This window comes from Ptychodera flava, chromosome 14 (genome assembly GCF_041260155.1).
Source record: "Ptychodera flava strain L36383 chromosome 14, AS_Pfla_20210202, whole genome shotgun sequence".
NCBI classification, from domain to species: domain Eukaryota; kingdom Metazoa; phylum Hemichordata; class Enteropneusta; family Ptychoderidae; genus Ptychodera; species Ptychodera flava.
Genome location: NC_091941.1, coordinates 35240058 through 35346552, shown reverse-complemented (window position 1 = coordinate 35346552; position 106495 = coordinate 35240058). Strand labels below are relative to the sequence as shown.

The window sequence follows — 106495 nt, the reverse complement described above, 5'->3', positions numbered from 1 at the left end:
CATCGGTGAATACTTCGGCTTGGAAAATAATTTTATTATTTATCTTAATCAAGCATCATAAAATACCTGAGCTGAATAAAACTTGTTGCATAATTTGCAATATCTGCCATGACTTCACGGAGATATCAAGGACATCTTTTACTACACAGTGACAGTTCAGGAGATGCACAAATCCACTGTGCAAACTAGTGTGCATTCTTGGACAATTTTTCAATGATTGTAACAGTAGGGGTGACCTACTGACCTGAGTAAAACTTGTTTCATGGAATAAAATCTTTCTGAATTTACCATTTAGTCAACATGTGGAATATAATCAAAATTTTTCTTTGATAAAAAGTACATGATGCATTCAATGGTGACTAGTAGATCAATAAAAGCCCCTTTTGCTAAAATATCTATCACTTTGCACCCCAAAACCAAAGAGTTATTTTCGTCTTCCATTTTTCACCCTAAGGCTCTCTTCTTATATGACCTTAGTTTTTATGATTTCCTGATCCCAAATAAAAGTTTCTGATCATGAAATTTCTTGATTTTGAAAACTATTACATGGACTCAAAGCTCATGTACCCCCCCCCCCCCACCAACTTCACTTGCCCTGTATGTTTTCATGGTTCTGAACTTAATCTACTATGATAGCAGATTATGCAATGATCTGGCATATCCATTCTGCACACAGCCAAAATTATGTGACACAAATTTTATTTTTTATGAAAAAATTCAAATAAAATGTAAATTCTGAGGCTTAACTCAAGTTATCGCAATGGTAATATACACTGTAAATATAAGTAATCCGATAATCTCAAGATTAACAACCCTGTTGATATGGTACTGGTAGAGGTGACCTTAGCTTTGATATCACATTGTGGGTCATGTCATGTTTATGTTCGAGAAACACTAAAGGTCATGAACGTTGTTACCTGTGCAGGAAGATGATTGCAAAATAGTACTATACAATTTTCAATGAAAATAACACGATATAACCATAGAAACTTCATGGGACATTCAATGGGTACATATACAGATGGTGGAAGCTTCTTGTCTGCAAAATTACCACATTTGTTGCTGTAATTTACATAAAAATAGTGAAGTCAATGGCGTAATTAGGCATTGCATCATATGTCCCCTGCCCTCCCTCTTATCATATATATTTGAATATTCACTGATGCAGCTATTGCCGTAAGAGCAACATCACTAGAAGTAGTGCCAAAATAACATGGTATGGCAATATGCATGCACTATCAATATCACTATCAATATCTGTGATTGAGAATAAACTCAACAGCACAGCCAGCCAGCCTCATTACATGATAAAGTGACAGAAAACACTGCAAACATTATTTCAAACCATGTAAGATTGTGTTTACAAAAATGAAGGTTTGGTTCAAAGAAATTCAGTAACCTCTAGGCCTCCTCTCCTTTATATGGTTTTTGCCACCTCAGTGTGGGTCAAAGTTCAATGTATTGAAAAGTTGACTTTCATTCCAGAAAGAGTACCAGACTGCTTCTTGTCATAGAGATTTTGAAATACTCACAAAGTATAAAGTGCAACTTCCAAGATGTTCACAATGCAAATAAAATGCAGTAGATCCAGTTTCATGAATAAAATATTTTGAAGGTTTCACTTCCGATTACCGTTTTCATTTATTCATCATTTATGAATTGCAATACTTGGTATTATCAAGCATTTTTGGATAGTTTGAATTTATATTAAGGTGTAATCCATGGTTTCATTGGATTATTTTCAACAAATAAAAACACTTTCATATAAATAACATTTGTTGGTGATGAGATCTAATGTTTTCTATACAATTCTGACCAAGGAACAAAACCTTTGAAAACAGAATTCAATTCAGAAAAAAGACTTTGTTTTGTGTGTAATAAAATGATTTGAAAACATCACTAGTTATGGCAGTGATGTCAGAGAGTTTTGCTTTTCTATTTTATCTTCAAATACTTCATGTGAATATGAAATTATTTTATATAAAATGACAGTATAGATGAGAGCCAGTTTGAGGCTGGTCTGTTTGTTTTCTAATTTCTTTACATAATTACATCATTCATAGACCCTCCTATAGTCTATCTTATATCCAGGTAACATTCAACTTGGTTGCAGACAATCCATACTGTGGTTGTTCTTCAGTAAATGTTTTGAGGAAGAAAAAAGAAAAGGGTAGTTGATACAGTCAAACCTGACTACAGTGGTCACCCAAGGATTCAAGAAAAAGTGACCACCATATGGCGAGGTGGCCTTTCTATAAAGGGTAGGTGTGGCATTACTTTCAGAGTAGGTGATGTGCTGAGTGGAGAATTTACAACTAGATAGCAGCAGTAATATTAATTTCAATATCATAGATCTTTCAAAAGTCATGATACATACATGTAACTACTGAAAGAATCAATTTGCGACTATAAAATCAGTTTAAATAGATGCATTTCTTAATTGCTTTCCATTCAAATTTAAGCATTTTTTGAAAAAGGTTATTCAAAGTCAGATATGTTGACCATATATAAACAGGTTTTGTTCCAATTTGGAGCAATTCCATATGGTCATTGATCAAACAAGAGAGGTAACTGTTTTGTAGATGGCCTTTACAATGCCTCAGAACCGCTGAAAGGTGACCACTATGACTACTCTTTAAGGGTGACCTGGGTAAGACATGATTACTGTACATGAAAACAGAATGCTCAAAGTATACATTGTACTATTGTTGTTAAAACTTTGAAGCTGATCCAATTTGTCCCTGGTGTTGGGTATTATTGCCCAAGTTACTAATGTCAATGCTGAACAGATTTAACCTTTTGATAACACCACTACCCAGTGACATGTCATGTAACATTTAATTTAGTCTAAGGCAAAGTGTAATTTTGCAGATAATTACCAAATTGTCCACAAATAGTCATATTTTACAAAACTAAAAAATTATGGTACATCATTAATATGATAGCATAGAGTGACATCTTATCTTAGAAAAGTTTTATTTCACAAACTTTATTATATATGAGTAAGATTAATATTATGGAAAAAAGTCACAGCTGCAATGTTAGTTTCATTTACATTGACATGTGGTGGTCTGAAACAAATAAATACTCTTACTATCACCAACAATAATGTCCAATTTCACTGACAGATTTTGCATTGGTGAACACTCATGAAAACCAATAATGTTGAATGTGAATTTCTGGTTTATTTGAAGCATGAGTTTCAAAGCTTAGACACTAATGCTCATAGCTTTATGAATAATTCTTGATCATAATTTTGTCATTAATGTATCATAGCGTAAGTCTCTGAAGAAGAGATAAACGATTTTGAAAATATGATTTCAGTGAAATTTCGGTGAAATTCCAAAATCAAATTTCTTGTTTAAATGGTAATGACAAAGTCCAAAGATCTTTGCAAATTTACTGAATATACTATACATTTATTTTAAAAATTCAAGCTATTTGTCCCAGTATTCAAAGTATTATACACTTATATCATGAACATGATGACATTATTTCTCTTGGTCAACTTCAAAATTTTATTTTTGTGAACAAAAGTGCTCTTCTCTGCTTGTTATCACCTTTTCAGACAGAAAAAGCCACGTTCATATTCTGTTTTTATATTTTTTGGTCAATTCTATTGTTTTTTTTTTGCCATAACTCCATGCATGTTCCCTCCATTATACACTTTCGTAAATTTTGACACCCCCCCCCAAAAAAAATGGTTTTGTAAAAGTCAACCCCCTTATGTGAACAAATCTAATAACTTTCCTGTTTATCAATGAACTGACATAAAGTGCACCAAAAGTTCATATTGGCAATATTACCAGCAACTGTAGAATGGTAACTCCTGATCACTCGCTATGGTTGTCGCGGGTGCTTGACCAAGGCAAAAGTATAGCTAGTAATGGTGCACAGCAGAGAAATTGACTCAAACACCTGAAGTACTCCACGCGCCTGTGCCGTAGTTAGATCAGAGCGGACGCCTGTCCGGCGTATACCTCACCACAAATGGAAGTGCTACCAGAAATTTTGCGCTGCGCTGTGCGGACGGTCATGGAAACGTCACGTGTAGCGCGCGTGTAAACTGACCTGAGATGAACCGTCCACGCGACTCATCGAGTACAACCTGGGACTAGTATACCAAACCGGGATCGGAAACGACGCGAATGGAACGAATATGTGCTTCTCGGGTATTGTTATGTAAATAGCACGCAAATTTCAGAAATATTGCGCTTGCGTAGTCATCGGTGTCATGTCTTTTGAATAATTATCCATATTAGGAAATCATTTACATAAAATTAACATTTAGAATGATGTTAACCAATGGGCGGTCGTCATCAAAAATGGGCCTTGCCTCATTCTTTGACGCAAGGTGCCTAGCTTTTGACATGTAGATCATGAAAGGACCAAACTTTCCTCACAAAATCAAAATAAGTGGGCGGTCTTTCTTCACTCATGTTATTCATTGACAATATTCGAATAAGATTTCTGGACGATTACTGAAATATTCGCCATGTTCTTCTTAATAAAATCACTTTTTAGATATATCACGAGAAAAAATAGTCCCACGTCTCGCATGTATTGGCGCGAAATTGCCTGTCGTCAGAATGTTGATAATTATCGAAAATTAGGCGATCGTCTGCGGCGGAACACCTCATGTTATGTTTACAACACAACAGGTGAAGCCGGCTACTTCGTTTTCGTACCGTGGTTTTTGAAAGTTACCAATTGCAATGAGTGACGACTTTTTAGATTGGGACCACCTGGAAATAAACCTTGACGATGTTCTCAGGACTGTCCTGAATATGACGAGGGTGTTTTGGACGACGATGTATACGATGATAACGTGGCGCCTACAGGCTTACCAGCAAGCGAAAACCGACAACCTGCAGAGAAACGGGCCGCAGACGCAGCCAACCAGACGTGCAGGCCGATATTTGTTTGCCCAGTGTGTGGGCGTGAGTATCTGTCTATATCGGGGTTCAGGGGTCACGTCAAGTTGAAGCACGATCGTCCAGAATTGAAAGGTATGACAATAATATTGCGAATCACACGTTAATAAATCGTTCTCCGTGTACGGTGTAGTTGCTGTAAAGCTAAATCCCAGTGCATGCAGTTCATACGATTAAATTAAAATTGTACGGATTCTTAATCTTCACTGTTCATATGCTATGTGTCCTGGAAAATTGATTTAAACTTGTTTTACAGTCACTTGGTAGTTGATTCATCAATGATTTGCAAATAGGACGGATGAACAAATGTGTATTTCTTTTAATTCTTCAGCATATAACCACAAGAAGGGAAGTGGACAAGCTCCTGTGGCAACTTCCCTAAAAACACAAGGACTTTTCTCGTCTCCGGAAAGTTTTGAAAAAATCGTCGTGTGTGGTGTAACAGAAGTTTTCTCTGCAATGATGAATAGTGAATTCCTTGCTCTTGGTAAACATGGTAGCATTGTAAAAGAACTTTTAACCGAAGCAGAACGTTTGGATCTAAATGAAGTCAGCAAATTTTTGACAGAGGAACTGTATCCATTGTTTCATAAGGTTGGAACAGGTACCAGCTTATCATCAGACTATGAGAAGTTTTTTGCAAATTTTCATGCCAAACGTTGTGACATGTCTTTTATGGACAAAATAGCAAACAAGGTTTTCAGCACTGAGAGTTCAAATGCCCATGTATATTGTCAGGTATTCCTACGAGAATTGATTGATCTTATCATTGGCAAACAATCAGAGTCAATGGCGACAGAGTTGAAGGACCAGGACACATCACTAAGTCAGCATGATCAGAAATTTTGGCTTATATAGCAGGGTACATAATACATGCACTTCAAAACAAATACTGGAAATCAGAAATTGTGTCAAGGGAGTTAAAAAAGCTAACAAAGGAATGTACACAGAGTTTCAAGGGGTATGGTGCATGGTTGGAAATCAGTGATAGGGGAGGGTTAAAATATCCATCAAATGAGTTTTTTCTTTTAATAAGAGTAATTGAAAACAAATTAAGAAAACTGGTTGACCTAGAACGGCTTAGTTCTACATCCATGTTGAATGATAAGCTCCTTGAAGATGTTATGTGTGACACCTTAGTAAAGTATCAAATGGAGAGGGCACTTCAGGGTCCATGTGATGGGGTTGGGTTTTTCATTTTGGAATCCGTTGTCAAATGTTTCTCCAAAATCCGTGGTCATGCTGTCGCCAAACTATGCAGGAAACAAATGTGGAAAAAACGGTCATCATTTAAACAAGCTAAAGCTGACAAAAAGTCTTTGCGTGGTAGCCTAAAAGATAAGAACCATTAATAAAATATCCAATAATCCAATTGTGATAAAGCCAGCATGATACAAGTATCAACAATATTTTCAACTGTTTACGGAATTCATCTTCAGGTTTTGTCATACCTTTTCTCATGTATTCATAAACGATCTGTATGTGTATCGCGAGCAGTTGACAGCATTTGAGTTTAGCAGATAAAATTCGAACTAGTCTTAATGTGATTTTAGAGAGCATGTACTCAAAACTTTGATGGGAGTAACTTTTGGCTATTATTACAATTGCTTGAACTTTTAGTGTAAAGACCATTGTTGTATAGATTTGGCTGCATTTAAGGTCACACGATCTTTATTCCTGAAATGTCAATTTTTGGTCAAAAATCCATTTTAAATAGAATTTTTGATGACTTTGTCCAACTCACTATGGCCTCATGTATTTTGATCCAGTTCTGCTGTCAACTAGTACTCATTTTTGTGTGTATGTAGCATTCAAAATGTGCAAAAACACAATTTTACCAAATTTAATTCATTTTTACCCAAATTTCATACATACTTTGGTCAATTGGTGAAATAGATGGAGTTTTATTAAAGTACATCAAATGTACTTTACAATGACATGTGTGGTTTTATTCAATATCTTGTTTTTAAGTTCTTGTTCAACATAAATTGAAGTATTTTGTGGGTATGAACCAATGGGATCAGTGGACTGAGGGTTATGTTGTGGGGAAACTAGTAATGAAACAGTGATATTCAGTTTGTGACACAAATTTACGATTCTGAAACATATTTATTAAATTGATATGAACAATTGTCACATCCAGTATTAAATCTCTGGTATATATAATGGTTTTTGTCATATAAATTACAATAATTGTTTTATACAAATAAATATGAATAATTATTTTTTCCAGTAACATTGAAGATTTTTATCCAGTTTAAAAATACAAATGTACATCATTCTACTTCACTTGTTTTACATTCAATGTAAATAACAGGAAGGGTAGAGCAGTTATTGTGCAATAATTATGTAAAATCAACAGTTTGTACAAAAAATCATTCCATAATGAAGCCAAAATTTAAAGCAAGTGCAAGCAAGACTGTGGATAATCTACATTACTACAATCAGTTTGTCAATACAGTTAATTTTATTAAAATGTTATTTTTGTCTGTTGTGAATTCACAGTTATGACAATCAGTCTCATTATATCTTTTGTGATAAAAAGATTTGAATGTAAAAACCTGTTAAAAATTTACATATTTATTACAGGTGCACGTTTTCAGTGCACGTTTATTTGCGTTTCTAGGCCTCCGGCCCATATGCAAAGGAGTTACAGAAAATATAATAGTCTGCAAGTAAATGACAGGTATAAAAGGTACAGGTAGCAATGCACAAAATAAACTCAGAGTTGCAATGTAAATACACATAATTGGATACAAACAATATAAAAGTATTATTATGTTTCTTGCTGCAACAGATTTGTTCTGAATTTGAAAGCTTTTTGTACAAAATAACAGAGATTAACAATCACATTAGAACGGCTGGAACTCATAAGCTGCACAAATTTGTTGAAATTTGGTTCTACAATTGAAAAGTTAGGCAAATATAAAATTCTCAAATTGTTGTATGCTGGACATTCCAAAAGGAAATGACACTCATCTTCAATATTCATTTGGCAAACTTTACAAAGTCTGGCTGATGGGTCAATACCACGATGTCTGCCTTCCTCCATTGCTAGAGGGAGCACCGAACATCGAAAACAGGTAAAAATCTGAATAGCTTTATAATTACAATTTGAAAGTAAATGTTTCTCTGGTTCAAGTAAACCCTTGAATTGACTATATACATGTAGTTTCGGTTTTGTTGATAAGTTGCCCTTCCATTGTTGTTTTAAAGTGTCTACAATTCTCAAGTCAAACATAGATAAAAATACTTGTTTATTTCCTATTTCCTGTGAGATCCACGCATATCCAAACCCATATGAAAACATGATATTTTTGATGGAACTCGCCCATGTGTTTCTTCCTAAATTGTCAAGATTGTACAACATTTTATATGCCTGCCTTGGGATTCTATCAGGAGATAACTCAAGCAGATTCACCCAAAAACGAATACAACGTTTTAATGTATGGTAGTATATTGAAAGACGACCACATTCTCCCATGACAGCTTCATTTGTTGTTTGACGTGGTACACCCAGAAACTGGCGACACCACTTTCTCTGGATTTTCTCTAAAACATCATAATACTGGAAGCCCCATATCTCAGATCCATAACTTAAAATTGGTAAAATCATTGAATCGAATAATTTAAAATGAGAATGAAAAGGTAAGTATTCTAGCTTTCGTCGGGAATTGACAACATATTGAGGGCTTTACTGGCTTGACTTGCTAGTGTTTGTACAGCTTTCGACCAGATATTTCTGGAAGATAAAAGCAAGCCAAGGTACTTGTAATATGAGACGACATTGACTGGAGTGCCACCAAACTGCCAATTTTCAAATCTTGCTCGATGACCACCTTTGCGGAAAATCATTACCTTTGTTTTCTCCAGATTCACTTTCATTTGCCACTTCGAGCAGAAATTGTAAAGAATGTCAATAAGATTTTGTAAATTTCTGACTGAATCCGCAAAGATGACAATGTCGTCTGCATAGAGCAAAGCAAAGAGGTCACATAAATCTTGCGTCAATTGAATACCCATGTGACCTGATTCCATAAACATAATATTCAATTCTTCAATGAAAAGACTGAACAGAAGTGGGCTAAGAATGCAGCCTTGTCTCACACCAGCCGGGCAGTCAAAATACTCTGATGTTACATTACCACATCTTACACATGACTTAATGTTGCTATACATAGATTGTAAAATAAAATACATTTTCCCTTTAACTCCAAGTGACATGAGTTTGTACAGTAAAAGAGAATGATTAACTCTGTCAAAAGCTTTGGAAAAATCAACAAAAAGACAGTAAAGTTTCCCACGTCTGATACTCAGGTATTTTTGGATAATAGCATGTAAAACAAAAATATTATCTATGGTACTGTGATTCTTTCGGAAACCGGCTTGACAATCAGAAATTATGTTTGTTTTATCTGACCACTTGGTTAGTCTACTATTTAAAATGGAGGTAAAAATTTTCCCCAGAACATTGAGGAGAGATATACCCCTATAATTATTGACATCAGTTTTTACACCTTTCTTAAATAATGGGATGACAATTGCAACAGTCCACTCAGAAGGAAAGTTTCCCGAATTGAAAATACAGTTGAAAATTTCTACTAAAACAGGTAAAATAACGTCAGCTGCATATTTGTAAAACTCACAGGTAGTCCATATATCACGAAATCAAAAAACTGATTAGACAGCCATCTTGGTTTGGAATTCCCTGTCAGAAAGCAAAACGATTGGTGTATGACAAATTAAGAATTTTCAGACAGACTGGGTCAGCGATTGCATTGGCTGATTATAAAAATGCTAGAAAGAAATTCAAACAAACTTGCAAATTCAGCAAACAGGATTATCAAAACAGAGTTAGAAACCAATTTCGAGTTGCTGCAACAGGGAATTCATCTGAATTTTGGTCAATTTTGAAATCTGTTTTAAGAAGTAAGGGAGGATATACATCCAGTGATATTATTATTCATGCGTGGTATGATTATTTCAGTTCATTGTATCAAGAATGTCATGATGTCACTCAAGGGGATGTAGAGTTTTTGCATTCTGTAGAAGAAGAGATAAACTTGTATTCAGATCTAAGGGAAGAAGACGATGAAAATTTACATATTTATGTTACAATTCAATGTGATTCTTAGTGAAAATACAGCTTGTACATACACTCAATAAATCAAATGAATTCTCTTTGAGTATAATACAAATATTTTATACACAAATATGTCCAGGTGTACCTTTTCTGATAAAATAGTAGTGTAGATAAAAGTAATATTTGTTATAAGTATAAACATTTTAATGTTACTTTTCAATACAATTCATTTATACACTGAATGTATCCTATCTGAATATGCAGTTTTCTGTATCTCATCAGGTAATAAATCATATACCATATGAAAAATTTTTTTGTCGTTATGATACTCTTGCATAAGTAGTTGGATATATAACCTACATATGGTATCTTTGTGAGCAACAAACTTGCACAGACATAACCTGATAACAGTGAAAAGTTTGTTGGAACACTGAGATTGTGCTCTTTAAAGACAAACAGGCTGCAACTTTTCGCATTATTTAAATTTTTACTTAAAATAAAAACTTTATATATAAATGTACTTATTTGAACAGAACTATTGCGTACAAAAAAATTTCTTTCCTTATTTACCAATACAATCTAGGACAAGGTCTACATCAATAACATAAACTGAAATTTGTCACAGTAGGTCAACAGGCAAACCTAATATTTGTATGAAATTTGCAGCAACGCTTTTTATAGTGTAATAAAACGTTAAAAGATATGTTGACAGATGGACATTGACCAGGCCTACAGACAGATTAATACTTAAAGGCATTGTAGCATCATATTGGTAGGGCACTCCTGCATGCCTTTTATAATGCTGTCTTCTACTGAGGTCACATGACATGTTTTTAAAGGTGCATGATGGAAATTTAAGTTGAGGATGAGAACAGTTAAATTTTAGTGACTCAAACCACATCTCTCCCTAGGTGGAGGGCCTGTGACTGTACACTGTAGATAGTTGCACTTGTGACTGTGAAACTGTCGTAATTAATACATTATCATATACCTATGCCCTGTATTGTGTCTGTACTGAGTTCAGTGACATGATTTATCATGTTGATTTGCATGTCAATAAAGTGATACGCCTTGTTGATTTGCATATGAAAGGAATGATCAGCGCGTCTTTCTTTCATTCAATTGAATATTTGCATATGAAAAAGTGATACGACCTGTTGATTTACATAACAAAGCCTGATACGGCCTGTTGATTTGCATACCGGACTACTTACATGGTGGCGCCATGCCCGTCTATGATTTTTGACTTTGACTACGCATATATCATGTCCGATCTCCAAAAGTGGCAGGGTTTTGAAGCATAGGGAAATGCGGGGTAACTAAATAAAACACATGTGTCGATATCGGATTAACCTGCTAGTTGTGCTACCAATTTGAACAAATTAAAGAGCAGAGCATCACACCGTACGGGCACTGACAGATCGATGACAGACCAGCTGTTCCGTCCATGCATAAGCACAGACGCGCAGACGACAAGCAAAAGTGCTATCGGACATGTCGGAGGACCGGCAAATTCAAAAGCACAACTTTCAAAATATCGTGTATTCATGGTAAATGCGTTCTGGAAAATAATACCAAACACAACACTTGCATGTACCGTACGGATTCGGTAGATATCCTACATGTTTGATGACAGAGTTCAAGCATTTCTCTGTTTAACCGTAAAATAATTGTCAATGAGCCAGCTGATAGATTACGTCAGACGCTAGTATATCAATCCGCCGTAGCAAGATGACGCAAACAAATGTAGTCCATCAAGAAAAACCACAGTGAAACGTATAATATTTTAATATACGAGATTTATTCATTCAATAACGTGGGCATAGGTATATGATAAAGAGGTTATCCCTCGATATCACCTCTTGGTAGGGTCGTATTGCTGCTCGTGCGGTTGTGGGCCGCATCACACTCGTCTTCGACTCGTGTGATGCGGCCCACAACCGCACTCGCAGCAATACGACCCCACCAAGAGATGATATCGAGGGATAACCTCATAATATCACACATGTCAGAGTGGCCCATATGGTTTGACTCTCAACACTACAAGTATCAATGTATCACACAATAACAGTTACTTATTTACAGAACGCCTTCTTAATGGCGTATCATCAATATGTGGCGTCATAAGCTGTCCCATCATACCATACATGAAGGTAGTAGCACTTGTGGTTACTGAGTTATGGACAAATATGTATATTTGAGGTCAAAGGTCACCGAGGTCACATGACATTTTGTCAAAAAAATTGTATTGCTAAGTTATCCATATATACCAAAAATCTGACCTCTAGCTCTATTGGCTCGCTCAAAATTAGATATGCGCATAATTAATGAGGTACAATATGTGGCGTCATAAGCTGTCCCATCATACCATATATGAAGGGTGTAGCATTTGTGGTTACCGACTTATGGACATATATATATATATATATTTGAGGTCAAAGGTCACCAAGGTCACGTGACATTTTGTCAAAATATCTGAGATATCTGCGTGAACGGATGGACTCACGGATGGACTCACGGACGGACATGACCCAATCTATAAGCCCCCTGGACTTCATCCGTGGGGACTAAAAACTGTGTCACTGCATCCCTTTTGCAATATGAATACGATGAGAAACTAAATTTTTATTTTTCTTGGCCTTATACATGGGAGTCTATGGACTGCCTTATACATGGGAGTCTATGGAGACTGTCTTATACATGGGAGTCTATGGAGGTGAAAACTAAAAAGTCCTCTAACACGGCCAAATTTGATCGCATTGTGAAACAAATTGACGTGCATCTGTATGGGGTAGGGTACTATCCTTGTGCAAAGTTTGAAAGAAATTGACCAGGGCATGTCTGAGATATCTGCGTGAACGGACGGACGCACGCACGCACGCAGGCACGCACGGACATGACCAAACCTATAAGTCCCCCCCAGACGGTGTCCGTGGGGACTAAAAAATCAAGTCTTTACCTGATACAGTGTGATGAGTTCCCACACCACCTTTGTTGTCCTGTAACTGGGTCTGCTGATGTTTAGGATTTCTGTTAACATCAATCAGAAAGACAACTCAAACTAGCACATAATCATCATAAGATCTGCTGGCCTTTAATTTAAAACTATTCTACATTACAGCTGGACCAATTTACTAATACAGGCCCATATGTATGCCAGCAATAGAAAAAAATATCTGAAGCTCACAAACATATAGTAAAACTGATATAATAGAGTTAGTACCACCTGGAAATATTACCGGTAAATACCATTTTTACTGAACAGGGACAAGACAAAAAAGGACCAGTATGGACCCGAGAATTTGTCACTTCAACCTTTTTTCAGAGCCACAGCTTCCTTGCTACACTATGGGAAAACACTGCAACATTCTGAACAGTAAATTTTAGATTACAATATTGCTGACAATATATGCAAATACTCACAATTAAAATTGGTAGTGTAACATCAGTTCTGCCCTGCCTGTCACAAAGCAATCAGCCTACCACCCAGTTGGGGTTAACCTGGAAGAAGAATCAAACCAAGTTTAAAGAATGTTTCAGTGTAAAGTTACATACAAGATGGGTAAGGCATAATCACAATGCTGAGAATTTTTTCCTTTTACAACTTCACAATCAATCATGGGCACTGAAAATCCACTTCACAGTTAAAGGATGAACTCCGGTATAAAAAAGACAGAGCTAATTGGAACTATTAATTTGTGTTGCTGACTTGAAGGGGTGGATCATACTATTCATAGACAGTTATTGCATTGAAAATCACTGTACATGTTTATAAAGACCTTTGGATAAGCTTCATTCACATACACATGTAATTTTGCATTTAGAACTCTGCAAATATGATCAAACCATTAAGGTAGACAGGAGCATTGCTTACAAAAGCTCACTATCAATTCAAACACTAATGCAAACTATCTCCAGATTCTATTTCTTGTGATTAAAATTTCCCCTTTTAAGAGTATATTGACAATTAGGTCATTTGTATGGAGAAACCCTCTTGTGCTATTTTTCATATGGTGGAGCATTAGGTTGAACAGACTTCTGTAAAGGTACATGTTTTCTGCCAGTAGCTTGGTACTTATCAAATAAAACATAAATTTGATCTTTATTACTTGGGTGGCATCATTCTTTGGAACTTCAACATGTAAAAATGTTCCAACTTTTGTACTTAATGGCTTAAAGAAATAGGAAAATACAGATTGAAACATGTTGCACACATTCTGCAAGAAATATGAACTTCAGCATGCATAATTCATGGACCAATTTGCTTGTATTATTGAAAAGGGTCAGTTCTACAGAAAAGTAAATGCTGAGAACTATAATTACTCACTTACCATCTGTGTTAGAGTCTGATCCCATGCCTTGGCTGTACAGTTTTGCTAACTTGGGAAACAACCCAGCATTCTATGATGAAATAGCTTCAACATAAACAAGACAATGTACTATTAATGTCTCTAGTACAAAGCAAGCCAACCCTAACAATCCCCCAAATGCTAAAATGAAACAAAATTATAAGAAAATTTGCATTAAATTTTTTGAAAATGCTAAAAAGTCAAGGGTCAACATGTTTTCTAGGGTCAAATAACACACAATGCATCTTATTTTGGGGCTCCTAACATGATATTGATTAAACACATAAATTGTGCTCAGGAACAACATACTGAAAATGTCACTTGTGTAACGGGTAAGATAATGCTGACATACCCTCATTACAGAAATTTTATACCAATTCTAAGTTAGATACCAATACTTTTTTGCAATAAAACATAACAAAACCTGCAATTTGGTGCACAATTTGCTCTCCTAGCACAATTTTTGACAAAATAATAAGAAAAATGCTGAAATACTATGTCATCAACAGATCTCCTTGGTGGAATTGTGATTCCATTCTGACATCCACTTTACCAAAGTGCACATTACTTTTACAAAGAAAACAATACTTTCCTGCAATCAAGCATAACAAAACCTCCATTTAGGCACATAAACTGGCCCATATGGCACAGTTTTTGACAAAGTTTAAAGAAAAATGTTGTAGTATTATGGTGTCAACAGTTTTTCTTTATGGAACTATGATGCTATTCTGAATCCTAGCTAACAAAATTGTACACCATTTTTACACAAAAAGCAACACTTTCTTGCAATCAAGCATAACAAAACCTACAATTTGGTGCATAATTTTCTCTCCTGATACAATTTTTGACAAAATAATAAAAAAAATGCTGTGACATTATGTTACCTACAGATTTTCATAGTGAAATTGTGATTTCATTCTAACATCCACCTTACCAAAGTACACATAAGTTTTACAAAGAAATGACACTTTCTTGCAATCACACACAACAAAACCTGCATCATGGTGCATAATGTACTCATATAGCATGATTTTTGACCAAATTATTATAAAAATGCTCTTTTGTCTAGTTGTCAGCAGACTTTCAGAGTGGAATGTAAGGATTGAAAGTGCCATTTTTGACATTCAACCTACCAAACAGTACACAAATTACACAGGGAAAAAAATACTTTCATGCAATGGTACATGACCAAACCTACATTTTCATATACTAATTGTCCCTGTAAGATATATTTTTACCAAATTATAGTAAAAATCCTGTGAAATGCATTTTTTGGTGAGATTTTAGGGATTTAATGAGGAATTTCTTGCAGATGGCACAACAAAAAGTACACCGTTTTTTCAAGAAAATCAATGTTTTCTTGCAATCCAGGGTAGCTAGCCCAACATTTTGGTACTAAATTTGTCCGTATAAAATGACGCCAAAAAAAATAATAACAAAAGGCCCGTAAGTCTCATATTTCTTTAGACATATTTAAGGAAATTCTGCAATAATTTTCACTACATAGCACAACAGGTCCAATATTTTATCAAATCTGTAGAAATAAGTTTGGCCTATTTGCACTGCCTTACATGAACAGAATCGAATTTTTGTGGGTCTCGATATTGTTTGCCACTCACCGATTCAAAATTATTTTGTTTACAGGCTCAAAACAAAAATTTGAAGTTAAAGGTGGAAATTTAAAAGCAGATAAAAATAAAACGAGCATTGCCGAGGGTCACGAACAATCTCGATACACATTTCAAACGATCTAATTTTTCGTATTTGGAGACCTTGTTGTCACGAAAATACACAAAAACATGTATTCAATCCCACTTGACACTGTTATTAACGGTTGCAATAACAGATTCTATTGAAATTAGACACTTTGATCGTATGATTTGTGATAAAAAATTTACACACGAACTTCAAGAAGATCGAATTCTATTTTTAACGCCATGATGTTTATGTTCGAATTTGCCGGACTTACACAGCTACGATTTCGCGGATTTTTACCATTCTGGAACCTTTCAAGTGCGATCAGTCTATTTATAGCATACGAAATATGTCATTTGGTGAAACAATTGTGAACAAATGAGATATAATTACCTTTTTTGTCGTAAAATTGACGACCGACGTAGAACACTGAGACACAGCAACTCACTTATAAACAAATCGTGACCCGATCGTCTGCTCCACAGGCGAACTCTCGGGCGCTCTTCCAAATCACGCCGAGAACGTGATGTCACAGCGTGAGCGCGAAGAACAAAGGCGTTTCCGATCCCTGTTAGGTATATTCGTCCCAGGTACAGCCGAGGACACATAATCATCTGGTTTTGTGTCACTTTATACTTGTTATATTAAAATAGTAAAACGAGAATAAATCATCGGAAAATGAAACAGCTGATTAATTCTTGGCAATCAACTGACCAATTTCAGGCAAGGCGGACTGCCCCCCCCCCCCGGAGGCTACACTTTATAATACATACAGCCATAAGCTTACTATATACCGGTATACTGTGTAGAAAGTCCTTGACTTTGAGGTTTCAAAGGTGTTTTGATACCCCGGCGAGCTTGTGGTAAATTATACTGTGTACAAGTAAAATGTGTGTCTCACATGCAAACAACCCTATTCACATTCAGTTGTTGTCTGATTTTGACCAGAAAGCCGGCGGCTGCACACACCGGCATGGCACATCGCTACGTACTATTCCCCTGGGCAGCGAAGTAGCCATGGCAACCGCCGACTAAGCCGCAACTCAATGACTCAGGGCAAGGACCGTCGTATATACTTCCGCCTATGCGCACAGAAAACGTAAATCCTAGCATTAGCCCTTTATGGAAACTACGCGCATGAAAAACTAAGAGCAAATTTATTGCTGTCATTACATTTGCTTTGTTTGTTTTTTGTTTTTGTCACCCTTGACGAAATGAGATAGTGCATTGCCTCAACACAGCGGACTGATTTCAGTTAAGTTACTGTAGCACCTGTAAGCTAAAAATAGACTGCATTTAGCACCAGTTACCATGTTACGCGTGTCGCGCTGTGGGGAAAACTTGACGTCGCTGTATGTAAATTTAATGACAGTAATGTATGTAAAATGTGCTCTTTCGAACAAGATGGTTCAAGAGTACTCGAGTAGTCCTGTTTTTTTTCGCGTCTGGTCTATGCCGTCGTCCGACCCTAAACTACAGACAAAACCTCTAGCTACTGCAGCTGAGGCTAAACGATGCGTGAGATTACCAACCAGCTTCGAGCACCGCCGCGCCATCGAAAAGTTTACGTAAACAGGCATTGATGGGATTATTCAAGTTTTTGAGTGTAAGTTTCAAAAGTTTAAAGAAGAGTACAGTTTCCAAACCATTTTTAAGAGATCATGACATGGACATTTGCTTTCCACCAACTAGCAACAACCGGCCCGGGCCAGCGAGCAGCAGCAACACAGCAGGACAGCACTTGGGCCCCGGCACTTGGGCCTCTCTCGGTACACGGGTAAGGACATAAACTGAGCTCTAGTATATATGTACAAAGGGATATGTGACTCTTGTAATAATCTGTCTTACATGTAATGTCACATAGTTCATGGTCATGTCGAAACCTGAAGTAATAATTACCATGCATAGAAAAACGTTCCGAACCGTTGTCAAGGGTGACAACACTTCCTCAAATTGTTCGGCCAAGATTGATCGGTCTTTGACTTTCGGGATTTTATGAGTGATGTCCACGCTTAGTAAGCTTAGTCCTTCGGTTTTTATCAATAATAATGAAATTTAAATTTACATTCAAAAATTGAGTAGAAATGAGAAGAAAAAACATAGGCTCCTGTTAATGCCTTTGGACAAAATACGACATACTTAGTATATTTATGGAACAATAATTGTAATAATTGTACACTGGTGTAAGCTATAACCGTGATTGATGTGACGACCTGTCGTTCGCTGTCACGACCCTGTCAGTAGTGTACCGGAAGTAACACAGACTCAGTACAAGCACGGTCCCTCCCAGCTGCAGTACTGTAGGGTACGTCAGTAGCTCCAGGTTTCGCCTGTGGTGGTGTACCCAGGCAAATCTCAAGATACAGGACTGCAGCTGCAAGCGTAATCGACTTTTCATAGTGACTTCTAAAGGATGGTTTCTGAGCAAACACATGCGTCATGGGCGCCATCTCACTCTCATCACATCTCATTGAGATAACTTAAAGTCTACTGTCCAGTTGATCCATTGCGCGTATATCACAATGTGAACATCCAATGCAGTCAGTGTTTTATACATCATGAATCAAGTGACATGTTCATTCATTCATTGATTTCAAAGTTAGGACGTGCTTACAAAATGTAACTAGGAAAAATTTCCTTACGAAGTTCCCATTAAATGTCACTTTCATATCTGTCACTTATGTAAGATTGTCAGATGATTTGCAATGCAATAATGGCTTGTCATCACTGTTATCAACAAAAACAACAACATAAACAATGATAATAATAGTAATAATGATAATAATATTTATTGCTTACTTCATGGAGGTAGTAGCTACCTCCATGCTTACTTGTAACATAAAGGACATATATCACATTTTGTCATCATGAAAGTGATCTAAACATGAGTTTAGGCTTTTTCTTACATGATAAAGATAATTGAAAATATGTCATTTGGTATTCGTTGTTTGCCTTGGTTTAAACTTTACAAAGGGTATTTCTCATTTAGAAGTCTAGAATGTTGTTTTGTGCCGTTTGTACCCACATATTTTCATTTATGTGTACTATTACAGATCCTCAATGATCTATTAATGCATGGAAATAATGATTTGGTCATTTTAAATTCTGAACTTTTAACGGTTAGGGGACTCATAGTGGATGATTTTAATCTTATTAGGACTGACAGTCTGTAAATAATGTTCAACATGATAGTTTCAACCCACTGTCATAAGGCCTGGTCAGAATTAACGGGGGGGGGGGGGGGGGGGGGAAGGGCCGGTGCGATTCAAAACCTGGATGCATGAAAAACACTGACCCTCCCCCATTTCTTGCGCAAAAAATGCTGACCCTCCCCGTCACCTTGCGCAAAATCAAGTGACCCTCCCTTCCCTGTTTGCTGTCTTCAGTCCCCCAAAAAACTGTCTTGTTCAGTAGGCTGTTGTCCTCCTTCCGTATCGACTAAGCTGCACAGGCTGTTCAGTTTGTTCTGTGTCTTCTGAAATACCGGTATCATCAATGTCACTGTCTGAGGAATCTCCAATTTCAGCTAGCACCATGGTATCTTCTTTGTCACTATCAATATCGGAATCAGTATCATCATGCGTCTGTGAATCTTCCTCCCCATCTGACTCTTCATCATTCTCAGCTGGCTCTTCATCATTATTAGCTGGATTTTCATCTCTTGTCACAAAACTAGTTTCATCTCCATGCAAAAAAGACTGTGCAATACTGGCATTAATGAGTCTTACTTTCTCCATCTTTTTCATTCTTTTAATGTCTCCAAGATTTTTGGCTAAAATGTACTTGTCAAGCACAGCAACTTTTTGTTTCTGTATTTGGCCACTTTCATACAGGTTTATCCAATCAATATCTGCATAGTTCTTCTGAAGCTCTTCTCTTGTCTGCTTATGTTTTGATTCTTTGGTTTTTCTTTTATTTTCTTCAGATGTTGAAGATGCTCTAAGTATCTCCCAATAAGAGGCTCCTTTACCATGTACTTTTCTGAAAACTCTTTCACTTTTTCATTCTTGTCATTGGAAATTTCTGCTGAATCAATAAAATATAGAAAATAAGGCAATGACATAAGTTAAATGTAATGCAAGTCTAAAATAATGCATGCAAATAAAATTAGCCTGACAAGATGGCCAACCTGATATGGCTTTTGCACTATTCACTCAAGTATAAAAAAACATATTGATAAACTATGGGTGTATTTTGGATCTAACATACCTGCTGCAAATTGCCTTTTAAGCTGTACCCTTGGATAAAAATCAACAATTTCTCAGACATTACCATCTTCATCTGTTAATGGTGTAGCCCAAGGATCTAAATAGTGAAAGTCTGGTAATCTGTGCCTGCAGCTGTCTGACATTGGACGAGGGATTCGTTTGAGATCAGGGTCAACTCCTCCTTTTGCACAATATTCACATACTTTGCCTGAAAAAATACAACACAGTGAGCACAGACTCACACACAAGGGATCATGCCAATATTTTGTGGCATTCACAATCCTCATGCAATGAATAGTATTTGTCTGATGCACAGAAATTGGTGTATGCATACTTTGGCTCTAATTCACACAGGATATTGAATGAACACAGGAAATGTCATTGAGTAACGTTGAATGCAATAAATATTAATGAATTTCACTGTCTGAAATGTGATTCAATATACTGTGAAATGTCATATTTTTCTACTGTACAGGTAATTTCTGTACTGAAGGTTTACTCAGAATGCAAACATACATTCAATTGACAGAAACCTTGTAAAATTTCAGTTAACGCAAAAACATGTTTAATGATTGTTTTTCAAAGGAGTCAAAATTGGCAATATTATTAATTTTTTTTTTAATATGAAATGTAAAATATAAAATACTCTACCAGTAGACTGTAAACAGCTCCCCTTCAAGCACTCTAAGTACATTTCACCAACATGGAAGTGGTCCTGCATAAACTGCTCTAGACAATGAAAATAACCATGACCAGGTAATTCCATTCTTGTTAAACATGAACTAGTAGATGCATAGGTTGACAGATACTTGGTGTTGAAAAAGAACTGGTTCTCTGAAAGAAAATGAACAAGCAGAAATGTCATGTACAGCTGTATTATTTTTGCCACTTTTCTGATTTTTTTTTCAAATATATATCATGTGTGCAATAGCTGTTTCCTAGAAAGTTGAACAAAGTTGAACAAAGCAGAGGTAAACATGGAAGTAGTTTAGTTAATCCCCCAAATGTTCAAGTGAACATTTGATTCTATGGTATGGTGCAGTATTGAAAGACATTTTAGAACTAACAAGAATTAACACTACACCTTTTCTGGCAGTGATGTAGCTCTTCATATAATCACCAGCAGGCCCTGGTTCATCATCTATTCTCATCTGTACATCTTTAGACACATGCCATGCATTTTTCTCCATGCAAGTTTTCTCCAGTTCTTTTGTCTGGTCAATTGTTAGACTATTTTTTTCATCACTTGTCATGTTCTCATAGGATGTTTGTGATAATCCCACTTCAGAGCTGTTCTATCAACAAGAGCTAGCTTCTCCTTATAATGTTTCAGGAGAAAAAAAAGATAATTTAAAGCCTGCTTTGAAATGATGGCGAATAAGGCCAGTAGGTAATTGAAAACTTATAAATGAATACACTACTGAATATTATTCCTCAATAAGTGAAACCGGAATTCAAACACGCCCATACACACCACGATACAAACAAACCCACGTGCGGAAAAACGTCCATAGAAATACATGTACTCCTATGTACACGCTCACACACATGTATTTATTTGTACCACTATCACATGACTTCTTGCACATATGTTTTCAATTGAACACTACAGCTAGTCTGTGCACAACATTTTTATTCTGGAGTAGGCATATTGCTTACCTATTGCAGCATTCGATCTTTCTGCCTCATTTTGACCAGAAACCCCAGGTGCTCTGTGTAGTCGTATCATGCGGTCAGTTCCATGAATTCGTACAAGTTCAGCATCTCTATATCTCACTTCAACATTGCTGACACCAACACCTGGTCCTGCATCAGTCGTCTTGAGAATATTGCCATACATAGGTGCCTGAGCAAAAGAGAGTTTCTGTATGATAATATCACAGATGTCAATCAAGCCAGTCAAACCAACAAAGAGGGCATCTTTGTTAATGGTCCTGAATGTAAAAGATAACAAATAAGATCAGCATTCAAAAGTGCATGACTAAGTGATACTTTCGATTTTCTGAAGAGGAAATCTAGCAGTGATACATTGCTGTGATATTCAAACTCAGGGTTTGATAACTGAGACATATTAACTGAAGTCATTAAATCATTTTACAAATGCACCTTATTTTTCCCAGCAGTGACTCTGTATTTTGGATAACCTGTTTCACTAGCTCTATAATCTGATGAAGGTCTCATCCTGTCTTCCTTTCAGATATTCTTCCAATCTTGTCAATGCTGCTTCAAATGATGATGCAACCAAGCAAGCCTTTCACCTTCATACTTGCGAAACACACATTCTTGATCAGTTAATTGTCACACATTCAACATCTTCTCTTACAGTTGTCCATTCTGTGTCCAGCTGGGTTGACTGTATGAGCGTCGGTCATCTCACAGCGATCAACATTATGTCGCCCGCCCACTAAGTAATTTCATGTCCCAGGCTTTGGTAGTCCGTGTGGGCTACCATTTTATGGGTTTTGGTAGCCCCAGGGAAACGTTGGTAGTCTGTGGACGCGGGACTACCGCTAATTTCGAGCCCTGACCATAATAGCAAACTTTATGTCAGCTCTTGTTAAGTCAGGCAGAACCAATGAAACATTCATCGGCAATGCCAGTATCAGTCTTCCATGAGTTGTTTATGTCATGGCCAGACAATGAAAAACTAAGTATCAAACAATTGCGCTTTAAAGCAGTAACATTGCTTGCATTAACAGTGGGTCTTCGCCCATCAGATGTTGCTCCAAAAGGGCAAACCTTTAACCCAAATACTTGTAGAAAGGAGCAAATTTGTTTTTCAACCAACCGACTGCGATTCAATGAGGACAAAAGTGTCAATATTACGTTTTTTGGTATGAAGAATGAGACTAGTCGTACAGGTTTTGAGGTGTGTTTACCGCCTTCGACTATTGAAAAACTTGACCCTGTTAAGCCTTTATTTGATTATATTCAACGTACAAGTAATGTAAGACCGAGTAATAATGCAGTGTTTATCAGTTTGAATGCGCCTTATCATGCAGTTGAAGCCCCTAGTATAGCTGGGTTTGGAGGAAAATATAATGTGAAGGATTTTCGCCCTACTGCGGCTACATCTGCAATCACAGCTAAAATTGACCCCGAGATTGTTATGGAAATTGGAAGGTGGAAAACGAGGTGGAAAACGAGATCTGTTTTCTTTGACCATTATGTGCACAGCAAAACTCCACCAAATTATACAGACCAAGTGCTTGGTTTGTAACACAGAACATTAACAAAACTTCAACGGTAACTCTCAACATAGGCATATTGTATTAATGTTTAATGTTAAAGTTCATTAAAATTGTTGTTTCCACTCACAGCGGTGCGTGACGTAAGTTTACAAAAATTGTAGTCACCAACACAGAGGGCGCTATCATGTGAGTTGCGTTCCTTGCTTGGTGCGTTTGTTGATATTTAGACTAGTTTTTGGAGACAGGTTAGCGTTATAGAGTGATTGTTGGAAGGAGACGTAATAGCAGGGACATAGGCATATTGTATTAATGTTTAATGTTAAAGTTCATTAAAATTGTTGTTTCCACTCACTGTGTTGCGTGACGTAAGTTTACAAAAACAACCTATATGGTGCAATGATGCATTGGCTTGAAGTAAGGAATTAACTTTGATATACCATAGTTGAGTTGATAACTGCATTGTATACCAGAAATAGGGATCATTGACATTGAATTCTCACCACATTGAAAATTATGACTTGACTGCTTATACAGTGTAAAGTAATGTCATATGCGGAGAGCGCATCAGCGGCACAAAATGTTTGGCCCGCAGTGTCACCTTTACAAGACAAGGTAAATCAAGGCAATTCAGTTGCATTTACTTATCAAAAAAGTCAGAACATTTTCTGTTCAGTTTGTCAGCTAATTTTTATGTTATTCTATGTCTTAGTTTTGCGCCACCGTTTTGATAATATGAGGTGATATTACGTGAGTAGACGATGATAGATGCGTGCGTTTGTATGTGTGGGTGATAGAGAGACATACAGAGAGATAAGGATATCTGAGTCATGAACGGAAGACTCAGCAAATATGGTTCTTTGTAAACGACCTTAATCTTTTGAGAGTAGGCTGAGTCGTGTATTTATTTTAGCGTGCTTCGCTTTTTGCTTTGCTGAGGCGATAATATGTATAGCATTGACCCAATAGGAACGAAATATTTATAAGTAACATTTGTTCGGGTCACTGAACAGGATGGTACGGTAAGTAAAGTAGAGAATGAAGAGTGGCTTCAGTCACGGTCACTCCGCATTTGGCCATCAAGACTTTACGACCCTGATACGGCTTTTTCGGACTGGGGTCGTACGGCGGAAGGGTCCGAGCGTGCGAGGACCCATTCACCGTACAACCAAGGTCCGCAAAAGCCGTATAAGGGTCGTAAAGGTTTTATCATATACCTTGTGGAATGATAAATATGTAGTTTACATAATATTCAGCTCTGTCGCTGATCTCTGCAGATAACGAACCCAGTATTGAGAAGTCAAACAAGTTGTTTTTCAATGTAGTAAGCCAAGAAAACGGTGAGGGATCAAGTCTCCTTGGTCGTGCTAAACGTTCAACTGACTTCACTTCGGATGAGATTAGCACCATGTTAGCACGGCACAACTATCACAGAACAAACGTCAATCCCACAGCAGCCGATATGAAGTAAATGGTAAGAGTGTCCTCTCACTGAAACTATGAATGGTATAAAACAAAAGTGCAAGCTCTTTAGAGCTGATCTACTTGGCAAATATGATTCTTTAAAGTGGCGCAATTATAAAAGGGGAAACATATTGGGGATAGCGTCTCTGACAGATAAACATGAATAAACATGAACAGAAATAGACACTCTGTCAGGATTACTTGTAAATGATGCCGGCACACAATGAACATCCGTGTACTCAATCGACGCAACATTGTAACTCAGCCATAGATAGATGTATATCTCATCAGCCGGGTTGTCACAACACAACTTTATTTTGTGATATTAAATGTAGCTGGGTGTGCCAAGTAGGGCAAAAATGTTTCCCGAGAATAAAAAGCAAGGATTACCGGTATTTTGTCTGGGTGTCATAATTTCATTAATATGTAAGCCACACAAACCAAAATCTAATCAGTTCTTGCAAGTAGCATATATTATGGTACCTACTACCAAATCTGACTTGAGTCTGTTAAGGCGTTTTTGAGTTATAGTGTAAACAGACAGACACACAGACAGACACACACACACACACACAGACAGACAGACAGACATCGCTATGACATTAGCTCACGTGTGTGAACACGTGAGCTAAAAACAGTTCTCAGTTTACCAGAGATTGAGGAAAATCTGTGACCTTCTTGTGTCATTCCTCCAGCTGCCAGCTTCTAATGAAAAGTCTGAAATCAATTAAAATATATGTTTCTGTGATAATAAATGATTAATTCACAACAGTTTAGTTTTGTCCTAGATCTTGTTCTAGTTTTGTCCTAGATCTCGCATCAAAAATTTGAGAAAATTTGAGAAATTGATGTGTGCAATGATGCAGTTTGAGAGACGTTTCAATTTATTTTGCACCAAAATCGAGTAACCCTCTCCTTACTCTCTGCATTGTGAACAACCCACCTTGAAGTTTTCAATTTTTTTAAGAATCCCTTTACATTCCTCCGACCACCAGGCCGTAAATTATGACGTCTCCCTAAACGTTTTTCACAAACCACTTTAAACTTCCGACTACATATTTCACAAATTTATCGTATTTACAGGAATTTCAAATCATACCAATGTCGTACTTCCAAATATTTTGTTTCGGGAGGGTTTGGGGTTGGGTTTGAGACCAAATGCGGGGAATGTCGTTGCCATTTCACTTGATACGCTCCGTATAACATTGAGAAATATTTTCGAAAGCATATATTCTTAAAAGATTGACAGTTTGTGCGTTTCTACGATAAATTATGAATTTAGTTTGAGGAACAATGTCTATCTTCACATGAAGTCAAGAGAATAATTTTGAATTTTTAAAAGGACTTTAAAACTTTGTGACGGCAATGAAATTGGATGTTACATGGAAAAGGTTGTTGTATTCATGGTCACCTGAATTGCTAAAATTCTATCTGAACTCTGTGCAGGATGATTTACAATCTCGTCCCAAGTCGGGGGCTGCTGGAATCTGTTTAAAGTTTGTTCAGGTAGTCAATTATAATCCTAGGCTGATCTTTTATTGCCGTGCATGTCAAATAAAGGCGTTGTTGCAGACCAAGCCAGAAAGCGGCTCTAGACGGCCATGGTGTAAATCTCATCTGGACAGAGCTAAGGTCTGTCCGAAGTTTCACCAAATTTGCTGCAGTATTTCTAACCATATCACCCTAGTTACAAAAATTAATCAAATATGCAAATGAGAAAGTAATGGACACAATTCTGACATATCTCATCGTAGGCTATTAGAACTCTACAAAGTTTCATCAAATTAGGTGTAGTTGCTTCAGTGACAGAGCTTTTTCAAAAATCACTAATTATGCAAATTGGCACCAATTGTGCATGCCGCACCAAAATAAATATATACAAGTATATGTATACCATAGTGTATTATACTTGTACCAAGTTTGAAAGGAATTGGTTCAGGCATGTCTGAGATAACTGCGTGAACGGACGGACTGATAGACACGACCAAACCAATACGTTCCCTGACCTTTGTCCGTTGGGACTAATTAGCTCAAGAACAGATGAAAGAACACCGAACAGGTAGATTATTATGAGGCGACCATGTTAGAGCCTGCTGGATGGTATATTACTGGTATGTCTAAGTATGGGGCTATATGAAACTGAGTGATTCTTTTTACATGCATAATGTCTCTCAAAACCAAACTAGCAAGCAGTTCCACGCAAAGTGTAGGGTATGGTGCAAATCCTTAGAGGGAACAGACCGATTTATGTCAGGTAGTGTTGAATCATTTCGGTTGTTTTCAGAAGTTGATGAACTTTGCATGTTCAAAATTAATGAGGGCAAATAAAGAGAACTGAGTGGAGCAAATGACTTCTTTTAGTCCTTTGTGACAGAAACTTCAAGAAGGATGAAAACCATCACCTTACTAGTACTGGTACTATACCTCCTCCTGCTCATATAGCCTGTCTACGGAATGGAGCAAAAGGGTGACCTTACAAAAATATGTGTGATAGCGAGTATGTAAGTGCGAGTGCTTCGTGAACTCCATAGTATGTGGAGGGGTCGCAGTCAGAAAAAATTTAACAACTTAGCTCGGTTATTGAACCACTCTATTTAAAGGGTGAGGGTTTAGAATAACGGTTTTGACTGTGATGCCTTCGATAGGGGACTGGGTGCTTTACATTGTTAGGGACTGGTCAGTTTCTTCGGCCTGGGGGTGGATTATTTTTTGTCGACGTCAAAAAGTGACTGACCCCCCATTCCAAATTTTGATAACAGAGTGACCCTCCTATTCCAAATTTTGAAAGCAGGGTGACCCCCGCATGACACGGTAAAACAAAAGGTTATATATATATATATATATATATATATATATATATATATATATATATATTATATATATATATATATATATATATATATATATATATATATATATAAGAAGTTACAAAAGTAAGGAATTTTATCTGTGTTCTTAGCTTGTTTTTTCCCTCAACTGTAGGGCCCCTTCATTGTTGGGACCAGCTGGGCATGCAACTTTGAAATTCGGCTGCGGAAGGGGTGGATGTATTTTCAGGGCAGCGTCCCTGAGTGGATTCTCCATGCCTTGGATCTTGCTACCACTCAACCAGAGCTTTTCTTTTCCTCATCACCTGTAGTCGTGCACATGTCCAATTGAGGGAGCGTTGCAATTTCAGTTTTCTGTCTTAGATTTGCAATAGTTTAGCATGTGACCAGCTGTCGTAAGTTTGGAACGGTTTGGTTTATTGTAAACTATTCAGTGGAACTCAGGTAATTTCCTTTTGCTGCCTAGTTTTCCTTTTCTTAGCTCATAGCCATGGCTCGAAGCAAAAAGGTAGCACAGAAGAAGGCAGCTAGCTCCAGTGCCTCAAGTAAAAGAGCAGTTACAGGTATGGTTCCTGCCAATGGTAGTTGTCTTCAGCAGCAGACAGTTAACAGCATCATTGTCATCAGCTTCTACAACAGTGGCAAGGGCTTCAACCTACTTCTTCACAGTCAAAACAGCCTACTTGAGACATCACAGCATCAACAACGGGCACATCTGCAGAACACTATCCATAACACGGTCCTTTTAATCAAAAGGCAGATGTAGAGTCACGCCGACATCACTCTATGTAGGTAACAATTACCTTATCCACAAATAGGGTTAAAGTAGTATATGATATTTGTTTTCACCTACAGGTAAAACCAGTTTGTTAAGGCAAATGACGTATGCACAAAGTGGCGTCAGACTGAAACATGCGAATTACGTATGGCCCTGCTTTTCGCTTCCCATTAAGCTGCTTTTTACTTGGCTTACAGCCCATTACAGGTTCTCAATTTGGGGAATTGCTGTGTTAACAGCATTTTCACTTTTTCCCTTTGTGGAATTTAGTGTTTTTCAGATGGGTTTTCCCCTCATGGTTGGATTCGGCTGTGCTGGTCTACCATGTAGGGTGTTGCTGTACGTACAGCATCTTCCCTTTGTGGAATTTGTTTTATAGCTGTGTTTTTCCCCTCACATTGTTGCAACGGCTGGGTCAGCAGCAGTGTTATTTTATCCGCGTGTCATATGTGGGAGGCTGTGTCAGCAATGGTACTGCCCAGGCTCCTTTAATAAATTTCCCATGTTTGGTCCTGTCTACCACTCAACCTATTGGCTATGTATTATGTAATAGGTATAATGCAACCACTTTATTGAGACTCTGTCGAATTCCTTTTCTGCCTAGTTTTCCCTTTGTTTTCTACAACAGGCATGGCTCATGGATCAAATGGTACAAAAGAAGAAGGCAGCCAACTTCATTGCCTCTTGACACTCAGCATATATAAATGCTGCACCAGACACTTAGGCTACAAGGCAACAATCAACAACATCAACTTTATAAAGTGCCTTCCAATAACCAATCAGAGGTTTCAGATGTTGGAATCTACTTGCCAGTTGAAAACCCAGATTTAGTACAGCAAATGTGCAACGTGCATGGTAAAGAGTCAAATGTTGATAAGTTTGTCCTCTCTAGATCAATATGAAACTGTATTCTTGTTCATAAGACTCCCGAGTTATGGTAATGGCTCATCTATCCTGCTATGTCTTGCACATATATTTACAAAGGCGGGCCTTCCAATAACAAATCAGAGGTTTCAGATGTTGGAAATCAACTTGCCAGTTTAAGACCAAGATTTGGTACAGCATCTGTGCAACGTACATGGTACAGAGTCAAATGTTGTAAGCCAGTTTTCCCTTTTAAGTAGAGTCAATTTATTAGGAAATCAGCTGTGTTTTCTGGTTTGGCAGTGTTACAGTTTTTTTTACCTTTCTTTTTCAATCTCAGTGCATTACTGCTACTTTAAAAACAGTCTCGCCAGCAATCATCCAGAGGTTTGGACGTATGAAGTCTATTTGCCTAAATGACCTTACAATCAGTTAGGTTGTAAACAAAGTATACAAATAGGTCATCAGTTTAAGGCCACGTTTAGCATAGTTACTGTTCGCAGGGCTGCAGTAAGTTGTGCCGTTCTGGCTTATTATCTGATGTCCCTAAAATGTTCAAGTGACAACATATAAGGAGAAAATAATGTTTTGTTGGGTTGGGCTGACGCTGTTTAGAAATATGTTTATGAAGTACAGGAAGTTCGTAGGGTCAAACTATGCGCTTCCCCCAGACTAGCAAATTCCATTTCACATTGCTAACAATTTTTTGCTATCTTTGCATTCCACGCATTGTGATTCCATATGATTGACTATGCTTTTTCAGAGAGAATTTTTCCCTCCAAAAGGGTTTTTAATCTCTGTTTTTTAGAGCAAGTCTCTCTTTGGTTTGTGTTCAGCCACAGCAGGAAATACAGGTTCTCAATTCCAGTTTTGTTCCTTGTTTCCCAAGGTAGTAATAAGAGGGGGGGTCAACAAGACTTGTTTGTAGATATAGTACAAAACGTAGTTTTCAGACTTTACCATAGTTACGGCTTTACTCTATTGCTGCAATAAAACAGAAGGTGGTAGCGTAGCCAAGCACAGTATATAAGTAGGATGGCTAGGTTATTGCTAGATAGACACTGGTACTGTGCTAGTTTAAGTTTAGCATACATCTGAAACATGCATTTGCCAATTTCTCAATACAGCACAAGTCAAGACAAGCCACTGTTCGCAGGGGCTGCAGTGGCATGGACTTTCTTCTTGTGGGGCCGACACAAGGTGTGTCTTGTGGCGTGTTTGGGCCCCACAAGATTGGGGCAAGATTAAATGAGTTACCTATGTAGGTGAATTCTTTGTTAGACTGTTAATTGGTCACCCATTTTGTGGCCCACTTTATGTATTTCACAGTTATGAGCATGTTAATCATTGTAAGGAAATTTGTTTATGTGTCAGTTTATTGGTCACCAATTTTGTGGCCCAATTGATGTATCTCACCTTTACAACTTTAATTTTATCACGTATAAGTAGGTTAGTTATTGTAAGGTCACACGTTTTGTACTATGTGTGTCATCAATTAGTGGCCTGTTTGATGTATTTTACAGTTACAGTTTTTCATTAAATGGTCACCCATTTGGTGGCCCATTTCTCCCACAAAGACATGAGTTGGGTGTTCCTTGATTTTGCCGGTGTTGTAGCTGGCATGGGCACAGCATCACCACCAGTGATGTGGGGCCTTGTCCAGCATTAACAGCGTTTGCAGGGGATAAAAATATATATATATATATATATATATAATATATATATATATATATTATATATATATATATATATTTATTTTTATACAGTCTTTCTGATGAAATGAAATTGTTGACATGTCAATTGTAAGATAGGAATTTCAAAAGTGTAAATCTTAAAGTTTGAATACAGTACATTTTGAATGAGCTGTGAATGTATTTCACACTTTCTATGCTTAACCAGATGTTCTCAACTGTTGTACAGAAATGGATATCAATCATTAATATCAAGGAGGAAAAAGCAGTTAAGTAAAAACTTTGATGGGTGTTAAGACTTGCCAGTCATCCCATGAAATCTCCTGAGGAGCCATAGAGAGCTATTTTAGCCAAATCTGATGTGTGCAGTGTCTGAGATGACCTTTTTGTAACATTGTAACCATAAAAGCACAGCTAATAATGACGAAAACTGCCTTTTTTAACTTTTATTTTGGTCAGCAAAAGCATCTTTCTACAGGAAACCTGAGACACAAAAGAAAATAGTTACATCAATGAGAAGAGAAGATATCTTGTCATTTTTCTATCTCTAAAATAAGTCACTGTATCAAATATTTATTGTGAAATATTTGTGCATGTTGTTTTCTCATACTGAATTTTCATAGAGAGAACAGAACAGTATCAGGAATTTGTCATACTTTTCATATGAACTGCAGATTTCATAATGGTACACTTTCACTTAGCAAACATCTAGATATCTCTGACATATATCTCTGATTTATTAAAGTATGGCGCCCGAAGTGCGGGCCGAAAAATATGAAATATCCTGATATCTCTGATATATGTATGCCTGATCGGTTAAAGTCGGGCGTGCTGAAAAATATGTCTGATTATTAAAGTTACGCGCCCTTTGGGGCGCGCCGAAAAATCAAACTGAATGATGAAATTTGTGGCTGACACGACGCGTTATAGGCAATGATGAGCCTGTGTCAAAATTCAAAAACACACTGACCCCCCGTTGGGCATTTCAAAATCATGGTGACCCCCCTATCACCTAAGTCAAAAACAGGTGACCCCCCATGAAAACACCGCCCCCCCCCCCCCCGAAGAAACAGACAAGTCCCTAACTTCGGATCCGATCAAACATCTACTGAATTTAATAAGCAAACACATCCTGTAAAGTTTTGAAATGTTAGGACATGAACTGATAGTACACGAAGACAGGCTATATCTATAATATCTTGGCACACTACGGGTTTTTATGCTGTTACTATTTCTTTGCCTGCGGCTTTTTAATCACAATTAATTGAGGGCAGCAATGAGCGTGTGCACTTACTAAAACAATTGAGTTGTGAAGATTTCCATCCATTATTTTGTAGTAGTTTCAGGAGAGTGCACATGGTGAACTCGCGATCTTTTGCAGTTTTAGACCAATAAAATGTTGAAGTTTGTCCCCTTCTGCCTACCCATTCGTATATTTTCCATAACAGAATTTTAGACATTCAATCGAAGACTTCTATAAGTGCATTTCAAAACTTTTGGTGAGACCAGAGGGGTAAATTACAACAACTTTGTTAGGACAGTGAAGCTTGGGATAACAAACAACGCAATCTTTAGGGGAGTCATATTACGAAAACTCGTACAACATCGTTTCACCAAAATTAAATTTTGTTTCCTATCAGAGTCCTCATCTGACAGAAAGTTACACTCTCACCCCCCGTACTTTCCTCTCTTCCCGTCCCTCTGCCTGTCTGTTTGTCTGTCTGTCTGTCTGTTTGTCTCTCTGAAACAAATAATAGAGGACGTGTCTGATGGCCGAATTTAAGTCGTGACTTGTTTCAAATAGTTCATTCGTGAGATCAGAATTTCGCCTAAAATTCCTAAACCACCTCATGATAATATAAGTTACATTTGCGCGGGAAATACTCCACATGGCGGGGTTAAATCAATTAATTGACCGATGATTAAGGATATGTATCTTCATTGTTGCAGTGAAACCTCAAGTCAAAATACGTGTCACCTTAAAACCCCGATTGTGTACATTGAATGAATTCACACGCATGACCTGGAAGCGTTTTATCACATTTTCGGTATGCGACAGCCATCAATGCATGTAATCTCAGACAATCTGTAATTAGTTGCCGTCACAGTGCAAACCACCCATTGGATGTACGAGAAGATAATGCTTAGTATATTATGGGATTTCACAAGTACGAATGCGCTCTTTAGTAGGTCCGTATCCCCTTTTTTTCGTAACTGTCAATGTAAAGTTACTTTCAATATGAACTTCAATTGTAGGTCATTCGTAACTGTACAAAGAACTTAGCATTGGTTTGCCGGTCATTGAATATAGATGCTGGGCTTCCTACGAAAAACACCTGCCCCGCCATGGAGACCGCATAACTTGTATGCTGACAAACGCACATCATTTACCAATATACTTTTGATGAGGATCGACGTTACATTTCATCCGATGTGAACTAATCAATGGGACAACCTTAAGTAGCAGACAAGGCGGCGACGTGGACGTTCCTGAGCAACGTGGATATATGTAATTTTGTAAGAATATATTCTCAATATAGATAATTGAATATAAGAAATATTGTAAACATGCAGGACAGTTGAGGGACGGTGTGTTCGTTTTGCTTGAGTGAAATATTTTTACGTGTGTCACGTACGATCCTTCCGGACGATCCTAAGGCAATTGCTGACAATCTGTGCTAGCTATTTCAGATACGAGACTGCGCCTACGGGACAGATATTCGGACTCTCAAATTTTTACATTTCTTTTTCGATCTACCACTTGTGGATTATCATCTTAAGTTCTTTGCTTCAGAAAAAATTTCACTGTCTTAGGTAACGAAAATCGATTTTCATAGTTAACACAGAGATATCGATGGTAGCCATTTTGAATTTCAAATATCGGTAAATGTCGGGTAATTTGTATCTCAAGTGCCACCAAACTTTGCACGTTGACCCAGATTTTATTCTGGATTTGGTCAGAGAATGGTGGAAAGTTTCATTGAGGAAAGCTTAAGCAAAATGCAGTTGAAGTCTTTCATTTTCGAGGCACTTACTACCTTATAGGTTACAAGTGTCTACTTTAACAGCAGCCTTTTACAACAACACCAATATTATTTTTCCTGTTGGACGTCGCACTTTTCATATTGGAGAAACCGCCTAGACACGATCATTTGGCAACAGAATACACACACACACATTCCTCATTTCAGAGAATTGTAATCTAGCAGACTCTTCTTATATTTTCTGGCAGCTTTACAAAACACAACAATGCTGTTTATATCAGATACAAATGACATCAAACAAAGCCCCTATGCATCAAAACTCTACGGTCTATCGTATTTCCGAAATACTAAACTCGGCTTTCCGATTAACGTTAGCGCTTTTTATGGTTGATGGAATGCTTTGCGTCATAATAAAGAACAAACATATTGACATCAGACTGGAACAAAATCAATGAAACAGATAATATTGCACCAAATGTCTTTTATTCATCCCAGTTTATTACAAATGATACATAGCAGAAAATAATAATATTGACAGACCGAAATTCCATCTCGAAAATGCTGATTTTGTAAATCAACTTACCTTTAAGGTTTGTTAGACATTATCTCACATACTAATGTATGAATGCATCAGGCTTTCCGAAATTTTCAAAAAGTGAATTTCAAAACTCTTACCCAAATTTTCAAATAAAATTAGCAAGCCTTACATTTCCAATCCCATTGAAATTGACCTACTATATTTTGCATTTGAAAAGTATTTATAGAGTCTGTTTAAAGTTGATCATTACCATATAGTCACTTGTTCACATTGTGAAAGTGTTCTATATATTTGAAAGTCACACTACTACTTTGTCAAATTGTCTATGATCCGGCAATGTGGCCTCATTTACAGGAAGGAAGAATATTAGGAAAAGACCATTGCCAGAGAAAGTAGAGATAAAACATTTGATGATTATGAACTTGATTAAATCGAAATGTATTGAAATGAAAGATGAAAAAGTAGCCATGTTGTTTTGCCCACTACAGATTCGCATCTACATCACTGCAATTCAACTTTTTGATGAGCATGCTGGGATGTGAGGACACACCTTGCCTTTCACACATACGGGTAACAGAAAAGATGTTGCGGTCTAATAAATGTAAAATACACTTTGTGTCATGAAAACCCTATAATACTTACATCTGTTAAATGTTTCCATATGAAGATACTGTTCATTACAACGGTGGCAAATAGACAAGCTTGTTTACAAGAAAGAGGTGGTGTCACGTTCAACGCAACTGAAACGATACATGTTGTTTATATTGCTGACAGGTCACAAGATATGGTGCTACTATTGCTCGCAATTAAATCAGCAAAGTTTTACCCTTGAAGTCCAGTCTATTCAACACTTGGGTAAACTTCAGGTACTTTTTATTGAAATTAATGTAATCCATCGGCATACCAAATAGGCGTATGTCATATTGAATCAAAGTAATCCCTCACACAAAATAAAGACAGGAATCAAAATACTGCATGTTTTGGAGCAAAGCTGTGTGGAAAGAATGATAACAGTTTTTGAGTATTTTGTAAACTTTATTTTGTGCATTTTCAAAGTAACTGCAGCCCATGTTTTAAATAATATATTCAACAGATACAGTGCAATATTTTTCACTTATAATCCCTTAATTAGCATTATTTCCGACTATCCCCAATACATCCGTATGACTAAAATTTACCTCCAAATTACATAAGAACACATGCATTTCAAGGAGTACATTCAAAATCAAGTAAAATCTCCCCAGCCAGTTGAAAAGAAAAATTCATAAAACACAAATTAACTTTTGTAAAACCTTCATGGAAGACATTGCAGATTCACCATTCATTAGTATGAATTATTTGAATTAGTTTCTGATTATTTCGTACATTACTTAGAGGTTATAAACGGTGTAGAGAAGTAATTTATAATACTTTCGTGATTTGTAATAGTGCAGTAAATTGTAATAAAATTTTGCGGTAATTTGTAAACTGCAGTAAATTGTAATAAACTTTGGAGTAATTTGTAATAATTAAACTAGCGCAATTAGTAATAAAGTTGGGAGTACTTTGTAATAACAATCACTGCAGTGATTTGTAATGAAATTTTGGAGTAAATTGTAATGAAAGCTTTTTTGATGAACTAATCTCTATTTTGCGTTTGTATATGTTCAAATTTTATATGTTCAAATTCCAGAAACAATATACTAGCCTGCAAAACTAATATTAATGACCAATTACTAAAAATTCTGAAGCTGCTAAAGTATATTCAATTGAAAGCTGTAGAACTTAGGTCTTTGGATTTCTTCCCAACATCTTCACTTAACCAGACTATACGTTTCAAAAACGTCAGACACCAAACAAAAGTCATGCAATATAACACGCATACATACGTACGTAAGTACGTATTATGTTCAAAATTTTGATCAAGTTTTTCTGATTTCGAATAGTTGTATACTTTCCCCCGAATTTCTAGTCTTTCTAGACTGAAAGATTGAGTTGCATGGGCGTCTTCTGGGACCACTAGTGGTTGAGTCAGTCGGCCTAGAACACCTTTGCATCACTGAATCTGTAAGTCTACTGCCCTTCACATATAATATTTGCCTTCAAAAGGCAGCATGGCTGAAAATTATTAATCGGAACTTTTTGCTGTGTAAATATATTGCTTTCCACTTTTGGCAACCTCTCTGTATAAATGGTTTCAATTGACCAGTGGGTTCTCAGCAAACAATCAACACATGGCAGTCACGAAGCTAAGAACACAAAATGTGCCAACCCTTGCAGTGATCATTAATACTTAAGGCGCATTTCTTTGACTGATGTCAGTTGCTCCTTATCATCAAATTTATTGCGAGAATGGAAAATGGTTTTCAGATCGAAAGCTGGTTTGTAATTTGTTTTGTACCTAAATTTTCCGTATCAAATTTTCCCACAAAAATATAAGGGTTACAGTGGGTACATCTCAAAAATTGCGCTACACAATCATTTACATGACCTGAAATCATACAGCAAGCACAAATCTGCTTTAGCACACCAGTGAATATAGTAAGATGGTGAACGTAATTCACTTGCACATGGCCACATGTGACAAAAATATCTGAGACTTGTAAGTCCTCGCAATTTTCTACCAACAGGACTTAATGAGAAAAGTCTTCATTGCCAACTTCATCGACATTTAAACAACTCTGGACATGGTTTGTAAGTAGTACATATCATTTCTGACAGTAAATCTTCAGATCGTTTACAAGGAGATGGAGATGAATTGAATAAGAATTCTTTACGTTCTGCACTGTCGATGTCGGGTTGAATGAAAAATCTTATTTTTAAAGAGCTCATACAGACATTCAAGGCCATATTTTCATTTTTAGGACTTTCCAAAAATATCAGTCTGTGCTATGAATTAATGCTATTTCAAAGAAACATACCTGAATCAACTGGGCAGAAAGTTAGATTTCAGATTTACCCAGAACAATAAGATTTCATAAAGTTAGAATTTGCAAATGCCCATGTCTACACTGGAAGACAATCATGACAGAAACTTGACTGTTTTGGAAGTATTTTCATGATTTGGAAAACATGTCAGATGTAGCCATACACTACTCAACATGAGCTGCTGCTCTACGGCAGTATCAGTGATAAACGGTGCGAAAAAGTTTCAAGAACATGCTTATTGTACGGCAAAGTTAAGGGGCCAACTGTGGGCTCCGTTACAACCGATAACGTACTAACTAACCGATAACGTATCAAACCAGATAACTTATAAAATTTACCTATAACGTATCAAATAAACCAATGACGTTGTAACGAACCGATAACGTAGTAATTTTGCTAACCGATGACGTAGTAATTTCTCTTAATCGATAAACATATCAACAAATATGCAGATAACGTATTAATTAACCGATAACGCATTAAATCAACTGAAAACGTTGGAAAATCAACCAATACTGCATCAAGAGAACCAATAGTGTATCAAATAACTGATAACTTATCTGATCAAGTGATTAATGGGGAGCGATAAATCGATCGATTTATAGATAGACAAATAGATAGATAAAGAGAGATTGATCGATCATTCAATCGATCGATCGATCTATCTATCGATGTTCGATAGATGGTGGATAGATCGATCGATCGATCGATAGATAGATCAATATCTCGATTGATAATTGATGGGTAAATCGATATAACAATGGATCTATCAATTCGCTAGAATGATAGATAAGTCAATCGATAGATCGATCGATTCGATAAATTGTTGATAGATCGATCGATGAAATTTCTGCAGCAAATCAATCGTGTTTTCATGGTAGTATGCACGACTAAGTTGATCTAAATGTTGTCCAACTACTGGAATTAGTTTTTTAAGTTGTTTCTAGTTTTGCTGCAGTAGCTATACAGTCTAGTTGTAGCTGGGTAAAATCCAAAGAGATAGTTTAAGTATTGATTATACAAAGGCAGGGTAATGAGCGACTTGTGGTATACACAGAGAACCCTACCGAGAAAGAAAACTATTATATATTGGCTAAAAATTAGACAGAAAGTATGGTTGTAATAGCAAGATTGGAAACAACTTTTCAAACCAATTCCAGCAGTGTACAATATTTAGATCAAGTTAGTCGTTCGTGCTGAAATAAAAGTTATACAGGCGAGTCATGGGAATACTTTGCTTTGCATATAAATGTGATCATCACAAAACATTTGGGTTTTTTAACAACGTAATCGGACCAGCTACAAAACGAAAGTCCTTTTCTCCTTCAGGACTGTTTTCTGGCTCTAACAGACCAGTTGCAATGCCGCAATCACCTACAACCAACATCTCAAATTTCGCAAATATGTTGGATACGTCACCGACAGAAATAACTGCGTATTAGTAATTAATCAAAGAGTGTTAATTATGTATTCGTACAATTGACTATTTTTTATGTTACTGAAAATCTCCATCGGGTGTAATTGAAAAAGGTAAGCATATCAGTGATTTATATATAGGAACCGAATTTAAATGTATGAGTGAACTCTGGTATGCGTTTTTATTCTACTAGCACTATACTATGTTCGTAATCATAATATGTGACTTGTCGTGAATCGCGGCAGAAAGGATAAAAAGGAAGGAAAAAGCAATATGTTGTCTACTAAATCTGTTGACTTGGCTTGCTACAGGAGTAGCTTGCAAAATTAATGAATTTTGATCATGGAAAATTCAACAATGAGTCCAGATTTACCTGTAATTCAGTCCCAGGATTAAGGTTACGTTGTGACTTATTGTCATTTTGATATACTGACGTTGTAATTAACGAAGTTTTGATAATCGGTCATGTCGAAAACTTTTTTCAAAGTCCTCCCAGCTTAGAAAGTGTGTCGATAAAGACATTCACATTTGTGTTGTATCTTCAATTCATCCTGCAGGAATACTTCTCAATTAGTTCGCATTTCCTAAATTGATGAAATTCGATTCCTGATGTCTGAGTAATATCACGAAAGCAGTATACTCCATATATATGTAACTCTGATGGTGTAATTGATTGATCATAAAAAAAAAAATACAACACACATTTATATTCAGGTAGTCTCCATTTGTTAATACTTTATCGGTTGATTGATACATTATTGTTTGACTTGATGCATTATCAGTTGATTGGAATCTTTATTCTTTGACTTGGCTTCGTTACTGGTTGATTTGATACGTCATCGGTTGATTTGGTACGTTATTGTTCATTTGGCTACATTATGGGTTGATTGATACGCTATCGATCGATCTATCTATCTATCCGTCGATAGATCTTTCGATCCATCGATCGACATATATATATAAATATATATACAAACATACATATATATAGATATATATATAAATATATATACAAACATACATATATATAGATCGTTCTATCAATTGATCAATTCATTCCATCATTCAATCGATAGAAAGATCGATTGATAGATCAATGCATCTATTGATCTATCGATTGATCGATGGATTGATCGATTGATCGATGGATTGATCGATTGATCGAGGATAGATCTATCGCCATGAATTTATTCCCATGAATCACTTGATCCAATACGTTATCAGTTGATTTGATACATTATCGGTAAATTTGTTGATACGTTATCGGTAAGGAAAAATTACTACGTTATCGGTAAATTTGTACTACGTTATCGGATTTGTAACGTTATCGTTAGTTACTACGTTATCGGTTGGAACAGGCCCTCCGCCCTATTTCCCTGCAAACAGGTACAGCCATTTCCGGTAGACGGGTAAAACTCTAAAACAAAGTTACTTTAAATTGTCAGAAAAACTAGAGCATCGCTTAGGTAGGATCTCATACCGTAGAATACGGCGAAAATTAGACATTAATTACTTGAACTTCGACTCGAAAGTGGACTTGTAATAACTGTTTATCAATGTAAAGGTAGTTTGCATAATGTTCAGTCTTATTGGTGTCATGCAGGTCTAAATTTTGCTGTCATTTTTCAATCGGTGAAGTGTTCCAGATTGCTTTTGGCAAGAACAGCTACATATGAATTAAATTCGATCATCATGCTTCTCTATTTGACTTCATATGCCTGTGTAGACCTCTGTAGATTGGATTTCATCCGATGCTTTCATTGTATACACACCGTCATGTAGACATTCAAATTCTCACAAACCATGGTGTGAATGTGCCTGATTCTGCTGGTGGAAACTAAAGGAAAAATGAAAAAAAAAAACCCTTTCAGCTTTGAATGCTTTTTGTTTATCAATCTGCACGAAGTCAAGTGATGTGCAGTGAAGTGGAGAAGAGCTGAGTATCTCAAAGGGTATGATCTTCTGGTATGACAGCGAAATTTGAATGTGAAACATATATCAGAGATTGTTTATCCACTTAAAGGCAGTGGCATGTCAAATTTATATGCTAGTACATTTAACTGAGACAAACATGTGTATTGGGGCGAGTAGATCCAGCGCAGTGAAGTCCAGTGCCATTACATATTTTTCTAGAACTGATGCATTGCCATTACCATTTCGAGATGAATTTCAAGCAATGCAGTCTCCATGGGGTCCATGTAAATTGGTCACATTATTTTTATCAAGCCGTGCAGACCTATACTATAGCAAGTACAATACAATACTGGCAATAATCTGATCTATATTGAAATAGGCCCTGACAAGCCTGAGAAGCAGCTGGGAATTTACCTGGACTGCCAGAACGACATGAACACGACATGAAGAAATATGCATACATGTATTAATGGTAGTTAAATGGACTCACTCGACTAGGGTATAATGACCTAATATAAAAATAATTAATCAACACGAAACATAAAACAAATCTCCTTCCACATTTGGACAATTTTTACCTTTTCAGTAAACTGGTCTTTGCAAGCCATGCGGATAGCTTCTGCAGTGGCTGGACTGTCCAGCCTGAATGTCCCTGTGAAGCCAGAATCAGTCCTGGCAGAAGCTATGGCATCCTTGATGGCAAAGAAAACTGATGTCGCCAAGATGAGCGGAGGCTCTCCAACAGCCTGAGTCCAAAACAAAAAACAAATTTTATGTACACCGTAGCAAGATTAATTTTTTGTTTTACATATATTTTTCAAAATCTGTTTTATTGTGAGCATCAAATCAATTAAAATTCATGTCACCTATATGTGATATTAAAGACCATAACAGACACAAAATATTGACACATACTATTGGCAGTCAATGACAAGGAAACCATCTGATGTTCGGAACTCACCTTAGAAGAGTGGATAGCTCTCTCATTGGAAGTGTTACCCAGCAAAGATACATTAAACACTGTTGGTACATCTCCAAATCCTGGAATTTTGTACATACCAGGACCTCTGGTCAGCAAGACACCATTGGGAGTCCAGCGATGATCCTCGGTTGTGAAAAGTCCATAACCTTGCACAAACGCTCCTTCAATCTGGGGATGAAACATCGGGTCATGGAATTGAAACTGAATTCTATAAATGTTTCAACACTTTGTCTTCGGATAGAAATAATAATTTTAAAAAAAATTGTTTCGGAAAAAGTTTCGGAAAAATTAGAATGAGCTTCAGCAAATGAGAAGATTGACAATATGCAGTTCTGTTGTGTGTTCTATCCAAACTAAACACTCTAATGAGTCACTTCTTTTTATCTATTATATTATAAACAGAACTTGTGTGTGCCGCACAAAAATGTTAATGTAAAATATAGGCAACTGTCTTAATTGGATGAACTTCCATGTCCAGTTTTCCCACACTTTTACCTGTCCAATATCGATGGCCGGGTTGAGACTTTCACCAAGGTCCATTACGATATCTGCTCGAAGGATACGATGATCACCTGTGAGGCAATCAATTTCTACTTCAGTGCATGCAGCACCATTTGTGAAATAATTAAATGGATTTCCAGATTTGGTCTCCCAATCGTATCCCAGATCTGGTGTCCTGTAAAAATCCAATATACAATAAAGCTGATGAGGAAGTCTATGTTATACTCAAGCTGTGTGTGATGAAGATGAATTACATGATACATATTTGGTATATGTCCAAAATAAGAAATTGTACATTTTATTAAATATTCAGAAAACTAATTAAAAAGTAATATCAATGACTGTGAAGATTTTTAAATGAAAACATATTCATTTACTTGCATATATTTAGGCTGTATTTAAAAAGAAAAGTCCATTGTACTGTGCTGAATCGTTTGTTTTTGCTCACAATTTGCTGTGCTTAAGGCAGACAAAGAAAAATAACACGATTGGAACTATTTTGGGATAATTGGATCTTCATATTTTTCAAATTTCTTAAAAGTCTTAGGCGCTCTATAGCTGAATGTCTCAATATTACAAATTGCTCATAAAAACAAGTGTGTAAAGTAAAACGAAAAACAGATTAGCTTACATTTGCAGATTTTAAAAACATTACTTCACCATCCAATTATTCTAAATTAGTTCCAATCGTGTAAATTTAACTTGTAAGAAACTTTGGAAAAACGGCAAAAAATTTGCTTTTGGCAAATTTTTTCTATATCAACCAATAGCTAAAGCCTCTGGTATGTAAGACATTGTAGCTGATGCTTCATCATCAGTTTACTGAAACAGCTCTGTACGCCCTGTGCTCGTGAAAAACACAAAGGCAATGCTACATATGGTATACGACCGTTTAATTGTGGATTGATTGATGGCAGTCAACCAAAGTTTTTGCTGAAGTCGTTTAACAGACAGATATGGACTACCTAAAATTGTCTCCCCTATACCGTTGTACTTTAAGGCGATACCGAAGGATTCATAGCGCGCGTTTCTTGCTATCGCTGGCAACGTTCCATATACGCACTTTTGCACGTGCAAAATCTTACCGTTCCGTTGTTTTCTATGGATTTTCGACTCTAGTATTTTGAAAATGCTCAAAATCTTTCAACTCTCTCAATTGTTAACAAATTTAGCTGACTTTTGGTAGGATTATTGAAGTCATACATGAGAAGGTAGATAAGCATGCGTTTCTAACCATTTATGAGATATCGCCATAAACCCTTTAAAATTTCACAAAATGACAGAGTAGATATTTTCCAGTTCAAACATCATTTGTACTTGAACAGATAATCTAATCCATGCTTGGGGCTCTAAACAGGTATCTCATGTGTTACCTTCAGAATTTTTTGGAAAATTTCGTGCAAATTTGTAGGAGCTGAAACGTTTTAAAATATAGCTGTGAAAATTTGTATATGTGTGACGTCACTGACAAATCGCGCGACAAACCTGCGACTTTTGGAATCGTATGGTTCTGTAAATCTTTGTTATGCAAAGAAAACCATGAAAGCTTTGCATTTCGATTGATTTTGGAAATTACTCTTAACAATCGTTGCTTAGCAATATGAATCCTTTGGTATCGCCTTAATGAAGATGAAAATATGAGTTCACATGAAATAAAGAATACTGTATGGACTTATGTCCAAATAAGGACAAAATGGCAGATTAAAGCTCAAAATTTGTCTTTGTGATGATGCATTATGTACTATTTTTGTTTCGTTATAGGAGAGTAAAGACAAAAATATAGTTTTGTACCGGAGGCTCAGACAAATAAAATGACTACATTCACAAATAGTACCATATGTACCAGTGTACAATTTAACAATATGAATTATTGAGGATTGAGATTATACAGTTTGGAATTACTTCAACAGTGATGGGAAAGAAGGGAACTTGAAGATGTCCACAATGTTGGTGTATTTCTGATCTTAAAATGAATTTTAAATCACTTTACTCACTTGTAAAAACCTGTAGATGATAGACTTACTCTATCCACATATGCAGTCATGACCTGAATGTCAATAGATAAGTGTAAGGACATGATAAGGAACCAGTAGTGTCAGATTTATCTCAATAAACTCTTGTGAACATGTGACACTGAACTACATTGTGATTGAAATCACTTTTCCATTTGGTACTATTACTTTAGCTTGTTTACTGTTTTATTTGCAGAGTCTCACCACTGGAAACACAGGTGCCGCCAACTTAGCAGTTCGTGCGAAAAGGTGTTCGTGCAAAGTTTTTCAGCGGGCGGGCAATTTCAAAACTAATCAGCGGGAGGGGAGAAAATATCGATATTTACTGCGGGCGGGGAAGAAATGTCATTACTTTCAGCAGGCGGGGAGAAAATTTTTGACTGTGGGCACCAGAAATACGTAGAGGGAGGGAAAGCGGCGTTCTTGATAGAACTTGAGGAGAAATCAAGCGCCTAACTTAGATGGGAGCAATGTTCTAAGGTATACTGCTAGCTGCTCGTGCGGTTTTGCGTTGTTCTGAGTTGCCTAGTGGGCAACTAGTTGGCAATGGGGAATTTCAGTAGTGGGGAGAGGGCAGCGGGGAGCTTGAATTGTTGTGGGGAGTGGGGAGCGGGCAGACTGTAGATACCGGAGGGCAGTGGGCATCAAAATTCAGTGGGAGGGCACATTTTCAGTGTATACCAGTGGGAGGGCAGTTACGAACAGCTCTCACTTTCCCCTCCAAATTTTAGGTCAGGGTCAAAAATAAGAAAATCGGTATATCAGCCTTCAAAACATGTTTTGTGATGATTTTGCGAAATTCATGAAATTTACCAGTTGGCGGCACCTGGAAACACAATGAAATAGACACACATGAAATGCATTTTGGATAGCAAAAGAACACAAAATGGGTGAGTTGAGTGAAACGGGCTGGTAACATGAGATGATCGGATGTTTTGTCAATGTTTTTCAACAACTAATTATTTCCTCTTGTCAGAATGCAGTTATATATTAGTCAACCATGAATTTGTAGACAAATTTTGAACTGATTTGTCTAGCCTTTAAAATGTGTGCTCGAGTTTGCGTATGATATTATTTGGAAGTGATCTAAGAATTAATTACAGTCTTCTTCAAAATCTGTATTGTACATGTACGACTTTTGCTAACCTGAATTGTTTAGTGTCTTGCGTTTCTATGGTAGACCATAACATCTGCTATCAGGTTCTGATTACTTTTTGTTGTTACTGCATCACGTCTTCCGACATCATCAAATCTCATAAATGTTCAATATCACTAGAATTCATGTAAAACCTGCCAGTCTATGGTATTTCGTTTGAAGCAGGTAGTGCACACACTAGCGTAAATGTGACCTTCTAAGTATAAAGTTTGCATATGACCAGTATCTCTTACTAAGCCAAGTAAAGTTGTGTTTCCTAACTGCCATTCTATGTTTTCAACTGACGTACAGTACATTTAATTATTTCATTGAACATGGCATACCAGTGTGAAACACAACCGCAGCAAAAGGCTTACCCAGTCTTCCCACGATCCTTTTGGGTTGGAAATAGTGTATGGTTCTAGTCTCTCTCTGAGGGTTTCACATGCAATCTGTAGAACAACAAAAACATTCGATGAATTATATTACTGGTCAGCTGAGGTACATTCACTTGTTAAACATTTGCTAAATAAACACCATGCCCGGTCCATAGCGTTTTAATTGGTCGAGCTGAACCACGTGACAGCCCACAAGTTCACTGTAATGGTTTGTCTTCATGCCCGTGAATATGGATAATATCGTAAACACAGTAACTTTACGGCTACAACGAAAATTGAGATTTGTACAAAGATCATAGTCAACCACAAAATAAAATGGAGCATATGTGGGCCAAGCTTAGACGCTTTTTTTTTTCAAAAAATCTCCGGATTTGCAAATTTTTTGCAGAGCGCGCACTACTCACTGACAGGTTCTGGGGCCCCGTTACCGTTCGCACGGGAAATTTTCGTAAATTTTGACGGTTTTTGGGGTTCGTTGATAATATAATTGAAATAACGGACTCCGCGCTGACCATTAACGTTTATTTATGGGCGCGGGCGAGAGGAAAGCCAAATTAACGGGCTCGGCAAGCCTCGCCAGTTAATTTTTGGCTTTCCTCTCGCCCTTGCCCATAAATAAACGTTAATGGTCAGCGCGTCGCCCGTTATTTTTATGATATACATGAATAAAGACTGTAAAAATGTATAACTGTGCACCACATCTTGCAGACATGTTTGTATTCATATGAAGCTCAGTTCATGCAGTCTCTTCATACTTCTGGGTCTGAAGGAGCTGCAAAATGTTTTATAACACAAGAGATATATCGATGATCTGATTGACCTGAATAATCCTGGCATTTTTAATTAGCGCCATTATATCTATCCAGATGAATTAGAAATAAATAAAATAAAAATTCTTGTTATCAATTTTAAATGGTTATAAACACTGTCCTCATTTGGTATACAGCAGTGTAGAAGGAACAACATTATGTGAAAAGCTACTGATATTTTTGTAGTTTTAGGCTGGTAGAGCCAGCTTAACGTTAACAGGTTCCCTGTTGTTCTACCATTGGTATCCGAAATTCTAAATTCATGTATCATGGTACAAATGTTGTTAAAAAATTGTTCTCACTAGGTGAAAGACCTCATTTAAAATACACTTTTTATAAGCAATCTTTGAAAAAACACGCAGAATCTTCATGATGAATTCGAGCAATATATCTGACAAACAATTAATTCCTTTGCTGTGACATAATGTCTTATCAGAGTATATAACTTGTGGATCATGAGAACATCACACAAAAGTATGTCACTCCACAAATCATTAAGTCATACAGCAGTCCATAAAAAATTGTAATTTGTTGATCACTGGGAAAGAACAGTCCAATGTAGCTGTGTAATCTTTTCTCAGAGGTTGTACCATGAATAATTCATCTTTATAACTTTAAACCCAGCTGTGAATAATGTAAGTTTATGCAAACATAAATACGAGCAATCAAGTTGAGTAATAACCTGCATGTACTGTAAGTAGGGAGCTGCTAGCTACATTTATTCAACAGTCTACCCTTGCTTTACACTCTCTTGCTTTAGAGTATGAGTTGTGAACCATGTCAACATGGTCATCAGCTCATGCTGGGACACAAACAATGACAACCTAGATAAATGCAGTCGACCAACAATTTAATTGTTCATTGCGCTCTTCGAGGGCTTGACGTTCTATTTTCTGTAACAATACAGCTCTCTCCTGCATCAGTTATCTTTCTTTTTCCTGCAACCCGGCGAGCTCTGTGGCAACTTTGGGTTGGCATGGCGTTGCTGAACCTGTTGTGCTGTCTTAGCCAATTTGTATGACTGAACCGGTACATTTTGGGCCTGGTTGTAACCCGGATTGACGATGTCCCTTTACAGGGTTGTTTGTAACCGGAGCATATTGGAGTGCAAAGTTCAGATGTTCTGTATCAGAATTTTCGGGGAGCATGTAGCGGAGGCTGTGTCAGGATGTGACATATTAGTTTTTGAGCTAATGTAAGGCAATCTGCCGGATAATGTCCGAAGAAAAGTCTGAACTGTAAAAACTTTACAATGCCATCATCAAAAGTGAAGAACGCCCAACATGATTCCAAGGCACGGGAAAGCAAATATTAGCCAAGTGGGGGCCCAAGTTATACCCAAGCAGTTGAGTTCAAATGTGTAATGAATGGACAAGTATGGCGTGGAGGTAAGTTGCACCATGCCTGTAGATCATAACAGGCTTCACTATTAAGTACATCTGGCACTGCAGTTACCTTTATAGTGAGGTTAAAATAGTTGGGAAGTGCAAAGGTCAGCACCATGGTGACAGCTCATTTTAGACCACCGTACTTGTACACAAACAAATATAACATTAATTGGAGATAAGGAAGTCAGAAACTAATTGGGAAACTAAACAGATTTCCTGATTAATTCACTTTACATCACTTTACTTTGGTCATTCTCTGTAGATTTGATATTTTTAACCATAAGCAAGCATCTCCAGGGGACGTAATTAAGGTGTTTCTACAATTATTATTTGTGAATTCAAAGCGATGGTTACCATCCATATGTTAACTCTACCTGGAAAGCAACAATTTTTTGAATTTCAGAAAAATAAGATGTTGATAACTTAACTGATTGTTGATAAGCTTAAGAATGAGCCCCGACAAGTGGCGCACAAAAAATATCATAAAAGTTGGAGAGTCCGCTTATCTGTCCCCGATGTGCATTCTATGTTCACCAATAAATCATATGAGATATTAAACCCATAATTACCTTGACTGCTTCACCATATAAATCGGATGAGGCACTGGCAGCGGTGGGGGACGTGTTTGGCACAGTGTTGGTGCTGGTCTCACTGATAAAGATCTTACGTGTAGGTATCTTCAGAGCTCTGCTTGCCACCTGGATCATCTTGGTGTGCAGACCCTGGCCCATCTCAGTGCCGCCATGAGTAATTAGTACAGAGCCATCATCATATATGTGAACCAGGGCTCCAGCCTGTTGAGTCAGAGAAAGAGAATGATAACGGACACTCTTCTACTCTCTTATGAAACTGATGCATGCGGTGAAAAAATGTAGAACAATACATTATTTTGTAGGTCATATTTTTGACATCTCTTGTGTAGTGTTAAATAAAAGTCCCATAATCACGTGCACACATTTTTAAGAAGAGTACAATGTAGCTGTAGGTTAATATTGTCATCATGCCATTGTCAATAACCCAGCATCTGTCATCGATTGTCAATGTATATGATGAGAAACCAGTACCATGATCAATATTCCAAACTCTTCGAACTATGGTTATATCTATCTATCTATCTATCTATCTATCTATCTATCTATCTATCTATCTATCTGTCTATGTATCTATCTATCTATCTATGTATCTATGTATCTATCTATCTATCTATCTATCTATCTATCTATATATATATATATATATATATATATATATATAAGTGTCCTAAGATGTAAGTATTGTCCACTGTTTTAAATATCACCTGTTTAAGCTGTATTTTTAGAGTCGGATATTTTGGTACGTCATTTCTATGTGGTGTGCACTATCACCTTTCCTACACTTTAATATGCAAATATTATTGCAAGAATAAATGAGCTTTGACGTTGTTTGAAACAATACACACTTTGACAATTCGTCTTCTGGCTTAAGTGGGATTAGGCCTACTCCCACGAAACGTCGGTGAAAGAAATGTTATCTAAATGAAGAGCTTTGTGTCCTGAGTTGGTGCGTCTTGACCTGCTTTGTTATACACTATAACACCAAAGTGTATATATATATATATATATATATATATATATATATATATATATATATATATATATATATATATATATATATATATATATATATATATATATAATGTAGGGCTGACACAAGGATGTGTCTTAGTTGTCTCTCAGTTCAAAATGAGCTCCATAAGTATTTAAAAGTTACATTTGCTGTTTCTATTATTTTCACTATGATATAGACAAAACTGAACATAATATCCACGGAACCTTCAGAAGCAATTCAAATACAACTTTTTGAGGGGTGTAAAATTACTGTTCGGGTTAGTTTTATGGTAAACATAGTTTAAGGTTTGCTGAAATCAACCCGTACCCTGTTCTGTTGACTAAATAGATTCCGAGGGGAGCAATCGACAGAAATGTAACCTAAAAGTGCGCGCTTGTGTTAATGTTTTGATATTTGTATGTGCTGTCATTTTGCCACACTTTGGCAACGCCCTCAGCGGGGTCATGGTCGATGCGTTGTGACGTCGCAAAGCTGTTCATTTACGTCCAATGCCGTCATTTACCTATGTCCCGTATCTGCTATAACCCATACACGGTAGCTTTCCGTTTCTAACAAATAGACTCTCCCGCTAGCGCTATCTCCCGCAGAGAATTGCTCGACCCAAAGAATTCTGCAAGCGCCGCCTTCTTTGTTAAACTCAAGACTTGTCCTGATTAAAATCCATTCTGGACTTCTACCCCGGGAAGATCTTGCCCATGACATATCCAATGCGTCACTATCACAGTCACTTTTGATTCACTACATAATAGCGGTTGTGTGGTATACATTTATTGTACTTTATGATCACCATCCAAATGGGAATATGATTTCATTAACCAGGCTTACCTGCAAATTTTCAAGCCCCCCCCCCCCCCCCCACCAAACTATTATATTGCCGCATATTATTAGGAATGCATGCAGAGTAAAAATGAACATGGTTTGCGTAGTTCTCCACGTAGATGCCCGACGTCAGCAGATTGTAGAGCCATATACATGCAAGCGACCTTACGGCCGATATAGCTCCGCTGTGTTTATGTAGAGAATAACTATTTTGACACATGTTGATAAAAAAGTGGAAATCTTTGATAGCTCATTTCAGGGGCCAGAAAAACGTTGTTAAAATAGCAGCGAAACTACACAATTGAAGATTTCATCATAATTTGAATATATCACATTGGATCATCCCTCAGAACATGCAACCAAAGCTATCTGACGGGTAGTTTTTTGAGAATGAAATTTTCTGACCAAAAATGGCAAAAATTGCCCCAAAAAATTACTGATTTCACCATAATTTCAATATATAATGTATTAGAATAATCCCTTGGAACCTGTATACCAAATATCAAAGCTATCAGATTTGCGGTTTTTGAGAAACAAATTTTTTGACCAAAAATGGCAAAATTTGCCCTAAAATTCAGGTTGCAGATTTCATCATTATTTCAATATATCACATTGAGTTCATCTGTAGAGACCAGCATATCGAATTTCAAAGCAATCAGATAAGTAGTTTTGAAGAAACACATTTTTAGACCAAAAATGGAAAAAAATTGCCCCTAAAATACAAAACTGCAGATTTCATCATAATTTCAATAAATATCATTTACTTCATCTGTAGGAACCTGTATTCAAAATTCCAAAGCTATCAGATGAGTAGTTTTTGAGAAACACATTATTTGACCAAAAATGGCAAAAATTGCCTTAAAAATGCAAATTTGCATATTTCTGCACAATGTGAACAAATTTGTAATAGATCATCGCTGGGGACCTATGTATCAAATATCAAAGTCATCTGACCGGTAGTTTTGAAGAAGAAGATTTTTAAAGATCTTTTGACCAAAAACCACAAAACTTGCCTTAAAAATACAAATAGGCATATTTCACCATATGTTCTTATTTAGATAATAAGATGTCATGTTCCACACTATTGAATACTTTAGAAAAATCTATAAACATACCAAGAGACGGGTTACCACTATCTACATTATCTAACAAACACTGTACGAGACTTATTAGTGTGTTTCTCCCTAAAACCATACTGATGCTCATACAGAATGTTGTGTTTGTTTAAATAATTTACAATGTACGTGTTTACAATATTTTCTAAGAGTTTACTCAGAACGGGTAAAATATATATAGGCCTATAGTTACCAATGTCATTAACATTTCCTTTTTGTACAAAGGCAATATACGTGCAGCCTTCATGAGGTCTGAAAATTGACAAGTAGTGAAGGAAAGATTAAAAATATGACACAATTGAGTAGAGATGTAAGTGTTCGCTGCTTGTACAAGTGTAGAGGGAATATTATCCCAGTCTGTTGCTTTGCGAACATCTAAGACAGAAATCAAATTCTTAAATTAAATTCTTGACACTGGTTGTAGCAAAAAGTATTTATAGACCTATATTGTTAGAAAAGTGTGAAAAGTAACATTGCTTTGAGGAGAAATTTTACCAGCTAATTTTTCTCCCGCATGAACAAAGAAAGAATAAAATCTCCTGCAATGTTATTGATGTCTGAATGAACCTCTTTTTTACTCCTAATATCAACTTGCACGTGGTCTGGAAGTACCATTCTTTTTGCCTCTACCTTTCCCAAGTAAAGCGTTTATAACTTCCCAGGTCTCTTTCACATTTCCTTTTCATTCTGTGAGTAAATCTTTATAGTAGCCTACTGCTTTTTGGCAGGATATTCCTGTATTATTTGTAATAAGTAAATGCATGCCCATTGAAATAATTTTTGTGCAATTTCTGTGGAAGCCTATGTTTTTTCCTAATCGACATTTTTATTACACTTGTCATCCATGGTTTATCCTGTTTTCTTCTCAAAATTTCTTTTCTCTGTACTAAAGGAGCATGTTTGTTGCAAATGGAGAAAAATATACCGATGAAATGAAAGTTAGCCAACTGAACATCCTGAGAATTTAGCGCTTCTTCCCACCCTTCAACCTTTAACTCATCAATAAAGGCTTATAACTGAAATTTCTTGTAATCATGTACCATGGTGAGGGAGTAAGGATATGAGGGAGAAACTATAGCAGGGAAAAAGAAGAAACTATGTGAATGATCTGAAATATTTGTAAGTACTGTAAGTGCTGTGATTTTCTACCTGCACGATTTGTGTACATCTATAACTGTTGTCAACTAAGACAATTTATAAGTTGTTCAAAATTAAAAAACGAAAATACCTCTAATAATTTGTCTTCTTTTGCAATGGAAGATCAATGTTCAGGTCATCAACAATAAAACTACCATTATACTTATTTGACAATGAATTAATGGTTCTTTCTAAACTGGCTATGAATTCATCTTCCTTTGTGTTTGGAGATCTGTATACAACCCCAACTAAATACACAGTTTTTCCAAATTTCACTTCAACCCAAAATGTTTCTGCATCGCTGATTTCATAATTATGCAATGCATTATATTTAAAGACTCGTGAATATACAGGCCAACCTCAATTCCTCTTCCATGCCTCCTAGAGTTAATTTCAAATGAATAACCTTGTAAATCATAGCAATCCTTATCCACAACACACCAAATTTCAGAAATAGCAATTATTTTAAACTTTGTCTTCAAACACTCCTCGTAAAATATTCTGAGGCTATCATAATCCTTCTTAAAGGGCCTGATGTTCAGGTAAGATATAGAAAAGAAATTTCCATTTTCAAAAAAACTATTATTACAGTTACACACAGAATACTTTGTACAGCTAATTTCATTCGATTGAACCTCAGAGCTATCCGAGAAGACGTCCATACAAAATTTTTGAGCAGAACAACAAACACAAAATCAAGAAACGCCAACAAAATGTAAGCACGTACGTACATGCATGTTCAACTTTACACAATTTTGACGACGTGAAGCTCATCACCGATCGATAATACGGCCGAGCGATCACTTTCCTTCACATGAACTCGGCTATTCCGGGCCCATATAAACTTGTAGTGGGCTGCTTTATGTTTCATGTTTGTCAGTTTTAGAAGTTTACGAGCGTTGGCTGTTAGGTTTTTGTTCACATAAATTCAAGCCCGCGTTTCTCTCTCTTCATGCGAGGGGACCGACCGTTCCAGCCGCTATTGTGAATCTCGATGTGCAATGGTTTCTGGGTAGGGTTCAAATCATGAAGCAGGTCAAATGAAGAGTTCAGATAATAAGTAGGTCAAATCATCATTATCCAAATAATGACAATAATGGCCAAATACTGACATAATTATGACCAAATCACCCAACAACGGAATAATAATGATGGAATGCGTTTAAATAAAGATTTCAAGATCATTTTGGCGGTGTTATCTCACCCCATATGTGTGTTGCCGGCGTTATATGGCCTCCCACCACAGCCCTGATAAGTTCCACATAGACAAAACCAGCATGCGGTCCCAATTTAGACCGTGCATGAAAAAGCATTTTTTGATACTCGGCTGAAATCAACTGCATTGCGATCCATGCCATATCTCACATGAACGTATCTCTAATATCTATGAACCTTATCAGAGCTGTGGTGGCTTAATAGCTAGAGGAGGTGCGAAGGGCATCGGTTATTGCAGAAATACGGCAGTTGAAACTTTATTGCAGAGATCAGAGTAAAGGATTGACATTTTGAAGGGGTTTCCGACCAACTGATGTAATTTTTGGAGGATGGCGTAGTATTCCTTTCTTTATTAAAAATTGTTCTATTTTTTCCAGAGATTTTTTTTTAACATTCAAATAAATCATGTTGTCATTTGTATGTATACAAAAATAATAGTAGTGCTAATTATGTCAGGAGAGCATTATACAAAAACATTATAGCCCAAACCAGGGACCAATACCCTCGAGGCAGGAGCCCATTTGTCCTCCGTAGGTTCAGCAAATGGTCATCTACCCCCGGGCACATGCCACATAGTCTTACTTTTTGCGATATAATATATAATATTTATCATTTGAGTTTAATTATCACACACAATTAAATGCCAAATGTAAGAAGAGAAACAAAGATTGAGGAAAACAATGACCCTTCCTACATATATGGCAACACAACTTTCAAATCGTTAGTTTATTCCAGCCATTCAACTTAAAAACTTATTTTAATCTTATGCGGCATATTTGTCTATACCATTTCATATTTGTCGACTTCCCTTATACATAATGTTGTTAATACTTTTTTGTCATCATGAGACGAAAGGGTTTCTGACAAATGCCTCAGGAAGATCAGATTTACAGCAATACTGTGACTGGAATTGCTACATGTGTCATTACATCAAAATGATGTCATACTATTTCAAATTATATCATATCATATCTAGCTGGCTATCAAGATAAAGCCTAGCCTGACTCTTGAAGCCACTCATGCAACTATGTGCAAAAGTGTATACTTACTTGATTCAAGGTTTTTAATTCGAAACCAATGCCATGTTTGACTGGAGTCAGAGCTATTCCTCTTTTCTTCCACCGATTTTCACTATATCAAAGAGGAAAAATGTTTAACCAAAACCGCAATATGCTGGTGAACATATTTATTAAGAGTCCCCTTAAATCATCATATATTATTCTTTTAAAGGACTCGTTAGTTAATCAATGAATGACAAAATTAACATATGCAATTCAAATACCGCATGATGTGATGTTTACCTAGGCTAATGCAATTTAAAGAAGCAGTATGACCTAGGAATGACAATTTTAGTGAAACTATCATTTTCTTACATTTTGTACAGTAGTGAAAAATGGGTTATGAAAGCTTATGGCATCTACTCCGGTTTGACAAAATCAATAAAAATGGCGACAAAACTTTACAGGCTGTTATCATATGAGCTAGATAAAATAGAAATGAGTTTACCTGTTGAACATATCAACCTGGCGTCTTCTTCTTTGTAGGTCACTTTTTATGATACACTCTTTCCAGCATTTTTGTAGAGTGTTGAAGGCGCTCAGTTGCTGGTTAAAATGGGTGAGGTCGCCCTCCCTGTACATGTTAATTTCACGAACCTGAGACCAAAAAAAAAATGTAAGTTTTGCCATATTCTTAATGAGATATACGATGGCTTATGAATAAAGTTCAAGAGAATCATGTCTTCATTTGCTTCCTTCCCTAAATTTTCAATTGGTTATTTATTTGCATGTCCAATAATCCGATAATCTCCAAGCAATTTTGGTACAAAAATGTACTTTCATTCAGTTGGCATTATATGGTTACCCAATCTGGGTATGTATACGCTACATTCGTGTTTGCATATCAAAAGTACTGACCTAAATGTTAATAACAATACTTGTAATTGCACATCCATGTACATATAATGTGGAGCCTTGGAAGCTGGCTGAGAAAATCAAAAATTATAACAAAATACATGTATCAAAGCGAAGCTGATGGTTCGGAGGAGACCATTTTACCTTTTGTTGAGTTATTCCACACCTTACTGCAATGTCTGTCATCCAGTGCTCAGTGACGAGGATAGCCTGAGGTGCTCCAAAGCCACGGAATGCTGTATTGGAGGGAATATTGGTCTTGCAGGCATAGCCAGTGGCACGTACGTTTGGAAGGCGGTAACAATTGTCAATTTCAAGCAATGCCCTTTCAATGACCTGCCAATTATAAAGAATGAGCTTCTACATGTTGGTGTTACAACTTACATGTTTACTTCGTTCAACTTTCATGAAATTGAATCAGTAAATAAATCAAAGAGGTAGTTTACACTGAGATGATGTTATACACTGTAAAGTTAAGTGTTCAAGGATAGAACACCAATGCAACGCATTTTGTAACACTTTTTGAACGCGTCTAGACGTTCAGAAATTTAACACTACGTGTTCAACCAACGTTGATTTTTTAACATACGTGTGCAGATTTTGAACACTGCGTGTTCATCAGATATTATATTGAACACCATGGTGTTCAATGACTGAACACACGTTGCACATGAAATGTGTTCCAAAATTGAACGCATTTACGCATTCAAAGGACTCTAACATTTGTTTTACGCAAGGACGCCGTTCAACGATAAGTGTGTTAAAGGCTAGAACACATGATGCGCATTTGTTGAACAACTTTAATTGTGGGCGCTCAGGGGGTGTTAAAGCCTTGAAACAACAATACAGACCACTGATATTCAGTAAAATCACTTTATTCTAAAAATACACAGAAAAGTTCTTGAGTAAAATACAATCATTTACTGTAAAATGGGCAAATAAACATTGCCACTTAGTAAAGTTTTTCAGAGGAAAATACCAACGGTGTTAACACCTTCCTATCAAAAACATAAACATAAAAAATCCAAATTTAAATAAACACTGTATAACTTTTTGAAAATATGAACGAAGTATGACAAAACAGGTTTTACTTAAATATTGCGGATTACGTTTTATGTTCATACCTGTCAAAAACGTACAGAAAATCTTTTGAAAAAGCTCAAAATTTGGCTTACTTATTGTGTTGAAACAAGTATATGTATGAAATGCATACTCCATTGTTATGAGATGGTTTCTTAAAGACATTTCCTCTTGTATAGACAATTGTAAATTTTTGAAAAAAGTTAGTCAGGGCGTCTCTGATGCACATGGTACATAGTTGTCGACACTAACGTAAACACAACATGTCAAGTTGTGGAAGTGTCACAGTAAGGCACAACATTAAGAAAGTGGGGAAAGTGGCTCATTGGCAGTGAAAAACCTATTTCCTTGTCCAACAAACTCCTTCATACACAAAAAAGTTTGTGTGTCTGTTTGTAATATCTTAGATAAACCCTGAAATAAATCAGTGACATTTCAAAAATCTACTTCTCAGAAATTACCTAAATTTGACTTTGTCTCATTATTTTTGAGTATCAACAAGCATTTGCTGTTGAACTTGAAAATTTCAGTCCTTACTGAAATTCACTTGTGAAAGGAAACTGCTCCCTGAAACCAATCGCAACAAACTAACTACTAGCCGTTTCCTCACCAATATAGGAATACAATAAGCGACCTACCTAGCGGTCGAAAGAGCTCGCTGTGTTATCTAGAAAAACTTTGTAAGCTCACGTAAGGATGATCTGACCAAAAATGGGAAAATAGCTACAAAAAAACACAATTGAAGATTTTATCATAATTTGAACATATCAAATTAAGATCATCCCTAAGAACGTGTGTACCAAATATCAAAGCTATCAGGCGGGTAATTTTTAGTTACAAATTTTCTGTCACTTTCAGCTTTAATTGTTCATTCCACCCTTGCACCCGATAGGAGAGATTACACGTCTGTGAAAGCTTATCCTCCGGCCACATTTAGTTGATCACAGCATGTTACCAAAACTTAGATTAATTAAGAACAAAAAAAAACCAGAAACTTATCAAAATTCAGTGACTGACCCTTGAAAATTTTTAATCAAAATTAGAGATGATCGGTGGTGCTCAAGCTTGTTTCCAGACAGCTACCTATACACTCATCTTCTTCAATTTGTGTACCAACAGCTTCTGTACCAACTCTTCGGTTTCAAGTTAAATCGAACTTTTCACATCCTGAAATAATGCAACAAAAGGTAATATGGCCAGATGAGACTTTAAATGAATGACAAGGGGCTGATTAAGTTAAGGAAAAGGGGAGACTTCCATACACAGTGCCTCTTTTCAATACTGTTACAAAATATTGGCTTCTTTTTGTCATCAACTGATGAAAAGTGAAAAAAGCCAACTCTCATATACTGAAACAATACAGTGTATACTCTGCGTTGTTTAACTGATGTTTTACATACGATTGTGCCTACTAAAAGACATGTGTTAGCTGTGATTATGCGGTGGTATTTGTGCATGGCGTTTCGATTGCGCTTGGGTCAAGGGTTATCGCCACAGTTCTATGGCGATGACCCTTGACCCAAGTGCGATCGATAAGCCATGGCCCGATGTATACCGCTGCGTATTCACAGCTACTGTTTGATATACCAGCCACTGAAAGAGAAAAGGTTTCTTCACGCATTTTAGCTATTCCAAGGTACAATGCAATTAATTTCAAAGGATAATAATACAGATGCTTCAAAATGTATCACCTTTGACAAGTTTGGAGACAAAACTTACCCTTTCTGGTCTTGCTTCCATACGATCACAACCTCAGTATGCGTTTGCAAGGAAAATGTCGCAACTTACGTTTTGATGCATCATGTGATAAGAAAAGCACCAAAATTGAACACCAAGTGTTTAGAAATAGAACGCCTCTTGCACGCCGATGTTAAAATGAAAACGTCCATGGTCATTTACTGATTTTCTTTTCTAATTTACAAAATTTCAACCAATAGTAAATGTTTAAAATTATTTTTATACTTCTTTTTTTAGAAAAAACATGCTTTCAGCAATTGTAGACCGAAATATTTTTCACTTTGTGGGGAATTCGTTACATCAAAATCCGTGAACGCTTGTCGGACAGCGAGGCAGTAATAAATTTAATATATAAGTCATAGTAAAGTAAAAAACACTTAAGAGTGTTAATTGTTTCACAGTATTGTAAACTTTCTGTTATGCTAAGTATTTGAACACTTGAAGGAGATGGTTTAAGACACCTTGCTCAGGTTCAGAACAATATTGTTAATAATTTGAACACTAGTGTTAACAATGTGAACACTAGTACTTGAACACCGACATCTACATTTTGAACACCTAAAGACGCGTCTTGCGTCTGCTATTTTTACAGTGTAGTTAATGGCAACCTCAGAGTAAGCAAATGAACAACAATGAACAGTAACACATATGCTTTTTGACATACAACATGGATATTTTGGAAAGCCTGTGTAAGATGCAGTACTTATGCTGGTATTGACATACACTGAGTACCACTACAAGCATAGGTGAATTGCTGTCTTTACACTACTCTGGGCAGCATGTACAATCACACTCGCACTCGCATTTAAAAGTCTGCATTTTGTACATAGGCCTATGCTGGATGGCAAAAATATTTTTGGCATCCTTTAAAAAGTTTCGTATTTCATTTTGTGACAATCGATTGACCAGACATTACGGACATGTTAATACAACAATCATAACATGCAGTATGAAAATGTAATCAACTTCGATTTCGATTTTTTTGGATTTCACCTTACTACAATATGTGACAGCGCTGATATTTTCAGAGATACAGTTGCAGTTTCGAATTACAGGCTTATCGGTCAGTCAGAAGCAAAGACGTAAACCATGATAAATAAATAACATGAAGTCTGTTATATCAAATAACTGGTTGTGTTTTTTTTACCAAGCCAGCAATAAATATTAAATATCACGGACAAGTCCCAGCTCCAACAACATAACATCGTCAAACTTTTCGCTAAAATCAGTGATAATGCCATCAAGTTAGACCAGTGAGAACGTTGGCCTTGTATGATACAAGATGTATGTAAGCCAAATTAGACTGTAACTAAATAGTATCCTCTAACATTTTTATTTGTTCAGTCACAGACAAATAGAAACAGACTCGCAACGCATATTGTTCAAGGCGTGAAGCGGTTACGTAAGTCATCCATGTTCGCCTCGCCTCAGGTAGCTCTCGCCTCGCTTTTCTGAAGAGTGCCGACCATGCACCCTTCGGTAGTTTCCGGATTTTCGCCAATTTTTAAGCGAAAGTATGTTCGGTAAAGTTTGTGTTATTGTTGTCATGTGGTGCTGAGTGGAATCGGCGTGCTGGCGAAAACGGGAAAGTTTTGAACTTCGGGAAAGTGAGTTTTACCATTTTAAAAATTCCTCTCACATTTTTATGAATATATAATGAGTGTGTTTCAACCAGATTTGAAAATCTTATATCGATACTGTCTGGTTTTACTCAATGGTTTACGGTCAGTCATATCGTATATTAAAAGTTGGTCATTGAAGGACGTGGTTATGAAACTGCGGGCGTGTTATGTTTTGATTGGCGTAAAGCAGTGTTTCAGCTCTAAGAGCTCAAAAAGTAAGTATGGTTGCTACGCGACTGGCAGCACGATGCCATCCCGTCGTACTTTTTACATAATCTCGTGCAATTATCAACTACGAACAAAGGTCTCAAAAAAATCTAACACCTGTGAAGCTCATTTCAATATGCAAAGGCCATAGTCTACCGAGGCGACCATGGAACAAAAGCCATACTGCATGCGATTGTTCGGAAACCTTCTTATTTATTATTTCCCATTTGACACCATTTTCGACAAAGCAATATTGTCGTTATAAATACGTTAGGGGTAAATATCTGGGTGGTGAATGTTTTTAGCATTAAAGGTCGCGGTGGTAATAAGTCGAGGGTAAATGTATGATGGTGATTGTCCAGGGGCTATTTGTCTGGATGGTAACTGTCCTAGAACCCTCGTTTTTTCCATTGTCTAATTCTTGTTGTCGTAGACTATTAAAATATTGATTTCACGACATGACTTTCAGAGGTTCCCCGTGTGGCCTGGGCGTTCCCCTTAGCCCCCTGTATTGAAGTGGAAACTGAATGAGATAGAGAAAAGTCCAGTTGGCAGTTGAGTCTACATATAAGATTACAAATTGTCATATCGGCATAAAACTAAAACACTACAAACTCAAAACTTGCTGAGTGGATGTATTGAAATTGTCAGACTCTCATAATTATGACAGTGACTGCGTTTTCGAAATTTTAAGATATGCAGCCACAAATTTTCAGATCCCAGGATGTACCACCTGGGATGTAGTTTTTTACATTGACAAACACAGGGAAGTTCGGCATAAAAACATTTTTATCCTCAAAAGTTGATGACATGGATGCGGGTTGTCGAGATGTAGAACGACCAGCAGATTATCAATAGAAGACAACTTGGCAGTGTACATATGATAATAGGTCTTATACTGATGTTCGGACTATTAACGGGACTAACAAATTCTTAACGCCACAATTTGAAGTAATTTGCGATAATTGGATTGTGAAGTAAGGTCGTTTTAAGCTACAAATGTAAGCTCATCTGATTTTCTGTTTATGTTTTACACTTGTTTTTTGAGTACTTTGTAATGTCGCTAAATGGCACCCAACACCTTTGAGAAGTTTGCAGTGTTGAGTGTCCGACCTAGGATTATGCGTAGTCACCCACACAGTGATCTTGAAAACAAAGTATTTGATGACGCCAACAGTACGTTTTACTTGTATCCAATCACATATTTAGCAACTCTCAACGCAAAGTCAAGACCTGCACGTACCAATTTGTCTAAATTGGATCTGTTGTTTGTAATTTGTCTGCATAAATAACATTAAAAGGGCCAGTAGTTGTAATGTTTGGTGATCTTTGACTATTTTTGTTTTGAATGTCAACTAAGTTCTTGTTCAACTCCCACGACACCAACTATATAGCTTGTCAACATGTCTATACGTGTAAAATTTTCATTTTTCGTATTTGGATTCTAGTAGGGAGCAGAATGAACTTGTTAACAATAACGATATATCCAGTCACAGGTTAAGCTGACAAACTCAACACAGTGTATCTCAACGTGCTTTGGGAGTAGAACAAGAAGGTGCAGTTGACATACAAAACAAAATTAATCAAAACATCAAAAGTTACAGCAATTGTCTCTTCACCCCATGCATTTGCTCTGCAACCTTTTCTGAGAATCTGACAGCCATTTTCATAAATACCAGATGATGTTGACTGAAATCAAATGAAAAAGCCCAGGAAATGAACTTATAATTGTGAAACATCCACTTACCGCTATTGACAGATCCTTGGAAAAACCGGCATTGCTGTAACAATTGACCTCAAGGGCTTGAATATGCCCAGTGTTTGTAAAGCCAATTTTGTATCTAACCAACATTGGGTGTCGAGTTCCCGTGGTACACATGTCTTCATCACGATCCAGCATGATTCGTACTGGCTTGCCGACTCTTCGAATCGGAAAATAAAAACACTGTTGTACTACTGGCATCAGAATCGAAAAAATTTGAACTTTTTTCAAACTTTCCTGAAAAAACCTGTCAACAAGTCTCTTTCAAAATCAAGAATACAAATCAGGCTTTGCCAACTAAATTTTGGTACCAGAGAAAAAATATCCCGAAATTTACCAACGTCTGAAATTCAAAAAGCTGCTATTCCTGTGTTAATTGTACAGTGAAAAATCAGAGTTTTTGATGCTCACAAAAAAAGATGGTGAAAACTTAATTTATTCAATGTGCTTAAAAATGAATCCTCAAAAGCAGTGGAGTAGAAAAGTATCGTACAAATTTGCGATTCCACACATCTGTCCCAGTGCACTTCTAATGTAATGGTTTTAAAGTTGCTCTGTTTTACCGTTATGGGGTATCTAGAAAACATGGAATAGTTGTATAAAGTCAGTGTACAAAATGTTAACAGTACATAAGTGACAAAAGGTCAAAAATGGCCCTTTGCTGTATGCAAATACGGCTAGTTTTCAATCGGGTTCTAACCCACAACATACGGCATCAGTCGCCTGGCGGAGAGGCCACAGAGAGAACCGCTCGGCTAAATCTCCACTCCCAAAAAAGAGTGGTTCAATAGCCGGCTAAGTTATTACATTTTTCTGACTGAGACCGCTCCACACGTTGTAGAGTTCGTGAAGCACTCACGCACGCATGCTCACTATCATACATCGCACATACAAACTTTATCGAAGCGAAGAAACGAATTTCATCGCTTTAACTGGGCGAACGATAACCTCGGGGACAATTCTGTCCACCAGCAGAGTTACCAACCAAGGGTAGAAAATACGGCTAGTTTTCAATCGGGTTCGAACCCACAACATACGGCATCAGTCGCCTAGCGGAGAGGCCACAGAGAGAACCGCTCGGCTAAATCTCCACTCCCAAAAAAGAGTGGTTCAATAGCCGGCTAAGTTGTTACATTTTTCTGACTGAGACCGCTCCACACGTTGTAGAGTTCGTGAAGAACTCACGCACGCATGCTCACTATCACACATCGCACATACAAACTTTATCGAAGCGAAGAAACGAATTTCATCGCTTTAACTGGGCGAACGATAACCTCGGGGACAATTCTGTCCACCAGCAGAATTACCAACCCAGGGTAGAAAATACGGCTAGTTTTCAATCAGGTTCGAACCACAACATACAGGTAATTGTCCCCGAGGTTATCGTTCGCCACAACATACATGATGACAACCCAAACAAATGATTTCGTTTCTGACGAACTAGCTTTCCTGTACATGTCAAGTGACAAATAAACATTACACATTGTGAGAGAAAACTGCCAACGTTATATATATGAAAGACACTGCCAAATAACCTTTAGATGCACAGCTTGCGTGAAGTCCAAACTTTCTGTGACAGTGTATGCTCAGTCATGCGTTTTGACAGTTGTAGAAGCGGAATTTGATTTTTTGGTACAAACCTGAAAATGTTTTACTGAATGTTTAATCTTGTCTTGCTACAAACAGAGTCGAGGTCGTGAACAGTTGACCAGTATTTCAACATAGTCGAAGAAGTCAAACAGGACAAGTTACTTTTCATATTAAACAAAATCACGAAAATGCTCGAAAAAGAGTGACTTTTACCCTTTAATACAATGATAATTTAAAAGTGATTTCGACTAGCGAGTGATCCTATCAACAACATAGCTTGAGTGCAGTGTTAATTTGTCAGGAAGTGCTACCACTCCATTCCATCATTTTAAGCACAATACCTTTCATAGAAAGTGCAAGATTTTAGGCTAACGAATACACTCCATTGACAACAACGTTTCATCACTTCATTTGCATTTTTAAACGACATCAATAAATACAATTGGCATGATAAAACCTACGCATTTTTCTCCTTAACTGAGCAATAGATGACTTGCTATGACCATTTCAGTCTGATTTTCACTTACTTGTTTGCAGCTATGGCCAACGCTGCTGATAATGGACAACTTCTTGTTTCTTTCCCCCCAAACCCGCCACCCATCCTCTTGACTCTACATACAATTCTGTTTGCTGGAACTCCGAGAGCCTTTGCAACCCATTTCTGTTCATTATAATGTAACAAAATGAGCATATATCTAGGTAAGGTGAGGAAAAGCAAAGAACGTTAGGCAGTTAGCAGATTCTATTTTGCCAATGGTACTAATTTTTTTTTTATTTGCTTCGAGTATTGGAACAAAACGTGTGTATGATCCTTCGTTAAGAAATATGTCAGCCATTTCATCTTAAAACATTTATTCTGTAATTAAAGAGACAAAGTCGGCCATTTTTCATGAATTTTGTTTAATGCAAAATACTACTTATATTGTGTGACAGGTTGAGAGATAATGAATGGGTGACCATGCATATATTCGACCCCGGTTTTACACATGATAAGCAAAACCATCGGGATAATGAATTAATGACCATAATTCAATATCGCAATGATTTCATTTAATTTGTCTAAAACCGGGATCAAATGTATCATGGTCATCCATTCATTCATTATCTTTCGACATGTCAAACAATATAAGTAGTATCTCTTATCAAACAAAATTCATAAAAATGATAGACTTTGTCCCTTTAATGGTGTGTGCGGGGATGGGGTGGGGTGGGGATTGGAATTGCTCCGTTGCTTGATTTTTGCACTTCCAAACATTCCTTTATGGGAAAGTCGGGGAAGTTTGAAGTCAGGCCTCATGAATATTGTTTACTATGCATGCATATCTTTAATAATTCACTCTTCTTTAAATAAAGGTTTCACATGGCACTTAATTCATTTCAAGCATGGGCTACATCATCCATTCATGGTTGGTTTGAGGGGTATATTTTAGTCCTTCCGAGGAGCCTATTCACCATACAGTACCTGCGTTTCTGTAAGACTTTGGGTTGACGCGATGATTTCCATCTCGCCATCTTCATTCTTGGGGATAGCTATGGCTGCTTGGGTCTCCAAATAGAAGTGTTCCTGACCACCGATTCGTACTTCTCCTTCAATGATTTGGTCAGACTGTTCAAAACCCTCTTGTATGTTACCTGTGTTAATTGCCTTAATTGGGTGATGGAAGGATCCCTTTTTAATGGCTTCCTACAATTCAAAAATCATATGTTTTATCATAATGCAGATATTTAAGGCAATATAGAAACCCAGCGATGGTATACAACGAGATTTCGAGCACATATGTCGTGAACTGGTTAAAACCGAGTGGTATAGCATGGGTATGTGTGCTTTATTGCTATCATATTGCTGAATGCACATGCAGCTTGTATTTTATGACAAACTTCTGCATTGTTGGAAATTATGATGGAAATTATGATTGCCAAGCTTGGTACAGTAAGCCTTACCTCTATTGTAATTACTGATTCAAGTTCATCATACTGCACATGGACAAGTTTAGCAGCTCTCTGTGCTATGTCCTTGTTGTCGGCAACAACAGCACCGATTACTTGACCGACATGGTATACCTGATGGATGTGAAGGTTACGGCATGTTGTTGAAACCACTGACTTACGAAACTGACTCAAACTATGCCAAGAGTAAAACATTAGCAAACCTAACTTTCCTGCAAGGCACACTAGATCTACATAGCAAATGGGGAAATTTCTCCTGATCAGAAGATTTCTCCTGATTTAGAGAAAAAATGACCCCTCTGTCAGGAAACTATCTCCTAACATGAAGCCAGAAAATGCACAGTGTTTAAAATAACTAAGCGATCATCTCCTGTTGTTAGACATAAAAATCAATTTTCACGGTACACAGACGATTAGATACTATTCCCTTATATTTTTTCTTCGTTCGGCGATGGAAAATACCAGTGAGATAATGACCGTGTCACCAAGAGTCGAAGACAATAGAGATGTGTCACTGTCATTACGTTACGAGTATTTTCCGAGCTGAACGAAGTAAAATATGAGGGAATAATATACTTATCACATGTACAAGCCAAGAATTCGTTATTTTTTGCAAATTAAAAAAAATTATTCATAACAATGCCGCGCTTAAACTTGTGAACTACTTTAGGAATAATATCAATACGCCGTAGGCAAGTTGTTAATCATTTCCAGTCGTCCGTCGTGTGAACGAGAAACATGGTGTCCACCGTTCTTGTATAGAGCAAATGCCAGACGACCTCTCGGTATACACATACCTTCCGCAAAGTTATACACTCTTCAAAGATAGCATAGGCCTAGAAATGTACCTCAGACAAAGATACGCTATTTTTCGGGAACAAAACTCGACTGAATCTCGACGGCGTGAACACTGTGTAACGTCGCGCCTGACCCTTGTTACGATGCTTAAAGGGCCATTATTTGTAACTTTTGACCATTTTTTACCTCGGAAAATTCCAAGTTGGAGGCTCATATTTGTTGCAAAATGTTGTTTTACGAAGAAAACAAACATGATTAGTGATCTTACAGCCACATAAAACTGCTAATTTTTGTTCAAACGTATTGCCCTTCCGAGCTCGTTTGTTGACGTCTGGAGTGCTCAGCGTGCTGGTGGGGAGAACGCAGATATGGTGACGCTGCGATCAAGTTCACGTTTATTGTTGGATCAAAAACAACATTGCGTCGTGGATTGCCAGACATCTGGCTAAGCAACGTGCTCGGACAATGGACTACGACTTAAGTACCGGGCATAAGTAATGAATATTTATTTGAAATTGCTGTAAATAACTCGCGCAGGTGCAGAAGAATGCCTACGTTGCAATTCGCGTGTCAACAGTTTGTATTTTCTGTCCGGACAAAAATTGAAATTTTCGTTGTAAAATCACATGTTATTTAGTTGTAGGGCACGTAATGTTTCCGAATAATATGCGATTCTCTGTTATTTGACAGGCTATTCAACATGAGCCAGTGATCATTTCAATCAAAACTAACGGAAAAATCGCCAGAAGATACAGCTAATGGAACTTTAAGGATCTTGCATTGCGGATTTTGCGGGTTCCCTTACTCATACTATAGATTGTAACACTCGATATATGCTGCTATTTGTGAACCGTACTAACCTGAAATTGAATCGTCAAAAATTTCACGTCTGGCCTCGTTGTGTCGCTAATACTCAGAAGTTGCCATCTTTTGGGAGCGGCCACCCCTATGAGAAAAACGTACGATCCACCGTTCTGCGCCTGATCGCTACGCATACACACGATGGTCTTGACACACGCAGTTACGGTAGGTGTCAATGGGATTTTCACAGCGGATGTTGTCCAAGTGCATGCGACAATACAGTGGCGCTGCCGCTTAGCTTAATCCCTTGCCAATCAAGACTTAGCGGTAGTCTCAAAACGCAAAAACTGTGCATCTGTTCCTCTTGTAAATTTTTATCGCAAAATTTCAGCCAGAAACAGAAACTTTCAGACCAAGATATTCTTCACACTTGAAGATCAATATTACAGGAATACTTTTCAGGGAAAAAACAAATTTTCGTGTTTTCGACATAAAATACCCCGGTAAATGTGGAAAGCTACCAAAGCTACCTTAAGGCACCAAATTCGGTGAAACCTGCCTCAGATATTGATAAATATCTAATTGTACTGAGGAGCATTGGGCAGTGTCAAGTTAATGAATAGCTCATTTGCATTATTTTATGAAGGTTTGTAATTAGTCATATAACTCTGAAATGATTGCACGAAACTTCATTAAATATGCTGCAGATACTGGTCCAAAAGATATCTAACTGTTGTATAAAGCATTTAGTAGTATGAAGTTAATTAATGGTTCGTTTGCATATTAAGTGAACTTTGTAATTAGGCATATAACTCTGAAATCACGTCTCCCGATTCGGTGAAACCTGCTACAGATATTTATCTGATAAATATCTAATTGTACTGAGAAGCACTGGGGAGTGCCAAGTTAATAAAAAGCTAATTTGCATATTTTATGAAGTTCTGTAATTAGTCATATAACTCTAAAAAATCTGCACCAAATTTGATGAAATCTGCTGCAGATACTGATCCGACAGATATCGGACTGTGATGTAAGAATTTAGCAGTGTGAAGTTTATTAAGGGTTCATTTGCATATATAATGAAATTACTGCACCAAATTGGATGAAACCTGCTACGTATTTTTATCTGATAAATATCAAATTTTATTAAGGAGTATTGGGCAGTGTCAAGTTTATAAATAGCTCATTTGCATTTTTATTAAGTTTTGTTATTAGTGATATTTCTCTAAAATTAAGGCATTAAATTAAATGAAACGTGCTACTGATGTTGACCTGATACATATCTCATTGTCCCATGAAGCATTTAGCAATGTCAAGTTAATAAGGAGCTGATTTTCATATTAAATAAAGTTTTGTAATTAATGATTTAATTCTGAGAGTCTGTGCGAAAGTTGATGAAACCTGCTACATAACATATATCTCATTGTTCTGTCAACCGTACTACTATTATTGACCCTGTTGTAAAACACGTTAGCACATTTAGTTCATATCTGGTGTTTGTGTACATTGACGACGCAAACAAGGGTTCGACGCACGAAAATTGATGCCATAGACGAGGGTTGTCATGACGTAGAACGCCTAGAGAATAAAATTCGTATTTTTTGTTCGGAGACGACAAACTTGGCTTGTGCATGTGATAAGCTGTGTTCATTCAACGATATAACGTGTGACTCAAGTGCCAAAGTTAAAAGTGATAATTGTCCTATCTTCTATAAAAGTATGGTCAGTATTTGCTTTTTTCAGTTCAGCATCCCTCTTACTTCATTGTATATTCATTTCCAACACATACATTTAAATTAATGTTGTATCAACCATCAATAACGCTTTTTGCATTTCCTATGTATTTATGACTTGAGATTATTTATTTCAAGTACGCAGAGTTTTATGCCCTGCATTTCTGCATACAAAATGTAGTCAATTAAAGCTTAATACAGACTTTTAGGTGCACTATCAGATCATTATGCTTTTCGTCTGTAAGTATATGATAGCTTACTTTATCTGATGCGTAAATTTCTTCATCAACTATCGGTATAAGATTTTCTCCTGGTACATCATTATGTGTCACAAATGCCCGGACACCCTCCACAGCCATTGCCTCCTCTGCATTGATTGACCTGTAAATGCAAGAAATCGAAATTCAAAACCTACTACTGGAAAAACTTAACAATTGTGAATCGTGCAGGGTGAAACTGTCTTTGTATTCTACTTTGTATTGGTATTAAAACCAACCAGTTAAAAAGTGGGACTATCATTTTATTAATACAAGGATGATTAGTCACTCATTGACTCAGTGCAATACTAATTTATGGGTCTAGATCTAACTCTATGATTTAACATCCTTACTTACATGACGTATCAGTATAACCTAATTGCATGATTTCAATAGTTTGTCACAAATAAAATTGTGATCTTTATACAGATTTCGTAGACCTTTTTCAAGTAAAAGTCTTGTTCTGAAGGTTCTTCGTGACAAACTTGTAAGATTCTTGCAAAATTGTGTTTAAGAGAGATTTTGTAAAACATATACACGATACAGGCTTGTTCTCACATAAAGTGCTCAGTTATTTTATTGTAAAAAAATAATACCAAGGGCTACTAAGCCTCAACATAATTAAATTGAATATTCGTGTAATATATACAACACCATATTGAGAGCTACACCACACACTAATTAGTAAAATAGTTGCTTTTTATCTTGTGCAGTTGATGTGGTGTGCCAAAGGAACCCTCTGCAACATGAAGCGGGCAGGGATGGTGTCCTAGTAATGGCCAGTTACTGGCTTATCAGCATAAAAAACATGTTTTAAAGAAACCACATCAATTTCTGTGCAGTTTTGTCTGCTAAAATTAATTTGAACGTTATCAATTATCAAGGAAGAACAGTAATGGCCGATTGATTTATGGCAGATTTAGAGGATGGAGCAAATCAAAAGAAAACTTTGTAATCTATTCTTTAATGTCATTTACATTTTAATACTCTTTCATTAAACAAGATGATTTGAAACTGTAATTACACATTAAGGAATGCACAACCGCTACGTTGAGGGGAAAATGGAGAGGCTTAATTGCATGAAAAACAGAAACGCCACGGTAAAATAGTAACATAATTGAACATAATGAAATCGGCAAATCTCAAGCGATAAAAACGCTTATACTATCCAAGTCACGATACTTAAACAATCCAATAATACTATTAGTAAACTAACCCATAATAAAATGTTAAGCAAACATATGGGAGGGGGCCCCTTCAGCAAAGTAGCTGAGCAAGATGTCATTGGTGACGTTTGGGTCAAGGTCCGGGGACGACCTTTAGGGTGAATCCATCCTGCGAGGCCAAAATGTAAAGAATGGAATGAATTCCCGAGAAATGGGGGTAAGGATGGATGGTACGTGAATCCAGCAGCTGAATGAATGAATGAATGAATGAATGAATGAATGAATGAATGAATGAATGAATGAATGAATGAATGAATGAATGAATGAATGAATGAATGAATGAATAGAAGCAATGAGACGAAGGCTCAATGATGCACAGTGCCGTGTGCATAAGTCGGCTGATTGGCCGGGAAGGCAAATTGGTAAAGGTCAAAGATATGAGAGCTAATTGGCTAAGAGAAAAAAGGTGAAGATGAAGGGATGGCAGGTAGCTAGGCGTATTCAGAAAACACATCTGTGATAAAACATAAATTCCACGTGGTATGATGGCGCTCTTACAAACCTGATCTTTGCATGGGCCCTGGTACTTGTCACGAGTGCTAAATACAGTTCACCTATATTAATGAAAGATATACGAACGATTATTTGCTTTAAACCTATTGATTGAAAATTATTCTTATATCATATTTAATTTTTTGTATTCAGACAAAACATGTTTCTCCTAAATTCAAGGCGCACACTAACGAGTTTGGCTTTCTTGTGACAGAAAGCTATTTCACTGTGACATTTTTATGAATTTGTGTCCCACATTAATACTTACTTCAATCTTTATATGATGATGCAAATCGTTGGCAGACAGAGCATAAAGTGTTATTTGTTTATGTAAGGGAAGAACGCCATACATGTACCAGTACATGTTCAAACAGATTGAAAATTACTATTTCCATTAGGGTATAGGATCATCGGAATGTTAGCTTTGTACAGCTGCTTGCAAAATCTGAATTGTGTTTTTAAGTGATAGACTTACCTTGTATTGGGAGCATATCATCACAATACACGGCTTCACCTGTCACTTGTTTGCAAGCAGACAAATGGGCCATGGGTCTCCCAACAGCATCTTCAATGGGCTGTCCTGGCTTGACCTCCTTATAAAACAAGATTCATGCAGTTTTCATTTATTCGTCCGTAATTAACTCCACCATGCATGTATTAAACATTGCCAACCAATTATGCTTTTCATATAGATAGATTTATGATTAAAACGCATTTAAAATATTGATGAAAATGTTACTGGTAAGTAAAATATTCTGTCTTAGTATATGTATATTCATTGCAACCTCCCTGTAATACAAATTTCTTCTGTCATAACTTCAAATTGAATAAATTGTATTACCAGTAAAGATCAATAGATACAAACCTTTGAATATGAACTAAGGGGTTTTCTGGAGAATTTATATTCCTAACTCTCAGACCTAATCTATTGACTCCCTAGATTACTCATGTTTAGTGGGAAAGGCTTGCTGTATACACCAATCTTACTCTTGCATTCTATATGTCCATTACATGTAAAGACACGTGGGGCACTGCAGATTTTCCCGAGGGTATCCGAGATGGGCAGACGTTACAATTCAACTATTAGTAGACCGATATATTGAGAGGACAAATGGGCAAATAATGCAGATCAGAGTGCCTATAATAGATATTTGCATATAATATTTGCTACGGGAAACAGCAGCAACTCTTGTTTAATCTTCCAAATAATAAAATATTGTGAAGTAATTGTGGTCATGGTATAAAATACACTCGCAGCTTGGGTTTAAAGTTTAGGTTCATAAGATATACACATACTTCAATAAATACAGCATAGCCGTAAACATCCATTCACACTGAATGAAAACATCACATTAATGTTTTACTAGATCTTCAGAACTGAAAGCTACTGAACAGACCCATGTATAGTTCTTTTACCGGTTCCATGATGCAGTGCGCGCCAGGGTATACCAAGCGTACGTTACGCATAGAATTTTTAGCCGTAGGGTACACGCAGGGTACGTAACTCATAGAACTCTATGGCAAATTACACCCAGGCCTATATTTCGTCGCTGATGGGTAGATTATACACGGGGCATTATTTGGTATTGCAAATTTGTGTCATTCTTCCATAACAATCCGCTGTACAAAACAAATCAACATGTTTCGCTGTTTTGAGCTTATATACGCTGTTTGATAACATCACTGCAATGCATTGTGGGATAACCGGGAAAAGGTCTATACATGTATACTTTACGCTTAGAAAGTTCACCTGGTATAGCTGTGTACTTTCAATGACGTCTTTTTCAAATGAAGAAAGGCTGCTCTTGAAGGATGATGGAACAGAGGTATCAACCACCTGAAAGTAGATTACATTTAAAGCTATCTATGTGGTAATGGCTGTATGGCGTCATTTTTGATATATTTGTAACTAAGGTAAATTGCATTTTGACTGAGAGGCCAACTATTGGCCCTAACTTCACTTCTAGATTACTTAATGATCAATCACAGTATGAACACTTAACTGTACTAATGAATATCTGCTTTCTGCGAATATTTAGCAACTATGTTTTGAAACAATTTTCATAACATATAAGTCACTATGAATTTTTAAAACAGGAGCCGTTTAAGTGTTATGCAACATTAACACTTAAACGACTTAACATTAACTGCTTAACCGTTTTCTACTCCTTGCATTATGTACATGCAGTGGTACAGTGGCAACAACGAGATCTGGGGCAGCGGCTATTGTTTTGACTGAGGCCATCTCAGGTCATGCACGTTGAAGATAAACAATATCAGGTATTGATAATGAGTTCCTGATGTTATAAACACTGAAGGATCAGAGAGGATTCAAATTAATGGCATTCAAGTTCCGTTCTTTTATTCGTAACTTGGATTAAGCAAGACTGACTTTTGATGTAGTCAAATGCCAAATAGGTATCATACCTTTACTGTCGTAAACATTACCGTATGAAGACGCTACTTTAAAAATTCGCCCACCACTGGAACACATATGCTACTGACCTTGTGGCAAAACAGTTTGAGTATAAACATTTTGCGCACAGACGGTGTAATATTCAGAGTGTGGCAAGCGTATTCCCAATGTAAATCCAAACAATGGTGAACATCAATCTTCTGTAAAATTACATGAGGCACAACAAGATCCATCTCCAGAGGGCGCACTCACTATCTGCCCAGAGCAATTGATGGAGTGTATGGAGAAATTCCCTGTGTGATTGACCCTGCCACATTGGCAAACCTTTTCATATAAAAATAGTAAATGTTTCCTTTTGAATACCTCTTTTGCATTTAGTTCATCCAGCACACGCAAGTAAAATTTGAAGAAGAAACTGGCAGTCAGGGTTTTTCTATATTCAATCATACCACCAGGGGCAGACGGTGAAAGAGGCAGATCTTCACTCAGCAGTTGACACACTTCATCAATTAAACAATTGTCCCATTTTCTAACGGTACAAAAATATATATCGTAAACATGCATAAAAGTAATCGGTAAACATAAAGGAGTGCAAAAGAAGATAATAACTGCATTAACTTATTTCGACATTTGTAAAAATAAATAAATATCACAACACTATATAACAGCTGGATGTGCAGCACAATATATAATCTATTGATCACGCTTGCTCATTTGATGCAAACGGAAATCATTTCATACTAGGATTTATTTAGTGCAAATATAACTCGTGGAAGAATAGTTGAAGTAAAAAGCAGCTACTACACCAATCAAAGAAACAAATCAAAATGCAAGTCAACCTCATATGATGATCCTGGTTAGGTTATCTTTTTAAAACCCAACTCTACTCAATTGCAATGGTGTACAGTGTCATCTTCTTCTTTCTATAGACTAATCTGCCATCTTAAGTCAGTTTCTCTCCCAGTCTACCAATTTTTAAATCAAATTTTTCAACATATCCTTTTAAAATGATCTGTTGCTGTAATTGTTTTCATTCTTTTTGTTTTAATGTCAACTCCACAACTTCAGTTACTGTCACATCTTCCTCCTAAGTATTGCTGTGGTGCATGCTTCTGTGTATGTTTTGAAGTTCCAGTATATGCACAAAATGTGTTCGAGAACTCAGCTGACTTCGGTGATCACACTCATGGCACGTCCTACACATTGTCCTTACACATAAAACGAGGAGTAGGGGTTGGGAATCGCAAGCAAAGCGCGGAAGGCGCGAGCCGCGAGTCCAGTATATGGCGATATGCTTTCTGAATGCCAAGCTCGCGAGTTCGGCGCTACGTATACGCTTGGGATTTCCCCAACCGTCTTATGTGCGAGAGATTACACTGATAAGATACAGAAAAACACAAGGGACTGTCGACCGTCTATCTTTGCCCATCAAAAATTGTTGATCATATCAAAAATAAGTAACATTTACCTGCCAATGAATGAAATCTGATTAGTCCGTCAGTACGTTATTAAAATTACATGACGATCAGAAAACATTTATGAATTATATCGGTGAATCTACCCGTAGTAATTGCGAGGCCTGGTGATCAATTGTTACCCTCATCCTGCCTGTTATCTCTGATTTGAAGCCGAATAGACTATTCACTGAGTTACGGCTAGCGCTGGGTCTTCAAAATGGTTAGGCACTGTGGCTAAAAAGTAAATGTTTTTTGCCACGAAAGAAATTCGTTGGTCACACGATTTTATGTGATGGAAAAGGTGTGATTAAAAGTAAATATACCAATTTAAAAGAACAAAACGTATTCAAAACGCGAAAGTCTGACAGGTCTTTATGTGTTATGGACACATTCCATGTCAAAACCAAGAACGTCATTTATCTCAGTAACAAACACATTTTTATAATAAAAAAAATCACGTCGAATACACCGTCGCTTCCATACACCTTGGACCTAGTTGGAAAGGAAATAACACAGGAATGTCTGAGATGCCTGCATGGACGTTCGCACGGACAGATGGAACCCAACGCATAAGTTGTCTGGACTTCATCCAAGGGACGAGCAATTGTTGCTGCTTGGCAAATGAAGATTTCATCTTAGCAATCACGTAAGTACACTTCATAGCATGCAAAGAATAGTGTGAATGTTGCTGGTTACAATAATGCTATCATCACCTGAGCAGGCTCACGTATCAAAATTGGGACATTTTGCCCTGATTTATAGCAGTATCAAAGGCACAGTTTGCCTGACAACTTGAATACCTGCCACGTGATATCAGTTGCTAAGATGGTGCTGTCTGTGAATGATAAAAGCTATTGAAGCGATAAAGAGTGGCATTTCATTTCAGGTTGGACAAAGAGTTGAAAGAGTGAATCGACTACGAATAGAGGCCAGCTGCTGCTTCATAAAAAGTTGGTGGTTGCATGTGTGCATATATCACTGAGAAGATACTATTCTAAGTTCTGCGCAATACAAAACAATTAAATGTTAGAACATGAATGATCCATGGCCGGGTCATCAAATTTGATAATGACTGGCATATCACTTCTGTTTTTCTTGGAGGTTCTCCTTTCAACCTTTGACTCACTGTGCACATTTTATGGCCTTCTCATTTTACAATGCATATACTCTTACCTTCCTATGAGGGCTGTCATGGTTTTCTTTGCCATGACAGTTGTTGGCGCCATCCCACCATAGCTGATAGCTAAGTCTGATATGATATTTGTACCATTCTCAAAAGCTACTCTCATACCGGCATTCACAATGGCAAAGTCATTTTCTCGCCTTGGAGATTGTTTACACCCATAAAAATACTCATTCTGTTATTAAGGGTGGGTGGGAGAGAGAGAGAGAGAGAGAGAGAGAGAGAGAGAGAGAGAGAGAGAGAGAGAGATTTATAAATATTATTCAAAGCTTGTTTATTTCGATGTAACTGAACTCCATTGATTTAATTGATTCAATTGCGGTACGCTTTTCAAGACACCACTTTTTAGGGAATTACAATTTAATTTTCTATTACCAAAATAATACCTGTCAGCTTAGCTTGATATGGTTTGCATGTTATATATACTGACAATGCCAAAGTTTTCACTGCTATAAAAACGTTAAATGAAAGACCTTTTCAGGTATTTTCCTTCAAAATTTATTACCTCTTTTGTATGGGGCATATGAATAGACAGTAGCAGTTCCTCTGGTTCAACCACAGTCTTCCTGTAGCCAGTGAAAAAATTGTCATCCATCGTTACTTGCCTGCTTCCGTCTGAAAAGTGCAAGACAATGGGAATAACGAATATTTGTAATGAATTTGAGCAATAGCATAGATATACAAGTACCCCTTACGCTTGGCATCATGGTTCTGTGTAAATGACATATAAGAAAGCATGCTGAATTGCCATGTTATTTAGAATTCTGCCGAAAGCATCATATCCTTTTCGTTGCATATGTTGTGCTTACAATTAGTCCTGACATAGTTGAAATAAATAGAGGATCACTTTCCAGATTAATTTTGAAAATACTGTTGAAAAAATTATCATTGCTTCAGGATACGGTATGCGTCGGGACCTATGAATTGGCATGTTATCAATTTGATGTTGCAAATAACTAGAATATTTTATTCTGTGACCTTGACTTCGGCAGGAGAAATTCCAAACACATATGTATGTGAACAGTAAAATTGCCATCTTAAGATCCTTTCTACGTGATCAGAGGTAAATCAGAAAGTAATGAAAACCAAAAAATTGCATAGTACAGAAACAGCAGACATTCTGATAACTTACTTCTGGAAACGAGTGTGACTTTACAACCAGCTGCTAGAAAGAGTGGGTTGAGATCAGATATGGGACTGGCTGTCATAATATTGCCACCAACAGCCTACAAATTCAATAAAATATAACGAGCATAAAAACTATAGTGTAAGCACATTTTGAAAATGCTAATTATACAGTTTCAGTGTTGCCGCCAGGACGCGCCCTTGCGACAATGTCCCCAAAACGGGACCTGTTGTCCCGCATTTTGCGTCCTGCGGGTCACCTCGGGCGCACTCTTGAGCCACTGTGTGACGGTGTCGTCTGCAAGTGATAGATTACTGACGGCGACCTTTGTTTTGCATGATTCTTTTGAGGCTTTTATTTACGTATTTTCGGAGCTAATTAAAACCTCCCCTACACTTGATATTACAATTTACTTTGATTTGTAGTCCGACAGAGCTCTGATTGGCGGCAGACACCGCATACTGCTACAATTACTTCTGCAAAATTCAATCGTAGTCCGGCCGCTTGACGTTTGTTTTGTGAAACAAATGAGTTACAAAATGATACAAATTTGATTGACGACTGATGCATTTGTTTTTCGTTCGCGGAAAATTCCATTCTATTGCCATGCATCGACAGTTGAACGGCATTTCGGTAGGCAAGTTCAATATGGCAGGACGTCAAAAGCGAATTACATCATTTTTCACGAGTCCAACTCGGAGTTTGTCAACCGATCGCGATCGCAATGACGATCAAACACCGTCTGTTGCCCAGGGTGATGACTCACACTCGACGCGATCTGATTGTGACACACATTGCGATCCACCAGAGTCGAAGAAAAAGAAAACCACGGAACGAAAGTTTCAAGAGAGTTGGAGGAAAAATGAAAAGTATTCTAACTGGTTGGAATACAACAGTGAAAAGAAACATATGCATTGCAAGATTTGTCGTGAAACTGGCAAGCAAAATACGTTTACTGAACAGTCTGGATGTGAAAATTTCCGTACATCAACATTAGACCGCCATATGCGCGGTAGTGATCACTTGCAAGCAATTGAAGAAGTCGCCTTGCGTAGAAGTTTCGACACCGCCGTCAATCGAGCTCTGTCAGAAAACGATCAAGGGATTATATCGGCAATGCAGTCGGTTATTGGTTGGCAAAGGAGGACATTGCCACACGAAAATATGAATCACTCCTGAAATTCCTGAAATTGCAAGGCGTTCAAACCGTGGATAAGTTGCGGATCGGACAGAATGCAAGTTACACCTCCCGACAAACTGCCGAAGAGATGCAGGATGCCATCGGAAAAGTGATTGCTAATGATATACAAAAGCAACTACAAGAAAGTTAATTTGTTAGTGTGCTGTCCGATGAAAGCACGGACATTTCCGTATCCAAAAAGCTTGTCATATACGCCCGTGTAATTGAGGAGGATTTCAGCCCGAAAACGCGATACATATTGTCACAGTTATACCCGCGAGATAAGATGGCCACGTTATGGAAGTTGCTGTATGCGTACCATCGAGATCAATTCCCAAACTTGTTCAGGCTGGCTAAAATTGCCCTCGTTTTGCCTGTTCAAACGCCGATTGTGAGCGTGGATTTTCAGTTCAAAACAAAATCAAAACAAGCAGTCGTAACCGCCTAGATGCTGAAAGACTACACACTTTGTCACTGATCTCGGCCGAAGGGCCCCCCATCGATGAATTTCCATTTAGGGATGCACTCCAACTATGGGGACAAGCAAAACAAAGACGCATAAACAAACAATAATATAGTCATCAAACTTGACTTTATTCATCAGACTAGTTGATCTGTCGGTGGACATGGACACAGTTGATTTGAACAAAACAGTATAGCACAGTTACTATGGTAAAGGTCTTTCCAGTTATTATTGCATAGATCCTTGAGTGGAACATAAATGTTATAATAAATCTATGTACTAATAATAATCACACAACATGTGCGTGCGAGTGTGTGTGTATTTTGTACACGTGCACAATTTATGTTGTCCCCAAAATATCAAAATGTCCCCCAAAATAAAGAGTAGCGGGACACAGTGTCCCCTGGTTTAAAATCCTGGCTGCAACACTGCAGTTTAAATGAAGCTTGACCTTTTGATCATATCATTAGAGGTGTACAATAACTCAAGTAAGATTAATATATGTTGATTAGGGCATGATGAAAGGAATCTTCAAAACACTCTTGTATTTTCATCGGTATACTCATAGATGTATAGATAAAATATACTAAAGAAGAGAAAATCATTCAAATATCAAACAAAATTTGTTTACACATCATTACCTTTTCGTATCATTGTTTGACTATATTTTATGACTCCCTACATGTGAAAAGTTTTGTAGGGTAAATTCAAAGGTTCTTTTCTCTGTAATGATAGGACATGAAAGTATGGACATACATAACATTCGATAACATGGCACATGATACACTGAAATAGGTAGTTGCACTTTGCAATACCAAATAAAGTCCATTGAAATAGCTATTTATTGAAAAGCAAAATGTTATAATTACAGATACTCACTGAAACGTTTCGAATCTGATGACCGGCAAACCATCGCAACATTTCAACCACAGCAGAAAACATTTGACTTTTGTATTCTGTAATAGATTATACATACATCGACGGTGATGTATAAGTATACCGAGGTGATGTCTTACGTTATGTTTAGGTCACAAAGAGTCTGAAATAAGTTGCATTATCTATTTAACTTATGCTTATGTTCACAGATAATGTTCATTGAAACCTTCTGAACCAATACGTGATTGACCACAACACTAAGTGAAAAGACCACACACGATATGGAGTACCAGCAGTTCCAAAAGTTCAAAGGTGCCGGTAAACACAGATTCCTACACTGCTCATCTCTGTTGCATTAAGTCTGTGTTTTGAAACATTGTTGGAGTACAGCAGAAGGTATCAAAATTACTACCACTTGACAGTTACCGCCGATGAATTGGAGCTAGGGTTAGGAATGGGTTTTACAGAGCAGGTCAGCGTCGAGATTAGGTATCCTATAGCCCAGGACCAATGTGTAATTTCCCGTTTTTCACTTTTTCTACTGTATCAACAATTTCATACAGGAGTACGATCAACAGCTATCGAAAAAGAAATATGTATTAAAGGGAAATTTCATTTTCATATGAGTTCATCACATGAAGCTCAATCATCATTCGCTAGATGTGGAAACATGAAAATACTTCTGCAGATCGGAAACATGTCTGCATAATCTATGTTTGACTTCAAAGGATTACCGTTTTTTTCAATGGGCAAAGAAGCCCATCACCTATTAAATATTCAATTGAGTACTTTTATTCACAAATCTTTTCAATTTGAAATTTTGAAACACTGTATGCCATATTTACTAATCAGAAAAAACGCAGACAAATCAGTGTTACAGCATGTTGCATGCATTTGTGTGTAAGATGTTTATATATTCCTGTATATTTCCCGATGAAAGACAAGTCATTGACAGTGACACAGTCCCCACATGTACTCTGGAATTTGTTTGTGGAAGCAACTAAAGTGGAGTCAATATGATCCACATGAAAAAATGAGGGTACCAGAGCTGTTTGTGTCAATATTGTAAAGAAGTAGACATTAGTATGAATGGCATAGGGTTATGTACTTTTACAAAATTGGACAGAATTAGTTATGATATGTACTGGCACTTGAAATGTCAAAATCAAACTAATCTGCAAGAAACTGATCCAGGTATGCCAAAGGAACGGCTCTTGACATAAAACAAATCAGAATGCCAGATGAGAACCAAAAATGCCCCCATATTCATTACAGAATACACTTACTGTAATTAGCTATTGATACTACTAAATGCCTTTCGTGACTGATAAATCTTTGTATGATCAAAGGTTAAAGCACGTGTTATCAGATTTAGTTCAGTTATTCAGGAAATAGATCGCTCATTAATAACATTCATTCCCTGTGTGGAGGTCTAGAATAGGTCCAGACCATGGTGGTGAAAACGTTAAGGGAATCTAGCCTGCCACCCTAATTACAAAAGGTAATTCAAAAATGTCAATTAGTAATTAATTGACATAATACTGATAATCGTTTTTGTAAACTATTACAGCAATGCAAAATCAAAAACTGTACCGCATTTCATCGAATTCGATGCAGTGTTTCTGGACATATCACTCTCATAATGGAAATTTATTGAATATGCAAACCACTACTTAATTTTTATCATACTGCTTATTGTATTTGCATGCTATTGCAAAACTCTGCAATTAACATCTGTACCAAGTTTGATCAACTTGGCTTTACTATTTCTAGATATATCACACTAATTAAGAAAGTTAGTTAAATAGGTAAATTAGCAATTAATAGATACAATATTTCTTGATGTCTTTGCACACTATTACAATACTGAGAAATCAACATATGCACCAGGGTACATCAATCTTGATGTCTTATTTTTCGACATAGCACATTAATTTGGAAAGTTCATTACATATGCAGATTAGCAATCAATTTACATTAAAGTTGATCACTGTTTCTAGATACTTCACCCTAATTACGAAAACCGTTTAAATATGCAAATTAAGCAATAAATTGACATGAGACATCTTTGCATATTACTACAACTCTGTGAAATATTCTGCACCAAGTTTTATCAAATTTACAGTGCTGTTTCTAGTCATACCACGCTAATTACGAAATTTCATCAAATATGCAAATTAGCATTTAATAGACATGAATAATTGACCTTTGTTCAATTCCAGCATTCCGATATAATGATTTGAAAGCAAGACCAAAAAACCATGACAATGTTAAAATGTATTGAATAGAAATGAACTTTTAACACATTTTGATGTTACTAAGATCAGAAAATAAATCTCACAACAGTCTGAGGTTACTAGTTCAAATGTTTTTAGGCTTTACTCTCTCTGACTTCCAAAGAACTTGTCGATACTTTTTAAGTTGTTTTAATCAAAATCTAAAGATCGAGTGAAAAGAATTATTCCACTCTTATACAATGGCGTAACATGTCTCAGTAACGATTACTCGTATGAAATTCTGAGTACAATAAGCTTGCCACTTGACAACCATATTAAATCACAAAACAATTTGACATAAATACAGCAAACATACTGCCTTGGCTAGTTCACCTGTAGGAAACAAGTCTATTTGATACCTACCCTCTAAAGGTAACATGCACGTCCGGGACAGATATGCTCACTCTCAAATTTTACAACTCTTTTCTGGTCTATATCATATGCAGTGGCTAACTTTCAAACTCTTGGAACGAAAAGTTTTTGTCATCGTAGTTTTTCAAAAATCAAAAATTTTATTTTTCACTATTAGAGTTAACACAGGCATGGCAGCCATTTTAAATTTCAAATATCGGTAAATATTTTGTAATATGTTTCTTTATTACCAAACTTTGTACGATGGCCCCCAATTTTTATTCTTGATTTGCTGAGAGAATGGATGAAACATTTATTGAGGAATGTTTGAGCATAAATTTAAATTTGACTTTCAAGATGCATACTACCTAAAGCACTCTTACCTGGCAGCTGTCTAATTTGATCCCTTAGGACTTGATCAATTGTAGTCAGTGACACCGAGGCACCAAAAGTAACCCCATGATCCTTGATTTCTACCTTCTTTAGCTCTGGTACATGGGATGGTACGATATAAACTGGATAATACTGATTCTTGAATTTCACTTCAATGCCTGTAATATGTAGATAAATGGTGTCCATGTAAAATACCATAGCATAGATTTATTTAGCGCATACCTTTCTGTATCATAAAGTACAAATGTATTTGTGCTTCGAATGTTGATGACTTACATATGATCCAATCATGTAAGATAATAATTTAGGCAAAAATAATAGATACAAATGAAAGTGCATGTTCATATCAAGATACATTACTTTCAAATCTTGTCTCTTCTTTCTCGTCAAAATTATCCCATTGACTAGGAACTCTTCAACCTGTCGTTGCCTTTTGTTAACACCGTTGAATGTATTTGCCTTTCGCCAGTCCTAATCTTGATATTGCCTTACCTACTTCAGTATTGCCGTTCACAATTTTGGCATGAGGATATTGACTTTTCCAATCTAACAGCTCACTGAGAGTACTTGGTCTTAGCCACTTCACTCTGTCACTACAGAACTGTATACTTCTGTTGTACTTGTCTGTGTTCTAACAGAAAGAAACCCAACAAAAATGTGAAATGAGACCTGTCCTCATGGTCAATTACTTGTCTGTTATTTGCTGACTTCCTTTAGTCTAAATGTATACAAACTATATTATACTGCACTATACTGTACAAAATTCAATATGACACTATAAATGATCCAGATGAGGAAAAACGTCAATTTAATTGACCTGAAATCCTTAAACCATTAACTCCCTTTTAGATTATTTCATTTTAACACAAAACGTTTTTCTCGTCAGTTTTTTGTCAAGGAAGTGATTCAAAAAATCAAGCTTTAAAGTCATTCTGTCACACTGAATTATAGAACATAACTTTTTCACTTTTAACACACCCATTTTTCTGTTCACGGTACTTTTTTTAATGTCTGGAATTTTCAATTGTAGGAATCAAACTGTCTGTACTTGATATGGAATCTGGTTGCAAAAGTTCAATAAATAAATAAGTCTGAATAAGAACAGAAAACCAAAATACCAAGTATGAAAGCAACCAAGCAAAGAGTTCTGAAAAAAGATTTTTAAAACAATGAAACATAATCAAAATATAATTTGCTGGTTTTGTCATCATTACAAACACTATAAAAAAGGTTAAAAGAACCCTGCAAGCTGTTATTTCAAAGTCATTGGATGGGCACTTGTTTTTAGAAACTGTTTTGACGACAATTCTGTTAACTTAAAAGAATCCATTCAACTTAAATCAATAGAAAATTGTATATATAAATACAAAGTTAAAAATTCCATATTGATATGCCTAGTGCTATGTTTGCTCTTCAATAAAGATCAAATAAATGAAGAGTTGACACTTACCATGAGTTCTGACGGGAATATAGGTTCTTGTGACGGATCAAAGGGTACAAACTCACTTGGTTTAAACAGCTCTTTAGACATCTGGATTTTGGGGATTAAAGCATGAAGATCATCGTTATTTGTTCACACAGAATTGTCATTTAAACGATTGGGTTGTTGATACATTATCTATTACATGCCTCGATGTCAGTGAAAATCAGTGCTATGATTTGAATAGGAACACCCGGGGAGTTAGCTGGCCGTATGAACGATGTACTGACCGGTTTCCATAGTTACCCGGTCCAGTGACGCCCTTCAACGTTTTCGAATTTAAAGTCAACAGACGCTTAACGCTAAAAATTAAAATGTAAAATATTCATGCGCACACTGCTACTTTGACTGTCGTTTATATCTATTTGATGTTGGTCGATAATGGCAAAATTGTTTGAGAATGCCCTTCATGTAACTAAATGTCAAGTAGCGTAAACTGGCAAGAGGCATGAAATGAAATATTATTGCCAGAAAACATTGGTTTCCGTGCCCTCGCAGCAGGAGACAACTTGCCCTCCTGGCGTCGGGCAAATTATCACCTGCATTCGGGCACATAAACCCATGTGTTTAAGCAATAATGTATAATACTGTAACGTAGACATTTGCGGTAAATCTTGCGTATCACCCTAGTGATATATTTGCTGACTCTAGATCTACATGTATTTAGTAATGATAAGGTCATGATGTAAATTTTGATGTAATAATATATTCAATACTAAAATACGTTTTCCTGTTGCACGAGCCATAAGACTTTGAGCGTGAACTGCTTATTGCAATAAAAGTATGTTTCTCTATAAAGAAATACCTACCACAAACAACCTATTTGGATTTGTTGATAAAAATTGGCATCTGAGACCGAAGTTTTGAGGATTTTTTTTTAATCTTACCCTTTCTTCCTGCACATTATCAACACCATTTCTGCAGCATCCACTTCCATTATTTGAACGACAGCAATATTCCTGTCAAGTAACGCATTAATGGTAAAGATCTAGTTGATAATGTAAACATTTCCTACCACTGGTTCATATATTATATGCATATCAGACTTTGGACCTTTGCATAAAACGATTTTCTCTAGAAAATTGAGTTGGTATGAAGCACATTTTACTGTTGAGTTGGAAATAAAGATTTGTTTTACCAAAGGTTTTACCAGTATTTGTTCATGTGTTCCTACATAAAAGCAAACTTATATCATTTATGTAGCTTTCCAATATAACTGCACATTGGCAAACACAATAAAGCATAGAAAAGAGGAACTAACTTATACAAACACTGCAATAAAACATACAATGCTAGGGAAAGGCAAGTATTGGAAAGAACTCATACTCCAAAAATTATTTGAAATTGCAAAGTTAACAGTCCCAGAAATTGTTTGGCTTTGGATAAAGAATCAAACTTGTAGAGTAAACAAAGAGAATTTCATTGTTGTCATTGTTGATGTACGATGTAACACATGACAAGGGTAGAAACAGGAAGTACCCTGGCACTAAAAATATATTGAAACACATAAGTGAATATATCAACATAAATGTTTTGTTGTCTGATTTCCTGATAAAACTGTTTTGCACCATTGATACTACATAATGTTGAGCAGACTAAAGAAATGGCAAACTTAAAATTTGTAAAAACATTGAACTCTATATATTTACATCTATAAAGCAATTTTGATCACCTTAGTGAATGTTTTATATCCTTCTAATATTGGTCTCTATAAAGCAATTTTGATCACCTTAGTGAATGTTTTATATCCTTCTAATATTGGTCTATACCCGGTGCAGCGACATAGATTACCCTCAAAGGCACTTGTCAGATCTTCATAGGATGGCTGTGGGTTGTTTCTCAGTAGAGTGTACATTGACATGACGATACCAGGTGTGCAAAACCCACACTGTGAACCATGAGCCTTGGCAATTCTCTCCTGGATGAGATTTTATAACCAAAGAAGTGATATCAAGTATAGAAATTGTATCATAAATTTACAGTTTCTAATTGACAATATATTGGACTTACCGGTAGTTCAATTAATCAAGGGCTTTGTTAGATTGGTTGGGGAGGAGGGTAAAGAGCTCATTTTGTTTTAGTTCGTCACTATCGTACAAGTCAGGCCAAGTTGCAATACTGGGAGAAATGCAGAACTACGGGGCCTTGGCGTGATTAAAATGAGTTACAAAGTAAATGAATTACAAAATGAAACACCATATCATGAGTTTATCTTTGAACTAAAGTTGATACAGAGTGGAGCAGTGCAGTAATAAAGAGATAAGGAAAAAAAACGATATGAATGTATAGTGAGAACTGACACATATGTGTTAACGTAACCAATTTTCTCAGTGCGATTCATTTTGAAAAATTGTATCGGCTTGGAAAGGAAATTCATCATGAGTTGAGTTTGATAAAGATAAACGCAAAGACAAGATCAACAGATCTTCACAGCTGATTTCACTAGTCTGCAGAAGTATATAAAGTATACCATCAGATATTAGGAGGCATCATGGGCCAGTGGCTAGAGCAGTGGACTCACGATCACAGGATGGTGAGTTCGAGCCCCGGCATGGCCATGGTGTTGTGTCCTTGAGCAAGGCACTTTATTCCTCATTCCTCCTCCCCACCCAGGAGTGATGGGTACCTGGTAGGACAGTGGTTGTAATGTGTGTGTTTAGCTCTGCTGCGCTTATTGGCTGCACATGTGAGCTGTAGTTTGCTCCCAAGGGAGTTGAGTGGTATCATATTAGGTCCAGTGACCAGGGGTAATAATAATTGTAAAGCGCATTGAGCACATGTACTTGTGGATATGTGCGCTATATAAGAACCCAATATTATTATTATTATTCCCTTATATTTTTCTTCGTTCACCGATGGAAAATACGAATGACGTAATGACCATATCACAACGAGTCGAATACGAGTGGTAACACTGTCATTACGTCACGAGTATTTTCCGAGCTGAACGAAGAAAAATATCTGGGAATAATATACTTATCACATGCCAAGTCCAGAATTCGTTATTTTGTGCAAAGTACATGAAGTTTTCCATAATGATTCCCCATTTAAACTTTCGCACTGCTTTAGGAATGATATCAAACGCCGATCATTTCTAATCGACCGTCGCGCGAGTGAGGAACACAGCGTTCACGTTCATGTATGGAGAAAACCTCTCAGTCCACACGCACGTTTCTCAGAGAAAGTTACGCTATGTTTCGAGAACAAAATCGACTGAATCACAACGGCGCAAACACTGTGTAACGTCGCGCCTGACCCTGGTTGAGCAAGGTGTAGAATTGTATTTTCGTCAAGTCATTTCTAAATTACTTGTATTCCCTATTGGTCTTAAGTTGCTAATAATGACATAAAAACCACAATTCCGCACGTTAATGGCCTGGTTACAATGCTTACGGAACCCACTGTAATGCGACCAGCTTCGAGTTCGTCTTTTCCGCAAATTATTCACGTAATTCCTTCGGATTATACCAGGCGGTACACTCTTGTTTTCATTGTTCGGATTATTATTGCCGTAGTCTATGAGTATATCGATTTCATTACATGTATTTTGGAGACCTTGACACCGCACTTGACCTCCTTGTTGCAGTGGCAACTGTTAATCTTCCGCACGAAAGTACACTGCGTGTCGAAATTAAGTTCAGTCAGCGGCGGGGTCACGAACACGAACCCCCATATTGGCCACAACACTAAAACACAAGGACTCAAAATTTACCAAGTGGATGCATTTTGTTTGACTGTAATAATCATGACCAAATTTTACGATATTTTCACATCCTGCACATTTTTATCATGGGAGATATACCGGCTGCCATATTGTTTGTTCACATTGACGAGCACTCCGAAGATCGAGGCAAAAAGGTCGGACGCTCCGAAATTGATGATATAGACTCGGTTGTCATGACTTAGAACCACCAGGTCATAAATCACGTATATTTTTGTTCAGAGACGATAAACTTGGCTTGTGCATGTGGTGATGTGCTTTATCCATTTGGAAAGGAAAATAGTGGAACTTGACGAAAGTGGAATGTGCGGTAGGAAATGAGGGTTATCGGTGCAAATGTGAATTTTTGATTTTTACACCACTGGGTCGAAAGTGATGGCAGAAATCCAATTTTTTAATATGTTTTGCGATATTCACGAAGCTTGAACACAATAAAAACACGTACATTGCGGTAGAAGTGCTAGCTAAAAATACACAAAATGGTAATTGTGTCGAAAGATTTACCATACAAGTCAGGACGTTGACCATGAGCCATGACAAATGTTTCATGTGCAATTTATTAAAAGCATGGAAATCATCATACGAGTACCTCCGTTGCTAGTTGCTTTAGCATTTTTACTGATATGTTAATGAGTCGATCATAAACAACCTGATGTGTCACTTTGTCGTACGAGCTAATGCAACAAATGATATTTCAGAAATGACCTCATGGATATCAGTGTAACATATCAGACTTTATTTCGTCAGGCCATCAAAAGGTTATCATATAATATAAAGTCAATCACCCTTCTGAAATTGTAATATCCACATCAAAAGTATACAATTTCCACATCTTCATTACCCAATTTCCTTCTATCACATGGTCCTAGGACAAACACCACTGACAACGATGGGGTTAAAGAGGTTCAGCGCAAAGGTATGTGAACAAATTAATGACTAAAGTTATGGAAGTTTAATGTTGTATGTCGCCCTCTAGAGATGACATGTGAAGTTTAGTGTGGTGTTGAATGAAACATGTCGAGTTGTTGTCAACCTAACTGATCGTCGTCTGCTCTGATTTCCTATCCCTTGACCGTTAAGAACCCATAACCTGGTGTCAGTAGTCAGTGTCTTTTGGTTGAAGTAGTATGAATCCCCTCGGTGTAAATCACAGTGGAAAAGCCTAGATTGTAACAAGAGTGCTGAAAGGGACTCCTCAGACAATATCGGGCAATTTAGTTTGCAGTGTGTTGTCTGCTAACCGATGATGGCACATGCCTTTTAGAAATTTCATTTGAGCTACAATAAACCAGACAACTACAGTTTTTTTGGGGAGTAGCCAGCCTTCAAACGATGCTCCGAGTTTGCGCCAAGCCGCAGGGAAAGGAAACTCAAAGAGCTGTAAGTAAAAAACACGCGTCTTAAGGGAGCCTTCAGTAATTACAGGGTGGGTGTGGGCCGGGGGAATTTGTGCACACCTATACTGTTAATGGGACCCTCCCCTATCCTCCTGTCTAAATGTGACTCTCCCTTGTCAAATATTCTAAAATTTGACCCTTCCACCCCCAACCACTGCATTATTCTCCCCAGGAATAACTGAAACAGTATCAGCTAATTTTACATAACAATCGGTTTAATTGTTAGGTAAGTTAGGGACAGAAATTACAGGGCGCAGGACTGGCCTTTTGGGAGGGAGGGTCGCAAGTGAGCACACAAGCAGCTTTGAAGGGACATGATTTTCCATACATTTGCGGAAGGGTCACCATATTTTGTTCAACTATATAAGAAAACAAGACGTGGTTGATATAGTGCTTCACCCAAAAATATCAAAACATAAACCGTGCAGTCTATCAGACAAACTGTTCACAATTTTCTCCCACAAACAAGCTATATCTGTACATTTATGTTTGATAATATATGTTAGTGTACTTTGCTTGAAGTGGGAAGTAAAACGTGCATTTGTGTACAAGAAATTAGATGTTTGGATTTCATCGAAAATGTTGATTTACTATACATGCAAGTTTATGATGATGGGAAACTATTTTTCCGATACAAAACTAGGTAAAGTTGTGTAGTTATGTACGCTTGATTATTGATATTACCGTTCTTGATTATACTAGGGTGGTTACAAGTCAATGTGTATACAAGAAATTTGATTTTGGAAGTTCGTTGAAATGTTGATTCACTACTAAACATGGAAGTCTATGAGGAAACTCTGAGTAATGTTTTTTCAATACAAAACGAGATAAATCTGTGCATTTATGGACGTTTGATAATTGATATAAATGTACTTCAGATTAGACTGGGGTGGTTACAAGTCCATGTTTGCGCAAGAAATTTGATTTTGGAATTTCACCGAAATGTTAATTCACTATACATGGTAGTCTATGAGAGAGCTATTAACAATTTTTTCGATATAAAATTAATATACACCTTCATACCTGTCCCATATGTTTTTGTCTCTTGTCTTTCATCAGTTTGAACGGTTTATTGTGTTTAATGTAGGAGACAGCCGCATTTTCTTTGATTGTGAAACATGTGGATAATGTTTATATATTTAACAGAATTGTTGCATTTGTCGATTTTCTATTCACGAAATATGATATGGACAATCAAAGGTTTGGCCGTAAAATCAGCTTCTGTTAAAAGCGACCCTCCCCAAAGATACGTTTATAAAAGTGACCCACCCCCTTGTACAGTTTTCTAAAAAGTTACCTTCCCCCATTGCCCAGGCCCACTCCTCGCCTGTATTCACTGAAGGCTCCCTAACAAGCACAAGCCTGAGCAGCTCGAACAGACAGACAAATATGGCCAACAGTAACGTGATCACGTGTATGATACCAGTACCGGACCAGATGAACTGAAACACAAATGTGTCGGGGAACAGGCATACCTTTCGTGGGTCGTTTGAAGACTATGAAAAGGTACAGAACTTGATGACAAAGATAGTAGTATTCAAGTTGCCACTTTAAAAAAGCTTATGGGAAATGAACGCAAGAAAGTGGAGAAAAGACTCAGGCTGCAACTTTCTAAGGCTGAGATGACAACCACAAAAGCTATACTGGATAAGCTACAAGCTCATTTTATGCCAAAATGCAATATTCTGTATGAGAGATGTGTTCCGCAGCAATAGGCCAATGAAACAATGGACCAGCTTATGATCAGACTTCGCCAATTAGCAGACCCTTGTAAGTTTGGTACACTGGAAGACGAAATGATTCGAGATGGACTGGTATTTTGCTGTTAGGATTTTGCAGCAAGAGCACGATTCTTCAGAGAAACTGAATGTAACCTGAAAAAAGCTATCGAGTCACTCAGAACTTTGTAAAGAAAAGAAGAAAAGGCAAGCCTACAGCAAAGAAACCAATGCATGAGCAACCTCAAGAGAAACAGAAACAAAAACAAGTACAGACGAATCCTGTCAAGTGCAGATAAAAGGCACTAGTCATGATCGGGATAAAAGTAAATATCCGGTATATGGCAAGGCGTGTAGAAGTTTTCGCACAGGCCCTCGATCTCCGATGACGGTGATGATGATGATGATGATGATGATGATGATGATGATGATGATGATAATGAGGATTATGATGATGATGATGGTGATGGCGATGATATCTAACAAGTTGGAATAGGGCGGGTCAGCCACTTTTTAACGTTTGCAAAAATAATCCACCTGCTCCCCCTCCCCCTGGTACGTCAGGCCGAGAAAACTGAGCCGTCCCTAATCCCATATCAGATTTGTGGATGTTATCTCACGTATAACATTTCTTTAGTCAGCCATAATGTCGATTTTGAATCTCTTCCTTATGTACTTTGATTAATTTCACGGTTTCACACTATCATAAATTTATAAATCCATGTGATAGGTCTTGGATAGACTAAAAATGGGCAGATAAATCTGAAACAATCAAGCTCATTCGTTAATTCAATTTATTAACAGCAGTATTCAATAATAATGTGCACATCCGAGTGATGGCTCTTTCATACTCTTTAGGAAATAAAATAATCTTAGCAAAGTAACTTTTCCATACCTCTAGACATTAGTTCGCCCTCTATGCTTGCAACATATTGATCACAAGTCCCATCCACAAATAGGAAATGTGATGGACGTGCAATAATTTAATACAATGTAATGACTTTATCTTAATCTCAGAGCTGTTTTTATTTATATCGTAAATGTGCCCGAAAACAAATCTTTATAGGATTACGTCACCATGGCCATCAGATGATAAAATTTGAAAAATTATCAAGAAATATGAACATAGTGAATACAATAATACACTGGGCTCGTATCATCAACAGTGGGATATTTGATAGCTCTGAAAACATAACATGACTCTATGGTACACAATGTAAAAAATATTAAAGTTGAAAATGACAACTCTACATGCACTAAATAAAGGACTGAATCAGTGTAAATTGCAAGTAACAGTATTTTTGCTCGAGGGAAAGCTTTAGAATTGCATCTGGTACTTTGCAAAATTGACCACCGTAGAACATTCACTTACCTGTACAGGGTGTAGTTTGGTCTTTGTGCTGCCAATGCCTTCCACTGTGGTTACGGCTAGTCCATGCATGGAACAAACTGGAGCCAAGCAAGCATTTACCGAGAAATGACTGGGAGAAAGGGAAAACAGGGCTGGATAATAAGCAAGGCTTCAACTCAAACTTATAGTACACAAAATGGATCTGAAATATTAACAATTTTATTTTATTTTCATACTGCCATTTCATTATATTTCTATAATAACTTGCAAATACATGTACTTTCTTCCTTTGAGCATTTCCATTAACACATGGTCCACACAAATTTTTGAATGATAAGAAAAATCGCTTTATCATCAAACTGAGGTCAGATTGATTTGACGTTCAATATAAAACATACAACAAAAAGTTCTCATAATCATACACACGATAATTTCGTAGTTGATAACAAAACCTAGGAATACGATATCGGAATTAATTTCTGGTATTCACTGTGAATAACATGTCTGTTTCTTTTCCGTCGTCGTAATCACTTATGGCGTTTCCATATTGTACATTGTCCCGACCATAAAGACCTACCCACTTGAAAGGACAATCATGTTAATCAATATCTCACCATTTGGACAATATATTATTCAAGATTATATTACAGCTTTGTCGATGCCAGTGAGTTTTATAACTGTCACCCCCCTCCTCAATTATTACTGGTAATGTATCTAATTATCAGTATTGTGGCCCCTGATGTTTTCTCCATCAACAAATTCACTGGCATTGCCAACATTTTAAAATAATAGCAATAATGTACCCCCTTCCCAAAAGGCAGCCAAGCAAACCTTTCACCTTATTATGTTGTGCACGCTATCCGTTCGTCCATATGATGGTCCAGGAGGGGAACATTATTGGACAGACACTACCACTATCGTATGTTTAGCGGACGAAGAAGAGAGATAGATAAAAAATATAGATATATTGTGCGCATTGTGTACATTTGTACATTTATTGGACATCACTTGTCCAAAAGTACCCGAAGCAACAACGGATAGAATTGTCCCTTACCATACTTCTTTTCTGTGATTGTCGAATTTGGAAACCATGACAGTGCAGGCTCCGCAACCACCCTCAGCGCAACCTTGTTTTGTACCAGTTAGTCTCACTGATGACTCAATTAAGGAAGCACAACTGTAATTTCTCTGCTGTTCATTCAGATTTAGTTTGTCGTTTCACAGCTTATAAACTAGGACCTGGCCAATGTGTATGGTGTCATAGCTATGTGCATGTACTGGCATTAATGTGTAAAGTGACTGAAGTGAGTTTGTATGTGCATGTAGTATGTGTGTTGTTTTCTCTTTATGCCGGTGTGTGTATGTTCGTGTGTGTTGGGGTGCATATTTGTAGGAATGTGTTCAACAAACACGCACACATATGGTTACTCTTTGTCCTCTCTGAGGAATCTACAGTATGGTTAAAACTATGCTGATTTGATACTCATCTCTCATATGGTGCAGGTAATCCTGGATAGTTCCAAATACAAGAACAAACTCTAGGAATGTTGTGTTGAATTGGAGTCACAAGTCTACTTTTCGCCTATGCTCTTAGATCAAAAAATATATGAAAGGGAGTCAAAAGTGCTTATTCAGGGTCAGATACAGGGAGTACAAATCTACATCTTTTCACATTTTCTTGGTCAAAGTCTACATGAGGCAAGAAAAGGGGTCGAAAACAACGTACATCTTTATGTATACTCTTCCTAATACACCCCCCAAAGATATAGATCAAAGGATACATTTTGTCCTTAGATAAGTCAACAGGGTCATCTCAGGGTCAGCATTGCTCTCAACAATCTGCAACAAAAAAGGATACAGTCAAGCCAATCACCACTATAGTTTAGCCAAAAGCTATCGATATAAATGATGTGTCAAGTCCTGCTACAGAGCATTGGGGTAAATGGGTTAACAAATGCAATGCATTTCATGTAGCCATCACAGGCTTTGATGACATGGGCGACAGAAAAAGTATCTTTTACTAAATCCCAGTTCCTCCACTCAACTTTGTAGACGGACTGTGACTAAATTGCATGTATATGATCACTTTCACTTCACAACGACAGTAGTTTGTCATTTGAAAGAGTGACTCGCTTGAAATATCTCTCATGCATTTTTTTACTTCTTTAGTCCCCTGGGATCGAGTAAGGTATTGAATTGTTTTTTCCGTAAAGTCATTTCAAAATTACAGGTAGGGCAACAAAATCAATAAATATCGCTTTCTAAACAGCTTTCAAAATTTAAAAACTTGCTGAACTTTAGCAAGTCGGGCCTGAAGTGCAAAAAGTTTCTCAACGACGTGTCTGATATTTACGATAATTATCGCTTTGTAAATAGGATTCACAATTTATAATCAGCTGAAGTTAAGGAAGTCAGGCCTGAAATGAAAAAAAAAACAATAACAATATATCGTATATTTAAGATAATTGTAGCTTTCTAAATAGCTTTCTTAATTTATGTAATTAGTAGGTGAAGTTAAGTAAGTTGGCCTGAAGTAGAAAAAAAGTTTGTCAACGATATATAATTTTCGGATAACTATCGTTTTCTAAACAGCATTAGAAAACTTATAAATTAGCTGAAGTTTAGAAAGTCGGTATTGAAGTGGATTTCGAACGATCTATCGCATATTTACGATTATTATCGCTGTCTGAATAGCTTTCATGATTTATAATTAGCTGAAAAATAGAAGGTTGGCTTGAAGTCTAAAAGTTTTTTAACGATAAATCTGATTTTTATGATAATTATTACTTTCTCAATATAATTCACAATTAAAATACGCTGAAGTTTTAGAATTCGGGCCCAAATATTTGATGTTTACGATACTTATCGCGTACTTAATAGAGTTCCAAATTTATAAATTAGCTGAAGTTTAGGAAGTCGGGCAAGAAGTCAAAACGGTTTCAAGCGAGATACAAACACGATTGAAACTAATTTTGGATAATTGGATGGTGAAGTAATGTCATTTTAATCTCCAAATGTAATCTCATCTGCTTTTCTTTTTAAGTTAAACACTTGTTTTTATGAGTAATTTGTAATGTTGCAACATTCAACTGTACTGCACCTAACACTTTTGAGAAATTTGAAAAATATGAAAATCCAATTATCCCAAATTAGTTCCGATCGTGTTTACAGGATATTTATGATAATAATCTTGTTCTAAATACCCTTCACAATTTATAATAAGCTGAAGTTTAGAAAGTATAGCCTGCAGTCATAAAAAGTTTACCAACGATATAACGGATATTTACTGCAATTATTGCTTTCTATAGAGCGTTCAAATATATAAAATAGGTGAAGTTTTCAATGTCAGACCTGAAGCCAAAAACGCTTTCCAACGATATACTGGATATAGCATTCTAAAAAGCTTTTGAAATTTATAAATATGCTGAAGTTTAGAAAGTCGGCATTGAAGTGCATTCCAACGATATATCCGACATTAAACGATAATTATCGTTTTTTAATAAGCATTCAAAAATTATAAATTACCTAAAGTTTAGCAAGTGTGGCCGAAAGTGAAAAATGCGTTTTCCAACGACATGTCGGAAGTTCATAAATATTATCGCTTTCTAATTAGCTTTCACAGTTTATAATAAGCTGAAGTTTAGAAAGTTTGCCCCGAAGTCAAAATGGAGTTTCTGACTATATATCGGATATGAACGATAATTTTCGCTTTCTAAATAGCCTTCACAATTTATAAAGCAGCTGAAGTTTTGAAAGTCAGTCCTAAAGTCAAAAAAAGTTTATCAACGATACATCGGATAGTTACGACAATGATCCCTTTCTAAATAGCATTCACAATTTATAAATACCCAAAGTTAAGAATTTCTGACCTGAAGTGAAGTTATGTTTTTCAACCATATATTGGATATTTACATTAGTGATTGCTTTTAAAACGATAGATATTAACACGATTGGAACTAATTTTGGATGATTGGATCTCAATATTTTTAGTGGCCCTACAGTTGAATGTTGCAATATTATAATTTACTCATAAAAACAAGTGTGTAACTTAAAAAGAAAGTAGGTGAGGTTACATTTGCAGATTAAATCGACATTACTTCACCATCCAATCACCCCAAATTAGTTCCAACCGTGTTATTAAAGTTCCATTAGCTGTATCTTCTGGCGATTTTTCCGTTAGTTTTGATTGAAATGATCACTGGCTCATGTTGAATAGCCTGTCAAATAACAGAGAATCGCATATTATTCGGAATTATTACGTGCCCTACAACTAAATAACATGTGATTTTACAACGAAAATTTCAATTTTGTCCGGACAGAATACAAACTCTGTTGACACGCGGATTGCAACGTAGGCATTCTTCTGCACCTGCGCGAGCCATTTACAGCAATTTCAAAATAAATATTCATTACTTATGCCCGGTACTTACGTCGTAGTCCATTGTCCTAGCACGTTGCGTAGCCAGATGTCTGGCAATCCACGACGCAATGTTGTTTTGATCCCGCAATAAACGTGAACTTGTACATCTGGCGTGATCGCGGCGTCACCATATCTGCGTTCTCCCCGGCACGCTGAGCATGCCAGACGTCAACAAACGAGCTCGGAAGGGCAACACGTTTGAACAAAAATTAACAGTTTTATGTGGCTATAACATCACTAATCATGTTTGTTTCTTCCTAAAACAAAATTTTGAAACAAATATGAGCCTCCAACATGGAATTTTCCAAGGTAAAAATGGTCAAATGTTACAAATAATGGCCCTTTAAGAAAGCCATATTTATCGTAAATATCCGATATATTGTTGGAAATTTTTTCCACTTCAAGCCCGACTTTCTAAACGTCAGCTAATTTCTAACTTTCGAACGCTATTTAGAAAGCGATCATTATTGTAAATATTCGATATATCGTTGGAATTTTTTTTTCACTTCAAGTCTGACTTTCTAAACGTTAGCTAATTCATAAAGTAAGAATGCAGCTTTGAAAGCGACAATTATCGTAACGTGCGATATATGGTTAGAAAACCTTTAAACATCAGGCCCGACTTTATAACTCTCCAAAGGAATACACATTGTAATTCTGATAACACACCTTCTCGTGATACAAATAATTGCTGATTCTTCGTAATTTTGTTGTTTTTGAAAAACTTATATACATCGTCGGTACTTTTAATGTCACCTGCATGGGCACATTGTCACGCTGAACATCACGCGGCATCACCTGAGAAATAACCTGTCGTACCAGCCCGGGTCGTACCCGACCGTGATACTAGAACTGATAACGATAACTACCTGCAATAATTTAAAGTCATATGCGTAAACAAATTGTTGATAATGGTCGATATCTTCCGTGAGAATGCTGAAAATCACTGTAACCTTGAGATACAAGCCGTGTCATGTACCTCAACAACGTCAGTCATATAATTATGTTATTACAGTGAATATGATTTCATTTAGGCGAAAAAAAAATCAGTAGATTTTCGATCGGATTCGAAGTAACAACGTACGGCACCCAGTTACCTAGCTAAGGCATCACAGTCAAAACCACTCGGCCAAATCCCCGCTCTTAAAAAGGGTGGTTCATAACCGAGCTAAGTTGTTACAAACAATTTTTCTGAGACCCATCCTCATGCTGCAGAGTTCATGAAGCATTCGCACTCACATAATCGCTATCAAACATCGCACACAAACTTTATCAGAGCAATAGATATATCGCTTCAGTGGGTACTGCTGCCACTGTTTTCTTAAAATTGACCCGTTTTTACCAATTAAGTGTCAGCTTTAATCTCAATATAAGAATGTGGATTTTACACTGAAAAGTTGATTTAGATATGTGGTCAGTTTTATACATAGTGTCTGCTTAATTTATGCTGTAAAAAGCCTTGGACTCCTTTCAAAATGAAAAGTTGATTTAGACATTCAGTCAGTCAGTCAGCTCTTTGTAACTGACACTGATTGTTTTAATATACTTTACACTAAGACTTGGTGGAGTGGCCTTGATGCCAAAACAACAGCCAATGAATAACGTTCATTATAGATTTCGAGAAGATTGGTAAAAGAAAAAATTGACATGCACACTTCACCCCTACTAATCTTCCGCGCTTTCTTCCTGAAAATTGGGACAAAGTGTCTGAATTTGTAAGGGAAAATGCTCGGATGTCAATTTGCCTTGTAGGAAATAACAAAGATGGAAGACTGCGGTAAATTTCACAATAATTACAACACTGCACCGGCTGTATTGTCAGGACAATGTAATTTCATTGGTCACGTGTGAAGGTTACTTTAATCAATATGTGACCACGTGACCTAATAAATACCATTGTCAACATTGTACAATCGAAGTAAACATGTTTACTGTTGATTTCCTGAATGATGATAAAACAGGCCTGGTAAATTCACAGACTGATTGACACCTGAAAAGCGTTATAGTGAAAATTCATGATTTTATAATGGTCTTTATCTTATATATAATATGATAATAAAGTTATTTTACTCCTCTTTTGTAATAAAAATGTTGTTTAATCTGCTTCTTGTCAGTAAAAGTTTGAAAATCACAACCAATGTCTGGTTTGAACAAGCGATCTATCAAGGGACACTCAACAGTCTCATGTTACTTGATGTGGGCATTACACAGTACAGAGTAGGTAAAATAACTATATGCCAGACATGTACTGAACTCTGAAATAGCAGTTTGTATGTGTCAGCCGTCAATTTGAAGGAGTGGAGATTTTTGGCCCATATAAACCACAGACTTCAGGAGAGCAGTAACGAAAATAGGACATCAAATATCGGAGGAAATTAGCAATTGGTGATGATATCATACATGTTCATCAAATACACCGAAATGTTTTAGCCTCACGGTTCTGATAGCAAAATTGGAGTCACAATATCGGCTATTCCAGTTCTACTCTAATTTATTACGCACCTGACTTCATGATGACGAGCGCTGGCGTGGTGCACGGTATAGTAGCTGCAAATTGTAAGTGCCACGTTTGCGCTGCGATGTACATCGCCGCTTTAAAATTGCACAAACATATTGCCCTAATGGGGTTTGACACACGGCGAACGCCCGTTAAACCGACATAGAAAAAAATGACAACCACAAGCGACGGTGGGGTACATTACACCATGGACGTAAGTGACGACGTAACGTTCAGGCCAGACGATACACGATATCAGTGGTGCTCTACGAGGTCAGTCGCGACAACCTTGAATGAAACAGCAACAACGCACAGTGCAATAAAATACCCATGATTCTCTTAGATTTGTATGATTGAAGGTTACTTTTTGTTATAGCTTTCTCAGTTCTGCATAAGCAATAACGTGCTGCATCAGAATAATTGTTAAATAATAGCTAGTAAAAGTAAATTTAGATATGTTAGTGTAAGTTTCCAAATAACCACCAAACAACCATAAAAGTTACATTCAGTAGGTACTACAAATACCATAGTTTGGGCAGAAAGTTATGATGACCTGAAAGGGTCATTGTCTGAGAAAACTTAGCATGCAAATTTCTTTTGTCATTTCAATTGGAAAACAATATCATTTTATTTCATAAAACAGGTGCAACTGGTCTCTCTACTTTCCATCACATTATTTTGTATGGCTGAAGACGAAATCAGTGGAAAATTTTACAAAAATGTGATCTCCTCTCTCAACCATGCATAATTTTTCAAATTATGTAAAATGAGAATTGAGAATAATGGTGTGCTTAAAATACGTTTTCAGAATTTTTACAACTAGTCTATGAATTTGTCTATACAAGGGAGACATGGTAGACTTCATTGAGGAATTTCGGACGATATAAATAATGAATTTAGTGGTAATCTGCAGCACAGTGAACGGCAGGTTTCCGAGCACGTACTTCGTTGGTGAGCCGAGGGCCTGTAGTTCTCACTGTCAGTTCACAACGTAATACCTACAAATAGGACTTATATAATGAAGTTCAGAAGATGTCGTTTTACCTTTTTTCCGTTAACGAAGAACACAAGTTCTCCACTTGTATGATGAGGCATCTTGTGCATGTGCCAACTACACTTTTAGTGTATAAACCACAATCACACAATCACGATCGAAGTCTTTGCTCGTTTCTCGCCCGGTCAAGGCAAAAGTCAGTCCCGTTTGAATTCCCACGAAAGTATACAAATATTCACGGGGCAGATCAACTATTTTATGACAAGGGCCTGCTAGTCAGAGAGTGAAGACACGAATGTGCCCGTGGTATTGTGTCAGCCCTAAGTCACTTACTCACTTGTACTTGTTGTACTGTTTACTTGTCCTTTTGCACAAGTAAGGTAAGACATATGTAAAGGTCCCTGTGATTGGCGTCAGCGGTCCTATAAGGTCCGCTTACTGCCCACTCATTGGCTGGACGCGTTCGCTAAGGTCTCATTACTATGTAATGTTCAGTTCAAGGCACTGTGATTGGCTGTGAAGGCACGAGTGTGTACATGTGGAGAGAACTGGTCAAAACCATCGTGTGGTGTACCCGTTGTCGAAGTGATTTATTGCTACTGTACTATGACAGCATATTGAAATTCTGGCATTAAACGTTAGAAGGGGATTTTTTGCTACTGAGAACTTGCATGTCTCAAACTGTTAGCTCACAATATTTGAACATGGCGAGTAAAACATTCAACAAGGTATCGAGGTGTTTCTTTTGCTGATTGGCCCGGCTAAAAACTATTCCTGATGGGCAATTCTTTGGTCGACAGGCGATTATTTTAGATTTTCATTTTTTTCGCTTTGGGATGTACTGTACTGCAAAACACCCCGGCAAAGATTCGGCATCCCAATGTTTTTAAAGAGTGCTAAATAATTGAAAACCGTATCGCATAACCGGAATGTGACTTGCCAAAGTGTGCAAACTTGAACATTGATTTTACCGATTTTCCAATAGCCGCTCAGGCCTATTATAAGAAAAATTGTACTGTATATGCTTTTAAATGAACATTAAATACATAAATAGATTGTAAAATATATTTTAGCCAGTATTACGAAGAAACCCCAGACGTAATACTGCCGACACCGTCGCCACACCAGCATTCTTTTGACATACATGTAGTTCAGTGTAAAATAACGCAACAGTAATTTTCATGAGAAAAACTGCCGTGAAGAACTGTCCGGCCAAGGCAGCTGATTATGTATTCAACATTAGCATACATTAGCATACAAATAATCAGCATATCAACGGACTAGCTTGTGACGTATGAATTTTAAGTGAGGGCGTCTTGACCGATGGGAGGAGAACTCCGCGAAGGTGCTAATTGGTGTTCGATGACAATAATTGACGCTTGATTACCGTCTGATCGAATATCCATTTCATTTGTTTGTTTAAAAAACAAACTGTCTAACTCTTGTAAAAAACACGCCAGATTGCACTGCTTCTTGTCTCTTGTCACGCGCGTCTCCCTATTATACTGAACCTGCTTTCTGTTCGTAAGTTGCTTCTCTAAATATTACGTTATCGTTTCTTTTTGGAAGTGGCTATTTGCACCGCAGCCGTGCGGATAAGGAATCTAAATTTCTTATTCACACCGCGGTGCTTATACCCAATCAGATAGCGGTTTACATATACAACCAAACAAATTGTAGCTTTCACAAATTCAACGATATTTGGTTAATATTAATTGCTCTGTAAACTTTATAGCAACTTGAAGTCAAAGTGGCGCGGTGAGTTGGCGGGACGCGTTAGAAGTGGCCGTACTTGCATATTATCTGGTGTCACGTTCGCTTCCGCGGATAGGATTTTTGCTCCCTGCCCACTCTGTTTGTTCCTCTCTCGTTCTCTCTCTCTTTCTCTTTTTCCTTCCGTCTTCGGATTCACTGTAACAATTAATTTCATTCTATGGGTTGCGTCATGGTAAAGTTGGCAGAAACAGTGTAAGAAATGGAAAGAATTAAAGGTATGATAGTATTCGTCAAATAACAAAGATTCGGTGTGTTACAGTTAGTTGCAATTTCATAGTGCAACGTAATTAGTGATTTTAGGTATGTTGATACAGAATGAGGTTCAGTTGGATTTTCGGACTTCCTAACTTACGTTTATGGGAGAAGGGTTTTACCGTGCGCATGTTTTAATTATCCACGGCCCCCAAGGGAGAGGGGTTCTTTGTCAATTTCCTATCATTATCAATAAAGTGAGACTTCTAAAGATCCTGTAAATGGGACCCGCTTTTCATGAGGGTAATGGTAAAATATTTTTAGAAAATTGATTATCTTAAGCAAACGGGCACAACATTCCATGTCTACGCCACAGAATTCACGTACATGTATATAAGTGATTCTCTTTCACTGTTCATAATTTTCTTTAAACATATTTCACAAACCATTTTAAACTTCCGACTACATATTTAAGCAATTTATTGTATTTACAGGAAGTTGAAATCATACCAATGTCGTACTTCCAAATATTTTTGTTTCGGGAGGGTTAGGGTTGGGGTTGAGGCCGAATGCGGGGAGTGTCGTTGCCATTTCAGTTGATACGCTCTATAAAACATTGAGACATGTTTTCGAAAACACATATTCTCGAAAGCTTCACATTTTGTGCGTTTCCACGCTACACTAAACTATGAATTGAGTTTTAGGAAGAATGTCTATCTTCACATAAAGTTGGCGCGCTGAAGTTAAGAGAATTATTTTGAATTTCAAAAGGACTTTAAAACTTTATGAAATGCTCGGTAAAGTTCCTGCACGTTTTACGTTTCATCAACGCTTCATTTACCGTCAATGTTTGCCTCCTGCATGTTTGTAAAACACAGTATCTTGCTCAACTCGAAATATCATACGAAAAATGGCCTAGATAAGCTTATCAACTTAACTTCTGTGTACTGAATGGAAGAATGTTTTTGTTTTTCTGGAACAAAATCAGTGAAATTGTTCTCAAAAGATATCGTTCCAGACTCTAAAACGTCATGCACATATCATATATTAAAAACTCGTTTTGATTTGTATCGTATCTCAATATGCAAGAAATGCATTTTTAGGACAGCAACATGTTAGTAAATTTCCCATTTCCATAACAATCAACTTCTTAACACAACGCATTTCCTTTTACATTCGTAAAGTTTGGATATTCCATGAAAAAAGCCAGAAATTAAATAAAACGAAAATAATTTATAGCACAGAAAGTCGAGAGAAACGAATACAAATTACACAATAACCAGGTTACACAGTTCCCACTTGATAATGGGTACTTTGATTACAAGTCCTTGGAGAGGATAGAGTCCTGTTCATATGCTGATGACCTGGCTCTCATTGCAAGAAGTGAAGACGGCTGTGAAGAGCTCCTTCACCTTTTGAATGTATTTCTTAAATGGACCTAAAAGCTTAGCCAGCAAAATGCAGAACTCCTGCAATGAAGCAGATAACTGTTGTAAATGACCTTACCGGACCAAATGACTCATACCTCAAGATCTCGAGTAAAGAGATGCCCGTTATCCATCAGGCACCAATGGGATTCCTCGGGCAGGAAATCTACAAGTTAGGATTTAACTGACACAGATGCAAGAGGTTCTGTCATCAAAAAGTTTAAAAACCTGATTATAAAAACAGACAGGCATAAACTGAACAATATAGGGAAGTTGTGGATTTACGAACACCAAATCATAAGCAGAATCAGTTGGAAATTCATTACCGTTTCCCCTTTCCTTTGCTGAAAGCCTAGAATCAATAGCAAACCGTTATCTGAAGAAGTGGACTTGCTTAGCAAGCTGTACCAACCTCTCAATTCTGTATCGAAGGAGAGATAAAAAAGGACTGCAATTAAAGTGGAAGTACGTTCCAGAGGGTATGCAAATGTGACTTTCCGTTTCATGCCTCAAGTACAAGGATCTCTCTAATAAAGACAGGGGACGGCTCTACATAGCATCTCCATGACAATCCTGAGAGCAACCTATACACTCTGGCTAGCAAGGAATAATTAAATATTTGGATGTTGGGAGTTGAGACACAGATCAGAAGGGACAACAGCATGGCATCTTGAGAGGGAGGGTCCCCAGGGCCAAAGCGCTAAACCCACCGCTGCCATCCAAAGTTGAGGGCAACTGCAATCTGTTTGAAGTTTGTTCAGGTAGTCAAAAGATGATCCTCGGCTTGGTACTGCATCTTTTATTTCTGCGCATCTCAAATAAAGGCGTTGTTGCGGACCAAGCCAGGGAGTGGCTCTAGACGGCCATTGTGTTAATCTCATCTGGACAGTGCTAAACTTGCTACAGTATTTGAAGACATACCACCCTAATTACAAAACTTAATCTAATATGTAAATGAGAAATTAATTGATACAATTCTGACGTATGCTATTGTGTGCTATTAGAGCTCTGTGTGACCAACATCCGTACAGAGTTTCATCAAATTTGGGCAGAACTCTTTTTCAAAAATCACTAATGATGCAAATTAGCCCTAATTATGCATGCCACACCAAAATGATTGTACGTGCATATGTATGCCATAGTGTATTATCCTTTTACCAAGTTTGAAAGAATTCGTTCACGCATGTCTAAGATAGCTGCGTGAACGGACGGACGCACGGACGCAGGAACATGACCAAACCCTCGTCCCCCGGACTTTGTCGTGGGGACTAATTAGCTCATGAACAGATGAAAGAACACCCAAACAGCTAGATTATTATGACGCGACCTTGTTAGAGCCTGCAGGATGGTATATTATTGGTTTGTTTAGGTTTTTGGCTTCACGAAACTCGTCGATTCTTTTCATAATGTCTTTCAAAACCAAACTAATGCAGTTCCACGCAAAGTATAGGGTATGATGCAAATGCTTAGAGGGAACAGACAGATTTCTGTCACATTATTAATATATTGGGACATAGCCTTGATAGTTAATATTTATCACTTGAATTTAGCTTTTACTGTGACCTATAGGAACCCCTTCTACACGTGGGGCATGGTGAGAACGATCCCTTGTTTATCTTCGAGCCTCTTTTGATGTAACCGTTCATCCGCTCTTAGTGAACGTATTGTTTTGACAATTAGCATTGACCGGACGCTACGTTGACAGATGTGCTGATGGGAGCGACCTTTCCTGTCTTTCACTACTGCCGACTCTCTTTTAGTTAAATACATACCAAAGGCATGACAACATGCAGATTTGGAGACGATTTAAGCTGTACACTTTCTAGACAGAGAGACACTTCACTTCACGTCTTGACGCATTCCTGTACAGAGATGTAGATGCTCTGAGAATCTGACGTACCGACTTTAGTGAGAAGCCCAGTCTGTTGACTGTGGTGGACCACGTCTTTAGAGCCTGTTAAGATCCTGTTGCGACGCCGAGACGACATTGACCGTGACCGACGCCTATTTTAGACTAGTGTGAGACATAGAAGTTTTACCGTGTAACTTGTGTTACTCAGCTGAGTAAAGTGCTACGACTTAGAGTATATTTGTGTACCGATGGCCGTCTCTATACCTGCACGTTCCTTGCTACACAGTGTACGTATCCGACAATAGCTACATCACAACCACGCTACGTGACAATATGTTAAATAAGAATCTCTAGAGAATCGTTTCGTTTCTGGTTCCCAAAAAGTCGATGGAAACTATTACTTATTGCATTTACTCATTGTCCTTTGAGTCTTCTTGTCAACTGTGGCAGGTTTTTTTCTGAGCGAAAGGATGTTTTGAATCTTACAGAATCTTCAAGGCCTCAAACGATATCAAATGATGCTCCGTCAGAGCAGTAATCGCACATGTGCCGAGAGAAGAAAGTTGACGAACTAAAGTAACGATACGATGTAATCGATCACATGAGCCTGACATGAATTAAAATTCTTTCAGGGCAAAGGTTCCCCTCCCCTCCGGTTCGTTCCACTTTCGGGTTGGGCATGTTCTGTCGGCGGTCGGGGAAAGTAAGTATAGGCTGAGAGCCTTTGTCATCAGCATGCGTAGGAATGACTTTGCTCATCGAGCAACCCGGGAAAAGTCCTACGGACTGACAGGTAATAGAATTCACTTGTTTTCAGAAGTTT

General features: G+C 37.0%; 1 protein-coding gene across 1 annotated transcript; it reads right to left on the bottom strand.

The window, feature by feature from the left end:
* Positions 1-40398: 40398 nt before the first annotated feature.
* On the bottom strand, positions 40399-100579 carry LOC139148840 (xanthine dehydrogenase/oxidase-like). The gene is made up of 33 exons (XM_070720269.1): positions 100476-100579; positions 94296-94353; positions 93569-93665; positions 92536-92644; positions 86057-86245; positions 85215-85286; positions 84298-84378; positions 83340-83478; positions 82838-83005; positions 79831-79907; positions 77315-77408; positions 76656-76797; positions 76508-76523; positions 76173-76357; positions 73906-74071; positions 72877-72963; positions 71602-71719; positions 71137-71188; positions 69412-69532; positions 65814-65933; positions 65335-65556; positions 64400-64533; positions 62268-62442; positions 56019-56210; positions 55468-55616; positions 55011-55092; positions 48637-48861; positions 45850-45924; positions 44320-44372; positions 42320-42500; positions 41804-41992; positions 41421-41588; positions 40399-40765 (listed from the first exon to the last, which is right to left on the bottom strand). The coding sequence occupies exons 1-33, from the start codon at positions 100533-100535 to the stop codon at positions 40715-40717; spliced, it is 4047 nt and encodes a 1348-aa protein (XP_070576370.1). The 5' UTR covers positions 100536-100579; the 3' UTR covers positions 40399-40714.
* Between the last annotated feature and the right edge of the window lie 5916 nt (positions 100580-106495).

Excerpts from the sequence above, each read along its gene's own strand:
- LOC139148840 (XM_070720269.1), bottom strand. The coding sequence starts at position 100,535 with ATGCACAAGATGCCTCATCATACAAGTGGAGAACTTGTGTTCTTCGTT. Across the intron at positions 65,934-69,411 it reads AAATTTACGCATCAGATAAA|GTATACCATGTCGGTCAAGT; the intron begins GTAAGCTATCAT and ends CACATCCATCAG. Across the intron at positions 48,862-55,010 it reads AATTAAAAACCTTGAATCAA|GCTGGAGCCCTGGTTCACAT; the intron begins GTAAGTATACAC and ends CTGACTCAACAG.